Source organism: Triturus cristatus, chromosome 8 (assembly GCF_964204655.1).
Source record: "Triturus cristatus chromosome 8, aTriCri1.1, whole genome shotgun sequence".
Lineage (NCBI taxonomy): Eukaryota > Metazoa > Chordata > Amphibia > Caudata > Salamandridae > Triturus > Triturus cristatus.
In genome coordinates, this window is record NC_140591.1 from 1,288,700,468 (window position 1) to 1,288,844,646 (window position 144,179).

Consider the following 144,179-nt stretch of genomic DNA (forward strand, 5'->3'; position numbering starts at 1 on the left):
CAGTAATCATCGGATCACACACAGAGATTCAATCATAAAGGGTCCATGACTTGTGCTGCTCTAAGGTAGGGGCAGCAGATGTGAAATAATACACAAAAGATTCTATCGTAAAGGGTCCATGACTTGTGGTAAACTGAGGTAGGGACAGCAGATGTGAAATTATACATAAAACATTGCATCATAAAGGGTCCATGAGTTGTGGTGCACTGAGGTAGGGACATCAGAAGAATTCAGCGTGTGCGCAGCCAGCAATGATGTGTGGTCTGGGCGGGCCGCACTGGGAGCAATGTCTGTTGCCTGCTGGACAGCGTCATCTGCAATTGCGACTCGATCTGAATTGTGAGCCCTGCTATCTACAGTGTAGATCGAAGGCAGTAGTCAGCACAGACATTGAGGGATGCTTTTTGTCAAATCCTCTTAACAAAATCCGAGGACATAGAGCACAATTCTCTCTGCCATTAATAAAACAAGACTGAATTCAAGTTGTGAGCTCTGCTGTCCGTAGTGTAGACTGCCATTCAGTGTTCGTTTGGACTTGTAAGATGAATTTGGTCATTGCAGTAAAGCTATATCTGATATAAAACAAGTTCTTGAAGCAAGGACACTAAAAGGATATTATGTAGGTTTGAGGTACGTTATACTTAGTTGCCTACTGGACTCTGCAATTAATGAATCAAGATTGAATTTGAATTGTGAGCCCTGCTGACCACAGTGTAGGCCGGAGGCAGCGGTCAGCAAGGGCCCACAGCCATGTGGCATTGAGTTGAGCTGCACAGTTAGTGGCACCTGAAAGCAACCAGCATGTGCGGACCTTGCAATGATGCATGGTCTGGGCGGGCTGCACTGGTAGCAATGTCTTTTGTCTAATTAATTCTGCCTTAATAAGGCTATGTGGCGATGACTTGTGGTGCACTGAGTTAGGTGCACCTGAAGCAACCAGCGTGTGAGCAGCCTGCGATGATGCGTGGTCCGGGTGGGCCGCACTGGTAGCAATGTCCTTTGCCTACTGAATTATGCCTTAATAAGGCTACGTGGCGATGATGCGTGGTGCACTAAGTTAGTGGTACCTGAAGCACTCAATGTGTGCGCAGCCTGTGATGATGCGTGGTGCGGGCGAGCCGCACTGGGAGCAATGTCTGTTGCCTACTGGACTGCATCATCTGCAATCGCGACTCGATCTGAATTATGAGCCCTGCTGTCCGCAGTGTAAGCAGGAGGCAGCGGTCAGCAAGGGCCCACAGCCACATGGCGTTGACTTGAGCTGCACAGATTGGGAGCATTTGGTCTTCTTAACCGATTATAGTGTCTTACACAATTTGCAACTATACTAATCTTGAATTGTGAGCCATGCTAACCCCAGTGTAGGCCTGAGGCAGGGGTCAGGATGGGCCCATAGCCACATGACGTTGAGTTGAGCTGCACAGTTAGTGGCACCTGAAGCACTTAGCATGTGTGCACCCTGCGATGATGCATGGTCCGGGTGGGCCACACAGGTAGCAATGTATTTTGCCTACTGAATTCTGCCTTAATAAGGCTACGTGGCAATGACTTGTGGTGCACTGAGTTAGTGGCACCTGAAGCACTCAGTGTGTGCGCACCCTGCAATGATGCGTGGTCCGGGTGGGCCGCACTGGGAGCAATGTCTCTTGCCTACTGGACTGCGTCATCTGCAATAGCGACTCGATCTGAATTGTGAGACCTGCTGTCCGCAGTGTAGATCAAAGGCAGTAGTCTGTAACGATGTAACTCTGCGGTACTGTGCCGCTGGGTTCGTAGGGGGCCTGTGTCGAGGAGGCCGGCAGTTACAGCGGCGGCCTCGTGGCAGGGTGAGGGCCGCCGCTCTTGCAGACACGTTGGTCTTCCCATTACATTAAAATCCAGGAAAATGACAAGGAATAAAAACTACAATTCTATCGGGATCCTTCAAAAAGAAATTGGAGGAAATAAATAATGACATAGCAGAGCACAAGGATTATCTACTTAGATCGAAAGTGAACAAACTCCAGAAGGATCTGAAAAGGTTCTCAAAAGAGAAAGTCTACTCTTACATTACCAATGAATACGCACAGAAAAAGATATGAAAAATGGCAACAATAGGGATAGTAGAACTCCAGACAGAACAAGCTCTAGTAGTGAGGACAGTGACTATGAGAGCAGACCCCGGAGAAGGAGGGGGAGAGGGAGAGGAGTCTTTCGAGGGCCCCATCCTCAGTTTACACCATACCCTCATTATCCTAATAATAATTTTGGTTCGCCTTCTTTATATCCACCACAGTTCCCAGGCGTGCAGGGAGGACCCATGACACAATTTCCCCAAATGCCAAACCCTCCTTTTTTAGGGAGGGGCTGAGGGAGAGGGAGGGGCAAGCAGAAGGGTACCCCCGGAGCGCAATGGTAAGACCTGGAACAGAGGGTAACCAGGAGTATGGCGAAGGAACCAACTCCAGGGACAAGCCGGGAAGGATATCCCTAAAGATTAATCTGTCAGAAACAGAATTGTCAGACACCCAAATCATAGTATTGGAGAAGGGATTGGGATATGTACCTACTAATACACTAGACATTTTTAAGATCAGGCAAGAACTAACCAGTTTATTTAGGAATATCCGTCTGAGAGTATTCTTTGGTGACCAGAATATAAAGGAACCTGAGAGGGGTGACACCAACTTTTGCCCAAAGTCTAAATTCACACCTACATTAGGACAACTTCCTATTGAGGTAGAGGCTTTTGAACAAGCTATCATTCATGAAGTAGAATTGTTATCCAGACAGAAATCCGCTACCTTTATGAATTTATCAACTAAAGAAAGAAGGGCCCTTGATTAGTTGAAAAACAACAATGAGATTGTAATTAAGCAGGCAGACAAGGGTGGAGCTACGGTAGTGATGAGCAGAATTGCCTATGAAAAAGAATGTCTGAGACTCCTTTCCGATAGAAGAAACTACAGGATATTAGAACAGGATCCCACTGAGGATATTAAGAAGAAAATCACCTCAATGGTTGAAGAAGCTATTCAAAATAATTGGATTACTGAGAAAGAGGGTAGATTCCTCTGTCAAACAGAACCAGTGACCCCTTATTTTTACATTCTCCCGAAAGTACATAAACATACGAGACCCCCTCCAGGGAGGCCCATTGTGTCGGGTATGGGGTCACTTTTGGAGCCATTGTCACAGTTTTGTGACTTTTTCTTCAAACCCATTCTACAATCCAGACCAGCATATCTGAAAGACACAACGGAAGTTTTAAAACTACTAAATACTTTGGAATATGACCCTACAGAGGATTATTTGGTAGGTCTGGACGTGGAGTCCTTATATACCAACATACCTCAGATGGAGACATTAAGGGTGGTCGAAGACATCCTATACAGTTTGGATTGGGAGTACAGTACCCCTAGACCTTTTATCTTACACCTGGCTGAGATAGCCCTGATAAAAAACTTCTTTGAATTTCAAGGCACCTACTACCTTCAGACCCTTGGGACTTACATGGGGAGTGTTTTTGCTTCCAGCTTAGCTGGGTTGTATATGTCGGCCTTTGAGGACCAGTACATCTACCCCCTGGAGGGCCCTTGGTCTGATCACATTAAGGTATGGAGGCGATTTATTGATGATGTACTCCTAATATGGAAGGGCAATAGGGAGTCTCTTGATGATTTCTTAATGTGGCTGAATAGTAGGAATCTCCTACTCCTCTTCACTTCTACCATATCTAAGGAGAGTTTGCCTTTCTTGGATTTGACCATTTTCTGTGAAGGTGGCTGCCTCCAGACAAGAATGTTTCATAAGCCTACGGATAGGAATAGTCTGTTATCATTTAAGAGCTTCCATCCAAGATCCCTTAGGGAAAATCTTCCTGTAGGCCAATTTTTGTGACTCCGGCGCAATTGCTCTAATCGTGTAGACTTTAAGTCGGAAGCAGAGACTTTAGAAAAGAAGCTTTTACAAAGAAACTACCCTGCGAGAGTAGTGCGTAGGGCTAAGAAAAGAGCATCTAATTGCCATTGTGAGGTACTCCTGGAGTCCAAAGTAAAAACACCTACAGAAAGAACAGTGTGTGTGACTACTTTTAATACATCCTCCAATAACATTCAGAAAATCGTCTTACGGAATTGGAGAATTTTAAATTCCCAGGGACTCGATTTGGAGAAGCCACTGTTTTCATTTAAAGGGAGCCAAAATATCAAGGATATCCTGGTCCATACTAGACCGAGACTTACCAGAAAAAGGCAAGTGGAAGGAAATGAAGGGAACCAGATAGGTTTTCTTCTTCCAGTTTCAGGGCATACCAGATGTGGGATGTGTGATGTCTGCCATCTCACCACCAACACCAAAAGTATAGAACTGGGGCTTTCTTATCCTTGGGAACAACATAGCCATACGAATTGTAACTCTGCCTATGTAATCTATCTACTGAAGTGTCCTTGTGATTTAATATACCTTGGCATGACAACCAGACGGGTTAAGATAAGGATCATGGAGCATAGGTCTACCTTCAGATGTCAACGGACAACAAGTTGTTTGACTAACCATTTCAAAGATAAGAAGCACTCGACGGAGGACTTCTTCTGGACAGTATTAGACAAACCAAACATCAACTTAAGTAGTGGTGATCCTGAAAGAGCCCTTTTCTTACGGGAACAGAAATGGATCTATCGAGTCGGGAGTTCAACAAGGGGACTGAATGATGATATTCCCTGGAATAGTCTCCTGAATTCCTCGTTGCATTTGGAAATTGTTCCTATATGGTCCACACACCTATCTTTTTACTCCAGGGGGATCATTAGAGATATGTAATCATTAGAGATGGAAGGCCAGGGTCTGTCTCTATTTGGTTCTCTGTTTTATCCCCTAATATTTGGATGAATAAATAACAAGACCTTAAATACTCTCTGTCTGATCTTTCATTTGGGTCATATTGAGGGCCGCGTTATATGGATCTCCACGGGACCCTCCTTTGCCCATTATCTTTACTTCAGTTTCATGATTCTCTGTGATATTTGTGTCATATTACAAGCAACAAATGCATTAATTACTCTGCTATTTTGCGGAATTCTTACTGTGAAGTGCTGATTGGATGAGTGGTATGAGAGGCAATGGGCAACATGGCATTCTGTACGATTTTACAAAAACTCGATTTTCCAGCTGCATTGCCTCATCATGAGTTGCCACGTTATTACACACTTTAAGCATGTAATTCCATTCAAATATACTTAAAATTTTCTCTGCGTAGACATGTCTTTTAACAACCCCCTTTTGATTAGGAGGTGCCGCCATGGGGTCTCGAACTGGGATCCCGGGAGCAGGCAGGTGAGGGAAGAAGTTTCTCTATTGTACATTACGCGGTCTAGTGTTTCCACGTGATATCGCTACATGTGACGGATCACGTGGGACGACGCACGTTGAGATGCGTTACCGGGACGTCCTCAAAAACAAGGAGGATACGCCGCTTTGAGCACCCTGCACGGCACTGAAGGAGGCGAAATACGTTGGCAGACAGCAGCCCTAGAAAGCAGTAAGGGGGTCCCCAAGGGGGTTAGCCTGGGAGTAGAATGCGTGAGGCTGTTAATATATACTTAAGAACGCATCATGTCAGAGGAGATAATTAATAGAGGTTTTGTAATCCTAAATGAAAGGGGTTTGTCATTCCCCATTGATTTGAGTAGTCTCTGAAAATAATATCGGAGGAATCATTTTCTTTAGATCATAGTGAAAATTGTGGCGCTGTTGATTTACATTGCGGCAATTTTAAATTAAAAGCCTTTGTTTACATATAATAATATAAATATGGGCAATGAAGTTACCTCCTAGATGAAGAGAAATACATGTTTTTATGAGACGACGCCTGCAAAATAATAATATATGTGCTAATATACGGTCAAGTGCTTGAGAGTTGAGGTTTGTGTACATAATACATACCTTTCTGCTTTAAAACTTAAAAACTCAATATCTAAATCTCGTTTTCTGGCATTTTCTTGTTCCCAGAGAGTGCGTGTGGGCGGCTGTCCTCACTCCCCCGCCATTTCGAGTTTATAAACTTAAACTCGGTAAGTTGTGTACCATGAAGGGCAAGATGTTGTGGTGTCTTTCGAGCAATTGTTTGTTTTTAATTATCTTTCACTGGGTATAATTACACCTCCTGATATGTACATTTACTGGAGGGAGTACATAGCCAAGAATTGCATTGGCTTTTTATTTATAAGCAACCAACTATATCTCTATTGGGGCAAGTTTGAGTATGCTGACGTGGAGACTTTTAAATTTGTGGTTGGGCAGTAATCGCCATTTTATATGATATTCTGTAGTATATATAGGGGTGGTGGTGTATTATGTTTTTTTCTTTACATATGTTTTGTTTCATATACCACTACAGGTCCCTCTCGAAAGGCGAGAGACCTCATTTGAGGTATTTTTTCCTTGTACTTCCCAAATTGGGAGTAGGAAGGTTTCACACCTGGGAACAACAGTGGTGAGAAGTCCTGAGGAAAGTTGGGTTAATTTTTAGTACTGACTGAAACATGTCGACATCCATTCAGAGTGGGGGGGTTGGAACCTCATTATAAGCTCTCCAAACCCATCACCCGCGTTTTTTGATTTTTTTAATTTTTCTAATTCCAAACTGGGCACCTAATATTAAAACTGGATTAAGGTTTTCCCAGTATTGGTTTTTAATCACTCTCTATCACTGGTTCTGCACTTTAAACTCACCATTGGTTCCACATTATTTTGTACGTTGTTTGTTTGTCTCCCCTCCCTATTGCTCCACCTCCAGGCGTTTGGCTGGCGTGGAGGTGTTGTAGCAGCCCTATGATGAAGCATGACACAGCTTGCTGTGTGTGAGGGCAGTTTTACAAATTTGGTGTATTTCCCACTCACTGATTGGTCTCTCGGTATTTGGTTGTTTTTTTCCCTCTTCTTTTTGTGATATCCTAGTCCTGAGTGGGAGGTCGATGAGGGATATTACTCTCACCCCTCTGTATGTTTTGTGTTTTGCTTCCCAGAAGTGAACCACACCCACATCCCCGGCATATTTATTCACACTCCTATGCTGGAGTGGCGTACGTTGGACCAGCCCACTCCGCTTCCACTTACAGGGAGGAACGACACAGCTACATGATCGAGATCTTCCCCATTGCCTAAGGTAACATGGTTACATCCACTGTCCACAACACTACAACCACACATGGAGAGGTCTGTGCTGTGCAGAGTGAGGTCTGTCAAGCACATCACCGCTACACTTGGCATTGAGTGCATTGTTATTCATGGGTGACTTGCGTCTTTCACACAGACTTGGTTCCCACATCTCTCAACATTCAGCTATTGTGCAGCTGAGGGGCCATGTCATTTTGGGAAGGTCCAATGTCCTGCTCTGCGCTGCCTCAGTGGTAGTAGGGGAGGTGTGGTCCGGGGGAGGTCCTGGGGGTGGTGGCAGTGGATGTTGTGATCTTCTTGGGTGTCAGAGTTGCATGATCAGTAGCTCTATGACATGTTGGTCTTTAGATGTGGCTCTGGACTGGGCTCCCTTTCATACTGTAGGTAGTTGTCCTGCTTTACACCATTAAAAGGCTGATGTTAAATTCATACTGCTAACGCGGATTATCGCCCGTTTTTGGATCGCATCGCAGATATGGCTGGTCGTTGAAAATATAGAGAAGTGGTGTTTTCGTGTTTTTTTTGCATAGGAACGCCTACTCTGCATATCATTAGCGTTAGTTGTCGCACTCATTTCTGGCAATTTTTTTGGCAGAAGCTATCGATGGAAAACTAGCGAGATCGGCAGTTTTCACTACGTTGAGAATGGGATGATAATTTAAAAACACAGAAAAAACATAGGTTTAATGAACATTATAATTAGAAATTAGCATTTAAAAAACCTTTGAAATTCACTGAAGAAACCATAGGTTTCAGGGATGCTATAGCTAGAAATTAGCATTTAAAAAACCTTAGAAATTCACTGAAAAGAAACATAGGTTTCAGGCACGTTATAGTCAGTTTGACATTTCACTCGTACAAAACCATAGAAATTCGGCCGTTATAGTTAGTTCAGCTAACTATAACTCGCGCCCCCGCAATGCACTGCTGATGACATCACATATTACATCATTCATGACATGGTCAGTGACATCACTGATGACATCATCCACGTGAAAATCTCATACACCTCATCACACCCTAATACAACCCTTGATACGCCCACTCTAAAATGCAGACTATCATTTTCAAAACCATCAACACACCAATACCAGTTAATAAATATCCACTCACAAATTCCTACCTCTACACACATATCTACTCATTCACCCATACAGTTACTCATACATGCAGTCAGCCATCAATACGGCATTATCATATGCACTCACAGATCTATACAGACACTCACACACTGCCACTCATCGATAGAGTTACTCACACACCTAGTCAGTCATGGAAATAATCAACCACACTCCCATTTACTCACCTGTACAGTTATACACACACCACCTCACTTATCTAAACATATACTAACACATACTTACTCTCTAATACAATAACTAGTGCAAGCACCCACTGATCCATACAGCCAATCTCAAAATCACTCACTCTCACATATAGTCATTTATACACTCCAACACTCACATATACTGCATTTCACATTTGCAGTTCCTCACATATGTACCACTGAGGCTTCAATTAATTCACGAACACACCAATACACACACTCTACCATCCATACAGGTCTTCACAGATGCACTCTTGAACCTGTACAACCAGTGAATCATCCACTCACACATTTATAGATGGAGTTACACCCAACCCCACCCACCCACACAGACACTCAGGGACCCATAGAGATACTCAAACAACTGATCAATAACCCATATAGATCCTCATTTAGGTACTCACCAACCCATGGAACCGCTTACACACCAACTGACAAACTAAACTGTGTGAATATCTGTATCAGTCACTAACCTATGCATTCAGTAAGACACAATTATTCACTTACTTATACAGTTAGTCACACACCTACAAAATCATCCATCCTGATACTTATACACCCATTTGTTCTTCAATACACCTTGACATATATATAAAACATATTTAAACTTTACAGAAACACATATTCACTGGATTATGTAATCAGTGATGTCATCAGTGATGTCATTTGAGATGTCATCAGTGATGTCACTGACCATGTCATGAATGATGTAATATGTGATGTCATCAGCAGTGCATTGCGGGGGCGCGAGTTATAGTTAGCTGAACTAACTATATCGGCCGAATTTCAATGGTTTTGTATGAGTGAAATGTCAAACTAATTAAAACGTGCCTGAAACCTATGTTTTTTTCGGTTGCCAGTAGGTAGTTATAGTTAGGACCTATTATCCATAGGAAATCCGCAACATTCTATTTGGAATAACTTTGGCGCCGGTTGACGAATGTGCGCGAAATGTTCAAAACTGGTGAGGCACTCCGTTCCGCACCTATTCTGAAAGTCTCGGGTGATTCGTCAAGCGGGGGCCAAGAAAAAAGGGGGGGGTCCCAAAACATGTTTTCCCCATGCAATTTTCCATAGGAACCTTTAATTGCAGCTACAGCCCGAACAGCTGAACGGAATTTCACCAAATTTGGCAAAGAGGTAGCCCTTGGTTCACACTCATGCCTTTTGGTTAAATGGTGTAAATCCTTTCAGTAGTTGCTGAGAAAATAAAAAGTAAAATCACATATATATCTATGGGCGCGGTGGATCCGTGCACCCTCCCGATCACGAGCTGTATGCTAATTGGCTGTCAACACTCCAAATCAGGAAGTGTTGGCAGCCATCCTGTGCAGCGGTAGAACCGAGGCACAAGAAAGCAGAGAAAAAAACGCGCAAAACACAAAAAGGGGGGAGGGTAGAAACACCCTGATCCCCTAGGTCTGCTTACGGGGTCCCACAAGGAACCCCAGAGCCCAAAAAAGCATTTCTTTAAAAAAAATAATCGGTGAGATTCTTGCACGCAGCGCGAATTTCGGGTGAATATTTTTTTTTAAACGGAGCGCAGGCTCCCGCGCTTCGTTGCTATTTAGCTCCCGGGTGGGCCAAATCCTGGGGGCATTGTTTTAATTGTGATGGGGGCCCTGGGGACCACCACCCCTGGTGCTTTTTAACCTAAGAAGTGCCACGGGCCGATCTAATCGGCCCTGTGTAAAAAGTGAAAGCGCTCAGGCCGATCTGATCGGCCCATGAGCTGACATTCATTCGGGAGGGGTTTATTCCCTGCTATGCCTGTTAAAAATGGACACTAACCTCTCATTCCCCTCAAGAACACATCCCTCTTTCTTCACTGAGCATTAGTTCTGCATATTCTGGCCGAGTTGCAGATATTTTACGTTATAAAAGTTGCGGCGAAATCTTGTTCACGGAAAGGAAACCAGGCTGCTCAGAGCTGCATAGGACCTTTTGCGCCACTAGAGGGCGCACATAGAGACATTGCGCTAATCTGCCGTGAGCCCCAGAGACAGTGCAGTGTGGGCGCGTGACTTGACTGGATCGTGACTGTGAGTTTTGGGGTTGAACTGCAGACAATTTTAAAACTAGCGCAGGTACGGCTCATTTTATTTTACATAAACAATATCTTTGGTGACACTGAGACTCTGCTGTAAACATGCTGTCCGTTTTTTGTATTATCCTCTCTTTAGCCCCACCCTCCAAATACTCCCACTCGTATTTCCATTTCTTTGTTGAGACAGGCCACCGTTACTAATATGGGGTCAGTCCGCTGCTCCATGTGTGCTCCTGTTTGCCAATTGGAGCACTCTCCTGTTAGTTTCAGCCTTCCGGAACGTAATAAAATTGCATTGAGCCTTTATCTGAGTTAGGGCTGTTGAAGTCAATTTTGCACAGGCCGGCTGACGACGAGGCCTGCAGTCACGGTCTCATCTCACCGCCACTGCAGGAGCACAACAGCCTGCGCCACCCCTCTGAAGAGCCTGGGTCACAGTGCTGACTGAGCCTGCTTCCAATTCGAGGGACACCTGCACAGTAAGTTCGACTACTTCACCACATGCAGCACGGAACAGGCAAGAGAGCATAAATACCATGATCTGCTTTTATTATTTGCAGATGAACTCTTCCCAAAAGGTATTTTACATGAGAACCAGTAACATTAGACATGCACGCATTATTTTATTGCTAGGCACGGGGAAATTGTGATTTGCATATGAGCCGAAGCCGAGTCTCAAACCCCAGCTCCAAAGTCGTCAGAGATGTAGAGGCAGTGACTTAGTGCAAGAAATTAAATCTACATTGCTGTGTTTTTGTTGCTAGTATGCCACAAAAACACGGCGATGTCGTTTTAATTTCTTGCAGAGATGTAAGCACAGTGACGTAGTGCAAGAAATTAAATCATCATCGTTGTGTTTTTGTTGCTGGTATACCACAAAACGAGGCATTGTAGTTTTAATTTCTTGCAGAGAGGTAAAGCAAGTGCCGAAGTGCGAGAAATTAAATCTACATTGCCAGGGCCGGCTTTAGGGCGACTTTAGGGCGGTGCGACCGGTGCCACCGCACCGGGTGCTGGCTTCCTGGGGGCGCCGTGTTTGCAAGTTTACTAAGCTTTTGAAGCACCTGCTGCAGCGTTTCAATTACCAGGCCTCACATAAATGTCAAGAAAACTGGAGTGATTAATTATCTTCCTGGAGAGAGAGCAGCATTTTGTATAGTTGAGGTTTTGACTTGTGTGAAGTTAGTGCAGAGGGTTAATATGCCTGCTGCAAAGAACGTGTACTAAGTAGATTACAGAGTGCATATGATGTAAACAGATTACTGCTTTCAAAAGAGACATCCTTCTGTTACTTGCCATTTATAACTTAAAGTCCTAATATAGAATAGTGAGCTATTAACTTTCATCCCAGAACTGCATACACACTGCAAAGTATACATTATTAGAACATTGATTAATGTTGCAAAAAGGGTTAATTTGGCTAGAAATCAATTCCTATTATTAAAGAAAACTCCCAACTATGCTGTTTCTTTATCGACTCTGCGTTTGTGCTTCTCCACACCAAGCACTCTTAAACTATACTGCCTACCAGTATGGATGACATGTGACTCCTACATTTTCAGTCCTTTGGCTTATGTAACATTTCCTATACACTGATTTACACACGTATGATTGATTGTCTCTGTGTAATGTGTGTGTGATGCAAAGTGCTTGGACACCCTACACTGGTATGAGTGGCACTATATAACTAATTCAATGTATCTGAGAGAGTGAGGTTATGGTGACTTGGTGACTGTTAAAGGGTGCTAATGAGGGAATCCGTGGCAGAGGTGGTCATTGGGGGGGCGCCAACTAACATTGTCGCACAGGGCGCCACCAGCACTAAAGCCGGCCCTGTACATTGCCATGTTTTTGTTGCTGGAATGCCACAAAAACACGGCAATGAAGTTTTAATACCTGACACTTGTGTGATATGTCGTTAGAAAGTGGACCAATAATGATGACGCATCTGTTATCTATGAAGTGGTATGCAGAACTACATTTCCTGAGCTTCCCTTATGCCACATGCCTATGTCTCTATACAGCTAATGTGAACATCAGTGCTGTGCCTGTCTTACAGATATGTAGGACTGCTTTCCCCAAGAATCCCACATACTACGATTGACACGATAATTGCAGTGTGTAATCTTTAATTTTCACATTTTTTCGGAACATTTATTACAATTTTGAAAGACCTCTGGGACCACCATAGACCGATATGACTTAATCTTCTTGCCAGCTATACCATTCAAAATGCTGGGTTCTGACGATTCCATTCTCTATCTAGGATTGAGGCATACAGGCCATCATGGTAGGACAAGGAAGAATGGCTTGTGATCTTTTGAAACAGGCCAGTGTCATTCAATGCCCCGGTCTCGGACAGCTTAGTGCTGCCAATGGCAGACAGAGGTAAGGCTAACCGAGGCTAAAGTCTATGTTGGTAGGTTGAGCTTGATGCAAGATGAGTGCGGAATCATAACTGTCTTGTGTGTCCAGAGTACAGGTACCACTGAGACCACAATTGCCAAAAGGTACACCACTACTTGAACGGTAAAACAGAAACAAAAAATTATGGCGCAATATTCTTAATAAGGTGGTCAAAATTCATTTTTTTCCACAACTGAAAACCTTTGTGTTAACATAGTTTATTTTACTTCAAGGACTATTTGATTTTGTTATTAGAGTTTTGAGTCCTGTGAACACTGCAGGGTAAATCTAGTGAGTTGTGTAGTATAAAAGCAATGAGACCATAAATTAATACATCGAATTCTGGTAGGGAATTCAGCCACTTATAACTTGTGAATTGTTCCACACTGGGTGAAAACTAATAAGTTAACTTGCAATATTTTTTTTTTTATGTATCTTCACTTTTTAGTTGTGATTTGGTACTGTTAAGTTATGTGGTAGAACATCCTCTCCATTGCATTGTTTGTAATTTTTTACCATTATATTTCAGTTGTTATAACATATACTTTATTATGTCTCTTGCTTCAATCTTTTTATTATGTTTTCTTATTGTTTGGTATGTGTGTGAGCGTGTTTTTTTATTTCTTTCTATCCTTTTTGTTATTGTCAGAACCCCTCTCAGAGGGCCAAAGGGTAAGCGTGAGCTACTGGGCACAACCATGGAGGCAGTGCCGGTGACCTTTTACTTTTATGCTCAGGACCCAACATACTATGGGTCCAGAGTAACTGGGCCAAGCACTACTCCTTTAGCACTTGACTCTGTGATCGCTGTGGCCGAGCAGTCCAACGCTCCTCGTGGGCAGTAGATGCAGGATAAACCAAGGCTCATGTCTTAAAAAACTCACCAGTGACTCTAATATGATGATTATGCAGTCCAACGTTAATACTTAGAGTAAAAAGCAGCGTTTATTTCGTTTGTTAGACAGCTATAGACTTTTTGGTAACGAAGGGGACATAAAACGAGTGATATTACTTTTCTGTTTAAGTTTTATTGGCACAATGAGGCATTAATGCATCCTTCTTTCTTTGCTTCTCTTCCGTCTCCTCTTTCTGCAGGGTCTTCTGCTTAAGGCCCTTGGAGGTGGAGTCCTGGCTGCCGTTGTCCCTCGGACAAAAGAAAGGCTCAGGTAAGTGTTTTTGCGTATTCTCGATTATAAAGGGGAGGGTGTGGGGGACAAAAGAAACTGTAGTATAATGTGAGAGGAATAGGTGGATGGAGTAACTAAAAAGAAAGAAATAATCAATAGCGATGAAGTTCTCAAAGTCCTTTTAACTCTTCTTGTTTTTTCCCTTTTTTTATTATTTAAGGCTGTCCCTTCTTTTAGGTCTCTTTTCTCATCCCATCCCCCTCACGTCTCTCCTTGAATCCCTACGTTCCAATATCCCCGCAGGTGCCCACGCACCTGGGAATGCCACGTCCCTCCGGGACCGCGGCAAGGAGTCTCTGCGTTCTTCTGTGCTGTTTGGCTTCTTGTTCTTTCGGTCTTCTCACCACCGTCAGGTTCGGGTTTTCCACACTTCACTCCGATCCGGAGTCTTCTTCCCCAAAGGTGCTGTCTCTTCCTCGGTTCACGATTCCTCTTCGCAAATGCTCTTGCTTTCGCCCGCCGCCCTCTGTGTTCCCAGAAGTCTTTTTAACGTGCTCTCTTCACCGTCCTGAGGCGTGTCGCACATGACGTCAGTCATCTGGTCTTTGCTTGCTCCTTGTTTAAAGGAGCTGCTTGCCCATTTTTCTTCCTTGATGTCTTGCTGATAGTAGTAAGGCCAATTGGCGAAGGGGGACTGTAAATATAGGAGGGGAGAGATTCATGAAGGGATGGTATCACACTTCATTTCTTCTATCTCTTCTTCTGTGACAGGGGTTACCTGACTACAGCACACAAAATAATCCACACAGTATCCGCTCAAGGCTAGAACTTGTTAGAGCGGTGCTTCCCCCATGGGTACTCCCACTGTGCTTTCTTTATATATTCTGGCAGATTCTAGGAGGTAACCCCAGGTGCTGCCCACACTAGTGATGTGCATCAAAGGCTGACTTTGGCCTGGAAAGATTCCAAATCATCGACGAGCTCTAACAAGTCTCTCACTATGGCCCTGCTTCCATCTTACACCAACCGCGGTCTTCAGACGACTCTAGGAGCCTGTGCTCCACACCAAGAGGCTCTCACTGTTTCCTTCCCATTGTTCAGCTGGATCACAGACACAGGTGATAGCCCACAGTCTCAGTTGAATGAGCAACAGCCAAAATCTCAGTTGTATGGACGATGGCCCACCACACAGGGTCACAGATGTAGGCAATGACCTCAACAAGATAAGTGCTACCGGGTAACTGCCCGCTACTTCACTGCACCAGTGATGGTGTAGTTGCTGAATTCCACAAGAGAACAAAAGACTATCTCACAATACCAGTCCTGACTGCAACAGGTGCATCAAACTCTGTTGACTTAGATCCACTTGCCAGGGTGCCAACTGGGCCTCGCTCCCTCCAGGTTCTCTCCTTTTCCTCACAGTATCCGCTGGTCTTGGTAGGCAGCCTGACGGTGTTCCAGGCACAGGGCATGTATTCTTGGTTCATGGGCGATGGCCCCTCACCTCTATGGGAGACTGACACGCCTTGGTCCTGATTTCAGTAGCAAGAAGTCTTGGTGATCTTTCGTTTCCTGATGAGGCGGTGCTATTCAACAAAGTTTGGGGCATGGGCTCCCAACTTTATACTCAGACACACATGTGATTTTGTGTCTCACCTTTAGAGTTCTTTTTGGGGTTGTTGACTCCTTTGAATTTCTTTCTCCTCTGCATTGCCTTTGTCAAAAGGACAGTCTGCATCAGAAGACATGGCTCTAATTCTGAGTGACCCACAACACAGGCCAAGGGAGTAACCAGGGATTGCCCCTGGCTGCCAGCCTTAACATGAAATATGCCCCCTAAAGTTCAAAGGACTAAGCTGCCTTCTCTATCATATTCCATGGTAATGCCAGCCTTCTCAGTCCCACCATATCCCTGACAATGAACCCAGGCCCCACTGCCCGGTATCTCTTCCTGGAATCAAATAGCCCCTTGATGTGCACAGAGTATGTCCTGCTCCTCTTTCTTCAGTGTGTGTGTGCATGTGTCCCCCATCCCAGCTCTCAAGAATGTCAGCAGTACACATCTCCAATCTGAGGGTTGTAGTCCTCTGCAGGCCATGGGCTTCCAAAATAAAACCCACAGGTCACGTCTTCATGTTAGGTACCATCCACAGGCACGCACATGCAATCCAGCATACACTCAATTATCATGTTATGTTATGTCATATTGATTTGTATAATGTACTAATCACCTGAGAGGGTACCCAGGTGCTTGGGAAGGTGTGTAGGTTTGTGGGCCCCAAAGTGCTTATACAAAGAGCCATGTCTTTAGAAGTGAGGAGGAGGCTCTGATGCGTTGTGAGAGGTCGTTCCACATCTTGGGTGCAATGTAGGTGATTGAGTGACCTCCAAGTTTGCTTTAGCAGATACGGGAAATGTGTGCGAGTGAGGCAGAGCGTAGGTGTCTGGTGGGTTGGTGAAAGTGTATGCGTCTGTTCAGGTATTCTGGTCCTTCATTGTGTAGGGCTTTGTATGTGTGCGTGTGAAGTTTGAACTGACTGCGTTTGTGAATGGGGAGCCATTGAAGCTTCCTTAGGAGCGTGTGATGGGGAAGGTCGAGTATGAGTATTGCAGTAGTGTTGTGGATGGTCTGGAGACTGTGTAGGAGTTGTTTGGAGATTCCAGCATAGAGAGTGTTGCCGTACCATTGTCTAGCCTGCTAGCGGTGAGTGCTTGTATGACGGTCTTCCCATTCAGCCACAGTTCTGTATGCACCCAGACCTGGCAGGGTATAACTTTCTGTGCTGACAACAGCTCAGTCGAAACTGCTGTCAGCCTGGCAAAGGCTTTTTTGCATGTACATTAAAAAGAGAGAATAGGGCAGTCAGGTGGGAAGACTGAACCCCCCACCTCCCACAAGCTCTCCTATGCCATGGTCCCATGCACCAGAAAAACCAGATCAGGGGGCCACTCTTTCTCCTTCCACTTGGCCAAAGCCTGGAACGCCCTTCCACTCCAACTCAGACAGACAACATCGTTTCCAAATTTCCTAAGAAACCTCAAACTTGTCTCATTGACGGTCCCCCTCCTTGATGGACTGGAACCTGCACCCCTCCACCCCCAGCACCTTGAGACCCTTGCGGGTGAGTTGTTGTGCTTAACAAAAGCCTGATTGATTGATTGATTGATTGATTGAAGGCATATTTACAATTTGAATGAAACAAATGGGCAGCCGGATTCTCCTGCTGCATATTTTCAAGGTACACTTTGCAGTATTATGTTTTTATTTGAAGGAAACGTGTCAGGCTGGACCTGCACTTTTCCCAGGTTTCGAAAATGTATTATTGTGGGAATCGAGCATTTTTTCAAAAATGAAACATGCTCACCAACTAAAATTTTCAGACCTTGTTGGGTTGGAAGGCGCTATGTATTCACAAGGCTGTGTTGTGTAAGGAGAGTCTGGTGAAAAGGTAGGTGGTTTTATCACTCAGGTGAGTTTCTGTGATCTTGTGCCTCGCCCCATCAACCTCTTCCTACCCTTATGCTGAAGGTGATTTCCATTACAAATAGCACAGTATATTCATTGTGAGAGTATTTGAGTTTTCATAAGTGTTGCTTTATATCTACTGGTTTGTGATATGTTAGACTTGGTGTTGTTCTCTGTGGATATGCATGTGGACGTCTGTGATGTTGGTCATGTCTGAGGTCTTGGTCTTTGTTCCTTTGGGTGTATGAGGGTGTCTCTGAGTGTATCGTAGTGTCTTCAGGGCCATTGGGACGCTATTTAGCTGTTTAGGGTGTGTGGTGTGAATGTTTTTACCTGGCTGGTGGGGCTGATTGTAGGTGTTTGTGGGGATTTGTAACTAATAGTATTTAATCATTTTCTTCACATGGTGGAAACTTTACTCATGAGAACACTTTGATGGTGTCTGCGATGAAGGTGAAGAAGATGAACAATCACGTCACGCTGGAAAGACTGTTGGATGTTGCCAAAGAAACATCATTCAGGTAAGTCGGTGACTAGAAGGTATACCAAATCTGTGGACCTCCTGGGAAGCATCTTGGTATACACTCTAGGAATCCGGATCTAGTTTTTACTCTTTCAACAAGAGGAGCATAGGGTCAGGTTATAGACATATTCTTTTTTCCCTCCTAGGTGGACCAGGAACTTCAACAATAGTCAACTACACGTTTAGCTTAAGGACAGCTTGCAGGTTTATGGCAGCTTGCCTTGAGCTAATGCCCTCACTGAGGTGCGTTTGCTGCCAGCAGAGCCACAGCACCACTTTGTACAGTTGGTTCAAGGCAACCTAGCTCCTGTTTTGTGTCTCCTGGCTCTGCCATGAATGTTTAGAACAGGGACAGGTTGTAGGCACACTCTCTCTCTTTTTCCCTGTTTAGGTGGACCAGAACTTCGACAACCGTCAACTAGACATGTTTAGCCTAGGGACAGCTTGTAGGTACATGCTTTGCAGCTTGCCTTGAGCTAATGCCCTCACTGAGGTGCGTTTGCTGCCAGCAGAGCCACAGCACCACTTTGTACAGTTGGTTCAAGGCAACCTAGCTCCTGTTTTGTGTCTCCTGGCTCCGCCATGAATGTTTAGAACAGGGACAGGTTGTAGGCACACTCTCTCTCTTTTTCCCCATTTAGGTGGACCAGTACTTCGACAACCGTCAACTAGACATGTTTAGCCTAGGGACAGCTTGTAGGTACATGCTTTGCAGCTTGCCTTGAGCTAATGCCCTCACTGAGGTGCGTTTATTGGCAGCAGAGCCACAGCACCACTTTGTACAGTTGGTTCAAGGCAACCTGCTTCTCGTTTTGTATCACCTGGCTCTGCCATGAATGTTTAGAACAGGGACAGGTTGTAGGCACACTCTCTCTCTTTTTCCCCTTCTAGGTGGACCAGAACTTCGGCAACCGTCAACTAGACATGTTTAGCCTAGGGACAGCTTGTAGGTACATGCTTTGCAGCTTGCCTTGAGCTAATGCCCTCACTGAGGTGCGTTTGCTGCCAGCAGAGCCACAGCACCACTTTGTACAGTTGGTTCAAGGCAACCTGCTTCTCGTTTTGTATCACCTGGCTCTGCCATGAATGTTTAGAACAGGGACAGGTTGTAGGCACACTCTCTCTCTTTTTCCCCTTCTAGGTGGACCAGAACTTCGGCAACCGTCAACTAGACATGTTTAGCCTAGGGACAGCTTGTAGGTACATGCTTTGCAGCTTGCCTTGAGCTAATGCCCTCACTGAGGTGCGTTTGCTGCCAGCAGAGCCACAGCACCACTTTGTACAGTTGGTTCAAGGCAACCTGCCTCTCGTTTTGTATCACCTGGCTCTGCCATGAATGTTTAGAACAGGGACAGGTTGTAGGCACACTCTCTCTCTTTTTCCCCTTCTAGGTGGACCAGAACTTCGACAACCGTCAACTAGACATGTTTAGCCTAGGGACAGCTTGTAGGTCCATGCTTTGCAGCTTTCCTTGAGGTAATGCCCTCACTGAGGTGCGTTTGCTGCCAGCAGAGCCACAGAACCACTTTGTACAGTTGGTTCAAGGCAACCTCGCTCTTGTTTTGTGTCTCCTGACTCTGCCAAGAATGTTATTTTTTTAACATATTTTTATTGCCAGTTTACAACATCCATTCCAATCATATATTCGTAGCACTCAGCTTTTAAATGGATTAAAGATTTTCTCACCAGTCGGCCTTTTCAGGTCTTTTCCCCATCTTCTAGCTCTAAGACCCATGCGTCTCTGTATGGGGTACCACAGGGCTCGATCCTTAGCCCAGTGATATTTAATCTCTATGTTAACCCGCTAGCTACAATTGCCGAAGAAGCTGGGTTGTCTATCTTTTCTTAGGCGGATAACACCCAGCTAATCTTCTCCTTATCCTCCAACGAGCTATCTAGAGTGGGAGTACAAAAAGACAAGGTGGAGCTGCAGGAGAGGTGAATTGGAGGTACAAGCAAATATGGCGTGTGCTAAAAGAGACTGGTTTGAAAGTTGAGTTACAAGTGGAAAGTAGGTCGTGAAGGGAGACGTGTTTGAACAAGATCGCCTGACAGAGTGGGATCTAGTGGAGTAGAGAGTCAATCATGATTCTGTGCTTTGAGTTAGTGCACTCAGCTTCACCTGACCTAAATAAACACGATCCTGGCACAAGTACTTTTTGAGCTCTGTTCTGCAACCCTCAGAAGATATGGAAAACCTGAAGCAATTGTGAAAAGATTTTTTGGTGACGTGTTGTGTTAGGGACACTATAGCTACCTTTGCTTGATTCTTATCTGGATATGGCTGACAATGCTTTCAACTCGGCTTCGCATGCCATGGGTAAGGGTGGCATTGAATTGACATAGGGATTGTGTTGTACAACTGCATCACCCTACCTTCACAGAGCAAGACTATTCCTGTCTCAGCCTCTGAAGGCTGTCGCAGGTGATAAGGCCACCTGTGAACTCTTATGTACCTGAAGCAAACTACTATACCAATCGGTCCAGGGTGATGTTCAATCTGTCTGTGGACATTTTTGGTGGGAATTGTGACATGTTGCCTGGTGTGGGTGCTTTTTGACACCTGGAGGGAGTTGCATACCTGACTGCTAAATGGGATGATATTAAGCAAATTAGAGGGGGGGGGGTGAATAACCTGTCTAAAACCTGGGCATTTAACAATATTGCAAAGAAAGGGTTCTCTGTAGGGATAAATCAAGCAATTCATTTGTCAACAATATTCAACTTGTAGGTATGTCTAAAGCAGTGGGATCTATGGGTGTCTGTTCACATTGGTGTTTGATTGTAGGCATAAGTGAATGGCCCAATGAAAAGGTGTCATCCTCAATCATACTTTGTGTCATTTTGGAAAGTTGGGAAAGTCCTAGAAAAAATAAAGATGCCTTTAAGTTCTGTGTTTAACTTGTCACCTCTGCAAGTGCTTTAAAGGCAGAGGTCAAATGTCTGGCTATCTCTTCTGACAAATTGCTGCAGAATTGGTGTTTATATTTCTTTCTCTGAATGCAAAGTGCAAGGAGTTTTCAAAGTGAATTATGTGAAAAAGTGTAGGAAGCTGGCTCCGTATGTTATATTGCCACTAGGTGATAACATGCAGAGAGTCCAAGGGGTCTCCAAGAGTACAGGGCTCAATGTTGAACCCAAAATGTTCTATTAGTGAAGTGTTAGCAAGCAGCATTAGGCCTAACACAGAGGACTGTAAAACATGTATTGCACAACCGTGATCAATAAAGGACATATGACTCAAAAAGGAGATCCACAACAATTTTAGAAAATATACTTTGTTTGTATTTTATTTTAAGACTAAGATCTTCACAATCAGGTAAGTACGTTTATAAATAAAAATACTTTTCACTTTCATAAGTTGACAGAATATTTTCAGAACAGTTCAATATCCCATGGTGAAAACAATATAGCAGTAAAACAGGTAAGTACCACATTTGCAGTTTCAGTCTTCGGGACCAAAGGTCAGCTAGGGCAAAGGGTAAGGAGAGTACCAAAACTGCACCACCAGTGGCACAGGGGCGGCTGGTTGCAGAGGTCAAAGTTGAAGGTTGGTCCAATGCTTTCCAATGGAGACTGGGAGTGCCTAGAGCCACACTGCTTGCAGATAAGTAGATCAGTTGCCGGTGCCAAGCTTTGGGGGTTAGCTCAAGCACGGGGGACTTCAAAGCAGAACCAAACATACACCACCAGGGGCATAGGGTTGCCAAGTGCAGGGTGCCAATTAAACGCCAGGCGCCCAATGCTTCTCAATGGAGTTTCTTTTTTTGACAAACAGTTTACAGGTGTGGTACTGGAGGTTGCAGGCGAGAGACCAATGATAGCAGAGTTAAGTAGAGGTGTAGGGGGTCATAGGGGCAGGAAGGATCCAGTCGTAATGCATTAATGACATTGAAAGACTTAGAAAAGTGTAATTAGAGGTCAAAGGTCAACAGACATGATCCCCCGACACCAATTAAACCAATGAAAACGCAAGTATTTATCAAGACAATTACAATAATGCAACACTAGTAACAAATGATCCAAGGGTAATGCAATAACGACCTTGATACACCTAAACAAGTATAAATAGAGGTCAAAGGTCAAAAAGCATAACCTCCTCCAACACAGTAACTAAGGAGGATGTAGGTACTCATAATTACAATTCCAATAATGCCTCACTTGTAATAAATGATCTAACAGTAATGGATTAATGACCATGAAACACTTAGAACAGTGGAAATAGAGGTCAAAGGTCAAATTACATGACCCCCTCCCACCAATTTAATGAACAAAAATGTAAGTACTTATCATTACAATTCAAACACTGCAACACTTGTAAACAATGGTCTCACCATAATGGAATAAACACCTTAAAACACCTACAATGATGGCAAATAGAGGTCAAAGGTCAAATATTATGACCTCTACAATAATTTGAAGAAGGAAAAAAATAGTACTTTGCATGTTGAGTCCAATAATGCCCCACTTGTTGAAATTGATCCAAGGGTAACAGAATAAAGAGAAAAAAGGTTAAAAAAATGTGTATTTAGGGGTCAAAGGTCAAGTTTTTTTCACCTCTTATAAAATTTGACTAGTTGACCTGTGAGACCAGACAATGACCTTTCCGAAGATACCTCACTTTGCAAAAACAATTTCACTGTTACAAAGATATATCCTTTGTACCCTTCCAGGAGCTACCATTTAGGGTCAAAGGTCAAGGACTGTGACCTTCAGGAGTTATATACATGAAATCATATGCCAATTATTCACAAAATATGCATCACTAGTGTGCATAAAAGTCAGAAAATACATTTTGAGGTGTTGAACATGTGTCCAATAACAAGACTAAGATCATTATATGAAAAACATCAACAGACGAAACCACATGTCGGCCATTTTGTAGCATGTAAAGTGCTGTGAAAGGCGGAAAAATATGTATTTTCATATATTTACTAACAGTAGTCTCTGAAACATCCATTTTACTTCTGTGAACCAATTCTGCTAGGCTTATATAAGTTTAGATTCTGCACAACAATAGAAAAACATGAAAAATGTATGTGCCTTATATCTATGTCATTGTATGACAAAGAGCCATAAAAAACACAAAAACAAAATTAAAATCAAAATCTGTCCTATTACCAGGTGAGCAAACAGACTAATAAATATTTCTGCGTATCTGCTTTTGGAAAACACTATTTTTGTTATTACCCTACCAACGCGGTCATTTCTTCTTATCATTTTCACAGTCACCTGGCGGCCATCTTGAATTGTGTCATGTGACTTCAGGGTGTTTTATAAATGTAAGTTTTATATATAAAATAATAGCACAAGAAGTACTGAAACCAAAAATATATAGTTTCCCAACATTATAATCATAATTACACAAACTACAGCATGTTGAAGCAAAGCACTCCAAAAAGTCATTAAATGGCTTGGCACTGAAGGATTTTCAATGGGCACTAATATGGTTAACATTATGTGGAGGGGCTCACAGCCCCCCCAGCCCCTTGGACCGCCACCCCCCGGGGCTTTTGAATTTATTGGGTGGCGGGCTCAAAGGCCCCCCAAGCCCTGGGGACCGCCACTCCCGAGGCTTTAATTTTTAACGTGGGGAGTATCCAAGCCCCCCCAAGCCCTGGGGACCGGCCACCCCGCGGGGCTACAAAAAGAAATGGGTGGGGGGCACAAAGGCCCCACAAGCCCCTGGGACCGCCACCCCAGGGCGTTATTTACATATTTGCGGGGGCTCATGACCCCCCGCAGCCCCGGGGACCGCCACCCCACAAGGCTTTAATTTTAAATGTGGGGGGGGGGCATCCAAGCCCCCCCAAGCCCCGGGGACCGCCACAAAATTAAATAATTCTGTGTGGGGGACTTGAGCCCCCCCAAACGCCCCGGGGATGGCCAACTCCCCGTGGCACTAACTCTTTAAATTTGGGGGTCCATTAAGGACCCCCAAGCCCCGGGGACCACCACCCCCGGGGCTTTGAAAATGTTGGGAGGTGGGTCGTGCGGCCCGCCTCCTGGAGGCCTTGTTGGCCCGGGGGACCGCCACCCCCCAGGGCTGGCTCCTGCAGTGTCCCGGAGAGCCCACCCCCAGGACACTGTAGTTTGCTATGGAAGGGCGGGAGCCTCACGGCTCCCGCCCTGCCATAGCAAACTTGGTTTTAATTTTGAAAGAGAGAGCAGGAAAAAATTCAAACCAAATTGCTTTTCCACACGGGGAGCTGCATGTTAGCAGCTCCCCATGTGGAAAAGCAATGCCGGCTCCCAAAGGACGCGGGGAGCCGGCGGGACTGTGGGGGGATTGGGGACCCCCTCACGATCCCCAATGGAGAGGGCCAGCCCCGGGGATGGGGTCCCTGTGGCTACATGTGGCCCGGGAGGGGGGCCACGCAGTCCCCCTCCCCAAATAAAAAAAAGAAAAAAAGAACAAAGGCCGGCCCCGGGGGATGGGGTCCCCGGGGCCATAAATGGCCTAAGGAGGGGGGCAAGGCAGCCCCTCTCCAAAAAAAAATCTAACAAAATATGGCCATGCCCCGGGGGATGGGGTACCCTGGGCAGATTTTGGCCTCAGGAGTGGGGCCACGCAGCCCCCTTCCCAAAGTAAAAAAAAAAAAAAAATTGGGGGTAGGCACTGGGGGATAGGATCCCCAGGGCCAATAATATTTGGAAAAGAAGGGGGGCCACACAGCCCCCTTCTTAAAAAAACTATTTTAAAAAAACACGGGATCACGGTAGAGGCCATGCCCCCTCCTTGCTGCACTCTGCAAACGCGCCCCCTGACGCGAACGCGCCCCCTGACGCGTTTGCAGCTGTGGAAAAAATTCCCCTTGAATACTGGGGGTCCCTGGGGGCCAACTAGCCCACCAGGAACCTCCAGTATGGGCCAGGGGGCTGCGTTGCAGAGAGGTGTTCTGAGGCCACGCCCCTTTTTACAACTCTCTGCAACGCAGCTCTGTGGCGCTTAATGGAGGTACCTGGTGGGCTAGTTGGTCCCCAGGGACCCTCAGGGTTAAAGAGGAATTAATTCCTCAACTTAAAATGCGCCACAGGGCGTGTTTGCACATATGTCACCTCAGGCCCGCCTCCTTCCTTCACCATTGTGCAAACGCGTCCCCTGGTGAGTTGTAAGTTGGGAAATTAATTCCCCTTCAATACTGAGGGTCCCAGAGGGCCAACTAGCCCACCAGGTATCTCCAGTATGCGCCAGGGAGCTGCATTACAGACAGGTGTTCAGAGACCGCGCCCCTTTTTACACCTCTCTGCAACGTAGCTCTGTGGCGCTTACTGGAGGTACCTAGTGGGCTAGATTGACCATAGGGACCCTTAGGATTCAAGGGGACATAATTTCCCAACTTAGAACAGACACAGGGCACGTTTACACAGTGAAGGGAGGGGACGGGGCCTGAGGTGACATTTGCAAACACGCCCTGTGGCGTGTTTTAAGTTGGGGAATGAATTCCCCTTCAATCCTGAGGGCCCCTGGGGGCCAACTAGCCCACCAGGTGCTTCCAGTAAGTGACACTGCGCTGCGTTGCAGAGAGGTGGTGCAGGCCGTGCCCCTTTTTACACCTCTCTGCAACGGCGCTTACTGGAAGTACCTAGTGGGCTAGTTTGACCCTAGGCACCCTGAGGATTCAAGGGGACTTAATCTCCCAACTTAAAACAGCCGCAGGGCACGTTTACACAGTGGTGAAGGGTGTGAGGATGGGGCCTGAGGTGACGTGTGAAAACACGCCCTGTGGCGCATTTTAAGTTGGGGAAATAATTCCCCTTCAATCCTGAGAGCCCCAGGGGACCAACTAGCCCACCAGGTGCTTCCAGTAAGCGCCACTGCACTGTGTTTCAGAGAGGTGGCCCAGTCTGTGCCCCTTTTTACACCTCTCTGCAACGCAGCTCTGTGGCACTTACTGGAGGTACCTAGTGGGCTAGTTTGTTAGTTGGACCCAAGGGACACTCAGGATTAAAGGGGACTTTATCTCCCAACTTCAAAAGGCCACATGGCGCGTTTACACAGTGGTGAAGGGAGGGGATGGGGACTGAGGTGACATGTGAAAACGCACCCTGTGGCGCGTTTTAAGTTGGGGAAATAAGTCCCCTTCAATCCTGAGAGCCCCAGGGGGAAAACTAGCCCACCAGGTGCTCCCAGTAAGTGCCACTGCACTGTGTTTCAGAGAGGTGGCCCAGGCCGTGCCCCTTTTTACACCTCTCTGCAATGCAGCTCTGTGGCGCTTACTGGAGGTACCTAGTGGGCTACTTGGACCCTAGGGACACTCAGGATTCAAGGGGACTTAATCGCCCAAATTAAAATGGCCACAGGCTGTGTTTGAACATGTCAGTTTAGCCCCCCTCCCTTCACCAGTGTGCAAACGCGCCCTGTGGCGCGTTTTATGAGGTCGTTTTAATCCCCCTGCCCTATTATGTACTAGGGGCTTACAGAGGAGGTCATTCTAATCACAGGGGTACCCCAACGCATAGTGTTCCGTAGTGTATATAGGTGTTTTAACTGTATTCTAAGTGTCTTTTAGCATAGCACTTGCTCTAGGACTCACTAACCCTTTCACTCCTCTAGTGACCCATTCAGTACCATGTACTAATCTATTCACTGCGCCAAAACCCAAACACTTATAAATTCACACAGGCACTCTCCTTGCAGTACTCTAATCATTCAGTCAGTACCCAAGTACTCATGCAGTGAGCCAGGCCTTAGCACATGGACTGCTTCAAACACCTATCAACTATGCATGCAGTCCTCTAACCATCTACACACTTGTATTTCACACCTTCAATTCCCCAGTCAGTATCCATACACTCCAGCAAACACCCTGTCATTCCCCTTGCACTCCTCTAGTGACCCATTCACCACCATGTACTAATCCATTCACTGCACCAAAACCCAAACACTTCTAAATGCACCCAGGCACTCTCCTTGCAGTACTCTTATCATTCAGTCAGGACCCAAGTACTCATGCAGTGAGCCAGGCCTTAGCACATGGACTGCTTTGAACGCCTATCCACTATGCATGCAGTCCTCTAACCACCTACACACTTGTATTTCACACCTTCAATTCCCCAGTCAGTATCCATTCACTTCCAGGAAACATCCTGTCACTCCTCTTGCACTCCTCTAGTGAACTATTCAGCACCATGTACTAATCCAGTCACTGTGCCAAAACCCAAACACGTATAAATTCACCCAGGCACTCTCCTTGCAGTACTCTAATCATTCAGTCAGTACCCAAGTACTCATGCACTGAGCCAGGCCTTAGCACATGGACTGCTTCAAACACCTAATCACTATGCATGCAGTCCTCTAACCACCTATACACTTGTCTTTCATACCTTCAATTCCCCAGTCAGTATCCATACACTTCCAGCAAACACCCTGTCACTCTCCTTGCACTCCTCTAGTGACCCATTCAGCACCATGTACTAATCCATTCACTGCGCCAAAACCCAAACACTTATAAATTCACTCAGGCACTCTCCTTGCAGTACTCTAATCATTCAGTAAGTACCCAAGTACTCATGCAGTGAGCCAGGTCTTAGCACATGGACTGCTTCAAACGCCTATCCACTCTGCATGCAGTCCTCTAACCACCTACACACTTGTCTTTCACACCTTCAATTCCCAGGTCAGTATCCATTCACCTCCATTAAACACCCTGTCACTATCCTTGCACTCCTCTAGTGACCAATTCAGCACCATGTACTAATCAATTCACTGCGCCAAAACCCAAACACTTATAAATTCACCCAGTCACTCTCCTTGCAGTACTCTAATCATTCAGTCAGTACCCAAGTAGTCATGCACTGAGCCAGACCTTAGCACATGGACTGCTTCAAACGCCTTTCCACTATGCATGCAGTCCTCTAACCACCTACACGCTTCTCTTTCACACCTTCAATTACCCAGTTACTATCCATACACTTCCAGCAAACACTCTGTCACTCCCCTTGCACTTCTCTAGTGACCCATTCAGCACCATGTACTAATCCATTCACTGCGCCAAAACCCACACACTTATAAATTCACCCAGGCACTCTCCTTGCATTACTCTAATCATTCAATCAGTACCCAAGTACTCATGCAGCGAGCCAGGCCTTAGCACATGGACTGATTCAAATGCCAATCCACTATGCATGCAGTCCTCTAACCACCTACACACTTGTTTTTCACACCTTCAATTCCCCAGTCAGTATATATACACTCCAGCAAACACCCTGTCACTCCCCTTGCAGTCCTCTAGTGACCCATTCAGCACCATGTACTAATCCATTCAGAGCACCAAATCCCAAACACTTATAAATTCACCCCGACACTCTCCTTGCAGTACTCTAATTATTCAGTCAGTACCCAAGTACTCATGCACTGAGCCAGGCCTTAGCACATGGACTGCTTCAAACATCTATCCACTATGCATGCAGTCCTCTAACCACCTACACACTTGTCTTTCACACCTTCAATTCCCCAGTCAGTATCTATACACTCTAGCAAACACCCTGTCACTTCCCTTGCACTCCTCCAGTGAACCATTCAGCACCATGTACTAATCCATTCACTGCGCCAAAACCCAACCACTTATAAATTCACCCAGGCACCCTCCTTGCAGTACTCTTATCATTCAGTCAGGATCCAAGTACTCATGCAGTGAGCCAGGCCTTAGCACATGGACTGCTTTGAATGCCTATCAACTATGCATGCAGTCCTCTAACCACCTACACACTTGTATTTCACACCTTCAATTCTCCAGTCATTATCCATTCACTTCCAGGAAACATCCTGTCACTCCTCTTGCACTCCTCTAGTGAACTATTCAGCACCATGTACTAATCCATTCACTGTGCCAAAACCCAAACATGTATAAATTCACCCAGGCACTCTCCTTGCAGTACTCTAATCATTCAGTCAGCTCCCAAGTACTCATGCACTGAGCCAGGTCTTAGCACATGGACTGCTTCAAACGCCTAATCACTATGCATGCAGTCCTCTAACCACCTACACACTTGTCTTTCACACCTTCAATTCCCCAGTCAGTATCCATTCACCTCCATCAAACACACTGTCACTATCCTTGCACTCCTCTAGTGACCCATTCAGCACCATGTACTAATCCATTCACTGCGCCAAAACCCAAACACTTATAAATTCACCCAGGCACTCTCCTTGCAGTACTCTAATCATTCAGTCAGTACCCAAGTACTCATGCACTGAGCCAGGTCTTAGCACATGGACTGCTTCAAACGCCTATCCACTATGCATGCAGTCCTCTAACCACCTACACACTTGCCTTTCACACCTTTAATTCCCCAGTCAGTATCCATACAGTTCCAGCAAACATCCTTTCACTTTCCTTCCACTCCTCTAGTGACCCATACAGCACCATGTGCTAATCCATTCACTACGCCAAATCCCAAACACTTTCTAAATTCACCCAGGCACTCTCCTTGCAGTACTCTAATCATTCAGTCAGTACCCAAGTACTCATGCACTGAGCCAGGCCTTAGCACATGGACTGCTTCAAACGTCTATCCACTATGCATGCAGTCCTCTAACCACCTACACACTTGTCTTTCACACCTTCAATTCCCCAGTCAATATCCATACACTTCCAGCAAACACCCTGTCACTCCCCTTGCCCTCCTCTAGTGACCTATTCAGCACCATCTACTAATCCATTCACTGCGCCAAAACCCAAACACTTATAAATTCACCCAGGCACTCTCCTTGCAGTACTCTAATCATTCAGTTAGTACCCAAATAGTCATGCACTGTGCGAGGCCTTAACACATGGACTGCTTCAAACGCCTATCCACTATGCATGCAGTCCTCTAACCACCTACACACTTGTCTTTCACACCTTCAATTTTCCAGTCAGCATCCATACATTTCCAGCAAACACCCTGTCACTTTCCTTGCACACCTCTAGTAACCCATTCAGCAGCATGTACTAATCCATTCACTGCGCCAAAACGCAAACACTTATAAATTCACCCAGGCACTCTCCTTGCAGTACTCTAATCACTCAGTCAGTACCCAAGTACTCATGCACTGAGCCAGGCCTTAGCACATGGACTGCTTCAAACGCCTATCCACTATGCATGCAGTCCTCTAACCACCTATACACTTGTTTTTCACACCTTCAATTCCCCAGTCAGTATCCATACACTTCCAGCAAACACACTGTCACTCCCCTTGCACTCCTCTAGTGACCCATTCAGCACCATGTACTAATCCATTCACTGCGCCAAAACCCAAACACTTATAAATTCACCCAGGCACTCTCCTTGCAGTACTCTAATCATTTAGTCAGTACCCAAGTACTCATGCACTGAGCCAAGCCTTAGCACATGGAGTGCTTCAAACGCCTATCCACTATGCATGCAGTCATCTAACCACCTACACACTTGTCATTCACACCTTCAATTCTCCAGTCAGTATCTATACACTCCAGCAAACACACTGTCACTCCCCTTGCACTCCTCCAGTGACCCATTCAGCACCATGTACTAATCCATTCACTGCGCCGAAACCCAACCACTTCTAAATTCACCCAGGCACTCTCCTTGCACTACTCTAATCATTCAGTCAGTACCCAAGTACTCATGCAACGAGCCAGGCCTTAGCACATGGACTGATTCAAATGCCTATCCACTATGCATGCAGTCCTCTATCCACCTACACACTTGTCTTTCACACCTTCAATTCCCCAGTCAGCATCCATACACTTCCAGCAAACACCCTGTCACTATCCTTGCACACCTCTAGTAACCCATTCAGCACCATGTACTAATACATTCACTGCGCCAAAACCCAAACACTTATAAATTCACCCAGGCAATCTCCTTGCAGTACTCTAATCATTTAGTCAGTACCCAAGCACTCATGCACTGAGCCAAGCCTTAGCACATGGAGTGCTTCAAACGCCTATCCACTATGCATGCAGTCATCTAACCACCTACACACTTGTCATTTACACCTTCAATTCCCCAGTCAGTATCTATACACTCCAGCAAACACCCTGTCACTCCCCTTGCACTCCTCCAGTAACCCATTCAGCACCATGTACTAATCCATTCACTGCGCAGAAACCCAACCACTTATAAATTCACCCAGGCACTCTCCTTGCACTACTCTAATCATTCAGTCAGTACCCAAGTAATCATGCAGCGAGCCAGGCCTTAGCACATGGACTGATTCAAATGCCTATCCACTATGCATGCAGTCCTCTAACCACCTACACACTTGTCTTTCACACCTTCAATTCCCCAGTCAGCATCCATACACTTCCAGCAAACACTCTGTCACTCCCCTTGCACTCCTCTAGTGACCCATTCAGCACCATGAACTAATCCATTCACTGTGCCAAAACCCAAACACTTATAAATTCACCCAGGCACTCTCCTTGCAGTATTCTAATCATTCAGTCAGTACCCAAGTAGTCATGCACTGAGCCAGACCTTAGCACATGGACTGCTTCAAACGCCTATCCACTATGCATGCAGTCCTCTAACCACCTACACGCTTCTCTTTCACACCTTCAATTACCCAGTTACTATCCATACACTTCCAGCAAACACTCTGTCACTCCCCTTGCACTCTTTTAGTGACCCATTCAGCACCATGAACTAATCCATTCACTGTGCCAAAACCCAAACACTTATAAATTCACCCAGGCACTCTCCTTGCATTACTCTAATCATTCAATCAGTACCCAAGTACTCATGCAGCGAGCAAGGCCTTAGCACATGGACTGATTCAAAAGCCTATCCACTATGCATGCAGTCCTCTAACCACCTACACGCTTCTCTTTCACACCTTCAATTACCCAGTTACTATCCATACACTTCCAGCAAACACTCTGTCACTCCCCTTGCACTCCTCCAGTGAGCCATTCAGGACCATATACTAATCCATTCACTGCACCAAAACACAAACACTTATAAATTCACCCAGGCACTCTCCTTGCAGTACTCTAATCATTCAATCAATACCCATGTACTCATGCACTGAGCCATGCCTTAGTACATGGACTGCTTCAAACGCCTATCCACTCTGCATGCAGTCCTCTAACCACCTACACACTTGTCTTTCACACCTTCAATTCTCCTGTCAGTATCTATACACTTCCAGCAAACACCCCGTCACTCCCCTTGCACTCCTCTAGTGACCCATTCAGCACCATGTACTAATCCTTTCACTGCGCCAAAACCCAAACACTTATAAATTCACCCATGCACTCTCCTTGCAGTACTCTAATCATTCAGTCAGTACCCAAGTACTCTTGCACTGAGCCAGGCCTCAGCACATGGACTGCTTCAAACGCCTAGCCACTATGCATGCAGTCCTCTAACCACCTACATACTTGTCTTTCACACCTTCAATTCCCCAGTCAGTATCCATATACTTCAAGGAAACTCCCTGTCACTCCCCTTGCCCTCCTCTAGTGACCCATTCAGCACCATGTACTAATCCATTCACTGCGTCAAATCCCAAACACTTATAAATTCACCCAGACACTCTCCTTGCAGTACACTAATTATTCAGTCAGTACCCAAGTACTCATGCACTGAGCGATGCCTTAGCACATGGACTGCTTCAAACGCCTTTCTGCTATTCATGCAGTCCTCTAACCACCTACACACTTCTCTTTCACACCTTCAATTCCCCAGTCAGTATCCATACTCTTCCATGAAATACCCTGTCACTCCTCTTGCACTCCTCTAGTGACCCATTCAGCACAGTGTACTAATCCATTCACTGTGCCGAAACCCAACCACTTATAAATTCACCCAGGCACTCTCCTTGCAGTACTCTAATCATTCAGTCAGTACCCAAGTACTCATGGACTGAACCAGACCTTAGCACATGGACTGCTTCAAATGCCTATCCACTATTCATGCAGTCCTCCAACCACCTACACACTTGTCTTTCACACCTTCAATTCGCCAGTCAGTATCCATACACTTCCACAAACACACTGTCATTCCCCTTGCACTCCTCTTGTAACCCATTTAGCACCATGTACTAATCCATTCACTGCACCAAAAGCCAAACACTTATAAATTCACCCAGGCACTCTTCTTGCAGTACTCTAATCATTCAGTCAGTACCCAAGTACTCATGCACTGAGCCAGGCCTTAGCACATGGACTGCTTCAAACGCCTAATCACTATGCATGCAGTCCTCTAACCACCTATAGACGTGTCTTTCACACCTTCAGTTCCCCAGTCAGTATCCATACACTTCCAGCAAACACCCTGTCACTCCCCTTGCACTCCTCTAGTGACCTATTCAGCACCATGTACTAATCCATTCACTGCGCCAAAACCCAAACACTTATAAATTCACCTATGCACTCTCCTTGCAGTATAAACAACCGCAATGGAGCGCACACCGCTAGCTCCTCCTCCGGGATGCCCCATGGGAAGCTGGTACATGAAGTTCTTGAGTGGTTCACCCCAGTGGGTGCAAGTAAGTACTTGTTAAACGGATAATCTCTAGACCCGATACATGTCCCGGGTTTTAAAATATCGCCCGAGACATGGCTCGGGTTTCGGGATAACTTCCCTCCTCAGTAGAGAAAATAGTTAGGGGTGGTAGAGGGGGCCGCCAAGCAACCGTCAAGGGCCTCAGTGACCGCACAGGCACGCAGGTGTGTCGTCCAGGAGCTCGTCAGCTCAACGCTCAAGGGAGCCATTTATATAAACAACCGCAATGGAGCGCACACCGCTAGCTCCTCCTCCGGGTTGCCCCATGGGAAGCTGGTACATGAAGTTCTTGAGTGGTTCACCCCAGTGGGTGCAAGTAAGTACTTGTTAAACGGATAATATCTAGACCCGACACATGTCCCGGGTTTTAAAATATCTCCCGAGACATGGCTCGGGTTTCGGGATAACTTCCCTCCTCAGTAGAGAAAATAGTTAGGGGTGGAAGAGAGGGCCGCCAAGCAACCGTCAAGGGCCTCAGTGCCCGCACAGGCACGCAGGTGCGTCGTCCAGGAGCTTGCCAGCTCAACGCTCAAGGGAGCCATTTATGTAAACAACCGCAATGGAGCGCACACCGCTAGCTCCTCCTCCGGGTTGCCCAATGGGAAGCTGGTACATGAAGTTCTTGAGTGGTTCACCCCAGTGGGTGCAAGTAAGTACTTGTTAAACGGATAATCTCTAGACCCGATACATGTCCCGGGTTTTAAAATATCGCCCGAGACATGGCTCGGCGTTTCGGGATAACTTCCCTCCTCAGTAGAGAAAATAGTTAGGGGTGGAAGAGAGGGCCGCCAAGCAACCGTCAAGGGCCTCAGTGCCCGCACAGGCACGCAGGTGCGTCGTCCAGGAGCTCGTCAGCTCAACGCTCAAGGGAGCCATTTATATAAACAACCGCAATGGAGCGCACACCGCTAGCTCCTCCTCCGGGTTGCCCCATGGGAAGCTGGTACATGAAGTTCTTGAGTGGTTCACCCCAGTGGGTGCAAGTAAGTACTTGTTAAACGGATAATCTCTAGACCCGATACATGTCCCGGGTTTTAAAATATCGCCCGAGACATGGCTCGGGTTTCGGGATAACTTCCCTCCTCAGTAGAGAAAATAGTTAGGGGTGGAAGAGAGGGCCGCCAAGCAACCGTCAAGGGCCTCAGTGCCCGCACAGGCACGCAGGTGCGTTGTCCAGGAGCTCATCAGCTCAACGCTCAAGGGAGCCATTTATATAAACAACCGCAATGGAGCGCACACCGCTAGCTCCTCCTCCGGGTTGCCCCATGGGAAGCTGGTACATGAAGTTCTTGAGTGGTTCACCCCAGTGGGTGCAAGTAAGTACTTGTTAAACGGATAATCTCTAGACCCGATACATGTCCCGGGTTTTAAAATATCGCCCGAGACATGGCTCGGGTTTCGGGATAACTTCCCTCCTCAGTAGACAAAATAGTTAGGGGTGGAAGAGAGGGCCGCCAAGCAACCGTCAAGGGCCTCAGTGCCTGCACAGACACGCAGGTGCGTCGTCCAGGAGCTCGTCAGCTCAACGCTCAAGGGAGCCATTTATATAAACAACCGCAATGGAGCGCACACCGCTAGCTCCTCCTCCGGGTTGCCCCCTGGGAAGCTGGTACATGAAGTTCTTGAGTGGTTCACCCCAGTGGGTGCAAGTAAGTACTTGTTAAACGGATAATCTCTAGACCCGATACATGTCCCGGGTTTTAAAATATCGCCCGAGCCATGGCTCGGGTTTCGGGATAACTTCCCTCCTCAGTAGAGAAAATAGTTAGGGGTGGAAGAGAGGGCCGCCAAGCAACCGTCAAGGGCCTCAGTGCCTGCACAGGCACGCAGGTGCATCGTCCAGGAGCTCGTCAGCTCAACGCTCAAGGGAGCCATTTATATAAGCAACCGCAATGGAGCGCACACCGCTAGCTCCTCCTCCGGGTTGCCCCATGGGAAGCTGGTACATGAAGTTCTTGAGTGGTTCACCCCAGTGGGTGCAAGTAAGTACTTGTTAAACGGATAATCTCTAGACCCGATACATGTCCCGGGTTTTAAAATATCGCCCGAGACATGGCTCGGGTTTCGGGATAACTTCCCTCCTCAGTAGAGAAAATAGTTAGGGGTGGAAGAGAGGGCCGCCAAGCAACCGTCAAGGGCCTCAGTGCCTGCACAGACACGCAGGTGCGTCGTCCAGGAGCTCGTCAGCTCAACGCTCAAGGGAGCCATTTATATAAACAACCGCAATGGAGCGCACACCGCTAGCTCCTCCTCCGGGTTGCCCCCTGGGAAGCTGGTACATGAAGTTCTTGAGTGGTTCACCCCAGTGGGTGCAAGTAAGTACTTGTTAAACGGATAATCTCTAGACCCGATACATGTCCCGGGTTTTAAAATATCGCCCGAGACATGGCTCGGGTTTCGAGATAACTTCCCTCCTCAGTAGAGAAAATAGTTAGGGGTGGAAGAGAGGGCCGCCAAGCAACCGTCAAGGGCCTCAGTGCCCGCACAGGCATGCAGGTGCGTCGTCCAGGAGCTCGTCAGCTCAACGCTCAAGGGAGCCATTTATATAAACAACCGCAATGGAGCGCACACCGCTAGCTCCTCCTCCGGGTTGCCCCATGGGAAGCTGGTACATGAAGTTCTTGAGTGGGGCTGACGAGCCCATGGCTACGCACCTGCGCGCCTTGAGTGGTACTTTACCTGAGAATATCTTTTGGCAGCCTACGCAGCAACCCTACACACATACCTACTCCCTGCTGACGAGAGGCAACTACCTCGAAACACGTGTCCAGGGATGGCTAACGTGACACTTTTCATTTTAAACTTTTGGTATAGGCGTACCCGCCGACGCTACTTCATGGACCACAATTCTTTGGGGTAACACGCTGGTAGGACTAGCAGAGTGCGGCCAATCAGATTTTTGTTTACATTCAGGCTCCCTTTTACCTGGTGGGCCTGACAAGCCCATGGCTACGCACCTGTGCGCCTTGAGTGGTACTTTACCTGAGAATATTTTTTGGCAGCCTACGCAGCAACCCTACACACATACCTACTTCCTGCTGACGAGAGGCAACTACCTCGAAACACGTGTCCAGGGATGGCTAACGCGACACTTTTCATTTTAAACTTTTGGCATAGGCGTACCCGCCAACGCTACTTCATGGACCACAATTCTTTGGGGGAACACGCTGGTAGGACTAGCAGAGTGCGGCCAATCGGATTTTTGTTTACATTCAGGCTCCCTTTTACCTGGTGGGGCTGACGAGCCCATGGCTACGCACCTGCGCGCCTTGAGTGGTACTTTACCTGAGAATATTTTTTGGCAGCCTATGCAGCAACCCTACAGACATACCTACTCCCTGCTGACGAGAGGCAACTACCTCGAAACACGTGTCCAGGGATGGCTAACGCGACACTTTTCATTTTAAACTTTTGGCATAGGCGTACCCGCCGACGCTACTTCATGGACCACAATTCTTTGGGGCAACACGCTGGTAGGACTAGCAGAGTGCGGCCAATCGGATTTTTGTTTACATTCAGGCTCGCTTTTATCTGGTGGGGCTGACGAGCCCATGGCTACGCACCTGCGCGCCTTGAGTGGTACTTTACCTGAGAATATTTTTTGGCAGCCTACGCAGCAACCCTACACACATACGTACTCCCTGCTGACGAGAGGCAACTACCTCGAAACAGGTGTCCAGGGATGGCTAACGCGACACTTTTCATTTTAAACTTTTGGCATAGGCGTACCCGCCGACGCTACTTCTTGGACCACAATTCTTTGGGGTAACACGCTGGTAGGACTAGCAGAGTGCGGCCAATCGGATTTTTGTTTCCATTCAGGCTCCCTTTTACCTGGTGGGGCTGACGAGCCCATGGCTACGCACCTGCGTGCCTTGAGTGGTACTTTACCTGAGAATATTTTTTGGCAGCCTACGCAGCAACCCTACACACATACCTACTCCCTGCTGACGAGAGGCAACTACCTCGAAACACGTGTCCAGGGATGGCTAACGCGACACTTTTCATTTTAAACTTTTGGCATAGGCGTACCCGCCGACGCTACTTCATTGACCACAATTCTTTGGGGTAACACGCTGGTAGGACTAGCAGAGTGCGGCCAATCGGATTTTTGTTTACATTCAGGCTCCCTTTTACCTGGTGGGGCTGACGAGCCCATGGCTACGCACCTGCGCGTCTTAAGTGGTACTTTACCTGAGAATATTTTTTGGCAGCCTATGCAGCAACCCTACACACAGACCTACTCCCTGCTGACGAGAGGCAACTACCTCGAAACCCGTGTCCAGGGATGGCTAACGCGACACTTTTCATTTTAAACTTTTGGCATAGGCGTACCCGCCGACGCTACTTCATGGACCACAATTCTTTGGGGTAACACGCTGGTAGGACTAGCAGAGTGCGGCCAATCGGATTTTTGTTTACATTCAGGCTCCCTTTTACCTGGTGGGGCTGACGAGCCCATGGCTACGCACCTGCGCGCCTTGAGTGGTACTTTACCTGAGAATATTTTTTGGCAGCCTACGCAGCAACCCTACACACATACCTACTCCCTGCTGACGAGAGGCAACTACCTCGAAACACGTGTCCAGGGATGGCTAACGCGACACTTTTCATTTTAAACTTTTGGCATAGGCGTACCCGCCGACGCTACTTCATGGACCACAATTCTTTGGGGCAACACGCTGGTAGGACTAGCAGAGTGCGGCCAATCGGATTTTTGTTTACATTCAGGCTCCCTTTTATCTGGTGGGGCTGACGAGCCCATGGCTACGCACCTGCGCGCCTTGAGTGGTACTTTACCTGAGAATATTTTTTGGCAGCCTACGCAGCAACCCTACACACATACGTACTCCCTGCTGACGAGAGGCAACTACCTCGAAACACGTGTCCAGGGATGGCTAACGCGACACTTTTCATTTTAAACTTTTGGCATAGGCGTACCCGCCGACGCTACTTCATTGACCACAATTCTTTGGGGTAACACGCTGGTAGGACTAGCAGAGTGCGGCCAATCGGATTTTTGTTTACATTCAGGCTCCCTTTTACCTGGTGGGGCTGACAAGCCCATGGCTACGCACCTGCGCGTCTTAAGTGGTACTTTACCTGAGAATATTTTTTGGCAGCCTATGCAGCAACCCTACACACAGACCTACTCCCTGCTGACGAGAGGCAACTACCTCGAAACCCGTGTCCAGGGATGGCTAACGCGACACTTTTCATTTTAAACTTTTGGCATAGGCGTACCCGCCGACGCTACTTCATGGACCACAATTCTTTGGGGTAACACGCTGGTAGGACTAGCAGAGTGCGGCCAATCGGATTTTTGTTTCCATTCAGGCTCCCTTTTACCTGGTGGGGCTGACGAGCCCATGGCTACGCACCTGCGCGCCTTGAGTGGTACTTTACCTGAGAATATTTTTTGGCAGCCTACGCAGCAACCCTACACACATACCTACTCCCTGCTGACGAGAGGCAACTACCTCGAAACACGTGTCCAGGGATGGCTAACGCGACACTTTTCATTTTAAACTTTTGGCATAGGCGTACCCGCCGACGCTACTTCATGGACCACAATTCTTTGGGGTAACACGCTGGTAGGACTAGCAGAGTGCGGCCAATCGGATTTTTGTTTACATTCAGGCTCCCTTTTACCTGGTGGGGCTGACGAGCCCATGGCTACGCACCTGCGCGTCTTAAGTGGTACTTTACCTGAGAATATTTTTTGGCAGCCTATGCAGCAACCCTACACACAGACCTACTCCCTGCTGACGAGAGGCAACTACCTCGAAACACGTGTCCAGGGATGGCTAACGCGACACTTTTCATTTTAAACTTTTGGCATAGGCGTACCCGCCGACGCTACTTCATGGACCACAATTCTTTGGGGTAACACGCTGGTAGGACTAGCAGAGTGCGGCCAATCGGATTTTTGTTTACATTCAGGCTCCCTTTTACCTGGTGGGGCTGACGAGCCCATGGCTACGCACCTGCGCACCTTGAGTGGTACTTTACCTGAGAATATTTTTTGGCAGCCTACGCAGCAACCCTACACACATACCTACTCCCTGCTGACAAGAGGCAACTACCTCGAAACACGAGCCCAGGGATGGCTAACGCGACACTTTTCATTTCAAACTTTTGGCATAGGCGTACCCGCCGACGCTACTTCATGGACCACAATTCTTTGGGGTAACACGCTGGTAGGACTAGCAGAGTGCGGCCAATCGGATTTTTGTTTCCATTCAGGCTCCCTTTTACCTGGTGGGGCTGACGAGCCCATGGCTACGCACCTGCGTGCCTTGAGTGGTACTTTACCTGAGAATATTTTTTGGCAGCCTACGCAGCAACCCTACACACATACCTACTCCCTGCTGACGAGAGGCAACTACCTCGAAACACGTGTCCAGGGATGGCTAACGCGACACTTTTCATTTTAAACTTTTGGCATAGGCGTACCCGCCGACGCTACTTCATGGACCACAATTCTTTGGGGTAACACGCTGGTAGGACTAGCAGAGTGCGGCCAATCAGATTTTTGTTTACATTCAGGCTCCCTTTTACCTGGTGGGGCTGACGAGCCCATGGCTACGCACCTGCGCGCCTTAAGTGGTACTTTACCTGAGAATATTTTTTGGCAGCCTATGCAGCATCCCTACACACAGACCTACTCCCTGCTGACGTGAGGCAACTACCTCGAAACACGTGTCCAGGGATGGCTAACGCGACACTTTTCATTTTAAACTTTTGGCATAGGCGTACCCGCCGACGCTACTTCATGGACCACAATTCTTTGGGGTAACACGCTGGTAGGACTAGCAGAGTGCGGCCAATCGGATTTTTGTTTACATTCAGGCTCCCTTTTACCTGGTGGGGCTGACGAGCCCATGGCTACGCACCTGCGCACCTTGAGTGGTACTTTACCTGAGAATATTTTTTGGCGGGCCTACGCAGCAACCCTACACACATATCTACTCCCTGCTGACGAGAGGCAACTACCTCGAAACATGAGCCCAGGGATGGCTAACGCGACACTTTTCATTTTAAACTTTTGGCATAGGCGTACCCGCCGACGCTACTTCATGGACCACAATTCTTTGGGGTAACACGCTGGTAGGACTAGCAGAGTGCGGCCAATCGGATTTTTGTTTACATTCAGGCTCCCTTTTACCTGGTGGGGCTGACGAGCCCATGGCTACGCACCTGCGCGCCTTGAGTGGTACTTTACCTGAGAATATTTTTTGGCAGCCTACGCAGCAACCCTACACACATACCTACTCCCTGCTGACGAGAGGCAACTTCCTCGAAACACGTGTCCAGGGATGGCTAACGCAACACTTTTCATTTTAAACTTTTGGCATAGGCGTACCCGCCGACGCTACTTCATGGACCACAATTCTTTGGGGTAACACGCTGGTAGGACTAGCAGAGTGCGGCCAATCGGATTTTTGTTTACATTCAGGCTCCCTTTTACCTGGTGGGGCTGACGAGCCCATGGCTACACACCTGCGCGCCTTGAGTGGTACTTTACCTGAGAATATTTTTTGGCAGCCTATGCAGCAACCCTACACACATACCTACTCCCTGCTGACGAGAGGCAACTACCTCGAAACAAGTGTCCAGGGATGGCTAACGTGACACTTTTCATTTTAAACTTTTGGCATAGGCGTACCCGCCGACGCTACTTCATGGACCACAATTCTTTGGGGTAACACGCTGGTAGGACTAGCAGAGTGCGGCCAATCAGATTTTTGTTTACATTCAGGCTCCCTTTTACCTGGTGGGGCTGACGAGCCCATGGCTACGCACCTGGGCGCCTTGATTGGTACTTTACCTGAGAATATTTTTTGGCAGCCTACGCAGCAACCCTACACACATACCTACTCCCTGCTGACGAGAGGCAACTACCTCGAAACACGTGTCCAGGGATGGCTAACGCGACACTTTTCATTTTAAACTTTTGGCATAGGCGTACCCGCCGACGCTACTTCATGGACCACAATTCATTGGGGTAACACGCTGGTAGGACTAGCAGAGTGCGGCCAATTGGATTTTTGTTTACATTCAGGCTCCCTTTTACCTGGTGGGGCTGACGAGCCCATGGCTACGCACCTGCGCGCCTTGAGTGGTACTTTACCTGAGAATATTTTTTGGCAGCCTACGCAGCAACCCTACACACATACCTACTCCCTGCTGACGAGAGGCAACTACCTTGAAACACGTGTCCAGGGATGGCTAACGCGACACTTTTCATTTTAAACTTTTGGCATAGGCGTACCCGCCGACGCTACTTCATGGACAACAATTCTTTGGGGTAACACGCTGGTAGGACTAGCAGAGTGCGGCCAATCGGATTTTTGTTTACATTCACACTCTCCTTGCAGTACTCTAATAATCCCCAGTCAGTATCCATTCACCTCCATCAAACACACTGTCACTATCCTTGCACTCCTCTAGTGACCCATTCAGCACCATGTACTAATCCATTCACTGCGCCAAAACCCAAACACTTATAAATTCACCCAGGCACTCTCCTTGCAGTACTCTAATCATTCAGTCAGTACCCAAGTACTCATGCACTGAGCCAGGTCTTAGCACATGGACTGCTTCAAACGCCTATCCACTATGCATGCAGTCCTCTAACCACCTACACACTTGCCTTTCACACCTTTAATTCCCCAGTCAGTATCCATACAGTTCCAGCAAACATCCTTTCACTTTCCTTCCACTCCTCTAGTGACCCATACAGCACCATGTGCTAATCCATTCACTACGCCAAATCCCAAACACTTTCTAAATTCACCCAGGCACTCTCCTTGCAGTACTCTAATCATTCAGTCAGTACCCAAGTACTCATGCACTGAGCCAGGCCTTAGCACATGGACTGCTTCAAACGTCTATCCACTATGCATGCAGTCCTCTAACCACCTACACACTTGTCTTTCATACCTTCAATTCACCAGTCAGTATCCATACACTTCCAGCAAACACCCTGTCACTCCCCTTGCACGCCTCTAGTGACCCATTCAGCACCATGTTCTAATCCATTCACTGCGCCAAAACCCAAACACCTATAAATTCACCCAGGCACTCTCCTTGCAGTACTCTAATCATTCAATCAATACCCATGTACTCATGCACTGAGCCAGGCCTTAGCACATGGACTGCTTCAAACGCCTATCCACTATGCATGCAGTCCTCTAACCACCTACACACTTGTCTTTCACACCTTCAATTCCCCAGTCAGTATACATACACTGCAGCAAGCACCATGTCACTCCCCTTGCACTCCTCCAGTTACCCATTCAGCACCATGTACTAATCCATTCACTGCGCCAAAACCCAACCACTTATAAATTTACCCAGGCACTCTCCTTGCAGCACTCTAATCATTCAGTCAGTACCAAGGTACTAATTCAGTGAGCCAGGCCTTAGCACATGGACTGCTTCAAACCCCTACCCACTATGCATGCAGTCCCCTAACTAACCAACACACTTATAGTTCTGCACTTATATATTCAACCAAAAAAAACAATATTTCAGTTTCAATATTTAAGTTTTTTTTTTGATTTTCATTTATATTAATAATATATAATGTAATTTAAAAAATAAGACATGTAAAAATAAACTGTTAAAAAACTGTAGAAAATCAGTATCAAAAAAATACATATAACTATTATTACATTTAAAAATTATCATTTAAAAAACCTTCGAAATTCACTGAAAAAACCATAGGTTTCAGACATGTTATAGCTAGGAATTAGCATTTAAAAAACCTTAGAAATTCACTGAAAAAAACATAGGTTTCAGGGCTGTTGAAATTCCTCTGTTATAGTTAGTTCTGCTAACTATAACTCTTACGCCCGCAATCCACTGCTGATGATGTCACATATTACATCATTCATGGCATGGTCAGTGACATCACTGATGACATCACTGTTGGTGAAGAGAGCCCTGCGTGCAGCCCCAGCCATCCGGAGCCTCGCAGGCCCAGGTGAAGTCCCAGCGAGGAGATCCCAAGCAGCGCCAGTGAGTCCCGGTGAGTGGGGGCTCAAGATGGGCAGTGTGGGGCCAGTGAGTGCACCGTGTCTGTTTCCTTGAGCGGACCCGCCGTTGCGGGCTGCTCCAACATGGGTCATATTTGTTTTAGGGCCGTGGGGGTCCGGAGGGCCCAGGGTCTGTGTAGTGGTGATTTTCCCAGCTGCCCCACCTGACAGTGGGCAGCTGCAACGATGGGGCCATTGTTGTATAAGAGCCCTAGAGAGGAGCTTCATGGGGTCACATTGTTGTTAAGGACCCGGAGGGGCCGTGCCCTCCAGATCTGGCCATTCTCACAGCTGCCCCGCCTGGCAGAGGGCAGCTGCAATGTTTTGAATAATTCATCAAAGGGCACAGTGAGAGCCCAAGCCTGCAGATGATCTTCCCAGCTGCCCAGCAAGTAGTGGGCAGCTGCATCGTTTAGGCCACAGTGCTCTGGGGGCATGTCTTTTGAAGTTAGGAGTGAGATGCACTTCTTTGCCCCATAAATTCACAGCTGCGCAGCGCTTAGTGCCAGCTGCAACGTTTAGGTCAGCGCAATTGCACACCCTTGACTTCGCCTGCATTGGTAGCGCGCCCTGACTCTTTGGACATAGGGCATTAGAGCCCCTTTTGAGATGGCCAGTTGGCCAGGGGGACTATTAGGTTGATAGGGCGCCAGGCCCTAAGGTGATTATGTTGTGCTAGGAAATGTAATTTATATACTATGTTTTACACACCCTGATTTATGCCTCTAAATGTGTTCTTATGATTATGAGGTTTTCCATACTGTTATTACCTACTGCGGTTTATGTTAGTAAGAGTATTTCCTAATGTGAGTTATGCTTAGGAGGTTATTGTCTAATATGTTTAGGCTTATGAGGTTGGCGCAGAATATATTTTCTCGCCTGATAGGATACTGTGCATGATATGATTTATGTTACAGGATGATGCTGAGTATAGTGTTTGCCAGTAATTACTGGTTGTGTTCTACGTTTATGATAAGTCTTACTTTTATTATCTTTACTAAGTGATGATTCTGACAGTGGCCCACGTGGCCCTGTCATGTGTATATAATCCCTGTAAATATTGCCCAGTGCCAGTTGGCACAGTGTATATTGTGCGATTACTATCCTAGTGTGTTTTATGATAATACAAAGGCTATTTTTATATATAACCTTGTGTGGAGTTCCTTTTGTGGTGTGCCTAGTATGTTGTTGTTGTGTGTGTTGCGCAAATGCTTTGCACATTGCCACTGGGATAAGCCTGACTGCTCGTGCCAAGCTACCAAGGGGGTGAGCAGGGGTTATCTTTGGCGTGTAACTCCCTTGCCCTGACTAGATTGGTGGTCTCTGCCTGGCTTTGGCGCAAGCCTTAGCCAACCAGAGATCCCATTTCTAACAGTCTTAAAAAGGAGGGTTTGGTCCTGGCAAAAGGTTTATTTTGACAGATCAAAATGACAGTTTAAACTGCACACACAAGCTCTGCAATGGCAGACCTAAGACATCTTAAAGGCCACTTAAGTGGGCTGCACAATCAGTGCTGCAGGCCCACTAGTAGCATTTAAATTACAGGCCCTGGGCACAAGTCGTAAATAAATTAGATATGTCAATTGGGTATAAGCCAATTTTACCATGTTTTAAGGAGAGAGCACACACACTTTCACACTGTTTAGCAGTGGTAAAGTGCACAGTGTACTAAAGTCAACAGAAAACAAATTCAGAAAAAAGGGGAGGAGGAAGGCAATTAGATTGGGGATGACCTTGCAGAAAGGGCCATTTTCAACAGAAGAGATATCTGCATGCTTTCTAGCATAGGATGTGTACTAGAAGCATACCTTTATACCTATTCATTCAATGGAATTCTCATCTGTCGCCCACCAGGCACTAGAACCAACTTTATACAAACTCTTGACCAGTTACTAGAGTATAAGGTTAACTCTGAGGACAGCACAGGCGGCTTCAACTTCCATTTGGATAATTTGCAGGATAAAGATTCTAGTGATCTTACTGATTTGATGACTAGTATAGGGTTAGAACAGATTATAAGGGGCCCTACTCATAGGGCAGGGCATCTGCCTGATGCCGTCTTTAAAGACAGACCATGTCTAGAATCGAGGAGTGTACTTCAATTACCCTAGTTGGATCACTCTACTGTTCTGTATACTCTAGCCGTACTCATTGCCTATTGCAATATGAGCATTTCAGCCATAAAATACGAGCGGCACCAGTGGCATAGTTTAGCTGCCACCGAATTCAATGCTCTATTGGAAAACTGCTATTTCCTTGGATTATCACTTCTGGATTGGCTCAACAGTACAGGTCCTAGTGCCCTGGAAAATGGGTAAGGCAAACAGAGCTTCCCCTACTGAGCCCTGGTTCTCATAGGAACTTAGGCTTTTAAAAAGACAATGCCGCCAGCAAGAACAGTGGTGGAGACAAAACTAAGCCACGTCCGAGAAAGAAATGTATGGGTTGCAGAATACAAAGAACTGATTCACAATTAAAAAAAACATCTATTTTTCTGATATAATAAAATTGGCAAATAACAGTACTAAAGAATTATTTGCCACTGTTCAGAAATTAAGTAGAACCCCAGAGACCAGAAATTGGGACATTGGCCAGACTTTTTGTAATACTCTTGTTACTTTTTTCTGGGAAAAATTACATAGCATCTACGACGCATTCTCCTTGAGTCACTCTCTGGAAATTAGCAGTCCTTCTGCTGAGAGCATAGGGGACTTTGTTAATCAGTCAGGCCAAAATGGCCCATCAGTAGCTAATTCAAGTCAGCTATAATTTCTCTCTCAACTCCTATGATCAGGTTCTCAAACTACTTCGCACAGCAAAAGCTGGCTCCCTGGTAGAGCCTTGCCCTCCTAGAATAGCTCATCCAGCTCTGGATTGTATTGCGCAACAACTCACTGAAACTTTCAATCTTTTCCTCAAAACAAGAATATTTCCTAAAATTTGGAAAAAAAATTCCGTTCTGCCTCTGTTAAAAAAAAACAGCCTTGATTCTCTGAGCCTCAGTAATTATCGCCTGATCTCCCGGCTGCCCTTGCTGGCAAAAACCTTTGAAGAATTCATAAATCAAGAGTTGACTACTTTTATCAACAACAACCATATTTTGGATTCTACCCAGTACGGGTTCAGGAGTGAGCACAGTACGGAACTCCTCCTGATTACCGCTACAGAGAAGGTTAGACGTGCGGTCAACAAAAGGAGGAAATGATGCTCTGATTTTAATGGACCTCTCGGCGGCTTTCGATACAGCGGACCACGGCTTACTGATAAGTTATCCCCAAAAGATTGGCATAGATGGTGTAGCTCTTTCTCTTTTTAACTCTTTTTTAACTGAGCTTGAGCAATTTGTGGAAATTGACAGCTATCCATCAGATACCTTCAACTCCCATGTGGGGTTCCACAGGGCTCTTCGCTTAGCCCTTCTTTTTAATCTTTATGTCACCCCTCTGGCCAGGCTTATTAATTCATTTGGCTTTACCATGGTGTCGTACGTCGATGACACGCAGATCATTGTTTTTGTCACAAAAATATCCAGGATACAGCTTCTAAGATTCAAAGCTGTATGCAACAGGTTAGTAAGTGGATGTTGGAGAATTGCCTGAAGTTAAATTCAAGTAAAACCGAAGTATTGCTCTTTGGAAGTAACACTGCCTTTTGTTCCCCTGACTGGTGGCCTCAGAAGCTCGGCTCGCTCCCTAGTCAAGTGACAAAGGCGAAAAAACTGGGAGTTATCTGTGACACAGCCCTGTGTTTTAAAAATGAGGTAAATTCCATTACATAATCTACATTCTTTACACTAAAAATTCTAAGGAAAGTCTTTCATTTTATACCTCTTAATCTTAAAAAAACGGTTGTCTCTGCGTTCATCTCATCTAACTTAGACTACTGTAACGCTCTCTTTGTTAGTCTACAGAAGGGTCTTCTTAACAAAGTACAGGTTCTTCAGAATGCGGCGGCTCCACTACTACTAGGGATCTCCAGACATCATTCAGCTAAACATGCTCTTAAATCCTTCCACTGACTCCCTGTGGAGAAAAGGATTGATTTTAAGGCCCTCTGTATTGCTTTAAAGCCCTCTACAATCACAGATCAGAATACCTAAAGCACCAGTTCCATTGGTATGTTCAGCCCTCTTCTGGTCATCGTCTCTAAAGTTGGTGGAGGTTCCTATATTTCGGCTTGTAGCTGGGGGGAGCAAAAGTTTTGTTACTAACACTGCTAAATTATGCTACTGCATTCTCTACAATTTAAAAAAAACTTCTCTGACTTGCTTTCTTTCAGGAAGGGCCTAAGACCTGGCTTCTCTCTTGTTAGTCCTTCTTCCATAACGTGAGGATTGAGTGATGCTAGTTTTTGGTTTTCAGCCTAGGATTTTAGCACCTAGACACCGTCGGGTATTAGTTCTCGTTTTATAAATAAATAAATAAATAAATAAATAAATGGTACAAAACCATATGCCTAGACAGTTTCTAAACATTTCACACATTTTATGTGTGCTGTACAGTGCAGCCCACATGCAATGTCTAGAAAGTTTGGAGAAGTGAAACATTTCCTCATTTTAGCATCTGCTTCAAAGATGTGTTATTTTTTATTCAAAGGCTATCTTAACAGATCAGGCTTTGTGGCAAAAAACCATGGGTGCTTGCGCATATCTGCCCAAGTTACACCCAATTAATACCCCTTGATGTAAAGTGGTGGAAAGCTGCACAAAGCACTATTTGCACCGAGAGATGGGCATCTTCTCAGCACAAAGTGCAATGAGTTTGCCTTGCTTTGTGTCACTTTGCATGACTTTGCCCATGCGCAAACTCTTACTAAATCTGGTCCTAGGTTTCTGCTAAGAACGCTCAGCTCTTACATGGGAAAAATAATCTGGTTTTGTGAGCAATGTCGGGCATTTGCCCACTTAAAAGGTCTCAAGGGTGGGGTGCCCCAGGCCAGCCAATTGCTGGTTTGCTTCCTCTTCCGATGACCCACAGGCAGGCATTCCCGGAAGCCTCAGCCGTAGCGAGAGCCTTAAGCAAGTTGTGCTGAAATCCGCACCACCTCAGCCTGCTCTGCCATCTAGAGTCTCTTCCTGCTCCCCACTTTATATATCCATTAAACCTTTCAAAACCAACTGGTGAGTGCACTTTCTTTTCATTATTATTCAGTATAACCTTTCACTTCATTCATGTTTTTTTCATGTTTGTCTCTGTACAGAAGACTGCACCAGAAGGACTGAATGTGACTTTCCAAACATTTGTTTACCATTATCTTACTTTTAAAAGGTTTTGTTTATACTTGTATGCGGCTTTGTGGTAATTTATGAAATTTTATGGCACTAATAAATGTGGTGGTCGTTTATGTTTTAATTCTGTTTAAAAGTATATTGTGCCCATCTGTTTCATTCATTTAGCGGCTTAGGATGAGGGTGCCGAGTGTGCTCTCATCCTATTTGCTGTCTAACCTATTTAAGTTCCTGCCATCTATGCTTATAGCATTAAGTAACGGAGTACTTATTTTAGGTCATACAGTTTTCAGAAGAAGCAAGTGCTGTATGTCGCATGCTTATCTCGTTTGGCCATAAATAGTGGAAGATAAACCAAATCTAGTTTCAAAAGGTCAGAGAGAGTCTGTTGTCTTGTGCTCAGCGTGCATCTTAGTTTAAGTTTAATCCTTTGAAATCTGGGAGTTGTAGTTTTGATTTCCTAATATTATTTGCATTCCTACAGCAAAGCAAAGGATAGAAACAGAACTGTGCAAGTCATGCATTCCTGGTATGAAAGAACTTGAAGGACGTCTACTCCACCTGTTGCAGGGATTCTGCACATACACAGGACTATGCACAGGAAACCAGGAGCTCGGTGTATTGTGGTGTACCAAAAACATGCCTCAGTGCCCAGAACCCCTATCCGGCTAGCTATAGTATCCCATTAGTTCTCCGTACTACAGCGGAGCTACCAATGATTACATATCCTAGAACAAACGACTCAGGTCCTCTTAGAATTCGTGGGAACAAGAAACTCTTTCGCTTAGATACTCATACCTGTTCACAATGTGGGTACCCAGAGACACTGTATAGTTTAAAATGTTTATTTCAACTAACATGCTCTGTAATGCAGTACACGTGCTAACATTAGCAAAGAAATGCATAAAACCATTTAAATCAGCATAGTTACAATTCCATATAATTGAACATGGACAGCATATTATAATGACAGTGAATGAAGCCTTTTGGCGCTTTACCACCCTCCCTGTGCTACAAGCTATGTTTATTATATCAGTGGAAGACCTCTGGGCTTGGACAGCAGAACCCCCTCCCTCAAGTCTTAGATGCTAGAATTTACATCTCCGGACTAGCACAGCTCTTCCTCTGGAAAGGTTTTCTCCAAGTGTTGTTAACTTGCATCTCGTGCCATATTAAAACACCGGAAAAGTCAGTAGCTCAGCTGTGTTCCATGTTATGTCTATATGTGTGTGAGACGGACCAAAGCCAATTAACCAGTGAAGTTGTTTTCTGTCCTTGAACACGGTGTACAGACGAGAACACAGAGCACAGCCGAAATGGTGAAAGGCAGACAGTTCCCATGTGAAGCAGCACGAGCAAGAGTGTTTACGGGAACCAAGGCATGTAGTGTCATGTGCATAAGCGGCAAGATGGAAGTGACGCAAAGCACAAACTAATGCTAACTTAGCAACGTCCGCTGGCACCCCTAAACCCTCACGTCACCCTCCCCTTGGTCAGTCCTACAAACAGTAATCAAACTAGAACACAGAGCTCAAAAAGTCTGAGCAACAAGAGCTTATGCAACCTGGAAGAGAGAATGTCAATTGGGTGTGAAAAAGAGAAATGGTCTTTTCATCTTTAAAAACATCCTTTTGGAAGTAAGAGAAAAAAATAAAAATAATGAAATGGAATGAGAAAAAGAGGAAAAGAAATGTCTGGGTGGCCTGGTCTTATCAATCCATCATTGTGTAAGGGCAAAAAGTGGTGACAGCTTCCAACAGGAAATCATTGTCATCGTCTGAAAAAGTAGACGCCATCCAGTTTAGTAATTCAAAGGAGCAAACATGCTCATTAATGATGGGTGCTTCCAGCACCAATGGTGGGCAACTTGAGTGATACTCGATATAACTCCATTGCAGGAAATCATGTGCTGCTGCACCGATATCCCACTGAGCTAAAACTCCGAGCGCGGCTGAACAGTACATCAGACCCATACCGGAACAGTCCTGGTCATGAGACACTAGGGGGCTCATCAGTAAGGCAAAGTCCAGGTCAGGAGACGCTGTGTTTGTGAGGCAGAGATCCAAAGCCCATTGAAAAGGACACTCCAAGCATGAGAAAACTGGTTGCACGCAAGTGTACCATGGAAATCGGAAAGACAGATTATAAACCACGCTTAGAGTGGCCAGTGGTAAGGTACTGTAGCACTGAAGCATACGGTTACAAAGCAGCTGTAGCTGGGCCGGGTTGTGAATGACCACAAGAGGGGCAGCCATTTCTGAGCAGGCAACTCAACAGGAAGACCCCGGCAGCTAAGGCCAGTATTAGCGGCAACCCGCCGAAGACGCTGGAAAAAATAGAATGTATAAAAGCCGGGATCACACCAAAAATAGTTTGAAAATATGTTACAAGGCCAGAGCCAAAGTAAAAAAAAAATTAGCCTGCCCCGTTGTATGCGTTCTATTGAAGATAGAATGAATTAGCTCACCAAAATGTTGTGGAAGGTCAGTGTTTAAAAGTGCTTGAACTTCTGTTCTTGTATTAGCCACCTGCAGGACATTGTTCTCACGGGCAGAAGTGAGAGAAACTTCTTTCTGGGACATTAAAGCTCTTATTCGGCTCAGCTTGTCGAACTCTGCTTTCAAGGTGGAATGGAAGGCCAAATTGAGATATAGGGACTCCCACGAGGTGGAGGAAACAGTACATTTTTGCAGCAAACTACACGTTGTGACACAGTCACAATGTACAGTATGCCTATTAACATGCCACAGCATTTTTCATTATTCAGAAGTAAATAACTGCTGTTAGACAACAGTGTGAATGTTGGCTTAATCGAGGGGACCGGTTTTCCTTTTATAATGCACGCTAAATTAGGCGCCTCTAAATTACAAGCGCCGTGCAATTGTATATTTTTGCAAGGAGTGTCCAACGGAAGAATCGCAAGACTCACCAGTCAGATACACCTCTGTGTCATCACGCAAACATCTAAACGTGATGGGGAGTGACCAAACTTCATGAAGGAACGAGTTTCCCAATGGTTCGTAGCATCCTAGGGGAAAATGTTTCATGATGCATGATGTAAATTTAAATAATGTGAGTAACTAGAGACACTGTATAGTTTAAAATGTTTATTTCAACTAACATGCTCTGTAATGCAGTACACGTGCTAACATTAGCAAATAAATGCATAAAACCATTTAAATCAGCATAGTTACAATACCATATAATTGAACAGGGACAGCATATTAGAATGACAGTGGATGAAGCCTTATAGCGCTTTACCACCCTCCCCGTGCTACAAGCTATGTTTATTATATCAGTGGAAGACCTCTGGGCTTGGACAGCGGAACACCCTACCTTAAGTCTTAGATGATAGGATTTACATCTCCGGACAAGCACAGCTCTTCTTCTGGAAAGGTTTTCTCTAAGTGTTGTTAACTTGCATCTCCTGCCATATTAAAAACACCTGAAAAGTCAGTAGCGCAGCTGTGTTCTATGTTATGTCTATATGTGTGTGGGACGGACCAAAGCCGATTAACCAGTGAAGTTGGTTTTTGTCCTTGAACAGGTTGTACAGACTAGAACACAGAGCACAGCCGAAATGGTGAAAGGTAGACAGTTCCCATGTGAAGCAGCACGAGCAAGAGTGTTTACGGGAACAAAGGCATGTAGTGTCGTGTGCATTAGTGGCAAGATGGCGGGGATGCAAAGCAAAAACTAAAGTTAACTTAGCAACGTCCTCTGGCACCCCTAAACCCTCACAACACCCCATCCCAAAAAAATGAGTGGTTTGCTTTGTAACCGTATGTGTTACATTATTGCATACTAGGAGCAGCTCCTCCACGTGGGCAGAGGAGCGTCCTGTGGTAAATAATTTAATTACCGGGACTTAATTTGATACAGAAACATAATAGAAATAGCTCAGTAAATAAGAGGCAGAATCCGTGGTATTAGAGGTTCGGAATGGGCTTTATTCCAATGGACGATTCGAATCGGTTGCTCCAAGTTCCATCACCACGAAGGTTCAGGAAGTGAAGTACATACATTATTGATAATTAATCACTTTTATACAATAGGCATTACAGTGAGGCAAATGCAAGAGGCGTAACAATTGATAGCAAAGATAACATTTCACATGCGTAGCTGAAGGAGGCGTAATTGGGAGTAACAAGGAAACGTCATTGGTTGTGATGTCACATATGGGTGGACTTATGAAATAATTTCGCAATGTCAGCAGAAATACTTGGCAGAAATGCGCGCACAGCAGCATGACGTATGATTGACGTGCAACTAGGGGGTGAAGGGGACTTGACATTTAGCTCTACATGTGGCGACAGATGTCTGGAGGGTCAAGTCAACCTAATCCCAAATCATATCTAACATCCTATGTTTTAAAGAACTATGTTATCCAAAAGAGAGGTCTCTTAGAGTAGAATCTTATTCTATACTGACTATACTGACTGTTAGTGCGTGTACAAGCGTCTAAGTGTCTACACTAGATGCGAGGGCAGAAGTCTTCCATGGTAACGGGGCTATGAATTACTTGCATAAAGACAGAGAAGCCGGGCCTTTGCTCGGTAGCTGGAAGAATGTTTACTTAAACTACTAGATAGGAATGCATTGGGCAGGGAGCGGAGCAGATAATTTCGAAGGTGAAATACAGTTTCTTGGCAGGCAACAGGCTGATGTCAGGCATCGTGAGCCGCGCAGGGAATGAGACAAAGTTCATGGTCACAGATGCAGGCTCAGACTGGAGCTTCAGAGGCAGAAAGCAGGGAAAGCTTGATGGCAGAATCAGGGCCTACTCGTCTGAACTGTGAAATGGCATAACTAAGCCATATAAAGTCGGTGGCCTTTCGTACTTAGGAATCGAATATCCAGCCCATTCATGGCGGATCTGAAAGAGGACATGTTGACGGTGGACGCACATGTATTTGCGTCTTCATAACTGGAACTGGAGGGAACATACATGTACTTGTAACATGCACATAGAACCGTTGGGGTCCAAGATAGGGGACATAACTGACCAGAAAAATCCATATTTCCACATTCCCTCCTTGTCCCCTACTTGCCCGTCAAGAGATATCAATCTTCATCAATCCATTGATCTGTTCATATAGCATCATTTGTTCTTCTTTTTTCTTCTGGGATCTTGAATGAAAATCTTGATGTGGAATACACGAAGTGGCACACAGACCACAAATCGCTGGTCCACATTGTAGGCATAGACAGCAACTGAATAGTATAAGAAGGCCAATACCTAGGAATGATAGAACTCTCCATCCCCAGGCTGATAACACGCTCCAAAACCACCCGGACCAAGTCCAAGTGCCTGGATTCTGGTGTATCTGGCTCACAATCTTATGAAGGCGAGTTATAGCTTTATATACAGATGGCAAATTTTCTGGTATGAATACGCAGCAGCTTGATCCGATGACCCTACAAGCTCCGCCCCTATCGGCCAGGATGACGTCAAGGACAAGACGATTTTGAAGAACAACAATCCTCATCGCAGACTGCTCCTCTGTCAAATTGCCTAGGGCGGAAATAGTTTCATTCACTACAGCTTCAAGAGTCCTGGTTAATCTACGTATTAGCTTACTATTGGTAACTGTACCTATATAGGGAAAGAGACCTTTATTGAAATCTGTGTATTTTTCCCATGCTGTTTCAGTGTAATCGACTATTGGGAGATCTCTCCTTTCTCTATTGTGTACTAAATGAGTATTTCTGTGATAATCAGGAGGAGCTAGAAAAACAGGTGGCAAAAGGAATCCAATGTAGCAGGTACCATCCCAATCTAGAGGCAAACGTACATATGCCGTCTGACCACATATGAAATAGGAATGGCGGGAAGCTCTAAATGTAGACTTGCCCTGATCACTAAATTCTATCACAGTGGTGCATCTACTATGGCCCATATGTATGGAACCATTCTTTCTTACACATAATTCACCTTTTACTGGAAATACTGACATGGCGGATAAAATTGGAGTAGCTTCGGATTCGACATTTAGGATCATAAGATTAAGCGTAAAATTACCTAATCCATATACTTCATTTTCTAGATCAGTTCCTGTTCTCTTGGGAAGTCCCTCCTTGTTAGGGTAGCAGACTTTAAGTAAAACTAAGTTCAAATTTCCCCATACCCAGTTGTCTTGATAAACTGCAGAATTTGAATCTAGGGAATTAATTAAACTAAACCATGCTCCACAGGAGCCGTTGTGTGTGAACGGGTATGGAAAGAGAGGTAGAATTCCTTTATAATTCTGATAGGGAGGGAGTCGGCCACATATCCAACAATTTGTAGCATTGCTAACCTGATGGGAATGATGTAACATACTAATAAACGTATTATTGCGCAGCGCAAATCTATAAGACAACTCATGCGGAGGTAATTCACTAAAAGAATGTTCAGCAGTAACATTATAAACATGTCTAGAAATAGGATAATATATGTGCAACAATATACTTGCAGTAATTATTAAAAGACTTAAGAAAAACAAAATTAATAACGTCACTGTGCAATGACTACGCAGTGATTTACAGTATGCATGTCGTTTCAACATTTTTCGGGTGTTTTCTCTATTCAGATCTAAGGGATACATGTCAGGGACAAATTCAACCGCTTCACCTTGGAGAGGACTTAAACAATCAAATTTCCCGACTGGTTAGATCTGAGTTTTAGTTTATATTGTTCGTGACTACTTGATTCAACAAAAGGAAGTTTTGAGTCAATGGGTGAAGACACACGAGGTGTGGCATTTATATCCGATGGTAGTCCATGAAATTTCTTGATATGACTTGAATGTATCCAGCCTTTTCTGCCCTCGATCTTCACGGCTGTCCTTGTGGTGAGCAGGACCAATTGCGGCGACTTCCACCTAGGATCCAGCTGAGTCTTTCGATCAAAGTTCCTCACTAAAACGAGATCCCCTGGAATTACGTCATGGGGTTTCACCTCAGTGTTGTCAGGAAAGGCTGCAGCTACCTGTGAACGACAAGATTGTAGTGCAGACATCAAGGAAGCCAAGTAATCTGTCAGCATATTACAGTCAACATCAGTTATTTTACGTGGTATAGGCGTCCCCCACATATTTGGTGGTCTACCGAAGATCACTTCATAAGGGGATAGCCCTGTTCGAGAGTGTGCTACCATTCTCATGTAAAAGAGTGCAACTGGTAAAGCTACTACCCAGTCAACACCTTTCTCTCTACATATTTTGGACAATCTGATTTTCAAAGTTTGATTATGTCGTTCCACGAGACCTGCTGCCTCGGGGTGTCGGACACAATGAAACTTCCACTGATATCCTAGCAGAAGTGAAACATGTTTCATCAGTTCGGATGAGAACGGCTGGCCGTTATCTGAGTAGACAGCACGTGGTAAACCGTATCGTGGGAAGAATTCTCGAACTAACTGTTTGGCAGTAGTCGGGGCAGTGTAATCTGAAACCGGGTATGCCTCTGTCCAACGGGAAAGAGCACAGACAACTACGAGAACATATTTGAATCCTCGACATCGTTCCATCTGGATATAGTCCATCTGGAGGATTTCAAAAGGGTGATCAGGAGGCTGAAATCCACCCTGCTCTACGGGGATGCTTTTACCTGGGTTAAACTGACAACATATCATACAGGTACGGACTTTTTGTTTAGCTGCTGCTCGTAAATGTTTGTTGACCCAAATGTGTTGAATGCTGTCCAGCATAGCTTTTTCTCCTAGATGTGCTGGACTATGGACAGTGTTAATAATGACTTGGACCATTGAATCAGGAAGGAACCACACAGATTTTTCCTTTGTCATCCATCCTTGATCCGTTTGGATCCCTCCTAATTCAGTCCATTTCTTTATTTCGTCTGGAGTAGCATGTGTCTGTATGTCAATTACGTCAAGAGCGGGATCCTTAACCATCATGCAATGTGTTGGCGTCGGGACTATTGTCTTTGTCATGTCGGATGTTTGAGTTTGAGCAGTCTGTTTAGCTGTTCTGTCAGCTAGATCATTGCCTTGAGAAATGGTATCAGTAACTTTTGTATGAGCTTTACATTTCATAATTGATATTGCAGTGGGTAGATGTATTGCATCTAATAAGGCATGAATGAGGGGTCCGTGCTGAATGTGGGCACCGTGAGAAGTTAAATAACCTCTCTCTCGCCACAGCACGCCGAAGTCATGTACAACTCCGAATGCATAACGTGAATCAGTGTATATGTTGACTTTCTTATTTGTGGCTTGACTACAGGCTTGTGTCAGAGCGACGAGCTCTGCGGCTTGAGCTGACAAGGTATTTATGCAATTTGTTTCAATGATTTCAGTGTCTGTTGTGACTGCGTAAGCGGCCACTAACTCTCCTGTACTTGTTCTCATACATGAACCATCTACATACAACGTCAGGTCTGGGTCTGACAATGGGACATCTGTCAAGTCTTGTCTGGGTTTCGTCGTGATTGTAATAACGTCAATACAGTCATGAGCTAGTGGGTCTGTTCCAATTACGGGTAAAAGTGTGGCAGGATTCAATGTGTTACAACGTCTGATTTCTATATGTTGCTGGAACAATGTTAATTCATACCCTGTAAGTCGCGCTATAGTTAAGTGTTGTGTTTGCGTTCGATTCACGAGAACCTCTACTGCATGTGGTACTTGTACTGTCAATGGATGTCCTAACACTATGGCATCGCTTTGTCTGATTGCTAAAGCTGTTGCTGCCACTGATTTTAGGCATGCAGGCAAAGCCTGAGCTACGGGATCTAATGTACTAGAAAAATAAGCACACGGTTTGTGTGATCCTGCTTGTTCCTGTGTGAGTACTGACAAGGCAGTACCTTCGCGTTCTGTAACAAAGAGTGTAAAATGTTTGCTGTAACATGGTGTTGCTAGGACAGGTGCTTGACATAAAGCTTTCTTTAAACTTTCAAAAGCTTGTGTATGTTCCTGAGTCCAAGGGAGAACAGTCGATGTGGCTGCCTCCTGTGTTGTCAATTGAATGAGTGGTTTTGCTAGAAATGCATACTGAGGGATCCACTGCCTACAATATGAAGTGAGGCCTATGAAAGCCCGCACCTCCTTTTGTGTCTTGGGTATTGGCATGTTAGCTATTAACTGAATGCGGTCGGGTGTAAGCTGCCTTCCCTCCTTGGACAGCGAGTGTCCAAGATAAACAACTCGCTGGACACAGAATTGCAGCTTAGAAGGGGACACCTTGTGCCCTTTTTCGGCTAGAAATTGTAAAACTGTCAGTGATGCTTTCTCACATTCAGGTTCGCTTCTAGCGGTGATCAGCAGATCATCGACATATTGAAGCAGGGCAGTGTTCACTGGCATGTGGATACTGTCGAGTTCTCGTTTCAGTGCTTGGCTATAGATGCTGGGGCTTTCTGTAAATCCTTGGGGTGCGCGTGAGAATTTTAAAGCTACGTCCATTTAAACTAAATCCGAACAAGTATTGGCTTTCCGGATCTATAGGGATGCTGAAAAAGGCATTCTTGAGATCAATTACAGTAAAGAATGTTGCTTCAGAATCAATAGCTGTCAGTAATGACGAGATATCTGGGACCACAGGGAATTGTGGCACAATGCATTTGTTCAATTCGCGCAGATCAATAACCAATCGATATACTGGCGGGGCCTTTGGATCTGTTCGTTTAAGAATCGGAATTATCGGGGAATTACATACATTGGAGTCTGTTTCCACAACCACTCCTTGGGCAATGAGCTCGTCAATGATTTGTAGTAAAGCCACTACAGCATCTGGTGGTAACTTGTATTGTCGCATTCGTGGTAGTACCACTCCTGCCTTTAGTGTAACTCGATATGGTGTAATATTCATGCAACCAACATCAGTAGGGCCTTGTGCCCATAGATGTGTAGGTAAAGTCTGCAGTCGGGGATCCATGTCTCTAGACACATAGTGACCTTTGAAATCACGTAAAAACAATCTTACTCCTTCCGGAGAACAACATATTATAGCTCCTAGAGCCTTCAGTGTTTTTATACCTAACAAGTTTTCTGGACATGATTTAGTAAGCAATAAATCTGTAGTTCTGGTCAAGGGTCCTATCGTAAGTGGAAGAGGCTGTGATACTTCATTAACAATAGGTTTTCCGGAAAAACCAAGGGAAATATTCTGTGAGCCTGAGAGGGGTGCCCCTGGAACTTCACTACGTTTTATGGTTGTTCGACTTGCCCCTGTATCGAGTAAAAATTTTCTATCTTGGCCTAATAATTCACTATGTACATAAGGTCCTTCTTGGTCTACCGGGACCTCGATAAGGGGTAAGTCAACTTCCCTCTCTAGGCTTGTTCATGCGTATCGTTGATAATCAGGATAGTCGTACTGTGCGGTCTGGTACAGCTGTCGTGTCGTGGTTTGTGTGGCAGCAACCGGCAGCGCTGGTGCAGCTGGCACAAACTGTATAGACTGTTGTGGAGCTGGCATGGACTGTGCATGCTGCGGGGCTCCTTGTTCATTCTGATCCTGTCTAGGTGGCCGTGGTCTTTCTTTTGTAATACCTGTGGCGATATTACGCTTCAGGACTGGGCAATCGTGTATATAATGACCTGGTTGTTTACAATAGTTGCATGTCCCTTTTACAGGTCCTGCTGAATCACCGGAATGTGTCGTACCCTTTTAATGTCCTTCAGCTGGAACTGTCTGGGAGACTAGCATTTTCATTTTCGTGTCTTTCATGCGTCTTTGTTCATGTTCTTGTTCCTCTCTAATTCTATTGTGATGATACTGTAACATTTGTAACATTTGTGATGGGGTGTTACCTTGCCAGGTACTCTCGAATTTTAATACTCTATTCTTCACTTGGGGTAAGGAATTTTCAACTAATTTTGTCACAAACAGATGCGGGTATGACTCGCTACTTGCTTTTATACCACTATTTATACCAAAACATTTTTCGAATCGGGCATAGAAATCACTAGTGTCTTCATCTTGCTTTTGTTTACAGGCTGAGATTGCACCCCAGTCTTCCTTTTTCGTGGTTAATAAACGTGGCAGTACCTGTACTAGTAAACCTGGTAGTGCTTTAGTTTTGTCCCCAAGTCCCGAACCTGGACCTCGGGCCCTTTCTTCATTTTCTAATGCTGTCCAGTCTATCTTTTGGTCTCCCACCTCCCACTCTTTTTCCTTGAGTTTTTCATAAATGCCAGTAGGCATTAATACCTTTAATATTGTCATAATGTCGGGATAGGTATACTCTCCCATGAGTAACATGTCTTTAATTTCTCGGTGGAAACCCGCTGGGTCTTTGTCATGACTGGGTACCACTTTCTTCATTTCTAACAATTCTATTTTCGATATGGGCGTATATACAAATACACGTTTAAACTGATTGTCCTCGCCCTTTATTGGGTGTACTTCTCGTAAGGGATTCTGTCTGTCCATGTAATACGTCGTTCTTTCCTTGATGGGCAGTGAGACATGCTCTGGGCATACAAAAAGAATGTACTGCTTTCTTGATTCTAGTATTTCATTAATTAGCTTAGTACCTGAACCTCTCCATCTATTCGTGAGTAATTCAGTCAATATATCAGGTAAGGGACCAGGATCTGAATGTTGGCTTTTATATAGTATAAGAAGTTGTTGAATCATATAAATCCCAGCTAAACGCTGTTCATCTGGGGTGAGATTCAAAAATGTGTGTGCTACTGTATCATCATCATACTTTCCGGGACTGTCAATCCAATGAACGGCTGACCTGGCTAATTCTTGTTCATCCATAGAATCGAGAAAATGATAACCCCTTCGTTCTCGGAGTAATTTGTCAGCGGCTTGGAACGAATGCTCGGGGGACCTTATATTTATTATAGGTGTTTGGAAATTCCTGTTATTATCTGGACATATCGGACGTATCGGGTCAATAAAACATCTAGTACTATTACAAGATCTTCCTCTACCTACATAGGCTATGGTTTCTGACTGTCCTGTGGGCAGTCCTGATCCTTCCTCCTCCTCGTTTTGTTCAAACTGGTCTACCGCTAATCTCTCTTCGTGTAGGCGTTCTATTTCTTTACGGATCTTTCTGCACATGGCTATTATACATTTTTGCTTATCATGTCTCCCTTCTGATATATTCTGGCTCCATCTAGTAAGAATTTGCATTGCTTCCGGGTCTACCCCCGGTCGGTCTTGATTTCTGATCACACAATTTATGAGGAAACGTAACAGTTCCCCCTGTATCTCCACTTTCTGGTATTCCATAGCTCTGTTAATACATTCAGAATCTCGCCCTGTTTGGACAAAATGATATATATTATCTAGATGCATAGTCATTCCTGGTAATTTCCCTAAATACACCGCGGCTCGTCTGATACGTAATGATGCCATGATCATTTCGTCCTCTTTGCCGGGCACAGGGTCATATCTACAATCTACAAGAAGTTCCTTAAGCGTGCGGGCATTTATGAGTTTGGGGGTACGTGGATGTGCTGACTCTTGAAAAGTAAGTTTATTTATTCTGGGTGGCGTAGAAAAAATGTTGGTAGCACCTCCCGTAGCACCGTCTGGGGTATCGGGCGTGAACGGATTCGTAGAACGCGATACAGCAACTATAGGTGTGGGCACAGCTGTGGAAGCAGCTGTAGGAACAGACGTGGAAACAGATGTGCTTGCCGGAACTGGGGTCAGGGTTCGTTGTTGTAGAGATGCAGATACAGGATCTTGGCGTTGAACCTCCCCGGCAGACGGTCTATGTGGGGCGGGGTTAGCATACTCGGGAGCTGCGTCATCTAAATATGAGGAAAGAAAAACATCTTCTGCTGTTCTAGGATGCCCCTTAGGATGTACTTTTATTGGAAATAATGGGGGTGGCAAGTCTTTTGGTATCTCTGGAGTAGCCTTAGGTAATCCCTCGGCCAGAAGGGGATACATACCCTTCATAAGGGCATTTCTTTGTCTGTCTACTTGTTCTGATTTAACTCGTGTACCTTCTTCAATTAATAGATTTTCTCGGACTTTATTTGAATTCTCTTTACTCTTCTCTTCCTGTCTACGTGCTTTTTCTGTACGTCTATACGATTCTTTACGCCATAATTCAATGGCGTCTTTCTGTGATTGTCTAGCTTTCTTTTTCCATAATTCTTCCTCTACTTTCACGATGCATTCTGCATCCCAGGTTCCAGCTGCGGGCCACCTCTGACTTTCTGGTAATTCCTTAGTGTAGTCTACCCATAGATCAAGAAATAATATGGCGTCTAGGCCATGTTTATGATACATGAAGTACCCTGGAGTGTCCCTAGGAGGAATGGGAACAGCTTCTTCGAGTACCCCTTTTCTAGTTGTGATCTGTCTTAATTTCGAAAAGAGCGGCATATTGAGAACTGATCTGGTACTTGATTTTGAACAAACTTAATACAATAAAACACGATAATGAACAGTCATTCACACCACAATATGCAGAACGTATTAAAAACATTTAACATTTAACATTTAACTGAGCAACGAGGATGATGACGATCTAAGGAAACTTAATCACTAAACATAATACTCGGCATTAACTGAATTTATTCTGAATTTATATACTTGATATACTAGATATACTGCTAAACAGTACAGATACACTGCTAAAACAGTGCAGACCGGATTTGTGTACCCAAACCCGTCTGGACCGGCACAACTTATGTGCACGTCAGAACGCCTCCCCAGTAATGGTACTCACCGGGTAGCTCGGAACGGAAGGCCTCGGAACGGAACTGAACTGAACTGGACCGGACTGGACTCGACTCGACAACTTCGGACACTTCTGAGCTTCGGAAACCTGGTGGGCCTCTGTATACCTCGGATCTTGCTCTCTCAGCTAGGCTCTGGTCGGGATACTTCGCACTTCTCACCGCCTCGTCTGGGTGTTGATCGCAGCCTCAGTCGCCCCCGCTTGGCCGGAGGGAGATACAGGAAATCCTGCTGGTACGCGTTGTTGTCCGTCCAGCTGTGGCAGGAGACCGGGCCTGCAACGCACCGCCGGCGCGTGAGATGAGAAAGTGTCCCTGTTCGGGCGCCATTCATGTGGTAAATAATTTAATTACCGGGACTTAATTTGATACAGAAACATAATAGAAATAGCTCAGTAAATAAGAGGCAGAATCCGTGGTATTAGAGGTTCGGAATGGGCTTTATTCCAATGGACGATTCGAATCGGTTGCTCCAAGTTCCATCACCACGAAGGTTCAGGAAGTGAAGTACATACATTATTGATAATTAATCACTTTTATACAATAGGCATTACAGTGAGGCAAATGCAAGAGGCGTAACAATTGATAGCAAAGATAACATTTCACATGCGTAGCTGAAGGAGGCGTAATTGGGAGTAACAAGGAAACGTCATTGGTTGTGATGTCACATATGGGTGGACTTATGAAATAATTTCGCAATGTCAGCAGAAATACTTGGCAGAAATGCGCGCACAGCAGCATGACGTATGATTGACGTGCAACTAGGGGGTGAAGGGGACTTGACATTTAGCTCTACATGTGGCGACAGATGTCTGGAGGGTCAAGTCAACCTAATCCCAAATCATATCTAACATCCTATGTTTTAAAGAACTATGTTATCCAAAAGAGAGGTCTCTTAGAGTAGAATCTTATTCTATACTGACTATACTGACTGTTAGTGCGTGTACAAGCGTCTAAGTGTCTACACTAGATGCGAGGGCAGAAGTCTTCCATGGTAACGGGGCTATGAATTACTTGCATAAAGACAGAGAAGCCGGGCCTTTGCTCGGTAGCTGGAAGAATGTTTACTTAAACTACTAGATAGGAATGCATTGGGCAGGGAGCGGAGCAGATAATTTCGAAGGTGAAATACAGTTTCTTGGCAGGCAACAGGCTGATGTCAGGCATCGTGAGCCGCGCAGGGAATGAGACAAAGTTCATGGTCACAGATGCAGGCTCAGACTGGAGCTTCAGAGGCAGAAAGCAGGGAAAGCTTGATGGCAGAATCAGGGCCTACTCGTCTGAACTGTGAAATGGCATAACTAAGCCATATAAAGTCGGTGGCCTTTCGTACTTAGGAATCGAATATCCAGCCCATTCATGGCGGATCTGAAAGAGGACATATTGACGGTGGACGCACATGTATTTGCGTCTTCATAACTGGAACTGGAGGGAACATACATGTACTTGTAACATGCACATAGAACCGTTGGGGTCCAAGATAGGGGACATAACTGACCAGAAAAATCCATATTTCCACAGTCCCCCCACTGCATTCTCACAGTGTGAGAATCAGAAACATAAAATGGCATAAATACCATTTTAGGTTTCTGCTTCTCGCACCGCGAGAAAACAGAAGAAGGGTTTGGTTTGACAGGTCGAGGAGGAGTGGCAAGCCAAATGTTATGGGCGCTGACTGTTTGGACGGCCACAGGGCCGACCAAACCAGTCATGCACACTCATTGAGAAAACGGCCTCCACATAGATGCCTGTGCTGTCGGCGTCTCAGCCAATCACAACGCTGCCATCGCAGCATTGTGATTGGTTTAGGGCATGAGAGTGAGGCTGCCTCCTTCTGCTCCTTGTGAGCATAGAGCGGTGGCGCGACGCGCGACCGGAGTCGATGGTAATTTAAAAAAAGAGAAATTACCCCCGATGAGCGACCCCCGCACAACCCCCGTCCACCCACCCGCGAGTCATGCCAGCCACGACTGTTACATACATGGTTGTTCTTTGTTCACAGAAAGTGCTTTGAAGCATTCTGTCCCCAGCACCTCTTAAGCAGTTGAATCTGAGGTTCCCCACAATCCGAAAAAGTCTCTCTGTTTAGAAATAAATGAGTGGCTGATACTATTTACCTTCTCTGCTCTCAGCCTCACCTGAAGTCACTGTAAAGTTCTACACTGGGCTCCAGCACTTTCCTGCAGTGTCACCCCTGTGCTTCTTGCTTGCAATTGCTTAATGGGCAGGCAGGACTGGAGCTCATAGGTGGCTAGATCCCGCTCTGCTGCAGTTGTCTGTGTGTATAAACTCCTCGTCTGCAGCTAGCATGCCACCGACCTGGCCGTGCAGCAATGGCCTGGTGGAAGCCAGGCAGAGTACCAGGGGTGTTGGGAAGAGATATCCGGACAGAGAGAGACATTGAAACTGGTGTGAGCCTCTCCATATCTCTTTCTCAAGATGAATTGATTGGGATATCGATCATACCAGAGGTCTCGTCTGTGACTAAGATTTAACACCAGCTACCACTCAACCAGTAGCAGAAGTAGTATGTATATTGTATTAAAATCAGACAATTACAAAATCCATCATAAGTTTGAAAGCAATGTGCACGTCAATAATTGAAAGGCGCATAACAAATAGAAACCTTAGACAATACTGTGGAATCTTGTCGGTGCCTGCATACTTGTAAATGATCACTCCACACACAAGAGCTTGGTATTGCACATCTTTATTCTTCAGCATGTAATCGTGAACTGAACATTCTATATCATGAATTCTATGACCCACACCCACTCACTTATGTTACTGTTCCACAGAATCCATTAGGAACCAAAAGGGTCCCTTCTTCTCTATCTAACAAGACACTGCATTTCTCCTTTGTTAAATAAAATGTACCAATAATGCATATATACATTACAACTCTGATCATGTGAGGCTGAGGGGATATTGAAGAAGGGTCAATGACTGGCATTGGAGACAGAAACATCTGTACAGTCATTGGGCTCTCTGGATCCTGAGATGGATTCTCAGATGGATAAGTCTAACTTTTGACCTCTTGCGTTGGTGAAGATTGAGGCAGGTGATTGACATGTGAAGAATCTAGTGCAATGGACTTTCCAGGATGGTGAGCAGTCACCATGTATCCTTTGCTGGTCACACACCCCTCAGTCTGTCAGTATCAAAAGGAGCATCAGTTCATTGTATTTCTCCATCGGCATAATCATTGCTCCACTGTCTATGATAAAAGGTATGAAAGTAACCATTCACTTTTAGTGTCATCTTGGGACAGTGTCCAAATGAATTTCGCACTTTCACTTGTCGGCCTAGTTTTGACTGGCATTTTTCTTTGCAATAAGCTAACCGTACATGTGCACATCGTCTTGCCTCGTCTGGCAGTCAATGTTGACATTGCATACCAATCTTCCTAACTGTCACTCAACAATGACAGTGATGAACTTTTAGATGAAGAATTGGATGACAATCAATATTGTTCACTTTCTACTTACCTCAACTGATGTTGCCGCTTAGCTTTGTGAGTGTGCGTAGAACATCGTGTCTGGAACTTTCCTGCATCCATTTTATTTTCTCGGCTTGATGCATTTTATCTTTCCCGTGTTTTGCAGACTACTACAAAATGGTTCTTTTCCTGCAGTCTTTGTATAACTGTCCAATGGCGGGACATCTACACTCATGTGGAAAGCAAAATCCACATCGGAAACACAACTTCTTTTTCCTTAGAGACATTACTTTATGGCCTTCGGCCTTGGGTTCTGACTGACATTTCACACTCAGCACTGATTCATTTTGGGCCGTTCCGGCCTCCATGTTAGCTACCTGTCTGCCAGCTCTCTTCTTTCTCAGGCAGCCATAAGTACTCACTCCAAGCTGAGTGCCTCTTTCAGCATTCATTGTCTAAAGGAATCAGAGAGGCAACCATTTAATACGCTGAGACATTGAAGATTTCGACCCAGGCAGTCCACCTGTCACCAATATTTTGCTCTTTGGTGATATCGAAGGTAGGTGGTGGTTTCAAGAATGAGCCGGCGCCATATATTGCTTGACTTTCAACAGCCGTTGGAAGATGTGACAAGTCAACAGCAGATCACGGCCTTTCAGTTGGTCCACCATGATTCACCAGCCTTCGTAAACACAACCCCGGTGCTTTGCTTGGGTAACGGTGTCTGGTGCTGTGGTAGGATGACTCTCTTTACTCAAGCTCTGGTAAGTGTGAATGTATTCTCTTTAAGCTTGGTTGTCGCCTCCCGCTGCACTTTCTGTACCTAGTTGTAACTGCCTTTAGCATTTCTTGATGTTAGAAATGTCTCTGCTTTTAGCTCCTTCTTGCACTTGGCTAGCAAAGCCTCTAGCGATTGTCTGTACCTGGTCGTCTTCTGCCTTTAGCATTATCGTACTTTATGAATGACCATTCGATGTAGTGCTGTGGGGCTTTACCTCTTGTCTTGAATTTATGAACAGATTTCTAGCCTACGATGATGGAGCATTAATGTGTTGGGCCTCATACATTTATTTATTTTTTGTTTAATTATTCTCTCTCAATTCTAACCTCAGCTACCACCTCAAAATCTCTTAGGTCCTCTGACGGAATTTTCTCTGTGCTGAAAGGGACTGGAATATTTTAGAGGACGATCAATTATCATATGAGGACCTGGAATAAGATAATTTCTAATATTCAAGGTAATCCCCCTGAACAGTTTAAATAATCACTATATCAAATTGAATTTAGCCACCAGAAATAATGAGGCAGATGCAGCAGAGAAATGTACCTAAATTTGCATTTCTTCAGTTTCAAATAAATATCTTGCAACCTAAATTTAAATTTGTTCAGATTTAATAAGCATTAGCATACTCTGCAAGATCCAAATATGAAGAAAACTATCTTCCTCAGCCGTGGGAGAATTTATCCCAGAGAAAATTAATTAATAGGGAAACCATTTGTGCCTCATACCAACCCTATTAGGTAAGTTCAGTGAGTTCTAAATGACCAGTTTCAGTTCATGGACAGAATCGTCTACCTCTGTCTTTACTGCAGCGTCAATACCACAGCTGCTCTGACATGAACCCTTTCAACAAAAAAGGTACCACCACGTTAGCATACCAGCCGGCAGTAATTCACAGGGTGACACCCCTTAGTTCAAAATTTAGACAATTATGCTCTATTGATTCCAGATTTACACCACTTGACATCACCAAATTTGTAGGATCACTCTGTTCCATTGGTTGCCCATGATAGGATGAAATTATGAATTAGTAGGTAAAAGTATACAAATGATGATGTAGTAGGTAAAAGTATACAAATCCTGAAGAATTAAGTAATCCATTACTAGCAATTTCCTTAGGAATGCTATAATTTAGTCAATTTAGTGATATGATTGGTTGTAGCATATGGAAAGTAGGCGAGTTCATGCTCTGATCCCTTGTCACTCCATTCCCAAGCATGTGCTATAAGTAACATTTTTGTTGCAAATCTAGTCAAATAAGCTACAAATATGAAAAAAGATGATTGAATGTTAGAACATAAGTGGTAACTTTACGAAAGGTTTCAATAGGCTTCAGACTATTCAGTTCATAAGTTCATTCTAGGAAAGGAAACAAAGTTTGAGGCCTTAATTTAATACATCTCATGCACTGTGATTTTGTGCTAAAATATGAATCCCACATTACATAGAATGGTGCATTGGTTCTTCTATTAAGCATGTTAATTTTACTTAATTATGAATTTCAATTAGTTTATGTAAGTATAAGGTACTCATACATGTTGTTAATACTTGCTATCATTTCATGCATAATTTTGTAAGTCTCTTTTGTACACTATATTTTAATACATCATACAGAATTCAAAAGCACATCAGAAATGAACTTTTACGAAGTGCAAGTCATAACATAACCACATGTAACACCTACGTTCTTATCAATGTCAGTGCTCATGTTACACATTCTAGTGTTATTATCTATTTTCTAACACATGAAGCAATTTTATTCCTTACATAGAAATTCCCTGTGTTATTGTTTATTTACCAAGCTTACCTAAACATAAGAACATATATTACTAAAATGTCCACATCACATTGACTATTGTGTGCTATCAGCAATCTAAGTCTAACATTCAGCATGCTTTTACGATGCAGTATCTAGATCAGAACTTTATTTGTGTGTTTCTTGAAACATGGAACCTAACACACATTTTGTCATTATCATGTAAAACAGTGCCAGAATCTATTTATGTGTAAAATTGTCATAAATAGATGAAAGATAACATCTCTGCTTCACCAACGACAAACGCTTTCTGTAAGGGCTTCACTTTCTTCACAGGCCTGCCTCTGGCTGGAGTGTTGTTTTCACTCCACATATGCCAACTGATGATTTTCACTTTGACTGAGGCATGAGGCACGCACGAGCAGTTTGCTGGACCACGGCAAACTCTCCCGGAGAGCACTCTCGGTTCTTCGGGTCACAGAGTTTACACAAACCCATCCTCGTTGCCAGTTCCAGCGTTCTTCCTCAGCCCAGGTACTTGTAAATGATCACGCCACACACAGAGCTTGGCATTACACGTCTTTATTCATCAGCATATAATGGTGATCTGAACATTCTATATCATGAATTCTATGACCCCCATCTTCTCACTTAAGTCACTGTTCTACAGAGTCTTTCAGGAACCAAAAGGGTCGAGTCATCTCTAACTCACAAGCACTACAAATGCATTAAGCATAAATTCATTCAAGTGGTCTCTCAAGTTTCAGGTTAAAGTGCAGCATGCATCTGTGGAGGTGAGCCTCTCCTATGAAGAGTAAAGGTATTTTACCAGTTTGCTGATAAAAACAGTTCGGCTGTAGCAAGAAACATCTTTTCATTGCTTCCTTGACTGATTATACTTTATTGTCAATAAAGGTTTGATGAATATATTTTCTTTTCAGGTTCAGTAAGTTAGGGTAGATACATACAATGTGCTGCAGAGTTTCTGATCTGTAGCCGCATAGCGGGCAGCCCGTGTAGAAATATGAAATCAAAGGCTTGGGGCTTAAAACAGTTCCTGTGTTGGTTTAAAAAAAGTAATGCATGTTCAGATATTTTTATTTACTCTTGCAAGCTGAAACAATTTTGCAACCGCGTCCCCTTGGGGTGTTGGATGCTTACACGCATTTTCTTTATGTCCAACCTTTTGCCTGAGGCTGAGAAATGCCTGTTGAAGATAAGGATGCTCGGCAGCCGGCTACTGCCACTGTTCAAACAGAGTGGTCTCTCCCAGTGGCTCCAGCCTTCTGTAAAGTAAACCAGAGGAACTTATGCCAGGGAGGGCTTAAGCAACTGCGTTCCCCGCCGTTTTATCTGATCAATATAGTCAACTTGCTTAATTTCTAATTTATTTTTTAATGTTTAGCAGAGCATGTCAGACTGTGTTATGCCAAATGTAGCGTTCATTTTACTTTGTAAATTAAAAGTTAATGCAATTTTGTTTCCCAAGTAAATTGCAAACTTCACAAAGATAGAATTGGCTTTTAAAGTTTGAAGGAAAATTATTTCCTAACTCAAAGGTAAATACCTTTATCCCTCACTGTTTACAGCAGTACGAAATGTAGCAGAGGCGTGTTTAGCAATTTAACATCATTTTATGTACATGTCTATTGATTTGGAGAGTGCTAACATTTTGCATGTATTCAATTGTTGTCACCCTTAGTAATACTGACTTATACACGTCCTCAAGCTTGAAGCTTTATTTAAAAAGTCTAGTAACCCTAGTGAAAATATCAGTTGACTGGTACTTATAAATAGTTATTTGAACTGATATGTGTTTAAGGTCAGTATATAAACATATGTCCTTTTGAACCCCATGCACCACAGAATGTAGCATTGTGATGTTTTATTTCATGGGATATCACATTTTAAACTTCTTGTTGCTGTATTCTAAATTGATATTTCCCTTTTCTTCTTGCAACTTGAAGCCTTAATTATAAATGAGACAGAGTCATTACTGTGCCAGAATGTGAATGTCCTTTCCTGGCTGCTCTCCAGATACAGTCTTTGTATAGCAATGTCCTTCACAGCCGGGTAGTCTGCGTCCTAGAGCATGCACAAAGAGATGTGACTTTCTGTACTTGGCTTTGATCAAGAAAGACAGAACTCTGGGCCTCAACTAAAGGGTACCATTCACCTTGAATAAACAGCCTCTGCAGTCCCACCCTTTCCTCTATCATCTACCAAAGAACATTGCTTCAGGAAGTCTAATCAGCAATCCCTTGCTGACAAAGGGAGCCCAGGTACCATCCTCCTCACCCCCATGTCTGAATCTTTACCCGTCAGCCATAGGAATATACTTCTGCTATCTGGGGAAGATGTTCCTGCCGTCCATGTTGTGTCATGCTACAGCCAAAGGGATCCTTCTTTGCTTTATAATTAATACTGTGGGCCTAACTTAGGGATGAACATCATAAGACATTCACTCTAACATTTACAGAATCTCCTTCTCAATATCTTTATAAGTTAGCGGTATACTTTCTTGCATTGCTATGATCGTGAAGTTATTGCTTCCTTTGAGCACAGCCTACAAATCTTGATATTTCCCAGTACATGCAGCAAGTAATTTCTTTATGCTTACACCCATGGGCTGATCCGATGACTATGCTAGAGCTGTGGTGTCACGTTAACCTATCAGTGAACAGACTGCTAGTCTGATTCTAGCGTCTATTAAAAGTGCATTGTATATCACCATATGTGCATGCAAATTAAGCTGCTTCTCTCTACAGTCTTGCATCCTCAAATGGCATGCTATCTCAAAAAGCATCCTCAATAGTTCTAAATTCTGCATGGGAAAAAAAACATTAACTTAACACTTCGAATTGTCGCCTTTCTTTTTGTTTTCTTCAAATGGCCCTCTACTTTCCTTCGATCACTGATACGCCTCCTCTCTCTGAGCCCAACCGCTGTAAGTCATATACACCGTTGCATTAATGTCTGTTAAGGTCTTTCTGCAAAGATCACAATCTCTCCTTTTTTAAGGTGTTATCCCTTCTACTTTACAATACCTAATCTCCTCTAGCTCATTAATAACCCCAACAATGATTTGAATTAACTCATATACTCTCTTCCCACTAATGATCATATCCAACTCCTATTAGAGTAATCTACCACAAATAAACTGGATTAAATGCATGAAATGGTTTGCTTGAGTGCACAAGACTTATTACAATACATTTTAGGACTGGACTAGCCACTAACATTGGGTTCTGGAGCTGCCAAGTGTAAAGTGCTTTAACCCCTCATCGGTGGTAGTGTTATATAAATATGACTACACTGCTACTCGCACTCCTAATTCCATTCCATATTTATTCCATTGCATGCTATTCATTACAGTTCCATGTGTGAATCTTCTACTTATTTGATAAAATATATACATAGATTTGAAGATCAGCATGTTATAGAACGAAGCCACAACCTTAACTTTACTGTCATACTGCTGTATCCACTGACGTTTGAGCCACTATGCTGTACGCATTGCTTTTGACACAAAACAATGGGTGAAACAAGAACAGAAAGGCCCTTAACCTGAACTCATGGGAGATGAAAATTGTTGGATACCGAATTCTCCAGAAGTAACTTCAGCTTTTTGAAGCATCAAGAAACCAAAGTTTGGCAACACCTTTGAGAGTCGGTATGTACATAGGAGGTCCACCTGTAGAATTCTGTGAAGGAAAATAAGTTGTGGGATAATATGAAATGATTGCCCTGCAAGAAGACAGATTTCAGACTGACATTCCCGAACAGAGAACTGTGTCACCTTATAATTGACAATGCTCCACTGATTGGCTATCACTGTAAAGTGGCATGCCCATCTGCTGCTGTATAAATAAAACATAGCCCCAAGGGGAAGAAAATTACTAAGATGCAATTCACAGTGGCATGCCCATTCATGTAAAGAGGCTTGTGGTCTCCTTTGTAAACCAGCTAAATCCATTAATTTTCACCACTGTGAACAACTGTAATAGTTTGCTGTAACCTTCTGGATTACATGTCCCCACTACTGTTCAAGAGGGATGTGATTTTTGCCAATGTATTTATTTAAGGGATATGTATAGTATGTGCTCAAACACAGGGGCAATGGAATGCTTTACATAACAATGGAACAGTTCACACACACAAAACAAGCTAAAAGGGGGTTGACTTTAGGTTACTAGTTTCTAACCATATAAGTATTCCACACATATTCCAGAATTGCTTGGCGAACCATTTTTTAGTGAGGAGAAATAGACTTTCTCAGACACCTCGCGTAAAGCAGCTTTATTCTCTTTTATAAATGCTTTCTGGCACATAATTAAAAAGTGTGCAATTTATTGTGATAAACACATCTTTTAATAAATAAAGAAGAAAAATCAAGTAATCTCTTCTTTGAAAAAGAATCAACTGAACACACACCTGTTACGAGTTTCCTTAACATTCTAAAATGAAAGTGATGTCATGTGGTTGGATGTGTGGCCAGGAGAGCACATTAAACCTACTGACTTGAATATGATGAGTTGAGTTTCTATTTCCTTTACGTTTTATTTAAAATAAGAAGTTGATTTTTATAGGATTTCACTACGTAAAGAACAACTCCTTTTCCATATTAGGGAGTAGCCACAGCGTTCATGGCTAGTGAATCCTAACCTCCAAATCATGCATGTATGTAAAGAAAATGTAAGTGGAATATTGTTCAAGCAATAGGCTTCTTGGGAAAATACACATATTGCAGATCCTTCCAAGGCGCAACAAAACTGTGAGAAGAGACCCATAATTTAAAAAGCCTCCAAAGAGAATGATGGACACTCACACCACAGTGTGCGGTACACAAGAAGATTTTTGAGGACGTTTATTTCTCAACACTGGAGTATTTTGGAGAGGTCTGCAATAACCACTTGAATACCAATAAAATGCGCTCATTATCTACCACCATAAAATCACTGCAGAACCTTTTCAAAATCAGTTAGTTGATAAAATCTTCCAGTCATTAAAAAAAATATATTTTGCCATGAATAGTAGTATATTAACTTGATGCAATTTCTGATTAACCCCATCGCCGCGGCAGGAATTCCGCCACGGCGCTGGGGGGGGGTTTGGGGGCAGTTGCGGTGACGCTGTGCTTGTGACGGAACCACTCCGTCACGAGCCACGGTTGAGCTGTGCTCATGACGGAGTGGTTCCGTCACGTCTCCGCCCACTGCGCTAATCGCCCGCACAGGCGGGGAATTAGCGCCGCGTGGGTGGAGCAGCCGCCAACGGCCGCAGCATGACGGAACCACTCCGTCATGAGCACAGCGCAACCGTGGCTCATGACGGAGTGGTTCCGTCATGAGCGGGGAAGGGGTTAAGGTCCCACTTACTCATTGAGCAAATCAGAATCACTGAGTGGGATACCTCTCAGCCCAATTACAACTGGTCAACTGTTCTGCACACAGATGTCTCTAGTATGGGAACACTGGACCCGACTTTACATTCTGGAAAATCTTTCTGCTATAATCTCATTTAGATTGGGCGGCAAGTGGAGCAAGTTGATCTAACCTCCAGCTGCTTTCTTGGGCACAGGGAAACATGCAATGATCCATCATCTAGGCCACATGCTACCCTTCCCTCTGTCACCCTCTTTACATCCTCTCATTTATTGCCCAAATTAAGTGGTGAATGAGAGGTTAATCCCCACATAGAAGGAAATATCATGCAAAATTTGACCTGCAAAAAAAGGTGTCAATATGGTTCCATCATGTGGGGAATAACTCATAATATGTGGATTTAGATGAGGAAATATCATCTGGAATCATAAATGCTGTCCACCAGGAGTATCTCCACCTAAATGGGCCCTACTTAATTGAGTCCTAAGAGTGATTTGATTTCTGGTACTACTGAGGCCCACTTCACCATCCAACTCACCATTTAATGCAGATGGCTCATAGACAACCTGCATCAGGCGCTTTATTTCCAGCATTTTCCATCTGCTCTTAAAAGAAAAGCTAGATCAACAATTGTAGTTACTCATTGACCAAAGCTGGGGCTACCTGCAAACTAACAGCCTGATTACGATCTTGGCAGACAGGGCTACTCCGCCACTAACGTGACAAATATCCCATCTGCCATTGGACAAGTCCATTATACCCTATGTAACTTGTAATATGGCGGAGAATATCTGACTTTGCCAAGTACACCTCTCACGCACCTTAAAATCTCTCTGTTAATTGTATGAACTAAGCCCAAGGTTTGCCTATTTTTTTCTAAGCCTAAAAACCATTATCATGCTTTTTTCACACAATATGCCTTTGAAAATCAACCAGTGAGTTCTCAAGCAAAAATACACAGCAGACTGTTGGCACACCAGATATTCAGGGATAAACTTCTATGAATGCTTCCTCCTTACTAGTGCCATATTTCCATTTGTTTGTAAACAAACGCCCATTTTGTACTGAGATACCCTTTGTTATAGTTTGAGTTGTAATTGTGCATCATCACTGGATTTAAAAAACGTTGTAATGTATCATATGGACCATATTATCCTACATTGTCACTTTAGAGTTGACAGTGGTTTTCTTACACATGGGAGAACTATTGCATGTTGTCGTAGTTTTCAATGTTAGAAAAAAACGTGATGTAATAAGCGCGCGAGTTGAGTGGGAAGAATAGCGAGCCTCGTGCGTTTGTAAATTTGAAGCAGCCTCACTGCTTAGATTTTTTACCTTTACGGTGTGCACACAGATTGCACCACAATACGCCAGGGGCTCCTGTATGCATGTTTCACTATTATAGGGGCTCTGTATTGACCTGTTAAAGTGTACTTCAGCTTTGCATGTGCATTATATAACTCTAACCTGGATAGCCTTACAGTAATGAGGTTGGAATGTATGGCCGCCAGTGTGAGGGGATAACTGGAGTGAAAATATAGGGCTTGCAAAAAATAACTTCATTCCTGAGATACTTCAAATCTGCAAGACTTTTAATCCAAACAACCGTTTTTTAGAGCTGATTGCAAATTATGACGTCAAGAAACGGTTTTCGACCTTCCTTTTTAATTAAATACAGTGGGGCAAATTTACACGCCCCGTGCGCCACTTTTGTGTCAATTTTCCCATGTTAAAAGTGACGCAAAAGTGGCGAAAGTCCCAGTGTTTTTGTGTTTCAGTTTCTTTAGGGGGCCTACATAGGGGCATATCAACAAGGGCTTTATCTCTGCTTTTTTGGCTTTAAAAGCCAAAAAAGCAGAGATAAAACTAGCGCCCTATCAACAACAGGGTGCTAACACGCAAATTTGCATGTTAGCACCCTTTTACTCTACGCTTCCCCTTGCATCTCTAATGAGATGCAAAGGGGGCGTTCCAGAGAAAAATAATAGGAGAAATGTCGCTAAGCGACATTTCTCCTATTATCAAGAATGTCGCTAACCCTGTTAGAGACAAAAAAAGCAGCGCTAACCGCGGTTAACGCTGCTTTTTTACGTCTGCTAATTTTCAGACTTAGCCATGATATCCTATGGAAGGGGGATATCATGGCTAAGTTTGCCTGTCCCTATCAACAAGGTAACGTGTGATTATCGCTGGGTTTCCAGCGATAATCTCACGTTAGCCTATTAGCGTGTAGATTTTTATCGCTATTGAGATAAGCGTTGCTAACAGCACGCTATCTCAGCGATAAAAATTCAGGCTAGCCGGCGATAATTATCCTCACGCTAAGAGCGCTGAGCGATAATTATCGCCTGTTGTTGTTGATATGCCCCAAAATCCTGCAAAAGAAAAGTCATTTACAAATGCGAAAAGCCGGTATTTATTTTTTTACTGGGAAAATATAAAACAGTGGCGATTCTCATGAAATATATTAATGAGGTTTCTACTCTATTATTTACCAAGTCTTATTTGAAGTCTGTGTAAAGAAAAAGGCAAGGCTTCCAGCTATGACTGCAGGCCATGATTAAGGCAGGACAGGAACAAACATTGTTCAGACCTAAATTACTTTCAATGCCTCCACACGCGTATCTCATAAGCCATCGATGTAGATTCCAAACGAAGTGCTGGCATAAGGCCTGTCTTCCCCATATTGTAAACTCAAAGAAGTGCATTCATGTAGGCACTTCTCCCTGTTACGCATACCTTCTCCATTAATGTGTACGTCAAAATACCAATAGAGGATTACCATAGAATGTATTATTACAGATTTTCACATCGCAATATTGCCATAGTTGAAATAAGCCGTAAATAAACCAGCAAAGCAGAACATTCAAAAATCAAGGGGGCAGATTTTCGTTTCCTGGCGCATCCCTGCAAATCAGCAGGGGTGCGCCAGGAAACTTGCGACACGCATCTCAATCCTTGCGCCACCACGGTTATATTAACTAGTTATATTTTCTCGTCTATTTAAAATTAATTTCCTTGCAATTCCTTTTCATTTTCTATTGGGAGAAGTTTGACCTGGTGGCAGAGATCTCCACAAACAGCTGTGAAGGTACTAATAATGACCTCAAGGTTGTAGAATTGGTCATAGGAGCGTCCACTGCTCATTTGAGGAGGTGGAGACTTGTAAGTTTACATCTAGGTGGAGATATGCATATGGGACTAGTACATTTGATCCATGAGGAGATTTACACTTCACTGTAGTTATACAACTACACATGCAGAGATCTCCAGATGTAATCTTACGACTGTGAATAAGCCCCTATATTAATTTTATGCCTAAGTAATTTATGCACATTTATTTCATAGATTCATATTTGTATTAATGCTTTTGTAGCTAGGTACAAGCATCACATGTGTGAGTTACTCCTTTTTGTCAAAGTAATGTCAGACTTTATACCTGGAAAAATTGTGGTAACAAGGGAACAAATTGTCTAGCATAAAGTCTAAGCAAAAGTGATCCTACTCCTGTTTGTATCCATCACAAGGGTCGTACAATTGAGCTATGGGAGAACAAGGGGGCAGATCTATATTGGAGATGCGCCACTTTTACGCCGCCGTTGCGTCACTTTTCTGACACAGCGGCGGTGTAAACCCTGCGCCACGTTGCGCCATATTTACATCGTGACGCATCTATGGAGATGTGTCACGATGTAAAGCCCTGCGCCACGTAAAACCTGCGTGAGATTTCACGTGGGCGTGTCGACAGAGGGGGGGGCGTTCCGTCGCAGGAACGCCCCTGAAAAGTGACTCAAGATTTGACTGAGTCACTTTCCCAACGCTGATGCGCCAAAACCCTGCGCCTGCTTGAAGCAGGCGTAAGGCTTGACGCACCATGTTAGGGATAGGGTAGGTTGGAACAGTGCTGGAGTTGCGTCGCGCTTGCGACGCAACTGAAGCACTGTGCCAACCTTACGCCATCGGATGCGTCACGCATCTGTTTATTCCTGCGCCATGATGCGCCGCATTGTAAATGTGGCGCATCATGTGTGGCGCAAGGGTAAACTTGCGTGACGCATCATTCCTGGCGCATCCTTGCTGATTTGCAGGGATGCGCCAGGAAACATAAATCTGCCCCAAGGTTTGTCAGAAGTCTTTAAACATTTTTATAGTTCTCTTTTTGGACTTTTGTTGTGGTTCTGTGCCTGCTTACTGGGTCTCAACAATATGTGCTTTCATTAAAATGATATTGCCTTCCATGCTGTGGCAGCCACTATGGCAAAACGTCTGTCCTAAAATTGGGATGAGTTAGTAGCTTTACAATAGGATGTACTATATAATTATAACCAGGTCAACAGGTAGATTCAGCAGTAACAAGCCTCCAAAGTTCAATTATATATGAGTTCAGTAGTATTGGTGTAGAATAGAATATCTTGCCCAATATAACTCATGTGACAATTTTACGCATGAAAGTGGTTTGGAGGAAAAAACATCAAATTAATTTTATTGTCTTAAAAAGGAACAGAGGTGTCTAGAACTTCACAATTGTCTCATTTAATTCAAAATTATCTTGTTAAAATAAGTAATTCTATATTTACCTTTGTATAGTTACTGTCAACATATATCTTGGTTTTTGACGTATATATATATATATATATATATATATATATATATAACTCGGGATGGCCGACAAATAAGCAAGGATTATTTGCACTAACTTGTGGTCTGCGCCTGCTTTCTACAAAAGGATATGGTGTGAGGAAAGAGCGAAGATTGAAGATATATATATATATATATTACCTACTGGTGGTTGCCAGTAGGTAGTTATAGTTACAACCTTGTTTCCATAGGAAAAGCATTTTTTGATTTGCTTATAACTTTGGCATCGTGTAACAAATCTTTATGAAATTTTCAAAAAAGTAGCACTTTTTAGGTCAGCTCCTATCTTGAAGGTTTGGGGGTGATTTCTCAAGCGAGGGCTGAGAAAAAAGGGGGGTCCCAAAATGCGTTTTCCACATGTTAATTTCCATAGGAAATTTTGCAACGAGCTACAACCCGAACTGCTGAACAGAATTACCCCAAATTTGGCAGAAAGGTAGAGCTTGGTTCAGAAAGTGACCTTTTTTTTAAATGGTGTAAATCCGCTCAGTAGTTTTTGAGAAATTAAAAAAATAAGAGTAAAAAAATCTATTTCCCATAGGAAACTTTGTGCAAGGCTACAGCCGAAACAACTGAACGGAAATACCCCACATTTTGCAAACAGGTAGTGCTTGGATCAGAAAGCGACCTTTTTTTTAAATGGTGTAAATCCGTTCAGTAGTTGCTAAGAAATTAGAAAAATAAAAGTTTCGATATCTGGGCGGAGCCTAAGTCCAAACCAGGAAGTGTTGGCAGCCATCTAGAAGCGAGTCACCAGACAACAGAGGTATAAAACAAGAGAACGGGGCAGGGTAGAAACACCCTGTCCCCCTAGGCCTGCTCAGGGGGTTTCAGCGCGTTTGCACAGTGGTGCAGAGAGAGGGCGGGCCAGACATAGCAAGTGTGCAAACGCACACCCTGGCACACTGTAAATTGGGGGATCAAGTCCCCTTCAATCCTGAGGGTCCTTGGGGCGAACTAGCCCACCAGGTACATCCAGTATGCGCCAGGGGGCTGCCTTGCTGAGAGGTGTTGAGAGGCCACGCCCCTTTTTACACCTCTCTGCAAAGCAGCTCTGTGGCGCTTACTGGAGGTTGCTGGTGGGCTAGTTGGCCCCCTGGGACCCTCAGGACTCAAGGGGATGTAATCCCCCAATTTACAAAGCTCCAGGGGGCGCATTTGCACAGTGGTGCAGGGAGGAGGCGTGGCCTGATGAGACAAGTGTGCAAACACACCCCCTGGCACATTGTAAATTGGGGGATTAAGTCCCCTTCAATCCTGAGGGTCCCTGGGGGCAAACTAGCCCACCAGGTACTTCCAATATGTGCCAGGGAGCTGTGTTGCAGAGAGGTGTTGAGAGGCCACGCTCCTTTTTACACCTCTCTGCAACGCAGCTCTGTGTTGCTTACTGGAGGTAGCTGATGGGCTAGTTGGCCCCCAGGGACCATCAGGACTCAAGGGCATTTAATCCCCCAATTTGCAATGCTCCAGGGGGCGCATTTGCACAGTGGTGCAGGGAGGGGGCGTGGCCTGATGTGACAAGTGTGCAAGCACACCCTGTGGCACATTTTAAGTTGGGGGATTAAGTCCCCTTGAATCCAGAGGGTCCCTGGGGGCCAACCAGCCCACCAGGTACCTCCAGTAAGCACCAGGGAGCTGCGTTGCAGAGAGGTGGTCCAAGGCCATGCCCCCTTTTTACACCACTCTGCAATGCAGCTCTTTGGCGCTTACTAGAGGTAGCTGGTGGGCTAGTTGGCCCCCAGGGACCCTCAGGATTCAAGGGGATTTAATCCCCCAATTTACAACACTCCAGGGTGCGCGTTTGCACAGTGGTGCAGGGAGGGGGCATGGCCTGATGTGACAAATGTGCAAACGTGCCCTGTGTCGTGTTCTAAGTTGGGGGATTAGGCCCCCTTGAATCCTGAGGGTCCCTGGGGGCCAACAGATCACTTATTCAAACAGAAACAAACACATAATTGCTCTCATTTACTATCACTGATACAAGAAAACACTCATCTATACAGCCACTCTCACAATCACTGACTCTCACATATAGTCATTTATATACTCCAACTCTCACATACACTGCCTTTTACATATGTAGTTACTTGGACATGTGCCACTGAGACATCCTTTCACTCAGTATCACACCCATACACACTGACCCACCCATACAGCTGTTTCCAAATGCACTATTGAACCCATACAACCAGTGAATCAATCACTCAAACATGTATGCACAGAGCCACACACCTTCCATGCACCCACACACACACTCAGGCACCCAAACAAATACTCTGGCAACCAATCAATAACCCATATAGACACTCTTGTAGCTACTAACCAACCCTTGGAGCAGCTTATACAACAGCAGACAGACTGATACAGACATTCACACAGTTTAGTCACTAAACCATGTATTCAATAAGACACATGTAATAACTCACTTAAACAGTCAGTGACGCACCTACTAAATCCTCCATCCAGACACTTACACACCCACTCATTCTTCAATACACCTTGGCATATATATAATACATATTTAAACTTTATAGAAACACACAGTCACTGGATGATGTAATCAGTGATGTCATCAGTGATGTCATTTGAGATGACATCAGTGATGTCACTGACCATGTCATGAATGATGTAATATGTGACGTCATCAGCAGTGCATTGCGGGGCGTGAGTTATAGTTAGCTGAACTAACTATAACAGGGGAATTTCTATGGTTTTGTACGAGTGAAATGTCCAACTAACTATAACGTCTCTGAAACCTATGGTTTTTTCAGTGAATTTCTAAGGTTATTTAAATGCTAATTTCTAACTATAACATGCCTGAAACCTATGTTTTTTCAGTGAATATATATATAGTACCCACTGGCGGTCGCCAGTATGTAGTTATAGTTAGAACCTAGTTCCCATAGGAAATGCATTTTTTATTTTTCCAATAACTTTGGCACCGTTTGACGAATATTCGTGAAATTCTCCCAAAAATAGTTTCATCCAGGTCATCTCCCATCCTGAAAGTTTGGGGGTGATTTGTCAAGTGGGGACTGAGTGAAAAGGGGGGTCCCAAAAAGTGTTTTCTCCATGTTAATTTCCATAGGAAATTTTAACCAAGCCTCCAGCCCGAACTGCTGAACGGATTTACACCAAATTTGGCAAAAAGGTACTGCTTGGCTCAGAAAGTGACCTTCTTAAAACTGGTGTAAATCCGTTCAGTAGTTGCTGAGAAATTTAAAAAATAAAAATATCGATATCTAGCGGCGCAGTGGATCCGCGGACCCTCCCGACTACGAGCTTTATTCTAATTGGCTGTCAACACTCCAACCCAGGAAGTGTTGGTAGAACCGAGTCGCAAGAAAACAGAAATAAAAGGTGAAAAAAAAGAAAAGGGGGCAGGCAAGAAACACCTTGACCCCCTAGGCCTGCTCAGGGGGTCTCACAAGGACCCCCAGGGCCAAAAAAGCATTTTTTTTTAAAAATCGGCTTAATTCGCACTGGGTGCGCAAATCCGGCCGAGAAAATAAAAAAAAAAGCGCTTCATTGTATTTAAGCCCCCGGGTGGGCCAGGTTCCGGGGGCACTGAAAAAAATGTATGTGGGGGACCCCAATCCCCCCACACTGCCCCGGGGACCGCCACCTCCCAAGGTCAAGATTTATGAGTTGTGGGGGGGCACGCAGCCCCCCTGCAGCCCCAGGGACCACCACCCCCTGGGGCTTTTTTTTATGTGTGGGGGGCCTCCAAGGCTCCCTGCTGCCATGGGGACACCACCCCCGGGGCTTTTATCATTTATTTGCGGGGGGCACACAGTCCCCCTGCTACCCCAGGGACTGCCACCCCCGGGGCTTTTAAAAAAAAAAGAAATATACCTGTGTGGGGGGGGGGGGCTCGAGCCCCCCCACATGCCCTGGGGACCGCAACCTCCCTGGGGCACTAATATTCAAATGCGGGGTCTGTTACGGACCCCCGAGCCCCAGGGACCACAACCTCCCTGGGGCTGTGCACTAGGTGGGCGGGGGGCCATGTGGCCCCCCCTCCTGGAGCCCTCCATGGCCCTCGGGCACGCCACCCCCCAGGGCCGGCTCCTGCAGTGTCCCAGGGTGCCCACCCTCGGGACAATGCTGTTTGCTATGACAGGGCAGGAGCCATGCAGATCCCGCCCTGTCATAGCAAACTCTGGTTTGGATTTTGTAAGCGAGAGCAGGTTTCCTGCTCTCACTTACACAATCCAAACCAGATTGCTTTTCCACACGGGGATCAGCATGTCAGCAGCTCCCCGTGTGGAAAAGCAATGCCGGCTCCTGCAGGAAGTGGGGAGACGGCGGGACCGTGGGGGAATTGGGGACCCCCCACGGTCCCCAACGAATGGGCCATGAGTGGCCTGGGAGGGGGACCCTCTCCATCAAATAGAAAAAAATAAAAAAACAAAAAAAGAGGCAAAGCCCTGGGGATGGGGTCCCCGGGGCTAATAGAGGCCTCAGGAGGGGGCCACGCAGCCCACCTCCTAAATTAAAAAAAAAAAAAAAATGATGGCCATGCCCCGGGGATGGTGTCCCCAGGGCTAAAATTGGCCTCAGGAGGGGGGCCACACTGCCCCCTTCCCGTTTACATTTTTTTTAAAAAAAGGGGTCAGGCCATGGGGTATGGGGTCCCCAGGGCCCCAAAAAAGAGAAGCCCTTCTTTATTTTTATTTTTAAAAGCCAGCATCGTGGCCAGGCCCCGTGCCCTCCCTGCAACACTCAGCAAATGCGCCCCCTGGCATGTTGTAAGTTGGGGAATTAATTCCCCCTGAATACTGAGGGTCCCTGGGTGCCAACTAGCCCACCAGGTACCTCCAGTATGCAACGGGGAGCTGCGTTGCAGAGAGGTGTTCAGAGGCCACGCCCCTTTTTACACCTCTCTGCAACGCAGCTCTGTGGTGCTTACTGGAGGTACGTGGTGGGCTAGTTGGCCCTCAGGGACCCTCAGGACTCAAGGGGAATTAATCCTCCAATTTACAACGCGTCAGGGGGGGCACGTTTGCACAGTGGTGCAGGGAGGGGGCAGGGCCTGACATAGCAAGTGTGCAAACGCACCCCCTGGCACATTGTAAATTGGGGAATTAAGTCCCCTTAAATCCTGAGGGTCCCTGGGGGTGAACTAGCCCACCAGGTAGCTCCAGTACGTGACAGGGAGCTGCGTTGCAGAGAGGTGTTCAGAGGCCATGCCCTTTTTACAACTCTCTGCAATGTAGCTCTGTGGTGCTTACTGGAGGTAGCTGGTGGGCTAGTTGGCCCCCAGGGACCCTCAGGTCTCAAGGGAATTTAATCGCCCAATTTACACAGCTCCAGGAGGCGCGTTTGCACAGTGGTGCAGGGAGGGGGCGTGGCCTGATGTGACAAGTGTTCAAACACGCCCTGTGGTGCGTTTTAAGTTGGGGGATTAAGTCCTCTTGAATCCTGAGGGTCCTTGGGGGCCAACTAGCCCACCAGGTACCGCCAGTAAGTGCCAGGGAGCTGCGTTGCAGAGAGGTGGTCCAAGGCCATGCCCCCTTTTTACACCACTCTGCAACGTAGTTCTGTGTCTCTTACTGGAGGTAGCTGGTGGGCTAGATGGCCTCCAGGGACCCTCAGGGCTCAAGGGGGCTTAATCCTCCAATTTACAATGCACCAGGGGGTGTGTTTGCACAGTGGTGCAGGGAGGGGGTGTGGCCTGATGTGAAAAGTGTGCAATGCGCCCTGTGGCACGTTTTAAGTTGGGGAATTAAGTCCCCTTGAATCCTGAGGATCCCTGGGGGCCAACTAGTCCACCAGGTATGTCCAGGGAGCGCCACAGAGTTGCGTTGCAGAGAGGTGTGAAAAGGGGCATGGCCTCGGACCACCTCTTTGCAATGCAGCTCTATGGCACTTACTGGAGGTACCTGGTGGGCTAGTTGGCCCTCAGGGACCCTCGAGATTCAAGGGGAATTAATCCCCCAAATTAAAACCCGCAAGGGGGCGCGTTTGCACAGTGGTGAAGGGAGGGGTCGGAGCCTGAAGTGACATGTGTGTACTTATGCAATCACTCCGCCAAAATCCAAGCACTTATAAATTCACCATGCACTCTCCTTGCAGCACTCTAATCATCCAGTCACTACCCATGCACTCATGCAATGACCCATGCACTAACTCTTGTACTGCTACAGTACCCTGAGCAGTACCCATGCAGCCCCGCCATCACCCTGTCACTACCCATGCACTCCTCCAATCACCCAGTCAGCACCATGTACTTATCCAATCACTCCACCAAAACCCAAGCACTTATAAATTCACCATGCACTCTCCTTGCAGTACTCTAATCTTCCAGTCAGAACCCTTGTACTCATGGAATGACCCAGGCACTAACATATGCACTGCTACAATCCCCTGTGCACTACCCATGCGGATCTCTAACCACCTACACAGTACTGATTCACTCCTCCAATTACCCAGGTTGTACTCATGCACTCGAGAAATCTCTCTGTCACTAGCCATGCACACCTCAAATCAGCTATCCAGCATCATGTACTTATCCAATCACTCTGCCAAAAGCCAAGCAGTTATAAAATCACCATGCGCTGTCCTTCCAGCACTCTAATCATCCAGTCACTACCCATATACTCATGCAATGACCCAGGCACTAACTCAAGGTAATTACAGAGGAGGTCATGCTAATTACAGGTGTACCTCAACACATAGTGGTCCCTAGTGTATGTAGGTGTTTTCACTGTATTCTAAGTGTCTTATAGCATAGCACTGGCTCTGCTCCTGGGTAGTCAGAGTCAGTTACCACCAGTAGCCGTCACAAAAAAGTTGGGGGCACAGGAGGACTTACTCTATTGGTTCTTTCTGCACATCTCTTGCTTCTTCCTGCACTTTTCTTCGGCTTTCTGGACTTCTGTTGCCTCTTTCTGCATTTATCTTGCTTCTTTCTGTGCTTTTCTTCCTCTTTCTTCACATGTCCTAACTTTGTAGGCATAGTTAGAAATTAGCATTTAACAAACCATTGAAATTCACTGAAAAAACCATAGGTTTCAGGCACGTTATAGTTAGAAATTAGCGTTTAAAAAACCATTGAAATTCACAGAAAAAAACATAGGTTTCAGGCACGTTATAGTTAGAAATTAGCATTTAAAAAACCTTAGAAATTCACTGAAAAACCATAGGTTTCAGGGACGTTATAGTTACTTGGACACTTCACTCGTACCAAACCAAAGAAATTCCCCCGTTATAGTTAGTTCAGCTAACTATAACTAGCGCCCCCACAATGCACTGCTGATGACATCACATATTACATCATTCATGACATGGTCAGTGACATCACTGATGACATCATCCACATGAAAATCTGATGCACCTCCGCACACTCTAATATAATCTTTGATACACCCACTGTAAAATACAGACTACCATTTTCGAAACCATCGATAAACCAATAACAGTTACTACATACGCACTCACTGATTGCTAGGTCTATACACACATCCACACATTCACCCATACAAATCACTCATAGATACAGTCACTCATCAGAACAACACTATCATATGCACTCATGCACCTATACAGACACTCACACACCACCACACATCCATGGAGTTACTCACACACCTAGACATTCATGCAAAGAATCAATTTGTGGAATTTAAAAGGGAGAACCATGGACTCTGCTCCTATCAAGAGATGACAAGAAAGAAACCTTGAATCTCAATCACTAGAGATAAGATTATGCTCCATTAGATCAATGATGCATTCATATCCATTAAGGATTTCAGATTGTTTTTCAATGTGCATTACAATTGGAAACACATTTGATTTGTGTTGCACTTGCCCCTTTTTGCAGGGTTCTCCCCAAACGTTTTGCTTCTTTCTCCAATTCTTTCATGACCTGTGTTGGTTGGCTTTAGGTCTCTGAGCACTTTAACACTGCTAATCAATGCGAAAGCACATTTGCTCTCTGGGTAAATTGGTATTACAATTGGTTCTCCCTGATTGGCATATTTGATTTACTGGTAAGTCCCTAGTAAAGTGCACTGAGTGTGCCAAGGCCTGTAAATCAAATGCTACTAGTGGGCTTGCAGCACTGATTGTGCCACCCCCATGAGTATCCCTGGAAAGGTTTCTCAGACCTGCCACTGCAGTGTCTGTTTGCAGTTTTAAACTGGCATGTCAATCTAGCAAGTGCACCCACTTGTCAGGCCCTAATATTCCCTTTTTTCTTAAATGTAAGGCACCACTATGGTAGGCCCAAGGCACCCCAATGGGCAGGGTGCAGTGAATGTGAAATTGAAATTCACTGAAAAAAACATAGGTTTCAGGCACATTATAGTTAGAAATTAGCATTTAAAAAACCTTAGAAATTCACTGAAAAACCATAGGTTTCAGGGACGTTATAGTTACTTGGACACTTCACTCGTACCAAACCAAAGAAATTCCCCCGTTATAGTTAGTTCAGCTAACTATAACTCGCGCCCCCGCAATGCACTGCTGATAACATCACATATTACATCATTCATGACATGGTCAGTGACATCACTGATGACATCACTGATGACATCTCAAATGACATCACTAATGACATCACTGATGACATCATCCACGTGAAAATCTGATGCACCTCGGCACACTCTAATATAATCTTTGATACACCCACTGTAAAATACAGACTACCATTTTCGAAACCATCGACAAACCAATAACAGTTACTACATACGCATTCACTGATTCCTAGGTCTATACACACATCTACTCATTCACCCATACAAATCACTCATATATACAGTTACTCATCAGTACAACACTATCATATGCACTCATGCACCTATACAGACACTCACACACCGCCACGCATCCATGGAGTTACTCACACACCTAGTCATTCATGCAAAGAATCAATCACACTCCCATTTCCTCACCTATACAGTTATACACACACACCACCTCACTTATTCAAACATATACTAACACATGCTTACTCCCTTATACAATCACTGATACAAGTACACACTCATCAATACAGCCACTCTCACAATCACTGACTCTCACACATAGTCATTTATATACTCCTAGTCTCACATACACTGCCTTTTACATATGTAGTTACTTGAACATGAACCACTGAGACATCCAATCTCTCACCAACACACCCATACACACACTCATCTACCCATACAGCTGTTTCCACATGCACTCTTGAACTCATCCACCCAGTGAATCAACCACTCACCCATCTATGCACAAAGTCACACACCTCCCACCCACCCACCCCCCACCCACACTCAGTCTCCCATACAAATACTCAGGCAACCAATCAATAACCCATAAAGACACTCATGTAGCTACTTACCAACACATACAGCAGCTTACAGAACAGACATAATGATACACACATTCAGACAGTTTAGTCACTAACCCATGCATTCAGTAAGACACATTTAATCACTCACTTATACAGTCAGTCACGCACCTACCTAATCCTCCATCCAGACACCTATATACCCACTCATTCTTTAATACACCTTGGCATATATATAAAACATATTTAAACTTTAGAGAAACACACAGTCACTGGATGATGTCATCAGTGATGTCATCAGTGATGTCATTTGAGATGTCATCAGTGATGTCACTGACCATGTTATGAATGATGTCATATGTGACGTCATCAGCAGTGCATTGCGGGGGCGCGAGTTATAGATAGCTGAACTAAGTATAATGGGAAAATGTCTATGGTTTTGTACGAGTGAAATGTCCAAGTAGCTATAACGTCCCTGAAACCTAAGGTTTTTTCACTGAAAACAACAAAGGTATCCGCCGCCTTTGACACGGTCGATCATAATCTCTTGATCGACCGTGTCAAGGATGCCGGTATCCTTGGAACAGCTCTAAAATGGATCTCCTCTTTTCTCAAAAATCGGTCTCAGGCTGTTCGCCTTGACACCTTTTCTGCCAAGAGGGTCAGCCTGACCTGCGGAGTCCCTCAGGGATCCTCTCTTTCCCCTTTACTTTATAATTTGTACATGTTTCCTTTGATCCGCTCTCTTCATAATTTCGAGGTAGCTTCCTTTAACTACGATGATGACCTTCAACTTGTGTTCAAAATCGATTCTTCCATTACGTCTGTTACTAGGTTCCAGGCTACCTTGTGTTTTATCAGTGATTGGATGAACGCCAATCAACTCAAACTCAACCCTGATAAAACTGAGTTGGTTTTGACTGCCACCTCCAATCCCTGGAACAACAACTTTTGGCCTCCTACATTAGGTAACCCCCCTAAACCTACCGAGTCCGTGAAAAGCCTCGGAGTCATAATCAGCAATGACTTGACCATGAAAGCCCAAATCAGTGCGGTGATTTCATCCTGCTTTTTCCATCTTCGCAGAAGCCGCAAGATTTCGAGGTTTCCAACAACCGAGGCCCTCACTCTGGTTCTCATGGCCTTAGTCATTTCTCGTATAGTTTACGCCAACTCACTGTATCCCGGCATTCCAGCCTACCAACTGCATCGCCTTCAATTGGTTCAGAACCAAGCTGCTCGTCTTATCTTCCAACAACCACGACATCAACATGTCCGTCCCCTGTTGAAGAGCCTTCATTGGCTCCCAGTGCCCAAGCGTTGTATCTTCAAACTGGGCTGCACCATTTTCAAAGCTTTAGCCGGCCTCGGCCCTGTCTTCATCTCCTCTTTTGGTTCTCCGCTACACACCCTCTTGTGCTCTTCGTTCCTCTCACTCTAACCTTCTTGTCATCCCCCCTTTGAAGCGGAAAAAACACGGTGGATTAAGCTTCTTGTTCCTTGCTCCCCAACTTTGGAATTCTTTCCCTCTTGAGCTCAGACTTGAAACTTCTTTTCCTCGGTTCAGAGCCCTTCTTAAAACTCTCTTATTCACACAGGCTTATCTATAAACATTCTGGCCCAGTATACTTGTGCTACATCTTATTCAATAGCGCCATGAAACCGTTGTGGTGTACTCGCGCTTTACAAAAACTTTTAACATAACATAACATAACATATCATAACAGGGACTTTATAGTTAGGCTCAGATTTCACTCATACAGAACTAGTGAAATTCAGCAGTTATAGTTAGCTGAGCTAACTATAACTAATGCCACCACAATGCACTGCATATAACATCTCATAATATAACACTCATGACATGGTCAGTGACATCACTGATGATATCTCAAATGACATCATCCAAAGAACCACTCACACATCCACTCACCCGATAAGATGGCTCATACACCCACCCCCAGACAACCACTCAGATCCCCATTCACAGACACATACAAGTACTCACACACCCACTCACTGATCCATTGAGCCACTCACACATCCACTCATTCACACTGCCACTCATGCAACCACTAACATACCCATACAGTAACTCATGCACCCACTTACTTGCCCATACAGCCACACATACACTAAGTCTCTCATACAGCTACTCACACACTTACTCACTCACTTATTCTGTCACTCACACTGTCACTCACTTACCCATACATATATTAACACATGTACACACTCACCTATACAGTCACTAACGCAAGCACATACTCACCCATACAGCCACTCTTACATTTACTCACTCACCTTAACAGTCGCTTACACACCTACTCACTCACCCATACAGCACTTATGTACCCAATCACTCACCCATACAGCCACTCACACACCCCGTCACTCAACTATACAGCCTCTCACATACCCACTCACTCACTCATATACCACTGACACACCCACTTACTCACCCACAGAGCCACACACATAGTGACTCGCTCACCCATACAGTCACTCACACACCTACTCACATACCAGTACAGCCACTCACTCACCTATACAGTCACTCACACTCCCATAGAGACACTGAGACACCTGATCGCACACAGATACACACAGACAGCCAGAGAATATGGTACAAATATTATCACTCATTAGTAGTACACAAAGTTGACTAATTTCACATTTTTAGTATCTTACTATATATCTTTAACACTCAGAAAGTTTTAGAAAACATTCACAGTCACTGGATGATATCATCAGTAATGTTATTTGAAATGTCATCAGTGATTTCACTGTCCATGTCATGAGTAATGTAATATGTGAGGTCATAAGCAGGTCACTGTGGGGACATAAGTCATCATTAGCTCAGGTAACTATAATTGCTGAAGTTCACTGGTTTTGTACTACTAAAATCTGAGCCTAACTATAACGTCCCTGTAACCTTTGAGTATTTCAGTGAATTTCGAAGTTTTTTTATTCAATTTCCTAACTCTAAAGTCCCTGTAACCTTTGTTTATTTCAATTAATTTCTAAAAATGTTTAAATTATATTTCCTAACTATTATGTCCCTGTAACCTTAATTTTTTCAGGGAATTCCAGCATTTTGTTTTAAAATGTATTTCCGAACAGTAACAGGTAAAGTTTGAGAGTCGGAGTGTGAGTGTCTGTATAGGTCGGTGAGTGGGTGTAAGAGTGGGTATATGGGCCTGTGCTTAGGTCTGTGAGTGTTTGTATGGGTCTGTAAGTGGATGTGTGAGTGGCTATTTTGGTTCTGTGAATGGGTGTGTGTTAGACGGCGACCTCAGGGGAGCCTGGAAGGGGTCCTGACTACCCTGAGACCCACCCTCAAGTATCGTAGCCGGGCACTGGCGGGAGACTCCCCAGGGGGAGGAATCTCGTATCTAGGATCGTACTTCTGGCACCACACGACACAGAGTGACCACACCGGGTATTCTGAGAAAACAATCTTTATCAAGTAGGTTATCACTGCAAATATGTACAAGGTGAGCGCGGGCTCAAGAGTCTCGGAAGGGGTAGGGGGTAGCGGGACAGTCTCTGGTAAAGGTTCAAGCAGGGACGTATCCGGCGCACAGCTCACAATCCTCGAGCTGGGGGATACGTGTTGTAATCGGGGTCCGGCGGGACCGGGAGAGTCGGTGGGAGCCGCGAATCACTCAGCGGGCTCAGGTACAGGCTCGGAGGTCTTACGATCTTCAGGGAGCCGCGAGTCACTCAGCAGGGCTCAGGTACAAGTTCGGAGGTCTTACTATCTTCAGGGAGCCGCGAGTCACTCAGCAGGGCTCAGGTACCAGTTCGGAGGTCTTACGATCTTCAGGGAGCCGCGAGTCACTCAGCAGGGCTCAGGTACAAGTTCGGAGGTCTTACGATCTTCAGGGAGCCGCGAGTCACTCAGCAGGGCTCAGGTACAAGTTCGGAGGTCTTACGGTCTTCAGGGAGCCGCGAGTCACTCAGCAGGGCTCAGGTACAAGTTCGGAGGTCTTACGATCTTCAGGGAGCCGTGAGTCACTCAGCAGGGCTCAGGTGGGTCCAAGTTCCAGGAGCCGCGACCACGTCGGCAGGCTCTCGTTGTTCCAGCGTCGAATCTCCCGGACAGACCCAGAGCACCCCTTGTTATAGGTCGACCCCTCTTTGATGTCCGGAGTCTGTGCAGGCAGGGGTCTTGTCACCTGGGGGGTCGCTTGTCGGGATTTCCTGCTATAGTCTTTTGATTCTTTCAGGGCCGGGTCGGGAGGAGTCCCAGACACCCAGCAGGCGTGGAGCCAGCCCTCAGGGAGGCCGGAGGGCCGATCGAAACCCATCGTCCCGGGGGAGTTCAGAGGTGCGATGGAAACTGCTCCTCCCTCTCTCATCCCCTGGAAGCGTGATGTCCTCCAGCCGGAGTGGCGCCTCTAGGCCCGGGTCGCGCTGGGGCCGGGCGGCCATCTTGGTGCATGAAGTGGGCACGCGGGCCCGGGGTGGCCGAAAGGAGAGAGGCCAGGGACGGGGATGTCCGGGTCGGTGCGTGTGTCCTGGTGGGGAGGTTCGGCTGGGCCGGGTGCTTGGGCTGTAGGTACCAGGTTTCGGTGGTGCGGGGGCACGGAGGGCCATTCTACGAGGCCGGGTCCAACACGCGTCCCCCCCAGCTGAAAGCCGGAGAGAACTGCCCATCAGCTTGGGGGGTTCTCTTCGCTGAGGCGGAAGAACCGGGAGAGGCCGTCAGCATTGGCGTGGTCCGTACCAGGGCGGTGTTCCACGGTGAAATCCATCCCCTGGAGGGAGATTGACCACCGCAGTAGCTTGGGGTTTTCTCCTCGCATCTGCATGAGCCATCGCAAGGGCCGATGGTCAGTTTGGACTCTGAATTGGGTGCCGAACAGGTAGGGTCGTAGCTTTTTGAGTGCCCAGACCACGGCAAAGGCTTCGCGCTCTATGGTGCTCCATCTCTGTTCTCGGGGCAACAGCCGCCGACTGAGGAAGGCGACGGGCTGGTCTAGGCCTTGGTCATTCACCTGGGACAGGACGGCCCCAATGCCATGCTCGGAGGCATCGGTCTGGACTATGAACTCCTTGGCGTAGTCGGGAGCCTGGAGGACGGGGGCAGTACACATGGCCTTTTTTAGGGCATCGAAAGCTTCCTGGCAGGCAGCCGTCCACTGTACTTTCTTTGGCTGTCTTTTAGACGTGAGTTCTGTGAGAGGGCCGACAAGGCTGCCATACCCCCGAATGAATCTTCGGTAGTAGCCCGTGAGTCCCAGAAAGGCTCGGACCTCCGTCTGGGTGATGGGTGGTTCCCAGGCCAGGATGGCGTCGATCTTTGGCTGTAGAGGGGCGACCTGGCCACTCCCGACCTGGTGCCCCAAGTAGACCACGGATCCTTGCCCGATCTGGCACTTGCTGGCTTTTACTGTGAGGCCTGCCTGGCGCAGGGCGGTTAGCACCCTTCGGAGGTGCTGGAGGTGCTCACTCCACTCTGAACTGAAGACAGCGATGTCGTCCAGATATGCCGCGCTGAACTGTTCTAGCCCGGCCAGGACCCTATTCACCAGTCGCTGGAAAGTGGCCGGGGCATTTTTCATCCCGAAGGGCATTACGCGGAAGCGGTAGTGCCCATCGGGGGTGGAGAAAGCGGACCGCTCCTTGGCCCCTTCGGTGAGCGCAATCTGCCAGTATCCGCAGGTGAGGTCGAATGTGCTGAGGAACCGGGCGGCCCGTAGTCGGTCAATGAGTTCGTCGGCTCGTGGAATGGGGTGGGCATCGGCTCGGGTAACGTCATTGAGCCCCCGGTAGTCCACGCAGAATCGGAGCTCGGGGGCGACACCGGGGGCCGCTGCCTTCGGGACCAGGACCACGGGGCTGGCCCAGGGACTGTCAGAGGGCTCGATCACCCCCAGGGTCAACATCTTCAAGACTTCCGCTTGAATGCAGGACCGGACCCGGCCAGGAACCCGGTAGGCTCGGTGTCTCACCGGCGGGCTGTCCCCGGTGTCCACGTCATGAACACACCAGTTGGTGACCCGGGGGGTCAGGGAGAAGAGGTCGGAAAATTGTCTTAGGAGCTGGCGGCAGTCCGCTTGTTGCTGGGCAGTGAGAGCCGGGGAGAGGTTCACTCCTTCCACGGAGCCATCCTGCTCCTTGACACACAGGAGGTCCGGGAGGGGATCCGACTCATCTTCGGCCCCGTCATCGGTGGCCAGCAGGAGGCTCAGTTCTGTCCGCTGGAAGTGAGGCTTGAGGCGGTTTACGTGCAGGACCCGGAGGGGATCTCGAGGTGACTGGACGTCCACCAAGTATGTGACTTCGCTCTTCCACTCAACCACTTTGTAGGGCCCAGTCCATCGGTCCTGGAGGGCGCCAGGCTTCACGGGGGCCATGACCCACACCTGCTGGCCCGGCTGGAACTCGACCAGAGTGGCATTCTGGTCGTACCAGCGCTTCATCTCCTCTTGACTTGCCTCCAGGTTGGCCTCGGCCAGCTCTCGGAACTTCCTGGTCTGGTTTCGGAGGGCCAGGACGTATTGGAACACATCTCGGGGGGTGGTCTGGGGTGCTGCCTCCCACCCTTCCTTAACCAAACTGAGGGGACCTCGGACGGGGTGTCCATAGAGTAATTCAAACGGGCTGAACCCTAAGGACTTCTGGGGGACCTCCCGGTAAGCGAACAAGAGGCAGGGGAGCAGGACGTCCCACTTACGCCGGAGGGGCTCTTCTAGGCCAGCGATCATCCCTTTCAAAGTCCTATTAAACCTTTCTACTAGGCCGTTCCCTTGGGGATGGTACGGGGTGGTGAACTTATAGGACACCCCACATTGTTGCCACAGGGACGTCATATACTTCGAGATAAAATTAGTGCCGCGATCGCTCACGACCTCGCGGGGAAAACCCACCCTGGAAAAGATTCCCATCAGGGCCCGGCCCACCACGGGGGCCGTAATGGTGCGTAGGGGAATAGCCTCAGGGTAGCGGGTGGCATGGTCCACGAGGACCAAGATGAAACGGTGGCCTTGGGAGGTGGGGGGGTCCAGTGGTCCCACGATGTCGATCCTGACTCGTTCAAAAGGGGTACTGACGACGGGGAAGGGTTGGAGGGGAGCCTTGCACTTCCCCCCACTCTTCCCACTAGCCTGGCACGTGGGGCAGGACTTGCAGTGGGCCTCTACCGCTGCTCTCATTCTAGGCCAGTAAAAATGGGTCACAAGTCGGCTGTAGGTCTTGTCCTGACCCAGGTGGCTGGCGAGGGGGATGTCGTGGGCCAAGCCCAGGAGGAAATCTCGGAAGCGGAGGGGTACCACCAGTACCCGTCCGGATCCCAACTCCACCGACTTCTGCTCGCTGTACAAGATGCTATTTTCCCAATAGATTCGGTGTGTCCCGGCCTGGTCACCTGCGGCTTGGCCCTCGGCCTGGCGCCGTAGTCCGACCAGGGAAGGACAAGTGGCTTGCTCCCGGCAAAACTCTTCCCGAGTGGGCCCGCCCTCGTGGCGCCAGTGGGCCAACTCGGGTAGATCTCCCAACTCGGGGACCGGGGCGGGGTCGGATGGTGCGGGTTCGTCGCGGGCAACGGACCCTTCTGCTGGGGGGACGGGAGGACCCTTGACGGGGACTGTACTGGTCTCTTCGATCGGGGTGTTCTCGACTTCTCTCCGGGGAGTGAGCCGGGCTGACATAGATCGGGTGGTGGCGCACACCCACTCGGGGAGTCCCATCATTCCTAGGTGGGCCTTGCGCTCGACGTGCTTCCAGGGAGAACTCTCTAGGTCGTTCCCTAAGAGGCAGTCGACCGGCTGGGAGGTTCTTACGGCCACCTTGAGTTTGCCTATCACCCCTCCCCACTCAAACGGCACCAGGGCTACCTGACACATACTTTCTCTATTGTCTGCGGATATTACGGGGCAAAAGACGTTGGGGAGGATCTGCTCCTCGGGGACTAGGTGCCTGAGGACACCGGTGATACTGGCCCCGGTGTCCCGCAGGGCCTCTACCTGGTGGCCATTGATCTTGACGAGCTGCCCGTACTTCTGTGTGTTGGAGGGTAGGAGGCTACCAGGGATCATCTCTCTATCTCCCAGGGATACTAGGGCCATTGCCGCGGGTTCCCACTCCTCGGCTTCCTCAACCTCCTCCCCCAGAGCTACGTTGGCTATCTGTCTCGCAGGGGTGGTAGGGGAGACTTGGGTGGCCATGGGGCACTCTGGGTCATTGGCGTAGTGCCCGGGTTTCTGGCAACGGAAACATGTGACGGTCACCCGGTGTCCCCGTCTCCCAGGGGGCCCTGTCACCGGTGGGGGGGGCGCCGGGAAAGGTGGAGGTTGTGTCTTCGGGGGGCTAGGCTGGGACTCTCTCGGCCCTCCCTGGTTCCCTCCCCCTCTCTGGCGGGGTGGTCCCTGACCGGCTCGGGGGTACTCTCCTACCATGCCCCGGGAGACCCGGGTGTTGGTCCAGCGGTCGGCCTCCACAGCCAGCTTCCGGGGATCTGTGAGCTTGCTGTCAAGCAGATGCTGACGTAGTTCTATGAAGCAGTTCGCAGCCAGATGCTCCCACAACATGAGGTCAGTGAGTTCGGCAAGGGTGGTGACTTTGCTGCCCTTGATCCACCCATCGAAGGCCCGACTGAAAAAGTTTACATACTCCACCCAGGTGGTGCCCGGGATCTTCCTGCAGTCCCGGAATCGCTGACGGTACATTTCTGGGGTGAGGCCGTACCTTGTGAGTAGAGCCTCTTTCATGTGGCTGTAGGAGGTCTGCAGGGAGAGGGGTAGGTCGAGCAGGGTGTCCCTTCCTTCGCTCAGAAACCGCCCCCACAACCCCGCCCCCCAGTCCTTCTGCGGGATCCGATGGGAGGTCATGGCGACCTCGTAGGCCCTGAACCATTGCTGAATGTCATCGTTTTTATAATATTCCTTGACCACATCCTTGGGGATGTGGACCTTCTGTTCCGCCGGGGAGGCCGTCTCTCGGTTTCCCAGGGGCCTTCCTTCCTCGCTTCTGGCCTTGAGCTCGATTTCTTTCAAGCTGCGCTCGTGCTCTAGTTGGAGCTTCCTTCCTTCGTGCTCCCGTTGGAGCTTCTTTTCTTCTAGTTCGCCTTGTACACGCATTTGCTCCACTGCTAGCTTTTTTTCCGCTAACTTCAATTCGCCCTCGATTTTGAGTTTGGCCAACTCGAGTTCATGATTGCGGCTTCTCTCTCTGTCCGCGAGCTCTTCCGGGGATAGGCCCCCGTCTGGTACGATGCCTCGCACCTGATTGCTACTGCTTTCACTTTGGGGGGGGTTCGGTTTCGTCGGGGCGCTCCCCCGTGCCTTCCGGGCGGGAGGCCCCGGTCTCCACCCAAGTTTTCAGTGCTTTCTGCAAATCTTCTTTAGTGTTGAGACCAGTGGTAGCGATTTTAAGTTCTTTGCAAAATTGCTTTAGCTCCTTGTGTGTGTATTCTTCTAGCTGCTCCACCTGGAACACCCTGTTGGCGCTGGTTTCTGCGGGGCTCACGGCGCTTCCTTCTGCCATCTTTGTCGGTAGTGCTTCCGTTGTTCACGGTACGATCTCTAGGTGATGGGCCCGAATCCCGTCGCTTGCCACCAATGTTAGACGGCGACCTCAGGGGAGCCTGGAAGGGGTCCTGACTACCCTGAGACCCACCCTCAAGTATCGTAGCCGGGCACTGGCGGGAGACTCCCCAGGGGGAGGAATCTCGTATCTAGGATCGTACTTCTGGCACCACACGACACAGAGTGACCACACCGGGTATTCTGAAAAAACAATCTTTATCAAGTAGGTTATCACTGCAAATATGTACAAGGTGAGCGCGGGCTCAAGAGTCTCGGAAGGGGTAGGGGGTAGCGGGACAGTCTCTGGTAAAGGTTCAAGCAGGGACGTATCCGGCGCACAGCTCACAATCCTCGAGCTGGGGGATACGTGTTGTAATCGGGGTCCGGCGGGACCGGGAGAGTCGGTGGGAGCCGCGAATCACTCAGCGGGCTCAGGTACAGGCTCGGAGGTCTTACGATCTTCAGGGGAGCCGCGAGTCACTCAGCAGGGCTCAGGTACAAGTTCGGAGGTCTTACTATCTTCAGGGAGCCGCGAGTCACTCAGCAGGGCTCAGGTACCAGTTCGGAGGTCTTACGATCTTCAGGGAGCCGCGAGTCACTCAGCAGGGCTCAGGTACAAGTTCGGAGGTCTTACGATCTTCAGGGAGCCGCGAGTCACTCAGCAGGGCTCAGGTGGGTCCAAGTTCCAGGAGCCGCGACCACGTCGGCAGGCTCTCGTTGTTCCAGCGTCGAATCTCCCGGACAGACCCAGAGCACCCCTTGTTATAGGTCGACCCCTCTTTGATGTCCGGAGTCTGTGCAGGCAGGGGTCTTGTCACCTGGGGGTCGCTTGTCGGGATTTCCTGCTATAGTCTTTTGATCCTTTCAGGGCCGGGTCGGGAGGAGTCCCAGACACCCAGCAGGCGTGGAGCCAGCCCTCAGGGAGGCCGGAGGGCCGATCGAAACCCATCGTCCCGGGGGAGTTCAGAGGTGCGATGGAAACTGCTCCTCCCTCTCTCATCCCCTGGAAGCGTGATGTCCTCCAGCCGGAGTGGCGCCTCTAGGCCCGGGTCGCGCTGGGGCCGGGCGGCCATCTTGGTGCATGAAGTGGGCACGCGGGCCCGGGGTGGCCGAAAGGAGAGAGGCCAGGGACGGGGATGTCCGGGTCGGTGCGTGTGTCCTGGTGGGGAGGTTTGGCTGGGCCGGGTGCTTGGGCTGTAGGTACCAGGTTTCGGTGGTGCGGGGGCACGGAGGGCCATTCTACGAGGCCGGGTCCAACAGTGTGTAAGTGGTTGTGTGGGTCTGTGAGTGAGTATGTGAATAGCTCTGTGTGTCTGTGAGTTGGGTGTGTTTGTTGCTATAGGTACGTGAGTACATGTGTGGGTATGTGGGTGGGTGTACGAGTGCCTGTGTGGCTCTATGAGTGAGTATATGATTGCCTGTGTGGGTCTGTGACTGGGTCTGTGAGTGCCTGTGTGTCTGTGAGTGGGTGTTTAAGTGGTGCTATGGGTCTGTTAGTGGCTGTGTGAGTGCTAGTGTGGGTCTATGAGTGGGTGTGTGAGTGCCTTTGTGGGTCTGAGAGTCGGTGTGCCTTTGTGGGTCCATGTGTGTTGGTGTGTGAGTGCCTGTGTGGGTCTGTGAGTGGGAGTGTGTGTGCTTCTGTGGGTCTGTGAATGGCTTTGTGAGTGACGCTATGTGTATGTGAGTGTGTGTGTGAGTGACTGTGAGAGTCTGTGAGTAGGTATGTGAATGCCTGTGTGTGTGTGTGTGTGAGTGGGTGTGTGAGTGCCGTTATGGATTTTGGGAATTTGTATAATTGTAGAATTTAAAAGGGAGAACCATGGACTCTGCTCCTATCAAGAGATGACAAGAAAGAAACCTTGGATCTCAATCACTAGAGATAAGATTGTGCTCTATTAGATCAATGATGCATTCATATCCATTAAGGATTTCAGAGTGTTTTTCAATGTGCAGTACAATTGGAAACACATTTGATTTGTGTTGCACTTGGCCCTTTTTGCAGGGTTCTCCCCAAACGTTTTGCTTCTCTCTCCAATTCTTTCCTGACCTGTGTTGGTTGGCTTTAGGTCTCTGAGCACTTTAACACTGCTAATCAATACTAAAGCACATTTACTCTCTGTGTAAATTGGTATTACAATTGATTCTCCCTGATTGGCATATTTGATTTACTGGTAAGTCCCTAGTAAAGTGCACTGAGTATGCCAAGGCCTGTAAATCAAATGTTACTAGTGGGCCTGCAGCACTGATTGTGCCACCCCTATGAGTATCCCTGGAAAGGTTTCTCAGACCTGCCACTGTAGTGTCTGTTTGCAGTTTTAAACTGGCATGTCAACCTAGCAAGTGCACCCACTTGTCAGGCCCTAATATTCTCTTTTTTCTTACATGTAAGGCACCACTATGGTAGGCCCAAGGCACCCCAATGGGCAGGGTGAAGTGAATGTGAAAGGCGTGACCTGTCCTGATAATGGATAATGAAATACTGCCAATTTTGTTTTTCATTATGGAAAGGCTATCTGTCCCATAGGATAGAATGCGAGATACTTTGTAACATCTTACAAGTATAAATTTCCATTGTGACAAAATAGAAGAATAACGTTTAGGCTCTTTGAACTCAGAATTTAATAACACATATTTTAGTAAAGATGGCTTTTAAATTATGTGTTTGAAAATGGCACTTTTAGAAAGTAGGCATTTTCTTGTATAACTATTCTGTGTGCCTCTGCCTGGTTGTAGATTGAATGTCTGGTTTTGCAGTGACAGGGACTGAGGATGTGCATTCACAGTAGACAGCCACGGGGGGGGGGTTGAGGTGTGCCTGGCCCATCCTAGATGACTCAGAGCTGAGCTGAATAGACCTTGGCTGCATTTAGAGCAGGGGGAGTAGTTTCTTTGCACCTGGATAGGGCATGTCTCCCTTGCACAATGCTGTCTTCAACCTCTGTGGTCATACTGCACCAGTGAGGACAGAGCTGGTTTGGACTGGGCTTAGAGACCTTTGCACAAAGCAGGACAAAGACAAAATGGGGTATAAGTAGTAGACCTTAAACCCAAAAACTTTAGATCAATTCTGGACTCAAGAGGAACCTTTGCTAAGAAGATGAGCTGGAGTACTGTGAGCATGAGTACTGCCCCTTTTGGTGTGTGCTGTGTGGGTGTTGACCTGCAGTTGCTACTTGTGCCAAGGAAAGGACAAAGACTGGAACTTTGCTGTGAACCTGCTTGAAGAAGAATCTCCAAGGGCCTGTGTGTGCTGGCCTCCTGTTCTGAAGTCTCAGGGGCACAACAACTACAACCCCAGCTCCCCTGAACTCTATTACGGAGAGTTCTGACCTGCCAGGAGGTGCCTATTCCAGTTTTCTGTCTCTGGACGTTGTTCCTGCTATTGGCAGCCGGAAGCAACTTGAAAGAAGCAAGAAAACCTGTCTCTGATGCCGTCAGTGATGCCACTGTGATGCCGCGACCTGCACTGAGGCCAGGGGCACCGCTTGTGAAGTGTACGATGCACCGACTGGCCTGCTCCGTAGCTCCAACGCCCTTCGACACCTGCCAGTACCTGCAGTTATCTGTATTTTCAGACACCAGTGATCACAATGACTCCGTCATCACCAGGATCCTGTTATCGTGGTGCAGATAACTGCCAAGGGTGACATCCCGGACTCGCCAAGTTCGCACAATCACTGGAACCGATGCCTCATCACCCATGCAACCGACTTCCTCTTTTCTAGATTCAACACATCACCTCTTCGCAGACAGAACACCTTGCCTCCCCCGTGGCTGCCAGTGAGCCAGCCTCAGCACTGATGCCTCACTTCCACAATGCCGTGCATCATCATAGACTTCATTATTCAAATGTACTGTTTGTTTGGGGGTCCGTGTGACTCCGTGCCCGGTCCTGCACACATTGTGGTCGGCACCGTACTTTGGATTTATTGCTGTCACGATATCGCAATAAACCCAGGTGGAGCTATTTGTTTTCTGCAAGCTTTATTTTGAGAAATAATTGTTTTTAAGTGGTATTTTACTACATGTGTGTTGGAATTTTGTGGTTTGGTCTTGTGGAGTTTAGATAAAGATACTTTATTTTTCTAAACTGGTGTGGTGCCCATTTGTGGTGTTATCACTGTATTATTGTGTGTTTTGAGTACAAATACTTTACACATTGCCTTTGGGATAAGCCTGTTTGCTCGTGCCAAGCTACCAAGGGGGTGAGCAGGGGTTATCTAAAGTGTGTATCCGCCTTACCCTGACTAGAAGCAAATGTCCCTACTTGGACAAAGGTGCCTACCTCTGCCAACTAGAGACCCCCATTTCTAACAATTTGCTTTCACCAAGACCAAGAAATGATTTACGTTTATGCTTTACTGAAGTGGAGCTTCAACTGGGGCACCTGCTATGTTTATATTTGTAAGTGCTGCCTTTTGAGGTTTAATTTCTCTAGTTTTGCCGAAGACATCCACCCAACTGGATTGCTTTCATCTGGTTAATTAGTAAGTGGTACCTGGTTGGGTAAATGCCTCATGAATATTCTGCACTACATTTGAATAAAGGACCACGGGGTAATGTTTCCAGTGACCTTGTGTGCATGTAATTTTGATAATGTGATTGTTCCTCAAGTGTGTTCATCCATAAATCTCCACAAAACAGGGGTAATTCCTCTTGACTAAATAAAATAAGTGCTTCTTTATTTGGTGGAGATGTCCTCCTATTCCTCTGCATCAGTAGCACATCCCCAAAATCGGCTGGAAACGCATTCAGAGGCCTTTTGTTAAGCTGTCCTTCAATGTGGTAAAAAGAGCGAAGAACTGTGCATACTACTAAAGTAAACGAGAAGGGGTGCCACTCTGCCCTCCTCCATGGGCCGTTTTTGCCCACGGGTATCCCATTTTCTAGGGTCAGGTCACAATTCAATGGGGGAGGCAAGCCATGCAGCCACCCTCCCTGTGCCAATTTCAGCCCCGGGTATCCCATCCCCCAGGGCCTAGCCTTATTATGCTGGGTGCCCTGGAGCCCATCCAGGTTGCACTGTTGGGGACCGCGGGGGAAGCCTGAATGCCCCGGCTGTCCCGGCCAGCTGCCCTCCTCCAACAGGAGCCAGCATTGCTCCGACACACAGGGAGCTGTTGAACATGCAGCTCACTCTGTGTGAGAGCAATACTTTAGTCGGTTTCCAGCATGATGGCAGACAGGGAAACAGATGAAAACTCCACTCCCAACAAGCTTGAGGGGTTTGATAGCTCAGGCTTGCTGGGAGCGGGGTTAGTGTTTGCTCTGACGTGGTGGGAGCTATCAAAGCTCCCGCTAAGTCAGAGCAAACAGCTATGTCCCTGGGTGGGCACTCTGGGACATAGGGAGCCAGCCCTGGGGGTGGCAATACCCAGGGCCATTAATGGCTCCAGGAGGGGAGTGGGAGGCAACCCTCCTTCTATGTCCATTGGCTAGCCACAGAGGGGGCAGTCCCTGGGGCTGTATATGGCCCTGGAGAGAGGCTGTGCTTTACCCTCCCAGTATTATACATTTCATAGGCCCCAGGGAGGTGATGGTCCCCAAAGCCTGGAGGGGCCATGTGGTCCCCCTTTAATTGGTTAATTTATTGCCCGGGGAAGTGGAGGTCCCTGGAGCTTCCACGGTGCCTGGGGGCAGGGTAAGAGTGCCCCCCCCCTCCATTTATAAAAATAATGCTTGGGGAGGTTGTGGTCCCAAATGCTTCTACAAAGGGGGTCCCTGTGCCCCCCTTCTTTTATAAAAATAAAGCCCCGGGGAGGTGATGATCCCTGGGGCTCAAAGACACTTGGGAGGGGAGCCTTGTGCCCCCCTCCTTTTAAAACAAAATGACTCTGGGATCTGGCCCACCCAGGGGCTCTATTAAAACAAGCGTGCCCACTTAGAGTAAACATATCAAACACAACAAGATGATGGACAGAGTGCCTAAACTTTTCAACCTCTCCCCCCCCAGTCAAGAGCTCTGGGTTAAATCCATCATTATTTTGCTCACCATGCCACCCCAGGGGGTGCATGTTTGATATGTTCAGCATTCCATCCACCATTGGTTCTTTTTGCTTTTGTCACCCTAAGTGGGAAATGCATGCCCAGATGTGGGTCCCATGCTCACTTTGCCACTTGATCCATGTTAGCCTGGCTGATGAGGGGTGATACCGCAAGACTGGTCTCAGGATGCTTATTTGTGGTCAGGGGAGGACCTTGCCTTGCCATTCAAGCTGGACTGTTCTAATGGGGAGCAGGGTCAAGACTGATTTACATATGTCTGGTCCAAACTGGGGTGGCGAGGTGGGCAAACAAAAGATAGAGAAAACCCAGATCTGTGACTGCATAGGATGAATGTTTGATTTGTTCAGCATTCTGTCCATCATTTGATCTTTTTGATTGTTTCACCCTAATTAGGAAAGATATGCCCACACATGGGTCAAGTGCTCACCATGCCACTGGATTTATGCTAGCCTGGCTGATGAGATAAAATACCCCAAAACCGGTTCCAGGATGCTTGCCTGAGGTCCAAGGAGGACCTTGCTTGGCAGTTTAGGCTGAACTGTTCCATTGGAGGGCAGGGTCAAGGCTGATTTGTATATGGCTGGGTCCAAACTGGAGTGGTGTGGTGAGCAAAAAAAAAGATTAATTAAAACCAGTTATGTGACGGGATGAATCTTTGACATGTTCAGCATTCCATCCATCATTTGTTCTTTTTGCTAGTGGGCCTACAGCACTGGTTGTGCCACTAACGTAAGTAGCACCTTAAACATGTCTTAGGGTTGTCTTTGCAGAGCCTGTGTGTGCAGTTTAAGCTGCCATTTTGACCTGGCAGAGTAAACCTTTTGTTAGGCTCAAACCTTCCTTTTTAATACATATAAGTCACTCCTATGGTAGGCCCTGGGCAGGCCAGAGGACAGGGTGCAATTTATTAAAAACATTAGGACATTTACTTTTAGGTTTTACCTGTCCTAGTAGTAAAAAACTCTTGCATTCATTTTTCACTACATCAAGGCTTATCTCTCCTATAGGATAGCAATGAGTTGCCTTATAACATTTTATAAGTGTCATTTCCAAGTGGGAAGATATCTTCAGTTCGTGTTTGGTGTCTCTGGAGTCACAATTTGAAATCCTAACTTATGATGAAGTCTTTAGCCTGTCTCTGGGCCACTTGACTGGGTGTGGGTGACAGTTGCACTTTGTGTATTCCCCCTAGACAGCCACACACAAAGGGGAGCTTGGATATTACTGCATGGGCCATCACTGGCAGGATGGGAGGGATGAGCTGGGCCCATTCCTATTTACACTTGATTAGTGTCTCTTCACTAAGTGCTGCATGCCCTATGTAATTAGTCTGGAGCCATTGCCAAGAAGGCAGGCCATCTATGCATTTCAAAGGCATGCCTCTAGAAGTTTCACCCTACTTTAAAGGCACAAATGTGTTTAAAAGAAGGACCTCAGACACCAACTGTTCAGTATACTTCTGGACCTGTGGATAGTCTGTCAGGAATAATGACTGCTGTTCTGCTAAGAGGACTGCCACTTTGCTGGATTGCTGCTCTAAAGGAACTTCTGCCCTGTTGTGCTGACCTGATGTCTGCTGCCCTCTTACCTGGGGAAGAAGAACTGGACCTGCAACTTCATATTGAACCCAGGACCCCAGAGTGACTTCAAGGGCTAGTCTGCTGGCCTCCTGATCTGAGCCTCAGGGACATAAAATCTCCCCAACCAGATCCTGGACCCAGCTACAACAAGCTTCTGACCCCCAAGTGGTGCCTCTTGTGTCCTGGACCTTTGATGTGGCTCATGGGTTTCAAAATCAATCTTATGGGCTCTTTGCACTGAGGTCACCCCTCTTGTGCCAAAATCCAGTGCAAGCACCTACTAGCCCGTCTCTTCACACAGCAGCATCGACCGCCCATGGGGGACTGCCAACACAAAGGTCCAGCCCACCCTTCCGGGATACCCCGGCCTCCTCTTTGAGCCATACTGACAACTGCCCAGGCCGCTCTCCTGGTCTCCATGATCCTCTCCAATGTGAACTGGATTCTTGGCACAAAACTTGAGAAGTTAAACCTTCATTGGCTTTTAGGCAATATTTTTCACATTTTTCCTTATAAATTTATAACTCTGGTTCAACGTATTGGATTTTTGTTGTTTTGGTGTTGTTTTATTTATTACATCTCGCTCTATTTTTAGAATGTGGTATGTGAATTGTTTGAGTGGTGTTTTCACTGTTTTACTGCTTGAAGTGTTGCCCAAATACTTCACACATTGCTAGGTTAAGCCTGACTGTTCTCTCCCAAGCTACCTGGAGGTTGAGAACAGGTTAATATGGGGTTTGCTTGAGCCTTACCCCGACAAAAAGTGTGGTTGCTGCTTGATCGGGGCTCACACCCCAGTTGTTGACTCAATTTCTCACAATAATTATTAAATTCATTATTAATATTTTGACACCTTACAGTAGCACCCTTCTTACTTAGCTCTGGGCCATAGAATTACAACTTGGTCTGTACTGGGATCATAGGCACATCTGTTTCTCAAAGGCCAGACTTTGGTGAATCTGCATCAAGAGGGACTGTACCCAGGAGTCAAACAAATTCTGTGATTAAAGAAAGTGCAAGCATTGTAGTAGCCCCAATGGCAGATGGTATTTCTTAGAGTCACAATAATAATAAATATTAACATCCTGACCTTTCCAAACATAATATTTGATGCATCTAGTACTTTGTTCTGGTAATTCATTTAGGGTTACACTTAGCAAGGTTTACAGTAAGATTAACTTTAAGTTTAGTTTAGTTTATTTGTGTAAACCTCAGCTCTCACCACCAAAGTAGTATCGTGCTGGAAACCAATAACCAGGTAAAATATGCAGGCTCACTAACTGAGACATGTGCCACAGAAAAGACTATTCAGGTTTAATAATCAACCATGTCTTAAGAGCTTTCCTGGTTAAAAAGAAGTCAGCCATTTGCCCAAGGTTTAGAGTCATCAACGTTCAGTTTGTAGCAGCGACTATAGAGAGAGAATGCTCACCAAAAGGTTTTGAGTCGAACTCTGGGGACCATCAATCGAAGTTTATTCTTTGACTTCAGATGGTGCAAGGGTTGATCCAAATTTAATACGAGACCTTGCATGCAAGGTGCATTGTTTTAAATATGATCCAGTCTGCCACAGGAAGCCAGTGGAATGAATCCAAAGCTGGAGTAACATGATCTCTCAACTTCAGTCAAGGTGCCAGTATGGCTGCATAGTTTAAAATAAATTGAAGCTTTCAAATCAAGTTAGATTGAGTTACAAAAATTCAGGCATGCAGAGACAAATGCATTAACAATACATTCCTTATGAGAAAACGTAAACAGGCAAAAAATGTGTTTCAAAGTGCACGGCTGAAAATAAAAACTCTTTAACACAGAGTAAACTCGGTCGACTATAGATAGGGCAGAATTAGTTCTCATTCCCAAGTTGTTCATGATGCAAGATCTATACCATGTTGCTGTTACATTTTAGATGTTTAACATTGATCCACTAGTCAACTTTAGCAAGGCAGCGACCTTCAAAACTATCTGTATACAGTTGACAAATAAAAAACGGTAAAATCCGCTGAAGTAGAAGAGTTGAGCCAGCAGGATCATGCACAAGTCAAATAGAAAAGGAGCTAAAATGGATCCCAGAGGAGCCGCACAATCCAGGGTTCTGACTGCTGATGTAAAAGAGGAAAGTGAAACCTGGAATGTTTTGTCAGATAGAAAACCAAGAGAGGGCAGTGAGGTAAAAACGTACTTCAGGAAGCCTGTTGAGAATTATGTCATGGATGTCTATTTCAGAGGTCATAAGGAGAATGAATGCATCTGGCGCATCAAGATCAGCACACCAGCAAAGCTCATCCAAATCTGATACAATGGACAGAGCAGCACAGAAGAAATCGGAGGTTTTATGATGTTACAACGCATGCCTTTACCTCGCATATACCATGCATGTCTTTACCACGCACATACATAGGCATACATTATATCAGCGTTTTTCAACCTTTTTTGGGCAAAGGCACACTTGTTTCATGAAAAAAATCACGAGGCACACCACCATTAGAAAATGTTAAAAAATTTAACTCTGTGCCTATATTGACTATATATAAAGTAATTCTCTTGAATAGGAATCAAATAAACACAAAGAAAGTATTTTATAATTACTTTATTATGAAATGGTAAGTAAACAGAAATATGAAAAATTATAAAACACTGGTCTTATTGATCAGTGCGCAACCTGGGCCTGTTTGGCTGAACACAAAGCTGATATTCTGGCTGGAATCGAAGAAAGACACACACGTAGCTCTTCGTCAACAGCTCTCAGTCTCTCTCTGTATTTAGTTTTTATAGCAATCATGCTTGAAAAGCTCATCTCACACAGATATGTAGTGGAAAATGGGAGCAATGTCAAAATAGCTTTGTTTGCCAGAAGGGGGAACTCCTTGGCAGTATCCAACCAAAAACTATCCAAAGGTAGATCAGCAAATCTTAGCTTGAAACCACGATTTTGCCTCAGTTCAGGTAGTTCTTCCTGCTCCTGTAAAGTCATGTCCTTTCCACCAACTGATGCTGAGCTAAAAGGGTCCCTAACCCAGTCAAGGCATTCAGTGGAGACTGAAGAGAAATAAAATGACAACCTCTCCTCGAGAGTTTTTAAATGTTTAACTATTATCTCACACAGTGCAGCAGTGTGAACACCTTGCCATTGCTTGGTGAGTGTGAACATTTCAAGATTGCCACTTTCCACGTGTTGATGCCAGAGTTGCACCTTTGAACGGAATCCATTTATTTTATCTGTACTTGTAAGCAGGTTTTCATTTCGGCCTTGCATTCGTGTGTTCAGTTCATTCAGATGATGAAATATATCTGCCAGGTATGCCAGCCTTGCACACCACTCATCACTTGCAAGCAGCTTTGCGTAATCTGGCCTCTCATTTGTCAGAAACACTTTAAGTTCCTCCCGCAGCTCATACACACGAACCAAGACCTTGCCACGCAACAACCACCGGACCTCCGTATGAAACAGCAAGGTTTTATGCTTCGCTCCCATCTCCTCACACAAAGCTGCAAATATGCGACTTTTCAGGGGTCGTGACTTTACAAAGTTTACCATGCGCACAACATCATCCAACACATGAACTAGGTCTGCTGGTAAAGTCTTGGCTACGAGGGCCTCACGGTGTAAAAAACAATGCGTAACAATCACATCTGGATTTCTTTCCTTCACTCTGCTTACAAAGCCTTTGGTGCGCCCGACCATGGCTGCAGCTCCATCGGTGCAGACACTTGTGCAGTTTTCCCACTTAAGTCCTCCTTGTTCAAGGTATGCTGATGTGACACGAAAAATTTCTTCTCCTGTTGTTTTTTCTGGCAATGCCTTGCAAAAAAAGAAGTTTTCTCTAATTGCATCACCATCAACAAAACGCACATTGGCCAAGAGTTGAGCATGTCCACTGATATCAGTAGACTCGTCAAGTTGCAATGCAAATTTCTCACTGATACGGATCTTTTCCAAAACCACACTTTCGATGTCTGCAGACATGTCATTAATACGTCTGGAAATTGTGTTGTCTGAGAGAGGGACTTTGGCTATTTCCTTAGCTGCTTCAGGTCCGAGTATCTCCTCTACAATAGCTTTGCAGGCGGGAAGTATTAATGTCTCTGCCACAGTGTGCGACTTTTTTGACTTGGCTATAAGTTCAGCAACTTGATAGCTAGCTTTAAGAGCTCTTTCATTTACCTTTGTGGTTTTTCTCATGAAAGTTGCCTGTTTCTCCGTGTTTTCATGCAGGCGAACAAAATAGTCTGCATTCTTGTTTTGAAGCGAAGGGTGTTTCGTTTGGAGATGGCGTTTAAGTTTGCTTGGGACCATAGCACTGTTAGCTAGCTTTTCACCACACACCACGCACAGTGGAGTTGGTTTGTTTGCATCTCCGGTGACAGTAAATCCAAATGAAATATAGCTTTCGCTATATTGCCTTGTGCCAGAGAATTTGCTTGAGCTAACCATCTTTGCTTTCTTTTGATCCCCACTCATACTTGGGCTCTCATCTGGCTCCAAATTTTGTTCAGAGTCCAGTTGTTTCCTTTTCAAAAACGTGTCCATCACTGCAGTATCTCACTGTCACTCAGTACTAGGCATACACAAGGACGCTGCACCTGCAAGTTACCTATAAAAGAAATTTAAGATTTGTATCTATAAGGAGCAAATTGTGACTGGATGGTTTCTCAGAGAGAGCCCTTGATGCCAAGTACAAAGCTAACCCAGAGAGTAAAGTATTCATAAAAGCTGTAATAATGTGTTATCACTGTCTTAAATAAAGCAAAAAGGGAGCTAGGATAATCTCTAAGGCTTAAGCACAGCTAAAAGGGACAAAAGAACATGAAAGTGAACGAAATTACAAGCCATGAGACCTTTCTCAGTACTTTTATTTCCCCCTCGTTGGAAGGCAACATTTCCAAATCATGTGAATGTGAACAAATGAAGGAGCAGCTGTAGAGTCGAGCCTGCATGTGGATTATTATGTAAAATGTCTTAATGTTTTAATAAACACACTCCGAATTCAATAATTTTCAGCGCTGTAGGAGATCGCCCGGGGCCAAGTGTCGCCTACAATGGAACAGTAGGGCCGATATCCTTCCCTTGATTAAAAGAATGTAAGAAATGGATAGAGCATCAGATAAGAGAACTGGCACCGAGGTGCAGAGTGCGCGCACACAATGCATTCACTTTCACACGTGCTCTTCTGCTGCAGCCTGAGTCAGGAACGAGGAATGTGCAGAGTTGTGTTTTGGGAGACTGCCTCGGGTTTTGTGGCGCAGGTGCAGAGATCTGAATATCCACAGAAGTCAGCCTGGTGTTATTGAGCTGTTCAATGTAGCGTTGCAAGAGAGAGTCTTATGGAATGACTCACAATCAGTTTATATAACTTTATATAACTTCGACACCTCGTCAGGGGTCTAAGCGCTATATAAATGCATTTAAACATTTCTAAACAGTGCAAACAACGGGTGTGTGTGCTAGAGAGGTTGCGTGCCATTATTAAAGTTGTACTTCTGCCTTGGTGTCAATTTGTGATCTGTGGGCCTTCCTCTTATTATATCTTCCTGTGCCATTCACTTCAGTGCTAGGGTTACCACCGCCCTCATTAAAAAGTACAAACCATATGTTTACATTTTGCTATGCTGGAAGGGCCAAGAAGAATATTCAACTGTGGAAAATCCTCAGTATACTTTTGTAATGTGGCAATAATCCCTCTGTTTGCTTGAACAATCAGAGATGATTTATATTCATACAGCTGTCAAATACCGCTAAGTGTTTTTCTCATCAATTGAAATGGAAAAATATACATGACTTCACCGCTTTTCCCAATATTGTTACTGGCACGAACATGAAAGTATTGGCCAAACCAGCAAAATACCTGCGGAGAGCTCAAATACCACCCGTTTAATGTCAGGTGACCACCATGACAAGTCTGAGAGGTTGAGAACTAGATATGTTACGACGTTACGTCACCGTCTTAAGTTTCAAAGGCAGCACAACTAGCTAATTCTGGGCACAAACTCCCTCCACCACAATCCGTGCTGGCATGCCAAGTTTACACGAACTTACGTCAAGAGTGAATGCGGGTTTCTATGCTGCAACTAGACTAGAGACGAAGCGGCACAGTGCTCACACCCAACAACCAGATGCCAGCAGCGGGGGCCAGCTCATATCTCCCTTCATACACGAGGCTGCCTAGGTCTAGAGGTGAAAGGCATGAAACCCAAATACAATGAGGGTGCAAATGAGTGAGACTCACCTCACGCTGCACCTGCGGCCTGGTCTGGATCCGGATGCGGTCTCTCTGAGTCTGCAGTGCCGACTCCCGCCGAGTCCTGGTCTCCGTCCGTCTCCTCCTGCTCCAGTCCTCCTGGGAGTCCTGGTGACTCGAGTCGCGACGTCTTCTTCTCTCCGCCTTCTCTCCGCTGCTGCGCACACTGCGCTCGGGCGGGAAGGAAGTCGGGAGATACTGCTCTGTGATAGGTCCAGGCTGGAGTCTGGACCAATCACAGCCCGGACAGGAGCGCCAATCAAAAACCCCACCCCCCCCATACCCAGGATACAGTCCGGCGCCGCCCGGCCTAGTGGGAGAAAATTTGACATTTTAAAAAAAAATCTTTCGATTGCTTCCATTTTTCCCACGTTTTCCCACGGCACACCAGGCAACATCTCGCGGCTCACTAGTGTGCCGCGGAACAGTGGTTGAAAAACGCTGCATTATATTAACTATTACAACACAGACTTTTACCAAGCAAACCTTTACAACGCAACTTTTTTGATAATTACAAAAAAATAGTAATGAATATGGATTAGAACATTAAAATAGCTTTCTAACATCGATGACATAAATATAAATACAATGTGAACTATCATATTTCTTTGGAGTATTTTTATGAAAAAAGCATGTCAAGCGCATCTCCACCCAAAAGAAAACAAAACAACACAACACATCGCATGTCAACGTAATACATCTCAAATTTTCCCAAGTTCATACTACTGCGCAACACAGCGCTAAACAATGCACCAGGATACAAATTCCTTAAACATCATCATATATCAACACAACACCATACAAAATACCGCAACCCTTTACAAATATTTACAATAATGAATGTGAAAGAAAGCAACACACATTTTCTACAGTAGTTAAACAGTGTTGGACCCGGCCTCGTGGCGTGGTCCTGACTTCCCTGGGGTTGGGCCCGTTCCCTGCCCTGGCCTCCACGGGCCACCCGTTCGAGCCGCACGAGGTCGCATACACCTCGGGGCTCCACCATTTTGTTGCCTGCCACGTGACCCTGCACACCAGTCCACCTGACTCCGCTCAACCCGGCCTCGGCCCCAGCGAGGCCCAGACATTGAGGCACCAAGAACTGGCCAGGGGGTATCACGTGAACACCTCATCGCCCTGGTGGAGGGCGGTATCGATGGGAACCCCAACCGTCCCCACACACCGAGGTGCGATCGGCCTCCATCTCTCCTGGGCCCGGCGCCTCTCCTGCTGGGCGTCGGGCCGCTCCCACCCCGGCCTCTCCGCCCCTCCGGGCGCAAGGGTCCGGACTTCAAAGGGCTCCAGGCCTATATCTGGGGCGACCCCGCAACAGACCGGCAGTTGTATCCCGGAGTCGAGAGCCCTGCTGATTGTATCGCAGCTGACCCTACGGAGAAGAACTCTTGCTTGAAACCACCACGAGCCCTGCAGACTGCGTCGCGGCTCCTTCTTGCTAAAACCCTGAAGCCCCCCGGAACATCGGGGCCCTGCTGACGCTGTCGCGGCCCAACCTCGCTGAAACCTCCCTCGGAGCCCTGCTGACGACGTCGCGGCTCGAGCTGAGCAGAAACCATCTTGAGAGCCCCGCTGACCTGGTCGCGGCTCTCCACGAACTGAACGCCAGAGCCCTGCTGACGCCGTCGCGGCTCGACCCCTCTGAGTTCCGGAGGCCCTCCAGCTTGAGGATAAGAACTGGGCCCCAGGTACCCTCGTACCAAGCTCCTGCCAAAGACTGTCCCGCTACCCCTTCCCTTCTAAAGAGACACTGAGACTTTTGTGGATCCCTTGATCCCTTTTCGTGTAAATATTGATCCCGTAACCTTTAAGTGCTGATAAAGAATTGCTCGTCTTGAGACAACCTCCTTGAGTCCTGTGTGGTGGTGTTACTGTGCTAGTACATAATAGGAGAAGGATCTCCCAGGAGGCTTCTCTTCAGCGCTCGGCTACTTCGTACAGTGTGGGGGCCCCCCCTGAGTGGTCTTGCCGACTTCTCGGGGTCCGCCTTCCAACAAACAGTATTTACTATTAAGAAAAAATCTGACTTTCTATCATTTCTACATAAACAAACACCCTGTCCTCAGCCAAGAAGACTGACAAATTCTGTGAAGAAGGTCAAAAACACAATACATTTCACCACAAATATATTTATAACTTTAGTCATGATTTAGTTCAGAAAAAAGTAGTTTCCAACACTTATTTTTATTGTCAATGATAGTATCTCCTTAAAAAAATAGGCGTCCACCATTTTGTAGTCAGTGTTACACTACCTTCTGATGTGACTACACACAGCAGAGTGCACATTAGATTTCATCAGGCACAGTCTAAAACACTGCCAACTACCTATCCAAATAAGAATAACCTTGACATTTACCTCAATTAGACATTACTAGGGATATGATAGAACCTTTAATTTTAAAAATGAGTTCTTACTTTTTCAGACATTGTGAAGATTGTGAACACACAGAGTTTGTGAAGCTTTCCAAATTAAACAATAAGGCAAGCTAAAATGCATTTTTTAAATGTATAATTTAATAGTAATATTTCCTCGATTTAACAGTAAAAAAATGCAATCTACTCAGGGATGGTGCTGGAGAGTGGCTGAGGGCAAAATTACTATTCTAACTGCTCCTACTACTTACCTCAGCCAAGGTGCTGGACAGTGGTTTGGGATAAAAATTACAATTCTAACCCCAACAAGTACTTACCTCGGGGAAGGTGCTGGATTGTGGCTGGAAGCAAAATTACTATTCTAACTTTGCTAAGTATTTACGTCAGGGAAGGTGTTGAACAGTGGCTGGCCAGCAAACACATAGAATTCAATAGAAAGGCATGAAAAGCAGAAAATATTTTCACATTTTCTTTTTAAACTTAGATAGACATCCAAGAAACATGAACAACAGCAGACCTGAAAACCTCTTGCAATCAAACAATTTCATCTAGAAATTTCTGACGACAAAGGAACAAGAAATAAATCACCAGGCAATATTTTTTTTCAAACTTTCTTTATTAAGTTTAGATCGGCATAAATTATAAATTGGCAATGTTGTTATTACAGTACACTGTAATCGAGCATGCTAGCTATGAAAACAAATTTGTATGAGTTAATATACATCTTCTGGTAGAAAGGAGGCAGAGTGGAAAAAAATAAGTGATTCTAATATTATCATCCAAATAAATAACATTTCTTCAATGTAGTGCCTATTGTAACCCCAACTCCCTAAATATCACTTAAATAAAAAGATCAACCAAGGAACTGGCATGGGTGGATTGCTAGGGTAGCCATTGTCATGTGGGGAGTATGTACTGGTCCTGTGGGAGGGATGCCATGGATCGAGCATAAGAGAGATATGGGGCAAGCATGAAGTCATGGGGCATCAGACCTGGAATAGGTGAAGCGCTCTTGTGCATATAGTACAGGAAAAGAGCAGGAACCCTGAAGAAAGGAAATGGACCAGGGGTCCCCAAACAAACAAAATCAAAGCCTTTCCTAGTGTCAGCAAGGATGTCTTCCATGCATTCCATAGTGAAGGCCTGCCAGAGGCGAGCATAACACTGTGACATAGAAGGTGCCTCAGGTTTCTTCCAAGCTGCAGCCAAGGCCATTTTGGCAGCCCACAGGCTCAACCACAGGATGGATTTATCTCCAGACGTTTGATGTTTAAGGGACTTTTCCCGCAGACCCAGGAGTGCAAATTGCAGAGTGTGCAGAAGGGGGATGCTAGGATCTCTCTCATTTGTGCAAAAATGTTGGCCCATTGGGGTTGTATAGCTGGGCAATTCCACCATATGTGGCAAAAGTCTCCCAATAGTCCACAGCCCCTCCAAAATTAATCAGGGGTATTTGGGAATATTTTCTTGAGTTTTGCTGGGTGTGAGTACCAATCATAGAGCACTTTATGGTGGGCCTCTCTAAGACCAAGTGATCGATTAAATCCGGGGATGTCTAGGTTAAGCCTGGCTGTTCTCTCCCAAGCTACCTGGAGGTTGAGAACAGGTTAATATGGGGTTTGCTTGAGCCTTACCCCCATATTACAGCCTTAAGTGCTGATAAAGAATTGCTCATCTTGAGACAACCTCCTTGAGTCCTGTGTGGTGGTGTTACTGTGCTAGTACATAATAGGAGAAGGATCTCCCAGGAGGCTTCTCTGCAGTGCTCGGCTACTTCGTACAGTGTGGGGGCCCCCCCTGAGTGGTCTCGCCGACTTCTCGGGGTCCGCCTTCCAACATTTGGTGGCCAGCGACGGGATCCGAGCCGAACGCAGTACGTACAAGCCAGTAACCCCCTGCTACCCATCCAAACAACCGGAAGTCATGAGCAACCAAGAGAACAACACGACCACGGAGTTCCAGCCCGAACGGTTGGAGGAATACACGCACAAAGAGTTGAAACAGTTCTGCAAAGACAAGGGCATTGCAACCACCGGCCTAGGTACCAAAGAAGAGATGCAGAAAGCCCTGAGGACCTGGCTAGAGGCCGGGGCAGGCCCCTCCCAGGACGAAGGTCCACTGCCCCTGACTGTGGCCACATCAACCGCACCGACTCCGGCAACCGGAGGAAGAAACAGCCTAGAAATCGGCCTCTCCGAAGAGGAGATACGAGAACGGGAGAATGTCCGGAACCACGAACTAGAGCTCGCACGACTACGGCTGGACGGCGAACTCCAGCTAGCAGAAAAGAAACTGGCCCTAGAGCAGCTACGGCTACAAGAGGAGATAGAAGAGAAGAGACGGCACCGAGAGTTGGAGGAAAAAAGACTGACCCTTGAGCACGAGCGAAGTCTCAAAGAGCTCGAAATCAAGGCAAAGAACGGGGGGACCGACACCCCCAGTAATAGAGACACCCTACCGCCTGCCGAAAACAAGGTACATATCCCTAAAGATGTCGTCAAGGAGTACTACAAAAATGACGACATCCAACAATGGTTCAAAGCATACGAGGTGGCCATGACCTCCCATCGGGTGCCCCGAAAGGACTGGGGCGCCGGCCTGTGGGGTCGGTTCCTTAGTGAAGGTCGAGACACACTGCTCCAGCTGCCAGAGGAGGTGATGACCTCCTACGACCACATGAAGGAGGCCCTGCTCACCCGCTACGGGCTAACCGCGGAAATGTACCGCCAGCGGTTCAGAGACTGTAAGAAGATCCCGGGCACTATCTGGGTGGAATATGTGGACTTTTTCAGCCGGGCCCTAGAAGGATGGATCAAGGGTAGCAAGGTCACCACCTACGGGCAGCTGGTCGACCTCATTGTTTGGGAACATCTCTCCAACAATTGCTCCGTGGAGCTAAGGCAACACCTCCTCGACAGCAAGATGACCGACCCACGTAAACTCGCCGTCGAGGCCGATCGATGGGTCAACACCCGCGTCCCCCGGAACTCGATGGGGGAGTACCAGAGGAACCCCACCGGACCTCCACGCCAACGCGGTGGAGGAGGAGGGCCGAACCGGAATCGGGACTCCCCCGCCGGGGCCCCCAGGAGCCCGCCTCGAGGGCCGCCGCCGCAACACCTCTCCCCGAGCCTAGCCCGAAGAGCGGCGACCTCAGCCAGAACCGGACCACGGCCCCCAGTAACCTGCTACGGCTGTCAACAAACCGGACACTATGCCAGCGATCCGGTATGCCCCCTGAACCGAAGAAGCGGGGCCGGCGGGCCCCCGCCCCGACAGCTGGTGGCCGCCGCCCTGGGGGAAGGAGAGGAAGAAGAAGAAATCCTCGACCGAGGAACCACCGAATGGGAGCCGGCGGCCATGTCCCTGGTCTGCCTGGGCAGCCGAGAAATGGTGCCCCGCACACCAATCCCAAGCAACACCCAGAAATACCGGCAGCAGGTCACCATCAATGGCCGACGGGCCGAAGCCCTTCGTGACACCGGCGCCAGTGTCACCGCTGTCCGCTGCCACCTGGTGACCCCCGAACAAATCCTATCCGATGTGCTGTGCCCCGTCCGGACGGCCGACAACAGCGAAAGCCTGTGCCAGATGGCCCTGGTCCCCTTCGAGTGGGGAGGGGTGACAGGCCTACTGAAAGTGACTGTCCGGGACGACGCACCCGTGGACTGCCTCCTGGGGAACGACCTAGAGAGTTCCCCCTGGGCTCAAGTGGAGCGACGAGAGCACCTCCGAATGCTGGGACTATCCGAATGGGCCTGCGCCATCACCCGGTCCATGGCTCATCCCAGGCCCCCGGTACCGCCCAGCCCGAGGGGCTCGCACCAACCCCCGCCTGCAGCAAGGGGGAGGCGGACACCGACACTGGACCGACTGAACCCTCCCCCGAAGAGATTGCTTCCCTAGGCGCCCTACCAGAACTTACACAATGGCGCCACGAAGGGGGCCCCTCGCGAGAACAGTTCCAGCAAGAACAGCAGTCCTGTCCCTCTCTCGAAGGGGTCCGACGACAAGCGTCCGCCCAAGCCAACGGTGACCAGACCGGCACCCACTGGGTCTACTGGGCCGAGGGCCTATTGTACAGTGAACAGAAAGTGGCAGAACTCGGGGCCAGCCGCGTGTTGGTGGTCCCTCTCCGCTTCCGAGAGTTCCTTCTCAACCTGGCACATGACGTGCCCCTCGCCGGGCACCTGGGACAAGACAAAACTTACAGCCATCTGGTGACCCACTTCTACTGGCCCCGGATGCGAAAAGACGTGGACAACCACTGCCGGTCCTGTTAGACCTGCCAAGCCAGCGGGAAGACCGGGGGTCGGGTCAAGGCCCCCCTCCAGCCCTTTCCAGCCATCAGCACCCCGTTTGAACGAGTCGGGATCGACATTGTGGGGCCCCTGGACCCCCGGACCGCCCTGGGCCACCGCTTCATCCTGGTCCTCGTGGACCACACCACCAGGTACCGGGAGGCTGTCCCGCTAAGAACTGTAACGTCCCCCGTGGTGGGCCGGGCCTTAATGGGAATCTTCTCCCGAGTGGGATTTCCCCGCGAAGTGGTGAGCGACCGGGGCACAAACTTCATCTCCAAATACATGCGGTCCCTGTGGCAGCAGTGCGGGGTCACGTACAAATTCACAACCCCCTATCACCCCCAGGGGAACGGGCTGGTAGAGCGCTTTAACCGAACCCTAAAGGGTATGATCAAGGGCTTGGAAGAGCCCCTCCGGTGGAGATGGGATGTCCTATTGCCATGCCTCCTGTTCGCCTACCGCAGAAGTCCCTGGGGTTCAGCCCGTTTGAACTATTGTATGGACATCCGGTCCGCGGGCCCCTCAGCCTGGTCAAGGAGGGCTGGGAGACGAAGCTCCAGGGCGCCCCTCCTGACGTCTACCGATACCTCCTGACCCTACGTAACCAGACCCGCAAGTTCCGAGCCCTGGCCGAAGCCAACCTCAAAGCCAGCCAGGAGGACATGAAGCGGTGGTACGATCGGAACGCCTCGACAATCAAGTTCGAGCCAGGCCAGCGAGTCTGGGTCATGGCCCCTGTTGAGCCCTGCGCCCTCCAGGACAAGTGGACTGGGCCCTTCAAGGTTGTGGAAAAGAAGAGCCCCGTCACCTACCTAGTTGACCTAGAGTCCCCCCGGAACCCCCTCCGGGTTCTACATGCTAACAGGCTCAAACCCTACTTCGCCCGGACCGAACTGAGCCTGCTGCTGGCGACCGACGAGGGGGGGCGAGGACGACTCCGAGCCCCTACCCCACCTCTTGCAGAACGACGTCCACGACGGATCCATCAAAGGTGTCCAGCTCGCCTCCTCCCTGACCCCGGAACAGCGCATCGACTGTCAACAACTGCTGCAGGGCTACGCAGCCCTCTTCTCCCTCACCCCGGGGGTGACCCACTGGTGCGTCCACGATGTCGACACCGGGGACAGCCCCCCCGTGCGACACCGAGCCTACAGGGTACCCGACCGAGTACGGGAATGCATCCAGGCCGAAGTAGCGAAGATGTTGGCCCTCGGGGTCATCGAGCCCTCTGACAGCCCGTGGCCCAGCCCTGTCGTCCTGGTACCAAAGGCCGCAGCCCCCGGCCATCCCCCGGAGCTGCGATTTTGTGTAGACTACCGGGCCCTGAATGCTGTGACCAAGACGGACGCCCATCCTATACCCCGGGCCGACGAACTCATCGATCGCTTGGGGTCCGCCCGCTACCTGAGCACGCTGGACCTCACCGCCGGGTACTGGCAGATTCAGCTTACCCCCGGCGCCCGAGAAAGATCCGCCTTTTCTACCCCTGATGGGCATTACCACTTTTGGGTGATGCCCTTCGGCATGAAGAATGCCCCGGCCACTTTTCAGAGACTCGTAAACAAGGTCCTGGCCGGGCTCGAGGGCTTCAGCGCGGCCTATTTGGATGACATTGCCGTGTACAGCAACCACTGGGCTGAGCACCTGGTTCACCTCAAAGCCGTCCTGGCCGCCCTCCAAAGGGCTGGGCTCACGATTAAGGCCAGCAAATGCCAGGTCGGCCAAGGATCGGGGACCTACCTGGGCCATCAGGTGGGAAGCGGTCAGGTGGCCCCCCTCCAACCAAAAGTCGATGCCATCCAGGCATGGGAACCTCCCACTACTCAGACCGCTGTGCGGGCCTTCCTTGGCCTCACCGGATACTACCGGCGGTTCATCCGGGACTATGGGAGCATTGTGGGGCCTCTCACGGACCTCACCTCGAAGAAACAGCCCAAGAAGGTGCACTGGACCCCCCGCTGCCAATCAGCTTTCGAGACTCTCAAGGCCGCGATGTGCACTGCCCCTGTGCTCCAGGCCCCTGACTACAGTAAAGAGTTTATCGTACAGACAGACGCCTCCGAATATGGGATCGGGGCCGTCCTGCCTCAGGTTGATGAGAAGGGACTCGACCGCCCGGTGGCCTTCATCAGCCGACGGCTGCTGCCCCGGGAGCAACGATGGAGCACCATCGAGCGCGAGGCCTTCGCTGTAGTGTGGGCCCTTAAGAAGCTCCGGCCCTATCTCTTCGGTACCCACTTTCGGGTCCAGACCGACCACCGGCCTTTGTGGTGGTTAATGCAAATGAGAGGCGAGAATCCCAAGCTGCTGTGATGGTCCATTGCCCTGCAAGGGATGGACTTTTCGGTTGAGCACCGACCCGGCAATGACCACGCCAACGCTGACGGCCTGTCCCGCTTCTTCCGCCTTGACGAGGGGAATCCCCAAGAAGATGGGTGACTCTCCCTGCCTTCGGCTGGGGGGGACGCCTGTTGGACCCGGCCTCGTGGCGTGGTCCTGACTTCCCTGGGGTTGGGCCCGTTACCCGCCCTGGCCTCCACGGGCCACCCGTTCGAGCCGCACGAGGTCGCATACACCTCGGGGCTCCACCATTTTGTTGCCTGCCACGTGACCCTGCACACCAGTCCACCTGACTCCGCTCAACCCGGCCTCGGCCCCAGCGAGGCCCAGACATTGAGGCACCAAGAACTGGCCAGGGGGTATCACGTGAACACCTCATCGCCCTGGCGGAGGGCGGTATCGATGGGACCCCCAACCGTCCCCACACACCGAGGTGCGATCGGCCTCCATCTCTCCTGGGCCCGGCGCCTCTCCTGCTGGGCGTCTGGCCGCTCCCACCCCGGCCTCTCCGCCCCTCCGGGCGCAAGGGTCCGGACTTCAAATGGCTCCAGGCCTATATCTGGGGCGACCCCGCAACAGACCGGCAGTTGTATCCCGGAGTCGAGAGCCCTGCTGATTGTATCGCAGCCGACCCTACGGAGAAGAACTCTTGCTTGAAACCACCACGAGCCCTGCAGACTGCGTCGCGGCTCCTTCTTGCTGAAACCCTGAAGCCCCCCGGAACATCGGGGCCCTGCTGACGCTGTCGCGGCCCAACCTCGCTGAAACCTCCCTCGGAGCCCTGCTGACGACGTCGCGGCTCGAGCTGAGCAGAAACCATCTTGAGAGCCCCGCTGACCTGGTCGCGGCTCTCCACGAACTGAACGCCAGAGCCCTGCTGACGCCGTCGCGGCTCGACCCCTCTGAGTTCCGGAGGCCCTCCAGCTTGAGGATAAGAACTGGGCCCCAGGTACCCTCGTACCAAGCTCCTGCCAAAGACTGTCCCGCTACCCCTTCCCTTCTAAAGAGACACTGAGACTTTTGTGGATCCCTTGATCCCTTTTCATGTAAATATTGATCCCGTAACCTTTAAGTGCTGATAAAGAATTGCTCGTCTTGAGACAACCTCCTTGAGTCCTGTGGGGTGGTGTTACTGTGCTAGTACATAATAGGAGAAGGATCTCCCAGGAGGCTTCTCTGCAGCGCTCGGCTACTTCGTACAGTGTGGGGGCCCCCCCTGAGTGGTCTCGCCGACTTCTCGGGGTCCGCCTTCCAACAAACAGTATTTACTATTAAGAAAAAATCTGACTTTCTATCATTTCTACATAAACAAACACCCTGTCCTCAGCCAAGAAGACTGACAAATTTTGTGAAGAAGGTCAAAAACACAATACATTTCACCACAAATATATTTATAACTTTAGTCATGATTTAGTTCAGAAAAAAGTAGTTTCTAACACTTATTTTTATTGTCAATGATAGTATCTCCTTAAAAAAATAGGCGTCCACCATTTTGTAGTCAGTGTTACACTACCTTCTGATGTGACTACACACAGCAGAGTGCACATTAGATTTCATCAGGCACAGTCTAAAACACTGCCAACTACCTATCCAAAAAAGAATAACCTTGACATTTACCTCAATTAGACATTACTAGGGATATGATAGAACCTTTAATTTTAAAAATGTGTTCTTACTTTTTCAGACATTGTGAAGATTGTGAACACACAGAGTTTGTGAAGCTTTCCAAATTAAACAATAAGGCAAGCTAAAATGCATTTTTTAAATGTATAATTTAATAGTAATATTTCCTCGATTTAACAGTAAAAAAATGCAATCTACTCAGGGAAGGTGCTGGAGAGTGGCTGAGGGCAAAATTACTATTCTAACTGCTCCTACTACTTACCTCAGCCAAGGTGCTGGACAGTGGTTTGGGGTAAAAATTACAATTCTAACCCCAACAAGTACTTACCTCGGGGAAGGTGCTGGATTGTGGCTGGAAGCAAAATTACTATTCTAACTTTGCTAAGTATTTACGTCAGGGAAGGTGTTGAACAGTGGCTGGCCAGCAAACACATAGAATTCAATGGAAAGGCATGAAAAGCAGAAAATATTTTCACATTTTCTTTTTAAACTTAGATAGACATCCAAGAAACATGAACAACAGCAGACCTGAAAACCTCTTGCAATCAAACAATTTCATCTAGAAATTTCTGACGACAAAGGAACAAGAAATGAATCACCAGGCAATATTTTTTTTCAAACTTTCTTTATTAAGTTTAGATCGGCATAAATTATAAATTGGCAATGTTGATATTACAGTACACTGTAATCGAGCATGCTAGCTATGAAAACAAATTTGTATGAGTTAATATACATCTTCTGGTAGAAAGGAGGCAGAGTGGAAAAAAATAAGTGATTCTAACATTATCATCCAAATAAATAACATTTCTTCAATGTAGTGCCTATTGTAACCCCAACTCCCTAAATATCACTTAAATAAAAAGATCAACCAAGGAACTGGCATGGGTGGATTGCTAGGGTAGCCATTGTCATGTGGGGAGTATGTACTGGTCCTGTGGGAGGGATGCCATGGATCGAGCATAAGAGAGATATGGGGCAAGCATGAAGTCATGGGGCATCAGACCTGGAATAGGTGAAGCGCTCTTGTGCATATAGTACAGGAAAAGAGCAGGAACCCTGAAGAAAGGAAATGGACCAGGGGTCCCCAAACAAACAAAATCAAAGCCTTTCCTAGTGTCAGCAAGGATGTCTTCCATGCATTCCATAGTGAGGGCCTGCCAGAGGCGAGCATAACACTGTGACATAGAAGGTGCCTCAGGTTTCTTCCAAGCTGCAGCCAAGGCCATTTTGGCAGCCCACAGGCTCAAACACAGGATGGATTTATCTCCAGACGTTTGATGTTTAAGGGACTTTTCCCGCAGACCCAGGAGTGCAAATTGCAGAGTGTGCAGAAGGGGGATGCTAGGATCTCTCTCATTTGTGCAAAAATGTTGGCCCATTGGGGTTGTATAGCTGGGCAATCCCACCATATGTGGCAAAAGTCTCCCAATAGTCCACAGCCCCTCCAAAATTAATCAAGGGTATTTGGGAATATTTTCTTGAGTTTTGCTGGGTGTGAGTACCAATCATAGAGCACTTTATGGTGGGCCTCTCTAAGACCAAGTGATCGATTAAATCCGGGGATGTCTTTCCAGAGCTTGCGCCATTGTTGTATAGTAATCGGTGTACCTAGAGCTTGTTCCCAGAATGTCGTGTAGGGAGGAGTAAAAGCTCAGGCTGTGGTGGTTAGAAATGAGCAAAGGAAAAAACACACAGCCTTGAGTTCCCCCTGAGTACCGCACAAAATTCTCAATAGGAGAAAGGTCCATGGTAGCTGTTAATCGCATTGCGGGCTGGAGTACCTAGTGTTTCAACTGCGTGTAATGTTACATTTCCAAGGCAGGTAGATAAAAGTTGCAGCAGCAGTTCTCAAAAGTAAGGATGTGCCATCCATGGAAGAGGTCCGATATGGTAAGGCATCCGCCCTACCTCTGCAAGTTGAAGGGTCCCAGCAATAAGGCGGGTGGAAAGGCAGCTGTATAATTAGGCTTTCCTGTTTTCAGTTTCTATTTTTGGTAAATTCTGGTGGGATTTTTTCAGTGTTTTCAAGTGAGTTCAATACCTCAAAAAAACAGTAGTTATCAGTGGTTTCACATTGTCGCGCCATTAAAAAATACAGAAACAGTGTTTTTCCGGTGTTTATAGAATGTTTTGCTTTTATTATTGCTTGCTTTCTGCACTGATAGAGCATGGTATATAGACAGTGTAAGTATAGTGTATATGAGGTCCAAATAGATTTTTGAAAATTAAACTTATTGTAGTACACCATACAATACTTCTTCAGTGAGTCTTTGGTCATGTATGCTCGATCTTTCCTTCCCATGTAAAGTTCTGTGAAAAGGTCCTCTCAACATTGGCACTTGAGATGGGCAACACCAAAACAGCCAGTACACAATTTGTTAACTCTGGCCACTGACATAACTTTCCATGCCAATACTGGTTCACATGAAGATTGCGATTCTCAGGGCTGGTTCTGCAACATTTGCGCTGATCTGGGCGCTTATGCCATGAGAGTTATCAAAGTGGTACCACAGTGAGGTTTCATTGACTTCAAATGCCATTGGTGGTGAAGGGACATTTCTATGTATCATTGCAAGTGATTTCTCATACATTGTAAAATAAAAGTTCCTGAATTGCTCTTCACTATCGCTTTGCTTACCAAGCGGCCAGCACTGTTACATGTTGCAGTGCAAAGTCACTAAGGGTGTCACCCAGCCTACTCTCAAGGAGATGTTTTACATCTACACCAATTATGCTGAACGCTTGGCAGACAAGGTTGTTTTCCGACTTTAGTTTTCTTTTATTATGTTCACTACAGCAGTTATGTTTTCCTGTAAAAATCTAAGAATGCAGTAAAGTATACTTTTTCACATCACTATCAATATGTGACCAAAGATCCTCACATTTCTTGCCTTTAGCATCCTCACTCAGCAAACATTCTGTAAACAGTTTCCACATGGATAATATAGCATTCATAGCCTCTTGGACTGAGAACCATCAGCTAAGGGACACAGTTGGGATGACTCTTTCTTTGATGCCACACAAAGCACAAAATGATAAATATTTACGTTTTAGTTCTTGTGCATAAGAAAACAGTGCACTGGCATGGACTAAAAAGTCAATAGTATTACTCATTAACTCTGAAGATTGTAAGGATGCTTTCAGTATACCATATAACAAGTGGCAAGGATCTCTTAAAGGGAAGCACTTCAACTCAGGTATCAATTTTGACAGGTCATCCCAAAACTTTTTCATATACGTAGCTGAATCAATGCAAATACAAACAATATCACTCCAATCTTTGTTGAACTTGGAAAGAACCTTTGTTGCAGAGCATTCCAAGTGACACAGTGGCCATGTTTTTTAAAAGTCTTGTGTCATGTTTTAACCACTTTCCCAGATGCCTGGTGATAGCACTCTTTTAACATATACTTGTCACTATACCTTGCATTGAATGTTTAAAGACTGAGGTGTTGACAATTCGCCTACTATCAATACTGACTCACTAGAAAGTGGGAGCTGATGTATTAAGGGTTTTTACCCATTGTCTTTGGGTAAATGTGATGACACATATTAGGAGAGATTCTTGTGAAACTAGCTATTTTACCTATCAGTGAAAGAGCCAAACACAGCAAAAATATCAAATATGATTTAGCTATTTCCTGATTCTCTACAGTTTATACAATAATTAAACAAGCCCTAAAACATGCTTCTAAAACCTGCATCTTTAGACCAAAGACCACAAAACAATATTTTAGTGGCTTCCCTAAACAATAAAACTCAAGCAGAATAATGCTAGCCCAGACTTTCTTACTGCTAGCTTGTATAACAAAGTTACATTGTGTTGGCCCCTTCAGGAAGAAAGAAAATGAATCTTTCACTCTCTTTTTCCTTTCTTTGAATTGCATATAGTTTGTGGTTGTGCAGGTGTTTTTTCAGTGTTTATATGTTTTCACTGGTGAGGGCGATTTCTCTTTCAGTGGGGTTTTATCAGTTATTATAGGTTTAAACCTAAAACCGGACAGCCTATGTATAATGTATAGGAGTGTAGGGAGAGGTAAAGGTCTCCAGATCATGCGAGCGAGTTACCTCGTACCAGACCTTCAGCATGCTCTGGGTCAGAGTGCTTAAGTAGTAATTGAGCAGACACTCAAGTTTCGATTTCCACAGTGCATCCCATACCATTCTACAGAATACTCCTCTGTCCATGTGGAGCCAGTATTTGTCAAACTCCCTCAGAGACCACTCAGAGATCACTTTTAATTGAGCTGCTATACAGTAGATTAAGAAGTCAGGTAAGGTCATGCCCTCTGCATCTCTAGGGAGCGTCATCTTTCTGTCTTGCTTGATGAATTTAGTGATCATTGAACAAATAGAAGAGATGAATTCCCTCTCGATTTCAATGGGGAGGCCCTGGAAAAGATACAAAAGTCTTTGTAGTACTGTCATCTTTACTGCATGAAACCGGCCTAACCAAATTCAGTATAAAGCGGCCCAGCATTTGAAATCAGCCTTTTGTTGATGTAATGAGGAAGGGTAATTTGCTTTGTAGAGGTTGGACACTTTGGGAGTGATTTGTATCCACAGACAAGTGATATATTTTTTCACCCATTGAAAGTCGGAAGAAGCTGCTATCTCCCCCATCTCTCTCATCAGGATGGTCAGGTTCAGTAAAAGGATTTATGGAGAGTGATAGGGAACTCAGCAACTGACTCATAAGTGTGGAGTTCTGGTTTTAGGGCTGAGAGCAATGCTTGGGGAGAGGTGAGAGACGGTAGGATGTTGTCCGTAAACAAGGAAATGTTATGCTCTACTGAACTAAAGGAAAGTCCCTGGATGGAGGGTGCCACCCATATCTTGGCTGCTAGGGGTTCAATGCTGAGGGCAAATAGGAGTGGGGAGAGTGGGCACCCCTGTCTCATACCACGTTCTAGATTAAAATAGTCTGAGGCCGCACCAGTAACCAAAACCCAGGATCGGGAGTAGTTGTCTTGTACCATGGCTATAAAGTGCTCCCTGAATCCAAAGTGACTCAGCGTGTGGGAGAGGAAGGGTAAATCCACCTAGTCAAATGCTTTCTCGGCATCTAGTGCCAGGAGCATGGTACGGCTCATTTTGTAATAGATTTTTCGACCAGGTGGATCACCCTCCTCAAATTCTCATAAGTCTGCCTTCCTTTAATGAAGCCAGACTTATCTGGATGGATCAGTTCTGGTATGACTTCCTCTAGTCTATCATCCAAGATTTTGGTGTACAGTCTAGCGTTGAGGTTTAGCAGGGCAAATGGTCAGTAAGAGGAACAAAACGGGTGTCCTGTCCTGGTTTCGGGATGAGAGTTACCAGAGCCTCTTCCATCGATGGGGCCACTGCATGCATTTTGGCTATGCAATTCAAATGAGCTTTCAAATGTGGGGCCAACTCGGAACTGATGGTCTTATAAAAGTGGGCACTGAACCCATCCGGTCCAGGGGATTTACGTAGTTTAAGAGCCTCAATGGTCCTTTGAACCTCTTTGCTCATTATTAGGTCTTCTAAAATATCAGTTTAGGTTGTTGAGTCCCAAGGCAGGTCCACTCCCTCTAAGTAGGAAAGCAGCTCCATGGTATTAGTGGGGGTCTGGGGTGTATAGGTGTTTATAGAAGCCTCGGAATGCCCCTTCTTTCCCCTCCTCTGTTTGAGCCACTTCACTAGAGTCTATCTGTATTTGACCTATGAATTCCTTTTCTTGTTTGGCTCTCAACTGTTGTGCCAATTGCACACCAACTTTATTCCCTTGTTCCTATGCTGTCTTTTTAAAATGAAATAGAGCGAGTTCTGCTCTATTGGTGTTTATGTCATTGGTTTCCCTTGGAGTGCCATGACTTTTCTCTGGAGAGTCAGGGTGGGTGTAGCTTTATGGGACTGTTCAGCTAAACAGAGTTCCCTGGCCTTTTGTTGGGTAAGAGAATTCATCAGTGAAATGCATTTTCCCCCGATAACACCTCGATGGCGTCCCCTGTCATAAAAGGATTCATGTCCTGGGGATTGTTAATCTGGAAGTAGTCTGAAAGTGCTTTAGAGAGTTTGTCCTGGAAGAGTCGATCCCACATGAGGCGGTTTGAAAAAAAACATCTACAGAAGGTGGACTTTGAAGCATACCATTAGAAGATAACCTCCACTGGAGCATGGTCCGAAAGTGTAATGGGGTGGATAGTGACAGCTGTAAAGGTATGTTGCTTGGGTTGGCATGGTCTGTTCTGGAATAAGTATGGAGAGAGTGGGAGAAAAAAGTGTAGTCTCGAGTGGTAGGGTGAACCACCTCTAAGCATTTAACAATCCCAGGTGTTGAAGCTTTTGCTTTGCACTTTTCGTGAAAGTGTCTGCATGTGTCCTATGAAGGTGGGTAAAGCCAAGGGATGAATCACATATTAGATTGAAATCATCCATTAATAGGATGTCTCCCTCTGTAAAAGCACCTAACACGGAAAGGAGAAAGTTAGATTGTCCAGATTTGTGTGCATATATATATAATAATTCCACATTTGTAATGTGTGAACTTATCACCCCTAAGGGTATCCAAGCACTGGGGGGACATCGGGGAGATTAAGTGAGCTTTTTCCAGAGTCACATGATGCTAAGCTGAGCTGGCGTTGGGGATTGAACCGAGAGCCTTGCGCTCCAGATTCAGCCACTGTGACTGCTGCGCCACACCCCTCCCTCATATGGAGGACACTGTACATTTGCTTCCTTGATATCGCCCTTGACCATTATTATCCTCCCTTCTTTGTCAGATTTGCTACCTGTGATGTGGAATTTCAGGGAAGTCTGAAAAAGGAGGGCTACTCCATTATGTTACTGGTGACCGATGAGTTGTATATTAAGGGATATGCCCTGTGTCGCAGCCTGGGATTCTCACTATGCTTGAGGTAAGTCTCAGTGTAAAGATATCAAGGCATCATCAAGGATATACTTATATAATTTGTGGTGTTTAGCCAGGGAGTAGAGCCCCTTAATACTATATGTTATAGTATTTAGTGCCATGGAAGGTGGAAGTCAGTGTAGATTGCCGTAGGCTGTCCCACTTAAGGAGTATATTAAGTTCTGGTCCCCCGTGCTTTATGGAATCCACTAGTCTTGTTCTCCCTGCCCCCAACCTCAGAATTACATCTCCAGTCATGCAACAAATTTAAAAATAGAAACAGATTAAAACTTGGGAGTCTAAGCCCCTAGGTAGAGGTGGGTACAGTTAGGACCCTTTTTCTATAGGTAGAGTGTTTATTTGAATTGCCTTTATCTGTGGCACAGTTTGACAAATCTTCACAAAATATTCCCAAACAATTGGCCCCATGATTCTAGTTATTCCCGGGAAGTTGCGGGGTGATCCGTTAGCAGGATAATGGGGGGCGAAAAAAGAGTGTGTTTCCCATGTTAATTCCTGTAATATCTTTAGACACACCTGTAGCCCAAACCGCTGGATGGCTTGCCCACAAATTTGTTCCGGAGATCATGCTTTTGGTATTTGGTGTAAATTCGTTCCGCAGTTTTGGAGATTTTAAAGGAAAACCAAATGTATATACCTGGGCAGAGCCTAAACACAGATCTCGTGGTGGGATTTGATTGGCTGCCAACACTTCAACCAGTGTTGGCAACCATCTTGGGACCCATATACATGATAGCACCCAATTGAAATGGATTGTAGTGAATCACAGGTTTTGAGGGCCACAAAAAGGAGAACGTAAAAAGGGTGACCACAGATTTTAGTTACAATATAAATCATTTGTTGATGGTACCATACTAATTTTAGGAATTGTAGTGTTTTCGAAGGTAAGTTTACCCTGTGGTGAAGCCTTCTGCTTGGATTTCATGAAACATGTTTGAGAGACTACTGTTTTCTCATGATTTTCCCATAGAGGTTATGGAAGGTGCTCCAGAAACTAGAATGAGAGCTTATTTTCTGTAAATTCACACCATCTTTCTCAGTTATATGAAAATGGAGTTTGACATTCTCAGTAAATCATGTCCTTCCAGCAGACACAGCCTGTCAATTGATTCCCTTGTGTTCTACTGCATCCTACCAAAGTGTCCTAAAGTAGAGTGCTAACAGTGTTACTAATGACAAAACTATGGTACACCTGAAGCCATGTTGATTGAATCAAACTGGTAAAACATTTAATTTAGAAAGGAACACATGAGGGGGTTCAGTTTCTCATAGAAATTACGGTTAGTGCTGTTGTGCTGTAGAAAGAAAAAGTATCTTCCATTTCAATTTCATTAAAAAATTCTGACATGTAGGTTTAAACATGCCAGCAAAACTCCTTGGAGAATAATGCAGTAAATGAGGAAATTAGGGTGCTTCATAACAAATAAGTCTCCCGAGGTGCCCACCAGAGAAAAAAAGAGCCCAAATATAGGACAAATATAACCCAAATGTAGCCCAACTATAGCCCAAAGACAGAAGTGTGCACAACACTTAATTTGTTTGTTTAATTGCAGTTTTATATAGAACAGACTTGACCTGAAGGTACAGGAGTGTTTTACATGAGCATCAGTTACAATACACAAGGACACATTGATTTGGGTTTTAGGCATGGGGAGATTAAGTGATTTGCCCAGAATCACAGGATGTCGAGGTGGCGCTAAAACTCGAACCTGGTTGCCCATTTGCAACGTCTGCAGCTCGGGCCATAACACCACATCCTCTCCCTTAAGTATAACATATAATCAAGTGACCAACTGGATAAAAAAATACTGTAAAGATAGCACATTTTTTAAAAGTGCTCTATTGCTATTTGAAGACTCAGAAAATATGTCCTCATTTTAGTTGTTTAGAGCACTAACCATATTTTCTAGGTTACTAAGACCCTCTCATATAAGAGGGTGCAGAGGCAACAAGTTGGCCACTCTCTACAGTAGGGAGGGGCAGTGGCAGCACAACAGAACATGGAAGACAGGAGCAAGAGGGGCACGGGGAATAAATGAACCATGCAGTACAGGCATGAGAGGCTGTGGCAATATGAAAGACCATTGAGGGCAGAAGGAAGAGTCTGTGGCAGTACAACCATGCATGCCAACATTCCTGATTCAGGAAGAAGTCTACTAATGTTTTTAAGCCCAAAATGACTTTATTTTATCTGTCTCTTGATTAAAATCTCCTCTTTTTAAATGTAAGTCAATGGAGAAAATCAGTTCCCCAGTTTTACTTACCAAGTTCAAAATGTTTGCAAATAAGGTACATTGAATCATGGAGGGCAAGAGGAATGGGGTAAGGACATGGACTTGTATAAGAGAGGGCAGGAGGGAGATGGGCAGGGGTACCAAACTGACCTTACAGGGCAGGCACCAGGGTTTGCAGCACACAGGGCAAGTGGGACGGCAGTGCAGAGCGACAAACTTTGTAAAGGAATATGGAGGAGACAGGGCCATCCACATGGACAACAGAGAGCAGAGGGGAAAGAGACAAGGGCAGCAAGCTGATCTTACTGGACAGACAGGAAGGACAGTTACAGCATAACGGGCCATTAAGGGTAGATAAGGGTCAGGAGTACAACAGCAGACCACACAAAGCAGGAGGGAAGGGCTAGGGATCTGCACATGGAAAACAGAGGGCAGGGCTCAAGGACACAATCATTTGTTGGGTAGAAAGGAGGGAGCAGGTCCATGCACACAGACATCAGAGGGCAGGGGAAGGAGTATAGTAGCAGCAAGTTAAGTGCAGAGGCTAATCAGGAGGGCAATGATAGGGCATAGAATTGGGGAATGGAGGGCAGGAGGAATGGGCAGGGACATCAAGCTAACTGGAGGGCAGTAGCAACAAATAGGACCATACAGGCATGAGGGAGGGGGCTGGTGCATGGACTCTGACAACAGAGTATAGGGAGGAGTTGACTGACTGTTTAGGGCAGGCAGGAAGGGGCAGTGGTAGAACAATGGCCACACATAGCTGAAATGAGGGAGGAAGGCCATGGATTTGGGCAATGGATGGTAAGGAGGAGGGGTCAGGATCAGCAAGCATGGGTGGCGGCAGCACAATACCAGGCCAGGGCCAGTGCTCAACCCCTCCAACTGTGCATTCCAATGGCATCTTAGTTAACATTAACAAAACATTGGAAATTAACTGAAAAAACAAAGTTTACAGGGACGTTATAGTCAGGAAATAGAATTGAAAAAAACCTTCGAAATACAGTGAATAAGACCAAAGTTTACAGGGACGTTATAGTTAGGCTCAGATTTCACTCATACAAAACCAGTGAAATTCAGCAGTTATAGTTACCTAAGCTAGCTATAACTTACACCACTGCAATGCACTGCTTATGGCCTCACATATTACATCACTCATAAAATTGTCAGTTACTACACTGATGACATCAATGTTGACATCTAAAATAACATCACTGATGACATCATCCACAAAATCGCTGACACACCCACTCACTCCCATGTAATCTTTCATACACCCACTGCAATGACCACACTACCCATCTCGAACCATTGACACATCCATACCATTACTTACGTACGTACTCACTGATCAAAAGGTCTACACACACAACTACTCAGTCACCCATACAGCCACTTGTACACCAACTCACTCACTAGTACAGCCACTGATATACCCACTCATACAGCCATACAGACATTCACTCACTGGCAGTCACTCATAGAGCTACTCACATACGTACTCACTCACCTATAGAGTCAGACAGCCATTTACTCACCTATAAAGTTATACACACACCCACTCACTTACTCATACAGATGCTAATACATAATTGCTGAACCATACAGAACCACACACATGCACTCATTAACCCATATAGCCACTATCAAAATCCATCACTCACACATACAGTCACTGATATACACCAACACTTAGCTATGCTGTCTTTCACATATCTGCTTACTCCATCACTTATACAACCCTTCTTACACTTACTAATCCATACATTCACTGACTCATGCACTCACTCATCCATGGAGGCAGTCACACACCCTCTCATCCACCAACACAGACACTCATACACCCATACAGATACTCAGACAACCGATCAATCACCCATACCCTCTCACATGTACCCATTCACCAAGCCATACAGTCACTTCAGCACCAACTGACAGCCTGACACAGACATTCAAACAACCTAGTCAATGACCCATACATTCACTGAGACACCTAATCACTCACTTATACAGTCAGTCATGCACCTACTCAAGCATCGATACAGGTACTTATACTCCCCCTGATTCATAAATACACCTTGGTATATATATTTAACACTCATAAACATTTTTAAACACTCACAGTCACTGGATTATGTCATCAGTGATGTCAATATGTAAGTTCATAAGAAATACATTGCGGAGGAGTGAGTTATAGTTATCTCAGCTAACTATAACTGCTGAATTTCTCTGGCTTTGTACGAGTGAAATGTCAGCCTAACTATAACATCCCTGTAAACTTTGGTTTCTTTCAGTAAATATCTAAGGTTTTAAAAAAATGTTATTTCCTAACTATGACAGCCCTGTAACTTTTGTTTTTTTCAGTGAATTTTTACGTTTTTTTAAATGCTAATTCCTCACTATACCTTACCTGTAACCTTTGATTTTTCAGTGAATGTCAATGTTTTTTTAAGTAACAATCGTCTTTGCAGAAGGCTGTGGAAAGGTGGCAGGGCCTCGGAAATCCCGCGGAGTAGGACTTATAGAAAGTACGAGGAGGGCTTGTTGGTCCCCAAGGTCCTTTAGCATTCAAGACAACTTTATTCCCCAACCAGTAGTGTGCCAGGAGATGTGTTTGCACAGTGGTGCAGAAAGGGGGTGTAGTCTCAGAACAACTCTTAGCAAACTGAGGGGCATATTCTCATGGACTTATCGCCGAGTTATCGGCACTTTATCTCAGCCAAAGTCGTGATAAATGTATCGCCCCATTCACAAGCTGGTTTTAAGAGCCCATATTAGCAGCCACAAAAAACCTTGCCACAGATGACCCCGGGAACTAAAGCTAATGAGATGCAGAGTAGGTGTTCCAGTGCAAAAAGCCTTGACAGCACCACACCTCAACATTCTCAATGACCAGCCAGATCGGCGATTAGATCACAAAACAGGCAATAGCAGCAGGAAATTAACACCTGCTCTTACCTGGTGTAAAGTTGGATGACAACCGGCACCAGAAAAGGGAGCATAGCCCCGAGCCACACATGAAGAACAACAGATGCCATGGAGCTACTGAACATGCAACTCGGAGCCCCAATAGGGCAACAACACCCACCGCCAGCCCCTCCAGGAACCCCCAGGGCCCTACCCCAGGGCCCTACCCCGGGCACCCCCCCTTTGGACAAAGATATTGCACATCAACTTTACGAAATCATGAACCAAACAATTCACCTGTAGTCGCACAATCACAACACCTAACATATATGTGAGGTCAGAAAAAGGAGAATCATACATTCATCCCAGAATATCCAAATAATATGTTTATTACAGAATAAACCCAAAACAACAATTCTGAAGTGTCATGGCGGGTCTTCTCAGGACAATCTGTAAGTCACAGCATGCAAAACAAAAACCTAGATAAGAAGGTGTGTCAGGCGCTCATCAAATGACAGAGAGAGAGAGCGAAAGAGAGATAGAGATAGAGAGAAAGAGAGAAAGAGAGTGTGAGAGAGAGAGAAACAGAGGGAGAGATGCGAGGGAGAGAGGGAGAGGGAAAGAGAGGGAGAGAGAGTGCTGACACCTCAGACCCAGGCCGCACTGCTCACCTTCCGCCACCGGGGTGTCTCCAAGAGGGCCCACCACATGCCATTGGGAGTTCTAAGCCCGGGGACCGCAACCATGGCACCCTCCACATCATGCAGCCCCACACCGCAGGCCACCAGGTCACACACTTGATTGTGGGTCTTGATTTCGCTATGGCAGAGACCATATCAGTGCACATGGCATCATGGCAGGCTGCACACCTGCTCAGCTTTTGAGGTGCCACTAATTCTGTGAACCGCGAGGCGATGGCACGTGGCAGTAGGCCCGCACTGCCTGCTGGCCTCGGCCTACACTGCGGTCCAGCAGGATTCACACTAATCCTACCAGTCCAGACTGCCAGGACAGTGCATCATCACAGGCTGCACACCCGCTCAGCACTTTAGGTGCCCCTACCTCAGTGAACCGAAAAACACCATCCTGTGGCAGTGTGCCTGTGCCTGCTGCAGTGTATCCGGTGCCACCAAGTCTGTGCACCGCATGCCATGGACCCTTTATGATTGAGTCTCGTGGTGCGGATGCCATCATTTCACCTCCGACACTGGGCAATGTGAGGTGGCAGGGCCCTTGGCCCTCAAGCATATATGATAACCACACGGAGACACCCAGTTGCAGAGTGGAAATGGCGTCCAGCATGTGCGCCAGGCCCTTTTCATTGGCTGGGTCATATGTCCTGTGATGGCTGTGCTGGATGGGTGTGGTGTAGGTGTAGTTTAAACCAGCTGTGAGGGAGTGGCTGTGGCATGCTGACAACTAGACCTGTGAGCAGCAGATCCCTACAGGGAAGACCTGGGACATGTAGCGTTGTCGTCCCCCCCTGTTAGCGTAAGTGGAGTGGGATGGCCTTGCGTGTGCCAGTCCAGCATAAGGGTGAGAACAATGACCCCAGGGCTCTGAGCATGGTTCCGTTCTGGGCTGGACAAGGAAGTAACTAATGCGCTTGTCTCCGTTGTAGTGTCGGCGCCACTTGGGCCGCAATTGGCAATGTGTCACCCTGTGACCCAAGTTCCACAACATGAGCGACATGGACGTAAGTGGGACTCACTGACCCTACATTCATCCATACTTCCACACTTGAAAGATCAGACATGACACATCTGTGTGAATATGAATTTTTAATGCACATTCAGTGGAGTGTTGTAGCTGGAGCAGTACAGGGCCATGCAAAGCCCACTTTAAATTGTTGGCACGTGGAGGGCAGCCGTAGTCCTTTAGGGAATGACAAGTACTTCAGATGAGGAGGAGTTCAGTCTGCAGTCTGACAGCTGTGTCATTGGTGACCAAACAGAATATGGCAGTCCATGACGAGGTCCACGGTGAGTGTCGCAGAGTGCATCAGGGGACAGTCGAAGGTGATGATGCAGAGGCAGAACCAAGCAGAAACAGCCCATATGGCGGAGATGAATGCTACTGTGTCCTTCTGACCACAGAGACAGATTCATATGCATCTTAGTCCTCTGCTGTTGCATGTGCTTCACATGTGGCTGGTGGTGTTCTGTCTCCAGCACTGTGTGGCAGTGACACCTCAAGGGCCGGAGGTGGAATGTCTGCCACACTGTGTGACACTGACACGTCAGGTGCCTGAGATGTGGATGGAGTGGTACCAGCAGCATGCATCAGCGCCAGGCCTTGTGGCAGTAATGCCATGAGGAGAGTCTTTAGGGCATTTAGGGACCCAGCTACCTCTCGCTGGTGTGAAGCCATGGCAGCCGCTCTTTCCACCTGCGTCCGCTCCATGTTCTTCATGATCCTCCGCATATGTCCCAACTACTGGGCGAAATCGCTAGAGGCACTCTGGCTAGACAGTCGTTCTTGTCGCAGAGTCAGGACTCTAGCGATGTCAGCCATGGTTCATTGGAGAGCATGGAGTGGACTGTGGGTGTCCGCTAGGGACTGTGAGTGGTCCCTGATGGGACTTAGACACCCACGTATGCCATCTAGTTTGGCTGCCATGCGGTCGAATCCCACCTGCACTTGATCAGCCATCTTCTCCTGGCACCCCAACACACGGCGTTGGAAGGCCATTTGTTCATTGTGAGGGTCCTGAGAGGCAGCCGTGGTGGTGGGTGCTGCCTGCTGTGTGTCCTGTGCAGGGGATGGGTTCTCCTCATAGCAGCTGGGCTGCCATGCTCCTGGAAGTGGGCTGCGGAGGCTCTCCACGAGCTGTTGGAGGGCATCGAAGTCGAAGGTGTGGTGGTCCTCTTCGTGATCAGAGAAGAGAGGTTCGGCCAGCTCTGCAGGAGGAATTGGATTTCCCACTGCAATGGGATGGGGAGATGCATTTTATCATTTTGTTCACATATATGTTGACGCATTGTACATGTTTACATTCAGACTGCATGACAGTGTACATTGTGACTATTTGGGGGAGCTGCCTATTGGATGCGGGACAGTGGACATTCAAACAACATCATGGATGTGTGTTTGTACTTGTACATTGTCAACTCACATTTCCCTGCAATGCACGAGTTGTGTCCTCTGTACTGTTGTGGACATGTTGCAGTTTGTACCACATCATTGTCAATGTTGATGTGCTCTGCATGTAATGTGTGTGTGCCGCATTTTGGGGGTGTCACCCCTGCAGCTCTGATTTAGCTGCCCCTTATCCCTTATCTCTGACTTCTGTGCTAATACAGTGCTGAGATTTTGCATACTTGGGTGCATTGGTCTCTTGGTGGGAGTTGGGGGTCTGGGGCATGGTTTGTCCGCAGATGTGCTATGCTTAATTGTGTATGTGTGCCTTTGTGCCCACCCCCCGTTCCCCCCAGTCCCTGGTCGTTACTCAAACAGTTGCTGTTGTGTCCGATCATGTTGAGCAGTATCCGGGCCCCCAACTCCTGCCACCGGCTCCCCACTGATTACAGTGGACACCAATTCCTCCATCTCATCCAGTTCCTCCTGTGGCGCTGGGCTCCCACCTCCAGTCTGCATTGCTGCCTTCCAGTTGTTTGCGAGTTTCTGCTTGGTTTTGCGCTTCACATCATTCCAGCGCCTCTTGACCTCTTCCATTGTCCTCTTCAGCACTCCGACTGCATTCACCTTGTCCACGATGGTCTGCCATATTCCATTTCTTGTTGCCAGTGACACAGTGGAGGTGACGAACAGTAGTTGATGGTGTTCTATCACCTCTGTTATCAGGATCCTGTTTTCCTGCGGACTGAACTGTTTCTTCCTACTCTTCTAGTCCTTGCCCTTTCCTGACCCCGATGTCCCAGGCTGGTCCTCCCAGGGGCTTGTGGGGGTCTGTTTGTCCCCTGTACTTGCTCCGTCTCCCTCCAATGTGCTTCGCTGTTGTTTGGCTTTTGTTTGTATGTTTGTTTTCTACTTTTGTATTGCATTTTCCCGCTTGACGCGTGGGAATTACAGGCCTGTGGCTGGTTTTCACGGATTTTTGTATTGCGATTGGCGTCATCGCAACTTTTTTCGCGTTCGTGTTCCGCATTTTTGTGGCATCGCGTTGATTTTAACACGGGCATTTGATGCAGTATAGAGGGACTATCGCATGGTGCCGCGTGTTGTGAATACTACGTTAACATGGGGTTGTTTTCCCGCGATAGACTGCGATATGCAAAGTTGGGTTACGCTAATTTTGCGACGTTTATCACACGTTCTTGAGAATATCCCCCTGACTGTGTACAACTTGCTGGAGGTAATTAAGAGGGATACCTTGCCCCCAAATACCCTCAATAGCCAAGGGGACTTCATCCCCCAACTATTACTATGCCAGGAGGCACGTTTGCAGCGTGCTGTGCAAAGGACGTCCTTGATGATTACACACATAGTGCCTCTATGATTCTATGAGTGCCATTACCAAGGGCAGACTGCAAATACCCGGTGTCTTTGACAAAGTGTAAAACACATATATCGACAAATTTGAGCTAACGTTTTAGTGTAGCTATTTAGTAAGATACTAATATAACTTTGAACTCATTTGTCAAAATAACTACATCAAAATGCATTTTCTTTCTTCACAGCAACACCAGAGGTCGCAATGACATTAGTAGTCACGAATATACATGAAACAGTGTAAACAGATATATGGACATATTTCACACAAATTTTGAGTCTAGCTGTTTTGTAACATATTGGTTTAACATTTTTTTTTTTTTTAAAGCAAGTCTAAAAAAATAACTTTCAACATCTAAACACACGAACACAACATAACTTCCAAACACACCTTAAACTATCCATTGTTACCCAAACCTATGGGGAATCAAGAACTGCTGCAAAGCTAGTGCAATGCACAATGACTGACCAGACCATCTCTAGAGGGACGGACAAAAAATATTCATGTGGGACAACGCCCATGTTATACCATATAAAGCAGAGTGAACCTGGAGGATCGTCTACTTCAGTGGTAGCAGCAACAATTCCTGGTCAGAAACTCCCTTCTGAGGTGCAGAGTACTGCAACAGATATGGCTCCAGAGTTGCCAAGAATTGTCACGTACTGCATGGACTGTAGTGTTGTTCTAAGTGCTGGTGAGCAGTGTGTTACAGGTATTCAAAATGCTGCCAAAAATCATTCATGGTGTTTTTTCACCCTTTTATCTTTTTTGCACATTTCAGAGGAGTTCAAGAGAGCAGCAAGAAGGCAATTCAAAGCTGAAGGACCCTTGACTTCAATAGCAACACAACAACATAAAAGCAGAGAGTCCATTCAAAAGTCCAATACCGGCTTCAAGATATGGCTCCACAGTTTTCCCCGATGGCATCATACTGCATGGATTGTGGAGTTGTAGTTAGTGCTGGAGAGCAGTTCACAAAAGTCCTTCGAATGCTGGAAAGAATAATAAATGTTGATGTGTTTTTTCATTTTTGACATTTATAGATTTTCTCCATTAGCAGGCATTTTATTATCTTACAAAATATGCATCTAATATCTAGAGCCAGCCTACACGAAGGGATGAAAGACGTCGCCGAATGGATGAAGAACAGCCGCCTGAAACTGAACTCAGACAAGACGGAGGTCCTCATCCTGGGATCATCACCCTCCACCTGGGACAACTCCTGGTGGCCCCCCGCCCTGGGAGCCACCCCCAAGCCAACAGACCACGCACGCAACCTAGGCTTCATCCTGGACTCCTCCCTCTCGATGACCAGACAAGTCAACGCCGTCTCGTCTTCATGCTTCAACACCCTGCGCATGCTTCGAAAGATCTTCCGGTGGATCCCCACCGAGACCAGGAAGACAGTCACCCAGGCCCTCGTCACCAGTCGGCTGGACTACGGGAACGCCCTCTACACCGGCACCACCGCCAAACTCCAGAAGAAACTCCAACGGATCCAGAACGCCTCAGCACGACTCATCCTGGACATCCCCCGACACAGCCACATCTCCGGACACCTGAGAGACCTGCACTGGCTCCCCGTCAACAAAAGAATCACGTTCCGACTCCTCACCCACGCACACAAGGCCCTCCACGACCTGGGCCCCAAGTTCCTCAACAGCTGCCTGACCTTCCACAAGCCCACCCGCCAGCTCCGCTCCGCCAGCCTCGCTCTCGCCACCATCCCCCGCATCCGCAGAGCCACCGCCGGAGGAAGATCCTTCTCCTACCTGGCAGCCAAGACATGGAACTCCCTCCCCATCCACCTCCGGACAACTCAAGACCATCTCGCCTTCAGGAAGCAACTCAAGACCTGGCTGTTCGAGCAGTAGCGTTCCCCCCCCTCCCCCAGCGCCTTGAGACCCTCCGGGTGAGCAGTGCGCTATACAAATGCCTATGATTGATTGATTGATTGATCTGTTGTTCATTTTAGGATGTATGACGTTACAACGCACACTTTTACAACGCATGCACTTACAACGCATTTTTTACAACGCATAATCCATTACAACGCATGACATTACAACGCATGACACTACAACGCATTTTTTAAAAATACCTTTCCAACGCATTTCCATTACAACGCATACTACCTTTACAACGCATACCATTACAACGCATAATATTAAATTACATTTAAGGTAAGTATTAGATAGTATAGGGGTAAAAGTTACTTTTCTAACTCCAGGGGGTGCAACAGTAGGGTAAGTGTTGGATAGTGTAGGGGTAAAAATTACTATTCTAACTCCAGGGGGTGCAACAGTGGGGTAAGTGTTGGATAGTATAGGGGTAAAAATTACTATTCTAACTCCAGGGGGTGCAACAGTAGGGTAATTGTTGGATAGTATAGGGGTAAAAATTACTATTCTAACTCCAGGGGGTGCAACAGTAGGGTAATTGTTGGATAGTATAGGGGTAAAAATTACTATTCTAACTCCAGGGGGTGCAACAGTAGGGTAAGTGTTGGATAGTATAGGGGTAAAAATTACTATTCTAACTCCAGGGGGTGCAACAGTAGGGTAAGTGTTGGATAGTATAGGGGTAAAAAAAATTACTATTCTAACTCCAGGGGGTGCAACAGTAGGGTAATTGTTGGATAGTATAGGGGTAAAAATTAATATTCTAACTCCAGGGGGTGCAACAGTAGGGTAAGTGTTGGATAGTATAGGGGTAAAAATTACTATTCTAACTCCAGGGGGTGCAACAGTAGGGTAAGTGTTGGATAGTATAGGGGTAAAAATTACTATTCTAACTCCAGGGGGTGCAACAGTAGGGTAAGTGTTGGATAGTATAGGGGTAAAAATTACTATTCTAACTCCAGGGGGTGCAACAGTAGGGTAAGTGTTGGATAGTATAGGGGTAAAAATTACTATTCTAACTCCAGGGGGTGCATCAGTAGGGTAAGTGTTGGATAGTATAGGGGTAAAAATTACTATTCTAACTCCAGGGGGTGCATCAGTAGGGTAAGTGTTGGATAGTATAGGGGTAAAAATTACTATTCTAACTCCAGGGGGTGCAACAGTAGGGTAATTGTTGGATAGTATAGGGGTAAAAATTACTATTCTAACTCCAGGGGGTGCAACAGTAGGGTAAGTGTTGGATAGTATAGGGGTAAAAATTACTATTCTAACTCCAGGGGGTGCAACAGTAGGGTAAGTGTTGGATAGTATAGGGGTAAAAATTACTATTCTAACTCCAGGGGGTGCAACAGTAGGGTAAGTGTTGGATAGTATAGGGGTAAAAATTACTATTCTAACTCCAGGGGGTGCAACAGTAGGGTAAGTGTTGGATAGTATAGGGGTAAAAATTACTATTCTAACTCCAGGGGGTGCATCAGTAGGGTAAGTGTTGGATAGTATAGGGGTAAAAATTACTATTCTAACTCCAGGGGGTGCATCAGTAGGGTAAGTGTTGGATAGTATAGGGGTAAAAATTACTATTCTAACTCCAGGGGGTGCAACAGTAGGGTAAGTGTTGGATAGTGTAGTGTAATATTATGCGTTGTAATGGTATGCGTTGTAATGGTAGTATGCGTTGTAATGGAATGCGTTGTAAAGGTAGTTTTTAAAAATGCGTTGTAGTATCATGCGTTGTAATATCATGCGTTGTAATGGATTATGCGTTGTAAAAAATGCGTTGTAAAGGTAGTGCGTTGTAAAAGTTGCGTTGTAAAGGTTGTTCCCCTTCATTTTATTATCATCCAATTTACTGTAACACTACTTACATAGAACTTGCCATGTACACAAGTCAAACCATACCTCTACAAATAAATAAACAGCTAACTTTTGTCAGTTATCAACATTTACTTTTTAAATATCTCAACAGTCTGTGTTTAAAACTTCTAGTAAGTGCATCAACAACATATACAAACATACTCTGCTTTTTACAGGACACCTACATTTGTAATCTCTTTTTTAAAACTATCAACTGTAATACATGTGTTTTGTTCTGCAATTCCTCCTCTCAACAACTCTTAATTTTCCCTATAATCCTGCTCAGGACCAAAGAAACGAAACTGCATATCACCAGAAACATTTTCTATGTCTGCCATACTATCATGCAAAAGTGTTCTACTTATTTCTACTGAACATAAAGCAAGAGTTTTCACATGATACAGTCTCCTACCTAAAGTTCATATTTTTGAGTGGTATAACTTAATTTGTGTGGCCTTGAAAAGATACTAGATATATTAGATTCCTAATATATCAATAGATTCCTGTCTAATACTAGAAACACTACTACAATTCTATTTGTCTACAGTCTACAGTGCCCTGACTATGCCTTCCTCGTACCTCTTCTACAATATCTTCTTCTACATTTCTGGATACCATCACCTCTTTTGCTCTAGGACTACCATTCTTCATTTGATAACATTGTCCTATTTAGCATAGACTAATTTGTTATCCTGGAGATAGCTTTCTTAATTAAAGAAAGCCTTTGTACAAGAAGTATGTATCCATTGTCCACTAAAAATTGTACAGCAGTGGCTTCTATTAACTAATCTTTTCTTCTGGTTTTGTCTCTTCATGCAAAACACTATTTTGTCAAGCTCTTCATTCTATTTAGAATCAAAATGAAAAGCTTCCTCTTCAAACCAAAGGCCTTATCAACTACTCTCGCAACTCTTTCTTTCTGTTTTACTGCATCTCTCCTTCTACATTTAAAAAAAAAATTAACACTAAATTTACAAGGCTGTAACTATGCAATCATTATAATATTTGCACAGAACCAATGTAGCCATCTAAACACCCATTAACAACCCATGCAAGGCTTGCTTCTGCTTTTAACTATTGTAGCGGGTGCAGATACGAACTGACTCTATGCTACAGGTAACTGCTTTTCATATAATACTAGCCTCTTGTGGCTTGTGGTGTTTGTTTCATTGATGTTGTGTATCACTTTTAGCCATTGTTTCACTGTTTTTAGATATAGGTTCATGTCGGTCGCATTTGTTATTACATACAGACTCCTCCTCCTATGACGGATTTGTATGTTTTGGGTGTAACTCGTGTTCTAAATTCAGCATGGGAAGATTGAAACATACTCATCTTTATTTTGGCTCGCATATATAGGAGCATAGCAATAGAAACTTATATAACAATTACGTTATTCATGGTTTTATTTGTTTATAGTGCTCAGAGTTCCTGTCTCATATGTACTATATTCTATGGTTATTTGACAGCTGCACTAATTGCTATGAATAGTCCATCTCGGCTGTCTGTTAACTGGCTTTTTGGAGTATCCATCACTGGTATAGTACAGTGCTGTTGATTAGTACAGACTTTTTATTCTTCAAGACTCCACCTGGGGCTACGAACAGTGTACCTATTGCCTCCATACATGGCCAATCCATAACTAGTAGCTATGGCTAGCCCTGAGATGTTTCTGTTATGGGGCTTGATAGGTGCGCTATACTTTAGTCTTTGATACGTCTCATACAGTGGGGGAATACTGGCAGTCCTTTTCTAATGGGACAAGTAAGATGTGAGCTTGGAGTGCTTGCAATATTTTTTTATAAAGCACCATAGACCTGTCAACACAGCAGGGCCATCATATTTATTTATGTGTCTCATGCTTACTTTTAACCATGTCTTCTATCACTTGCATCCATACGCTCTTCCTTGAAACTCTTCTATTTGGAGTTACGACTTGGCATATACAGAACATTTCTCATTCCTAGGTAAGATTAGTCGGTTACTACACTCCGCCAGTGTGGCACGCTCTGGAGAGTGGCACTCTGTGGTTCTTGCATTGCTCACAGCATTGTTTCTGATTCTTGCATTGTTCACGGTCTTGGTGGTGGTTTCTTTGGGATTATGGATTCCTATGGTTATGTTATGCCATAGGAGGTACATATGCACTTATTCCTTTTCATTTATATCTCTAGTGGAGAGATGCTTAC

At 46.3% G+C, this 144,179-nt stretch overlaps 1 protein-coding gene across 1 annotated transcript; it reads right to left on the bottom strand.

Annotated features, from left to right (window-relative positions):
- Positions 1-14,543: 14,543 nt before the first annotated feature.
- On the bottom strand, positions 14,544-109,377 carry LOC146805726 (zinc finger BED domain-containing protein 5-like). Its single transcript, XM_085623816.1, has 2 exons — positions 108,508-109,377; positions 14,544-14,756 (listed from the first exon to the last, which is right to left on the bottom strand). Exons 1-2 carry the CDS (start codon positions 109,375-109,377, stop codon positions 14,544-14,546), a joined length of 1,083 nt encoding a protein of 360 aa, XP_085479942.1.
- Positions 109,378-144,179: the final 34,802 nt, after the last annotated feature.

Coding starts and splice junctions, on each gene's coding strand:
- LOC146805726 (XM_085623816.1), bottom strand. CDS start 109,377: ATGGACACGTTTTTGAAAAGGAAACAACTGGACTCTGAACAAAATTTG. Junction 14,757..108,507: donor TCGGGCGCACCAAAGGCTTT/GTAAGCAGAGTG, acceptor CTATATTTACAG/TCCCCCTTCGCCAATTGGCC.